We start from the raw sequence: 144,179 nt of genomic DNA, 5'->3' as shown, positions 1-144,179 counted from the left end.
TGTTGCCTTCTAATGCTGGTGCTTCCATCTTCATTTGATTTACTTTTAGGTTCAGAGTCTTTAGTCTTCTTGCTTGGCCAGGACTGGATGATGTAACTCCTGCACATGCGTTCAGGAGTTACTTTGTCCCAGTACAGAATCATACCAAGTTTGTACAATGAGCTGCACATGGTTGGCTCTGTGTACACTCAGGAAAAAAAAAACACTAATATATGCAGGGATTTAATTCTGCTTTAACAACAAGGTTGGAAGAAATTTGGGAAGTATATGTAAAGCACCTGCTGCAATGCACAGGCAAGTTTGGTTTTATATAGGGCAGCTGTGACAATTAACAGGTGATTATAGGGGAAGTTGTGGCTATACAAAGTCAGCTGGGGCACTATGGAAGCAGCTATGATAATATATAGATGGCTGCAGCACTACATCACCAGCTACGGCAATATATGGATGTTTGGGGCAATACGTGGACAGGTTTGGCAATAAATGCGCAATTGTGGGTGACAGTTCCCAGTCACGCTTCTAGTTTCCATTATGTAGGGCACAGAAGAAAAAAGTAAAACATTACTTTTTCCAGCTTCTCCTCCGGGAGTGTCAGTTGACATCAGCTGTTTGGTCCTCCACTGACTGGAGTAGTGATGCTGATGTCACTACTCTAGTCTGTCAATCAGCAGGCAGGTTGAAAAATACAGCAGGCTATGTGTCTGTTCAATTCAGGATAATTTGTGGCTGGCTCCATATGATATTTAGCTAAAAACTGAGGTGCAATTATTACCCTGCTGGTTACAGAATGTAATGCTAGTATAACCACTATAATATTCCAAAACAGTCACTGTGGTCAGTAAAAAGTAAAATAAATGATGTTTAGCACATTCCATAGGTTGGCAAAGCTGGTAAAATAGATGGGAAGCCAAGTGCTGGATAGTGCAAACAGCAGAGAAAGCGGGCAGCTGGTGATACCACAGGGAGGCAAACAGAGAGTCTTGCAGGATGGAATAGTAACCAGTTAAATAAGTAGCACCAGGTTGGCACACACAATGTAAGGTTGGAAGCAGGTAGGGTCATGGACAGAAAGGTAACCCAATTCAGTAGGTAGAGAGTGTTTACATGGGCCAAGATCAGTACACAAATGACTAAGCTGAAGACAGGAAGCTGGATAAGAAACAAAACAACACGGGAAATATAGATAATTCTATGGTGAGCATGGAAGTAGAGTGGATATACCCTTTTAACAAATTATGAGTCTATCAAAGGATAATTCAGTGAGTTAGCCTGTGAGAGGCTTTTCCCTATGAATGGGGAAGCTTGTCTGACATGGCTTTGTTGGTGTAGGTGTTTAGAGCAGGTAGAATGTGTGTTTTTCCAGACTTTAGAAATTGTACTTTTCTTGACACAGAAACCAGATTTTTAAAACATGGATATGTACATGTACAAAAAGATTATACATTCTATTCCAGCCATGGTCATTGTTAGAAAGGACACTTTTCTAAAAATACTTTCATTCACTTGTCCCTACCTATGTCATGTATTTTCCTTTAATTTGTTAAGCTTAATGGCCCGTAAACACTTGACGGAAATCGGACGAAATATCCTCCAATTTTTCTCTCTCTTGCTCAACGTTCATAACAGTTTTTAGTTGACAGTGCATACATGTTCACAAAATTTCTCGTCCGATTTTATTATTTTTTTTGGGACATTTGTTCCTAGACTTCCAAGTCCTCAGCAACTTCAGATCATGCGCGGTCTTTCGTATACAATTTTTGACGGACGTACTGCATACACATTAGATGAAAATTGGTTGTCTGGGGACGGACGATAAAAATTTTGGTGTTTGTCCCTCCGTTTTTTTTAGTTGAAAATGTCGGCATCGGCTGCTGAAAGTTGTGTACACACTAACCGTAAATCGTACGATTTTATCTTGGATGGGAATTTTCGGCAGATTTTCTACTAGTGTAGTGTGTACCCCACTTAAGATATCTGAAATCGAAATACTTACCATGGGCAACACAATTCATGTAGATTGCTTATTTACTATACAACTGGCTAAAACAGAATATGATGTCAGAAAATGCGTGACACCAAGATGATACCTTTTAATGCTCATCTGTTTTTTTTACAGTATGGTAGAATGGTATATGAGACTGTCATTATTGAGAGGGCACAGATATTTTTCAAATGTTTTCTCCATTGGTATGAACATTCGATGATCGTTGATATCCTATTACATTCCATGGATTGAAGACAGAGTAAGAATAGATACCTACAACATAGCATAGATGGAGCATCACAGTAACCTAATACTGGAATATAAACCAAGCCCAGCAATATAGTGAGTGGACAGACAGTGAAAAAGTATATGGTAACTGAGAACATGTTCTTCTACTTGGGGATAATGGGAAACTGTCATTGCTAAATTTCAGAAGTGAAATTCAATGCTGGTTGTGATTGGAAATGTAAATGCTAAAGCTTATTCCTGGAAGTGAAGTGTCAGGGATCAAGAATGCTGATAGCTAATAAACTGACACAAGGACTCTCAGCGCATGTTATTTTCTTTACTGATACATGAAGAGAATGTGCTTATTTTGCTTGTAACTATTTTAAGCATTAAAAAAAGACTTTCAGAAAAAAATAAAAGCCCTTACCTGTGCTTAGGGCCCCTGCCCGTATGGTAAGACGGTTACATGGACACTTCAACAGCTCTAGGTTTTACTAGGAGCCAGATAGCAGATATAGGTAGTGATGTCTTGCATCTTGACACAAATTTATCACCTTGCTTTATGATTATTCAGTCATGGACTCTCACTATAACATGACGGACAGCAAGCAACCTTTGGGACAAAAAGCCCATTGAGTGCCGTAGTTGACAGTCTATACCAGCCTTTCTCAACCCAGGTTCCATGGAACCCTAAGGTTCCTCCAAAGGTTGCTTGGTGTTGCTTTAGCTGTGGCTGAATGACCTTTCATTTGATGGTGCTTGCATGACACCAATGATCTTTTTAACTGCACCTTACATTGACCACCAATGTAAGGTGCATTTTTCCAACTAATGCCCAGTAAACTGATTTTAGCAAAGGGTTCTCCTAGACCTGAATTTTTTTTGAAAGTTCCTCTGGGTTAAAAGGTTGAGAAAGGGTGACCTATGCTGTACTTATAAGTTATGTGTAGGAAATTTAGGAAGCAGACTCCCAGCTTAGATGTAAAGGCACTGTCTACTGTACTTGTGCAGTAAATCTAAGGGATCCTCACTTCCCAAATCAAATTTGTAAATAATAGCTTGGACCCCATCAAGCTGGAATTTTTAGTGCATTTAATGACTCCAAGGTCCAAGCCCTAAGTGAGAACCACTTTATATCAGTATCATCCCACAACTCCAGGTTAGGAAAATTACTGGATCCTTAGACAGCTGGCAGTTGGTAAGTTTAGCAGTAATGGCATAGACATAGACCATTGACCAGCGGGGTTTAAGAAGTGGCCACAACTAAAGGTTAAACAAAACTTGACTTTTATCTTCTGCACACAGATAAAAGGGATCTCAGGAAAATACTTACAGATTTTCAAAGCGATATGACACATATTGTGAAGAGGTTGTAAAAATGGAGGATTTATGAAAGGAGAACACTCCCTGGCCTCTCCCAACTTTTGAAAAAAAGTCTTCTGGTGGCTGAATGAGCTTTTTATAGACTAATGAGTTTGTACCCCAAAGGGGGCTCTGGTCAGTGTACAGGGGATTCAATATTGAATGTAGAGTGAGGTAAGCTACACCTGCATCTTCTATCTAGGCCTAAGAGACGCTGCTCTCTGAATATTGCTGTATTGAGATGGAGCTAAGGTAAGTATTAGGAGAGGACGCTAGGGGGGGATGCTGCACGCAGCAGGTTTTTTGGCTTCATGCATAGAATGCATCAGGATAAAAAACCTTCAGCCTTTGCAACCACTTTTATTTCCTTTTTTAATTTCTAATCTGTACTTAACCACTTTAGCCCCGGAGGATTTGGCTACTCAAAGACCAGGCCCTATTTTGTGATTCGGCACTGTGTGACTTTAACAGACAATTGCGCGGTCGTGCAAAGCTGTACCCAAACGAAATTGATGTCCTTTTTTTCCCACAAACAGAGCTTTCTTTTGGTGGTATTTGATCACCTCTGTGATTTTTTTTTTTTTTTTTTGCGCTATAAACAAAAAAAGAGCGACAATTTTGAAAAAAATAGCAATATTTTTCACATTTTTTTATTTGAAATTCTCAAAAAAGATGTAAAAATCAAAATTTTCTAACATCTCAGGCCAATTTGTTTTCTGCTACATTTTTTTGGTAAAAAAAATTGCAATAAGCGTATTTTGATTGGTTTGCGTACACTACGGGAAAGATTTATGTCATTTTTATTGGTTTTTTTTTTTAACTAGTAATGGCGGCGATCTGTGATTTTTTTTGCAGGACAGCAACATTGCGGCGGACAGATCAGACCCCTGACTGCCATTTTTTACACTTTTGGGGGTACTAGTGACATTACTACAGTAATCAGTGCTAAAAATATGCACTGTTACTGTAAAAATGACACTGGCAGGGAAGGGGTTAACATTACTGGTGATCAAGGGGTTAAGTGTGTCCCTAGGGGCGTGATTCTAACTGACAGAGGGGATATGATAGAAACTTTTAAATACATAAAGGGAATCAACTCGGTAAAGGAGGAGAGCATATTTAAAAGAAGAAAAACTACCACAAGAGGACACAGTTTTAAATTAGAGGGGCAAAGGTTTAAAAGTAATATGAGGAAGTATTACTTTACTGAGAGAGTAGTGGATGCATGGAATAACCTTCCTGCAGAAGTGGTAGCTGCAAATACAGTGAAGGAGTTTAAGCATGCATGGGATAGGCATAAGGCTATCCTTCATATAAGATAGGGCCAGGGACTATTCATAGGATTCAGATATATTGGGCAGACTAGATGGGCCAAATGGTTCTTATCTGCCGACACATTCTATGTTTCTATGTTTCTATGTCAGGGGGCGTGGCTTGTGAAGTAATCACAGAGACATGCGATCCTATACAGCAGGTCACATAGCCTCTGTGAATACTTCAGTGAGAATGATAGACGGCTGTGTTTACATCAGCCGTCTGTCTTTCTCCTTCTGCTGCGGGAGATCGTGAGTGTCACACACGCTGGCTCCCCAGGGAACGAGTGGGAACGCGGCGGCGGCGGTGTGCGCTCTCGCCCCCTAGAGTCTCCTGAGCGAGCGACGTAGTACTACGTCGCTTTGCCCAGGAGCGGCTGCCTGCCGCAGTAAAAATGCGGCAGGCGGGCATTATGTGGTTAAAGGCCAACTCCCTCACCATTTTCGGGTAGGTGCTGGTGGTTTACAGTCTAACTCCAACCAAAAACCTAAATACACAGTTGAAATGCATGCAAATGAACTGCCATGTCGGCTTTCTTATTTTTTTTAAGTCACACTTGAATTTACACATCCCTGCCACATAGCATATATAGGTAAGTGACCTTGGTTTTCTTTACCATAGGTGAATAGTACTGCTTGGTCATTAAGCTTCCTTACTGGACATCCACACAGATGAGCTCATCACTCTGCTTTCTCCCACGATCAGGATGCTCCCAGTATTAGCCTGAAAGTCATGGCAGTGCAGAAGAGTATGAGAGACACATAGAGACACATAGTGGTAACCATTCACTATATGTATTACTTGACCCTACCTCTTAGATTGTAAGCTCTATTGAGCGGGGCCCTCTGATTCCTCTTTCACTGATTTGTATTGTAACTATAACATCTGCCTTCAATTTGTAGAGCTCTGCGCAAACTGTTGGCACTACAGTGGTGATCGAAAAGTATAAAGAAGCTAAGGAAAGATGGAAAAATCTCCAAAAGGCATCAAATTACAGATTAGACATTCTTATAATATGTCAACAAAAGTTAGATTTTATTTCCATCATTTACACTTTCAAAATTACAGAAAACAAAAAAACGGCGTCTGCAAAGGTTTGGGCACCCTGCAGAGTTAATATCTTGTACTGCCCCCTTTGGCAAGTATCACAGCTTGTAAACGCTTTTTGTAGCCAACCAAGAGTCTTTCAATTCTAGTTTCAGGTATCTTTGCACATTCTTCCTTATAAAAGTCTTCCAGTTCTTTGAGATTTCTGGGCTGTCTGTCACGCACTGCTCTTTTAAAGCGGAGTTCCACCCTGGTTATACATTTTTTAATAAAAATACCGCCGGGACAGTCAGGGCTAGCACATTCCACAATGGCTAGCCTCTGATCTGTCCCGGGTTGCACTTACCTTTTGGGAGAAATACTTACCTTGAAAATGTCTTGTCCAGCACTGCCATCTCAGGTGTGGGCAGCTTGAAGCCAGCGCGATCCTCTTCCACGTCCTCTTCCTTCTTCTTCGGTCCCGCGATGCACTGCACCGGCCCCGACGTCACTTCCGGTGCGCGCGCGTCATCCCTCCACAGCTTCTGGGCATGCCCAGAAGCTGTTTAGAAGGGAATGACGCGCGCGCCCCGGAACTGACGTCGGGGCCGGTGCAGGCGCAATGATTCCTGGGAGCGATGAGGTTCAGCTCCCAGGAATCATTGCAAAAGCCAGGAAGTGACGAATCGCCGTGGCCGCCGAGGGGAGGAAGAAGGAAGTAAGGTGAGTATATTTTCTCTACAAGGTAAGTAAAAAAAAAAAAAATTGCGATTATCCATTTGTTTTTCAGGTGACCCGGAGCGAGAAGATGGAGGTAAGTATAAATTTAGGGTGGAACTCCGCTTTAAGGTCTATCCATAGATTTTCAATTATGTTGAGGTCAGGAGATTGTGAAGACCATGGCAAAACCTTCAGTTTACGCCTCTTGATGTAATCTCCCGTGGATTTCGAGGTGTGTTTAGGATCATGTAGATTTGTAGAAGCCATCCTCTCTTTAACTTCAGCTTTTTCACAGATGGCATCAAGTTACCATCCAAAATTTGCTGAACTTTTATTAAATCCATTTTTCCTTCTACTCGTGAGATGTTCCCTGTGCCACTGGCTGCAATACAACCCCAAAGCATGATTGATCCACCCCCATGCTTAACAGTTGGACAGAGGTTCTTTTCATTAAATTCTGTGCCCCTTCTTCTCCAAACGTACCTTTGCTCATTCCGGCCAAAAAGTTTGATTTTAACCTCATCGGTCCACAGAACTTGTTTCCAAAATGCATCAGGCTTGTCTATATGTTCATTTGCAAAGTTCAAACGCTGATTTTTGTGGAGAGGACGTAGAAGAGGTTTTCTTCTGATGACTCTTCCATGAAGACCATATTTCTACAAGTATCTCTTTATAGTGGAATAGTGTACCACAACTCCAGTGTCTGTCACAGGCAGTTGGCCTGGTGTACCAGGGGCATGAGACTGAACTCAGAGGTCCAGGAGAAGCTGACTACAGGAGTTGGGGCACGGCAGAATCTGGAAAAACAGTGTCTGTGAGTACAGAGGAACTTGCCCAGGGGTCTGCCCAGGAAGGGGACAACTCAAGAATGTAGAGTCAGTGGAGGGGGGTCAGCTAGCCCAGAGAGAAAGGGGGTACTAGGGGAGTGCCCTGAAGAGAAATGTAATGGAAGCACTTACCTCATCTTCATTCAAGTGGCAGGATGAAGCTGCGGCCTTACCGCATTCTCAAGTTTAGAGTCCTCAGCATTGTGAATAGTTAACAGTTGGAGTATCCCACTCATCCCTTCTCCCATCCCAATTACAATAAAACCCCAAAAACAACATCCCTTGGACTGATCTTTGACTGGCCAAGAATTTAAAGTACTAAGGTCTCTGCTTGTAGTTGCTACGGGTAACTCAGGGGAATCCTTAAAGTGTAATCTTAACAGCCCTCTAGGGGGCAGTGCTACATATGTTATTCTTATGCTATTTTTAAATACATTTGTACCAAGTTGAACTTGAAAATCCTGTCTACCAGATCTTCCAGTTCTGTCCTACTTCAGTGGCCATTACAAAACCAAATGATAGTGACACACTCCCTTGATGGAATGTTCATAGTGTGGAAAGCAAATATACGACTACTACTACTACTACTACTACTACCACTATTGTTGCATTTCTGGTAGGTCAGAGACACAAAATGCCATGGAAAAATCTCTCTGCCTTAAGCCTTAAAGATTAATGGGTGATTCTACTACTGGGTTACCAACCCCAAAACTAAAAAATATATCTACAGAATAACAGAAGCAAAAAAGAAAAGAATATATCATACCTTCTTTACCTTCCTTGTGAATTCTAGATTTCATTTTTAGGATATTCATTTAAACATGTATAATTGGTGAATTTTCCCCCATCAGATAGGAGACATAATTAAATGGACTTCAAATAACTAGAGGCTGCTTCCCATAATTGTGAATGTTAATGCTCAATGTACATTTCAGCATATTGAGCATTATCTCCACCCTTTCATGCAACACAATGATGTCCTCTCCCTTTTTTCATTATCTGTTAACTGAGAACAGTGCCGCTGATTACAAAGAGAGGCAGTTTGACTTCTGCAATAGGTCTTCCTCACTAATCCTCACTGTCATGAAAATTCTAACTGCTACAATGAATAAGAGGTTCAATCCATATTTGCCAGGCCTAATATGAAATCTGTCAGAGCCCAAATTAATGAGTTCCAAATTCCTTACATCACGATAACAGGTTAAGACTGGTCAATTAATTACATAAATCCTTCCCGATTCATTGTGCATTTTCAGCTGAGATTGTGTCTTACATCACTTCATGACACAAGGCCTTTTGGCTCTTGTTGTTGCATGGAAAGGCCCCATTTAAGCACAGGCTGCCTTCCACTGCAAATGTTAAATGTCAGATGTTAAATTTGCACTTTTCTGTAATTGCTTTTGTGGGGGAAAAAAAATCAAATTAAAGTCCTTCGCTATTTCAGTGGGCGCTGTATGACTCAGATAAGGAATTTAAGAAACTAACAACCTGCAATTAGAAAATAAAGCAAGGTGCATATAAACAAATGCTGTATGTATGTATGTATGTATTTAGATGTATGAAGAAATACATTTCTTCAGTTAATTTTATTTATTTATTTCAGGTACTTGTATAGCGTTGTCAATTTACGCCGCACTTTACATATAGTACATTCACATCAGTCCCTGCCCTCAAGGAGCTTACAATTTAAGGTCCTTAACTCACATTCCAAAATTACAGGTTTTAGAGGAGAAAGAACTAATATCTGCAAAGCAGAATTTGACCTGATCTGGATATTTGTGAATGCTTAGCATTTCATGCCAATAGAGGTGGTGCCACATTAAGTTCATGGTTAACTTTTGGCAGGATTCTTCATGCTGCCTGGGATGATAAGAAGTCTGGAGCTTGGTTTTCTCCTCTTACAGACCCGATGGCGGGACCTGGGTCCTCCTTGATAGAGCTCTGGCGTGCTTAATTGAGTGCGCCTGCACCCGGACCAGCCGGCACTGCCCATGGACGTCGGGGACTCCCGGAAGACAATAGGTGGTGGGGAGAGAGAAATGAAAAGACCGATATGCAAATTGCATTTGTTCAGACCGGGCACTCTGCAACCACAATGGTTTTCTTTTACTGAACAAATCAGCAGATAACAAGAGAGAGTCCAGCTACAGGATGTCTATCTATCTATCCATCTATCTATCTATCTATCTATCTATCTATCTATCTATCTATCTATCTATCTATCTATCTATCTATCTATCTATCTATCTATCTATCTATCTATCTATCTATCTATCTATCTATCTATCTATCTATCTATCTATCTATCTATCTATCTCTATCCTCTATCTCCAACTCTCTACCTATCTCTATCTCTCTCTACCTATCTATCCCTCTACCGATCTTTCTGTCATCATTTTAGAGAGCAACTGAAAGTGTAAAAATCATCATCAATAATATGTGAGTTTGTGTGTTTATTTGTATTTTTTGATATAGAGGTGCATCTCAAAAAATTGGAATATCATCAAAAAGGTCATTTATTTCCGTACTTCAATTCTAAAAGTGAAATTCCAAAATATTATATAGATTCATTACACACAGAATGATATATTTAAAGCATTTCTTTCTTTTAATTTTGATGACTATGGCTTACAGCTAGTGAAAACCCAAAATTCAGTATCTCAGAAAAATAGAATATTACATAAGAACATTAAAAAAACTGATTTTTAGTACAGGCTTACTGAAAAGTATGTTCTTGTACAGTATAGAATGCACTCAATATTTGGTCAGGGCTCCTTTTGAATGAATTACTGCATCAATACAGCGTGGCATGGAGGGGATCAGCCTGTGGCACTGCTGAGGTGTTATGGAAGCCCAGGTTGCATTGATACCAGCCTTCAGCTCGTCTGCATTGTTGGGTCTGGTGTCTCTCATCTTCCTCTTGACAATACCCCACAGATTCTCTATGGGGTTTAGGTCAGGCGAGTATGCTGGCCAATCAAGCACAGTGATTCCATGATCATTACCAGGTATTGTTTTTTTAGTGGCAGTGTGGGCAGGTGCCAAGTCCTGCTGGAAAATTAAATCAGCATATCATAAAGATGATCAGCAGAGGGAAGCATGAAGCGCTCTAGAATTTCCTGGTAGAAGGTTGTGCTGACTTTGGACTAGATAAAATGCTGTGGACCAACACCAGCAGATTAGAAAATAATTACATTGGAATATGGACTTTAGTGGCACACCATACTCTTACAACAACTTTTAAAAGGATTAAAAATACTTTTATTACAATTTCTTAAAAACATTTCATAATAGCAAGAAAAAAACATAAGTACAAATAAATAGTACCAAACTAGACAGCCATCCTCAGTGTTGAAGGTAATTTGCCCGACAGTAATGTTACAACTAGAAACCCCTAAACAGGGTGTTCCTTAAATTTAAAAAGCAACTGGACAAACAACACCACGGGGGCATGTCTGATGTTGGGGTATACTCAGCCCGACATGTTTCGCGCCAACTTCGCGCTTCTTCAGGAGGTCAGTACCAATATACAAAAGATTTCTATACAAAGAAAACAAGGAAAAAAATCAGTAAACAAGAAGGACTCTCGCGCTATTATGGGAAGGAATGTCTAGGATGGAGGAATAGAAGAAGGGAGGTTGCAGCTAGCACTGATAGTTTTATCCTTAAACTACAAGAAGATAGAAGGTGTGGGGTAGTGCTGCGCTACCTCTTGCATAAAAAAAATGGTATAGCAAATCAAAAGAAACCACGAAACATATAACTCTATGGGTCAGATATGCTAAATGTAATAAAAATCAAATGTGATTTGTGAATAAAATTATGTCCTATAGACCTTTTCTTTAGGACTAACGAGGAGGGTTTTTTGCACCCTTTCTTGACCAATATAACTCATCTTTTATAGAATAATGCTTGGCCTGGTTGTTCTGTTGTAGGATTGACCTTTCTTGTAATGTTTTTAGGTAAGCGTTCTTGTGGATGTTGTATATATTGGGGTACTATGCATCAGAAAAGAGCTTTTTTGATGCAGATGTAAAACATTAATTATACACTTTAAAGAGCATAATAAGCCTATTTACATGGAGAACAGTAACTAGTAACTATTTTTTTGTGTCAATATGAAATAGATACATACTTTCCATATAGTTCCCCTCTAGTGGAAGTTATTTACTGTGTTAAGGAATAACACTTTTATATAATTCCTATCCGCTGGGTATGCCCCCATTCTCATAAATTTAGGTGGTTTGTTCCATATCCTCCGCTTTGTTCCCTCTGACTCCTTTACTGTTTAGAATGTAATATATTTGTTACAATATGTAATGACATGTAAAACGAGGATCCTGATTTTTTCCTTATTTTCTTTGTAAAGAAATCTGTTGTATATTGGTACTGAGCTCCTGAAGAAGCGCGAAGTTGGCGTGAAACATGTCGGGCTGAGTGTACCTCAACATCAGACATGCCCCCGTGGTGTTGTTTATCCAGTTTCTTTATCAATTTAAGGAACACCCTGTTTAGGGGTGACAACATTACTGGGTTGTAACATTACTGTTGGGCAAATTACCTTCAACACTGAAGATGGCTGTCTAGTTTGGTACTATTTATCTGTACTTTTGTTTTGTTTTTTTTGCTATTATAAAATGTTTTTAAGAAATTGTAATAAAATTATTTTTAATCCTCTTAAACTTGTTGTTCTATGGTCTGCCACTAAAGTCCATTTTCCAATGTAATTCTTTTCTTTTTTATTTCAATACATTTTTATTGGAGTTTTTTTTAAAAAATAAGCGAAAGGTAACAAATACATAACAAAAGGACATCAATAACAGGATGTACATAACAGGTAAGAACAAACGACTGTTGTCGAGAATGCAATAAACAAATAGTCTATAAACAACCAGAAAACTTGTCCCTGAGATCTTTAATGTCTGCAGGCAGGAAAAGGTTCACAGCACCAGTATCGTGTATATATATATATATATATATATATATATGAGGGAGGGTGTCACCTAATAATTATTTTCAAATCGATATAGGATGAGGCACAGATTTATCTATTAGTGTCCACAATGCCACTCTGGTGACACTCTAATTTAACAACCCCAGCAGATGACATGGCTCCCTAAATCATCACTGACTGTGGTGTGGAAACTTTACACTGGACGTCATGCAACTTGGATTCAGTGCCTCTCCACTCTTCCTCCAGACTCTGGGACCTTGATTTCCAAATGAAATGCAAAATCTACTTTCATCCGAAAAGAGGATTTTGGACCACTGAGCAACAGTCCAGTCCTTTTTTTCCTTAGCCAAGGTAAGATGCTTCTGACATTGTCTCTGGTTCAGAAGTGGCTTAAAATAAAGAATGTGACAGTTGTAGCCCATGTCGTGGATATATCTGTGTGTGGTGGCTCTTGAAACACTGACACCAGCTGTAGTCCACTCCTTGTGAATCTCCTCCAAATTCTTGACTAGTCTTTGCTTCACAAACCTCTCAAAGCTGCGGTTATCCCCATTGCTTGTGCATCTTTTTCTACCACACTTTTTCCTTCCACTCAACTCTCCATTATTATGCTTGGATACAGCACTCTGTGAACAGCCAGCTTCTTAAGCAATGATTCTTTAAAGTCACTCAATTCACGTTCAACACAACTTACTATTCTTCTTCACTATCACTATGGGACTGTACCCATTAATTCACCTGCGTTATGTATAAAACCTTAACATGGAATAAATTCTATTTTTTATTTAAAATTGTACTATTTCTGTGTACTTGTTTACTCCTGCCCTTAAAATCCCATACTTGACTTGAGGCACCACAGACCGACATACTATAACCCTGGGATGGTGGCAGAAACTACTTTTTCTATCCAGTTCAGATCCAAAAACCTATTCTTAAGCAATGACCATTTGTGACTTACTTTCCTTGTGGAGGGTGTAAATGACTGTCTGGACAACAGTCAAGTCAGCAGTCTTTCCTATGATTGTGTAACCTACTGAACCAGACTGAGAGAACATTTAAAGGCTCAGGAAACCTTTCAATGGTTTTGAGCTTATTAGCTGATTAGAGTATGACACACTGGGGTTTATTTACCAAAGCTAGAGAGGGCACAATTTGTCACAATTCTGCAGAGAAACCAATCAGCTTCCAGATTTTTTTTGCTAAAGCCTAAACGAGATGAGGTTAGAAGCTGATTGGTTTCTCTGCAGAATTGTGACTAATTTTACCCTTTCTAGCTTTAGTAAATAAACCCCCGAGTCTACAATATTGAACTTTTTCACAATATCCTAATTTTCTGAGATACTGAATATTGGGTTTTTACTAGCTGTAAGCCATAATCATCAAAATGAAAAGAAAATAAATGCTTGAAATATATCACTCTGTGTGTAATGCTTCTATATAATATATGAGTTTCACTTTTTGAATTGAATTATTAAAATAAATTAACTTTTTGATGATATTAAAATTTTTTGAGATGCACCTGTATATATAATTTAGCACCATGCTACCTATCCAACTGCTGCCACTGGTGCTGCCTTCACTCTGCAGCCTCTCCCATTGGCAGCCTCCTCCCTGCAGGTGCTGTACTGCTGCTCCTCCATAACCTGTACTGAGGGAACATATTAGAATGGCATTACACTGATCTAGGCTCTTGAAAATTCTATTTTTCAAGCTGGTAGGACGATTCAATAACCTTATTTGTTTTTGAGTTTCTGCCACAGATGTGTACAGATCAGAACTTCTGACTTCACTCTGTTTTGTTGCAATGCTCAGCAGTTCATAAATGATTCAAATCAGTGGCCAGGCAACTAGCATGGTAAGAAGGGGCTGGTAATGGCAGCCTCCATACTTGTCCCACTACAGTTTTGCTTTAAATGTGCATGTCTCTAGTACAATATCCCTCGAAATCCTCCGATCCTGGATGAGAAAATTGAGACAGGGTGTAATTAATTGTATACTATCAGGCTTACTGGACCTAATTGTATATCTGGCCCTATCTATTTCTATGTAATATGTTCCTTTTCTTATGGAATGTCTGTGTGTAAGGTTAGGTGTTTCTCATTAAGACCCAACTAAGGGGTTGAAAAATGTAGAAAGGATGAGAGCGCCAGGGAACTAGTCTTTACTGAACACAACAACAACAACAGTAAAGCCAACTTATTTGGGGGCTTACAACTCCCCTTCATCAGGTTTTAAATTGCCATCAGTGATTAAAGAAGAATTGGAGTGTAAGTTTAAGGTGATGGGGTGGTCGTCTTGTACCCAATGTTCCCCTCCTCACTGGGTGTCAAGCAAGGGTCACATGGGAGGCCTACCCTGGGGTGGGTTCTTCTGGGCTATGCTAGGCCCTTTTGGGTTCAGTTACACAGGAGGTACCTTTACTGGAACAGACGACTGGTCTCTAATAAACTAATAAACTCACTTGATGTTTTTGTACATCACTACGGTCACTTATGCATTTAGGAGGGTCACACGGAGCCAATGCCCTCTCCACCTTTCCAGCGTTATCCCCCCCCCCCCAATAACGGTGTGGGGTGCCACCATGCATGTAGAGCGGACTCCATGTGTGCACTTCAGTTAACTGTCTCTCTTCCATACCTGTGTACAGGAAGAGGGCCCCCGGCAGTGGATATCTGCTCCCATTGCTTTGGGAGAGGGATCGCTGCTGAAGGAGTGCTGATAACATCTTCCTCGCTGCAAGGGGCTATTTTACCTGCCACATGTACACCCTTTTGACAGGCTGCTAGAGAGACCTTCATTATTCTTTGTAACCACTGTATCTTCACACTGTCTGAACTCTTGTACCCCAATGTGATTAGTGACCTGAGCTGCAGACTATATGTGTCGGTTGCATCACACCCCTTGAATAACTTCAGACCAGGTAAAGACAAAGTTTCAAAAGCTTCACTTGAATACATTGACATGAAGACATAGACATACAACAGTCTGGAGTGCAAACATTTCCTAACATCCCTAGTCCCTAACACAGGCTTGTGGCTGCCCCAGCATACCTACAAAGGAAAGAGTCCATCCTTGGCTGAGTCCATAGTTGGTGTCTTAAGGAAGGACTGCAAGCCCCAGCAATCCTCCTAGACAGTGGGAACACCAACTTTGGTACATTACTGGAAGTCCAGACTCCTGTAATGGCAGGGAAGAGGTCCGACCAAACCGAACCAGACGGAATCGAACTAGCAGAACAGAAGCATACATCATATCACTCTAGGCCCCCCAGGGTCTGGGCCTCTGAGTGATATGATGTATGCTTCTGTTCTGCTGGTCGGACCCAGGAAAAACCCGCCAAGAAAAAAACAGGAAGCATAATTACCTCCTAACTTCCCGGCTGGGGCAGCGATAACCACTATCTGCCCAGAATAGCTGAACTACATATGTTTTGTTTGTCAAGAGATCTCTGCCCAGTTTTTTTTTCTTTAATCACTGCCAGTAATATAAAGCACTAATAAACAGGTCATAGGCGTGCGCACAGGGTGTGCCGGGTGTGCCTGGGCACACCCTAATCACCCTGTGTCTGTTAGTGTAGGGCCAGATCTCCATCTTTGGCACTGAGGGTAGTGAGATACTTGGTGGAGAGGCGGCTGTGCTGTTGGCTCCAGCAGACAGTGAGGCTTGTCAGAGCCGTCAGGTAATGTTACTGCTTGCAGGTGGAAAGACAAGCTGTCAAAACTCAGGGGTGATGTCGGGGGTGGGCGGGACCGAACAGCTATCAAACACCAGCCAATGGGATGAGGTCTGGGCGGCCGCTTTGTTTATGTGGCTCCGCCCCTTTCTTAAGCAGCCCAATCATTGGCTGGTGTTTGACAGCTGCTCATCCCGCCCACCCCCGACATCACCGCTGAGTTTTGACAGCTGGTCTTTCTCGTTGAAAGCAGCACATACATGAAAGTGTCACACACACAGTGGGGTACCAATGGGGGGGGGGATGCAAGCCCTGGGGGGTGTCAGCCGGCGTGCTCTGAGATCCCGCATCGCAGCGTGAAGGCAGCTGCAGTGGCAGCTCCTTCAGTCCGTGCTGCTAGCGGGGGCGGAGCTGCGATGGGAAGAAGGGGGCGGAGCCTCAGCGGGAAGAATGGGGCGGGGCCTCAGTGGGTAGAACGGGGCGGAGCCCCGTCGGGAAGAAGGGACGGAGCCTCGGGAAGAAGGTGAGTGCGTGCCCATTGCCCAAGTGTGTGTGCTGGATAGGAGGGGGATGGGGAAGCTGCATATAGAGGAATTCATATTTCCCTATTCTTTCTGCAGGCAGACTGAGTGCTTCTTCCAAGTCTCACTGTCTGCTGAATGTGAAACTCCCCCTCTCCCCTGTTAGTGTCCATAAGTGGTGCCCAGTAGTGCCACCTATCAGTGCCCAGTAGTGCCACCTCATCAGTGCCCACCAGTGCCGCCTCATCAGTGCCCATCAGTGTCACCTAATAGTGCCTATCAGTGCCCAGCAGTGTCACCTAATAGTGCCTATCAGTGCCGCCTCATCAGTGCCTATCAGTGCCACCTATCAGTGCCCAGCAGTGCCGCCTCATCAGTGCCACCTATCAGTGCCCAGCAGTGCCGCCTCATCAGTGCCTATCAGTGCCTATCAGTGCCGCCTCATCAGTGCCCATCAGTGACATCTAACAGTGCCTATCAGTGACATCTAACAGTGCCACCAATCAGTGCCCACCAAAGCCGCCTATCAGTAGCCATCAGTGATGCCTATTAGTGCCCAGAAGTGCTGCCTATCAGTACCCATTAGTGCTGCCAATAAGTGCCACCTCTCAGTGCTGCCAATCAGTGCCCATCAGTGCAGCCTCATCAGTGCCAGTCAGTGCTGAGAACAAGTGCCTATTAGTGCTGCCTATCAGTCCATATCAGTGCCTCACATGTAATTTCACCTGTAATACACATCAAAAGGAAAATAAGGCATACATCTTTTTCAAAACTTAGCAGTGATGGTGGAACCCCTCTACAGATATTTGCCATACAATTTAACTTAAGTGCAAAAACTTTTTAGTTGGAAGGTTTACACCAGTAGAGCACTTTGGAATTTTTATTTTTTAGATTGTTACACTTAATTTTATATGTTTTAGTTACTATTATAATGTAAATGATTGCACTTGAAGTTAATTTTCCACCACCCATGCTAAGTCCATGTCTTTATGGACCTTGCTTTGTGCAATGGTGCGCAGTCACGTTGGAACAGGGAGGGGCCATCCCCAAATTTGGGAGCATGAAATTGTCTAAAATGTCTTGGTAATCTGACTCCCTAAGAGTCTAAGGGGCCAAGCCCAACCCCTGAAAAACACCCCACACTATAATCCCCCCTCCACCAAATGATTTGGACCAATGCACAAAGCAAGGACCATAAAGACATGGATGAGCGAGTTTGAGGTGGAGGAACTTGACTGGCTTGTACCGAGTCCTGACCTCAACCCGATAGAAAACCTTTGGGATGAATTAGAGCAAAGACTGCGAGCCAGACCTTCTCGTCCAACATCTGTGCCTGACGTCACTAATTCGCTTCTGGAAGAGTGGTCAAAAGTTCCCATAAACACACTCCTAAACCTTGTGGACAGCCTTCCCAGAAGAATTGATGCTGGCATAATTGCAAAGGGTGGGCCAACTCAATATTGAACCCTACGGACTGGGACGCCATTAAAGTTCATGTGTGTGTAAAGGCAGGTGTCCCAATACTTTTGACAAGTGTGTGTGTATATATATATATGTATATATATATATATATATATATATATATAGTGTGTGTGTATGTGTACAAAGTGTATATATATATATATAAACGCATGCGTGTTTGAGCTTTGGGGTGCACACCCTAATGCAATAGGCTGCGCACACCTATGAAACAGGTGTGAGTCCCCAAAATGCACTAGCTTTGCTCTGTAGTTACATTAAATAAAAACCTACTCAGCTTCATATTAATTCCTTGCCACTCTCATCCTTTCTACATTTTTCAGACTGTTCTGGGAACCCTTGAGGAAATTACAGTGCCTCCTGAGTTTTGATTTCAAGACTTACTTGTTTTCAAACCTTTGGTCCAGCACTCCACTAACACTTTTTCTGTTTAACTGAAGGAGTGTGAAGATATATATATATATACACCATGTTTGCATAAAAAGTAAATATGATTTTAAGCAAAACTCCCAGAACAAATAACAAAATAAAATTGATAGCCCATTAAGTGAAAAATTAGAAAACCAACTTTTTAGCTGAAAGGCCAGGTTGCCCTTGACCTGCCTGTTACTAGACAGTAAAAGAAGTAGTAAAGTAATCAGCTAATATCCCTGTCACTCTACATTTTCTTCCTATCAGCATGCTTCTTGTGAGCACATGATCTGATTGTCTCTGTTGCTTCCTCCTATCAGACTCCTGCTCTGTGTTAACATTAGACAGACATGGGAGTAAAGCCCCGTACACACACGCAGATCGTCGTCATACAAATGTTCGTCTTTTCTCCCCGGGATGTCGGTGTCTGTTGAAAAGTGCAAAGACAGCACAAGGACAGCACAAGAATTTTGTCCGCAGACTTCAGCTGACTGCAGAAGTGATGTCATGTAATGGTTAACTTTCCCTGTGTTTTTTATTTTCTGAGCATGCCCAGTCTTGCAAATCTGCGGTCTGTCGGCTGATTTCTGTACTGACTGGTGAACAATCGTCCGTTCTGGTGTCTGCAGACAAAAATTTTCATGTTTGCAAGAAAGACTCTTGTCCGCGGATTGTGTGCAGACATCTGTCGGAGGCACCATACTAACACGCATACAATCGGCAGATCTTTCGTCCGCCGACGTTTGTATGACGAAGATTTGCGTGTGTGTACGGGGCTTTAGTCACACATGTGCAAGTCACAAGCAAGTCTCAAGTCTTAACCTTCAAGTCTCAAGCAAGTCCCAAGTTACTGTGGCGAAAAGCAAGCAAGTCAAGTCGAGCCCCTGCTAGAAGTCAAGCAAGTCAAGTCATTTATTTTGGTCAAGTCACAAATCAAGTCAAAATACTGATCTACCCCAATTTTCACCTTTAAATCAGTTAAAAGTCAGTGGTCAGGAAAGGTTTTGTTTTATTTTCAACATTAACAAAACTGCTTAGTGCTTTTTTCTTGGCATATTAAAGAAACACTTTGAATGCCCAAACAGCTCAAAATCCTTTGTCCGGTCATGTTTCAACACCACAGTCGCTAAAAACATGTTAAGTATTTCCATTGTTAACCACTTGCCGACCGCCGCACGACTATCTACGTCGGCGGTCAGCCCCTCACAGGCAAAGTGACGTAGGGCTACGTCACTAGCTTGTGAGGGTCTAGGGAGCGAGCGCGCGCCGCCGGAGGCGCGCTCCCGCGTGGTCACGGACCCCCCCGCGCGTGTGACCGGCGGACCCGATGTCCACCGGCCACTCTGCGATCGGCGGGGGAGAGGGAGAAAGTCAGGCAGCTTGTGTAAACAAGCTGCCTGTCATTCTCCCCTCTGTATGAGAGATGATCATATGGATCTACTATGTAGATCCGTTGATCACTCTGCATACAGTTGAAGCCACAGCCAATCACAGTTAGAATCACGCCCCTAGGGACACACACAGCCCCTCCCTCTCAAATAAAGTTAACCCCTTCACTACCAGTGTATTTTTACAGTAACAGTGCATATATATAGCACTGATTACTGTAGAAATGTCACTGGTAACCCCAAAAGTGTCAAAAATTTCAGTCAAGGGTCCGATCTGTCCGCCGCAATGTCGCAGTACCGCAAAAAAAATCGCAGATCGCCGCCATTACGCGTTAAAAAAAAAAAACAACAAAAATCTTTCCCTTTGTTAGTAAACGCAATAACTTTTGCGCAAACCAATCAAAATACGCTTTTTGCGATTTTTTTACCAAACATATGTAGCATAAAACAAATTGGCCAAAAATGTTAAAAAATTTTGATTTTTACATTTTTTTGGGGGGAATTTCATATAAAAAAAAAGGGAAAAATATTGCTATTTTTGCAAAATTTACGCTCTTTTTTTGTTTATAGCGCGTGATCAAAAAATCGCACAGGTGATCAAATACCGCCAAAAGAAAGCTCTGTTTGTGGGAAAAAAAGGACGCCAAATTCGTTTAGGTACAGCGTCGCACGACCGCGCAATTGTCCGTTAAAGTCACGCAGTGCCGAATCGCAAAATACCCCCTGGTCGTTTAGCAGCCAAATCCTCCGGGGCTTAAGTGGTTAAACAACCAGTGTCCTAAAAATCAGAACACACTGAGGTGTTGTAAGTGACTGTGGTGTCAGAAACATAACAGGCACATTCATTTTGCTTTAACAAATCTTGAGAAAATGCAAATATTTAATAACTTAAAAAAGTAAAGTCATTTTGAGTCATATGTCTCAAGTCAAAGTCAAGTATCAAGTCATAAATACCAAGTCAAAGTCAAGTCGAGTCTTTTTATTAATTTTAGTCAAGCAAGTCTCAAGTCCTCAAACTGGTGACTTAAGTCTGACTTAAGTCAAGTCATGTGATTCAATTCCATTAGACATTAGAGATTAGAAGGCTAGGAAGCTGACTTGCCACAACGGGGGGTGGAGAACACAATGAGCTAAACTGCTTAGTGACAAAGGCTTTTGCTGGAAAACTTTTAAGATTACTTACTTTGCCGTGCATGCAGCTACAGAGAGCAGTGAGAGTTTGTTTAAAAACTTCAGCTTGAAGGTTTTACCCCCTTAATGACTCGGCCATTTTATGCGATACTGCACTTCATTGTTTTAACTGACGATTGTGCGGTCATTCGATGCTGTATCCAAATAAAATTCCCACACATAGAGCTTTCTTTTGGTGGTATTTGATCACCTCTGCGGTTTTATTTTTTGCGCTATAAACAAAAAAAGACAGACAACTTTAAAAAAATATTTTTTACTTTCTGCCATAAAACATTCCCAATAAAAAAAATTTAAAAATCAAACTTTTTCATCAATTTATGCCAATATGTATTCTGCTGCATATTTTTGGTAAAAGAAAATCCTAATAAGTGTTTTTTGATTGGTTTGCGCAATAGTTATAGCGTCTACAAAATATGCAATCGATTTATGGCATTTTCCTTTTTGTTATTGTTTTTACTAGTAATGGCGGTGATCAGTGATTTTTAGCAGGACTGCGACATTGCGGCAGACAAATCTGACACTAAGTGACACTTTTTGGGGACACCAATAAAGTGATCAGTGCTAAAAAAAATGCACTGTTACTGTATAAATGACACTGGCAAGGAAGGGGTTAACACTAGGGGTGATCATGGGGTTAAGTGTGATCCTAGGGAGTGATTTCTAACTGTGTAGGGGATGGATGTGTGGTGGAAATGAATGGGGTTTGGAGCATAGAAATTCTCTTGGTGCGCTGAAAACTTCACTGCGCTGAAAAGCACACTTGTGGATATTAATACGCGCCAAGCGCCATTAGTGCCTTGTACTGAAAAGCACAATGTACAGCTCTTTTGTATAAAGAAATCCAAGCGCTTGGGGACCAAGAAGGAAACAGGAGCACGCTGTGTCAAATCGATGCCAACTGAAGAGTCTCTGCTTCAGAGCAGAGCCCTGGTTTATTTATAGACAAGAATAAGGGGTTTACAGTGGGAGGGGACAACTGTACCGCACAACCAATCACACACACATGTATACATTCAAAGGATCAATAGAAAGGGGAGTGTATGTTCATGCATTAGCGGAGCTGCGTGCCTGAGTTTCCCGCCGTTGGTTGCACAAGCGACCATGCACTATTACTAATAATGAAACCCACGTGTAGGAAAAACGCCTGCCAAACACTATACAATGGAACTAGCGTGTATCTCATGAACGTTGCCCAGCTAATAGGTGTGCATGTACTCCCATCATAACCTGTTAGAGTGAATCCTATATAATATAGTTCATAAAAACCATATTTGATAGTGATTATGCTACTGTTCCAGTGAATGAGACTTTATCTGCAAAGGACAATAGCAGCAGTATTTCAATCATGTGGATCAAGCATAATAGAAAGCTACCAGCCATTATTCCAGCAAAAGGGCAGATATTATCAAAACGATAAGAATTCCACATCACAAACATATCTCCGCCAGTGAATACTGGGACCCCGGCTGGCCGATATACACTTGTGCGGTGGAGTTCGCCTTGCACTGCCATAGATCCGGATCGGCACTTGCTCGTTCTCGTCGCCCGCCAATAGGGATGATCAGGCAAGTAGAGGGTAGTCTCCATTTAATGGAAGGTTTCCACAACTACAGTTCTTTCCTCAATGCCAGTTAAAGCCATATTCGCTGTGCATTGCGAATACCGGTAAACCGACACTGGGAGACATAATGGCAATTTAACTAAAAACACATCCTAAAAAATGTCCACACAAGTATGAATAAAATTTCCCCAACAGATGTGCTAGAGGAAAAGAAAGATCTGTGTTTCAGCTTAGCTTCTGACAGAACAGCCGTTTGCCTTGTTTCCTGCACGATCGTGGATGGCTGGCGGCCATGGTGGCCACAGGACCCACTGATTGGCTCCCACTGTGTCTAATCACAGCGGGAGCAGCACTCTGGTGGCGCGCGCCCCCGAGGAACCCTACACAAAATCACATACCTATACGTAATTTTGCGCAGCCGGGCCTCCCAGCCATTGTATAAATGCAGTGGGTGGTCCAGAAGTGGTTACATTTCTATTTTCTGTTCGAGGGTGGCCGGCAGCCATGGTGGCCGCTGGACCCACTGATTGGCTCCCGCTGTGATTAGACAGCACTCTGGCGGCGCGCGCCCCCGAGGAACCCTGCACAAAATCACATACCTATAAGTGATTTTGCGCAGCCGGGCCGCCCAGCCACTGTATAAATGCGGTGGGCGTTCCGGAAGTGGTTAAACTTCTATTTACTGTTAGTTACTAAAATGTAAATATTTGACCATAACTTCATCAGAATTTTTTTTTAAAGAAAACCTGTAAAACAAAAAAAAGAAAAAGGGGGCTGCCGTTGCTGACTTCCAGTCTAGTCTTATTTTGTCATTCTAAGGTATTTTGAATAAGAGAACTGTGACAGGTATGTCAGGCAACTAGCATTTTCATAAGGAGGTCAGCAATGTCAGCCGGGCCCCCATCTCACATGACAGGTCTGCTCTATATGAAATAATGAAAAAAGAATCTTAGCTTGCATTAAAGGACAAGAAAGTTTTTAATCACTGCTTGTATGACAGTTTCATTGTGAATGTGATATGTTTTCAGATGACGGCCATCCAATTAAACCCACGGCTACAGAAGTTCTGACAATCTGCAGCCCTGTCATTGATTGTCACCAGGCTGAACATGAAAAGAATCACAACATACAGACATAGAAGCAGTGACACTGGTGGGACTGATGGAAACCGCCTGGCTGCTTAATGTGCAAACAAAATCTACGTCAGTTTCCTTGTAGAGTTCTTTGGTTTGAGGCCAGGTCTAACATCAACCCATAAAGCAGACATTCAGCTTTGTGTTCTTCTCACATGTCACCGCAGACACCGCTCATTACAAGATGGAAACTGCAGCCTCGCTATGTCAAGCCCCTGGAAAGCCAGATCTCTGATCAATTAATTCTGATTGGTTGCTGTGGCGTTATTTTACATTGCTTTCTTTGATTAAGGCCAAGCACTGTGTGCCTGTAAAATGTATGGAATGTGGGATTTACTCTATTTGTATGACTTACTGTTCAAAATAAAGTTATTCTGTAGTTAGTTTAGGTGATTTTGTTTAGTTTTCCTACATCTAAATATGTGCCCCAACTAATAGATGATGTGGGAGGATTATAGGTATCTAGAAAGGCCCTTCATTCAGCAACACAGCAAATATGAATGAAATATTAAGACTTGAATCACAATTTTGCATTTCTGTAATTCATGCATGAAAGCGAAACTCCAAGCAGAGTTCAGAGAATACAAGGCATCCTGTGAATGGCCAAGAGGAGAGAAGGGGCAGACAAATAACGTTTTAAGGCTCATGCACGCTACAGCTCAAACAGCTCAAAAAAAAAAAGCCGCTTTTATTTTAGCTTGAATAAGCTTGTGCTTTTTTATGCTCTTGTCAGTGGTGGAACTACCAGGGTCGCAGCAGTCGCTATTGTTACTGGGCCCTGGAGTTCTGCCACTGTGGGAGGGGGGGTGCCCATTCTGGCTGTGCTACTGTGAGGGGCAGGCCATGCGGGGGGTGCAGCCAGCCACTGAGAGGAGGCTGAGCTGAGCACTGGAGTCTGGAGCCCCGCCTATCCTCTCCAGAGAGAGAAAGAAGCCGTGTAGGGAGGTGGAGGTTGACACTGAAAAAAAAAATGTCAGCTGACCAGCTGACACCAATAGAGTGAAGGGGGAGGAGTTCTCCCCTCTGCAAGGAGACCCCATGACATGAATGCTGAGGGGAATCGACTAACTGACAAAGTAAGTGACAAATTGCTAGTGCAACTGATCCCATCCTCCACCACCAGTGCCTCCTGATGATCCCACTACCCTACCACCACATATCTCATCCCTATTCCCCCCCATTGCCTCTGCAACAGATAGGAAAAGGAATGAGATCTGCGGTGGTGGGTGGGAGGGTGACACCTCCAATGCCACTGATCCCACCCCCCTCACCACCACAGCTGTAACTAATCCCACCCCCTTTAAGACCACCACTGATCGCCACCCCTCTCACCACCACCTCTGCCACTGATCCCACCACGTTCACCACCACCGCTGCCACTGATCCCACTCCCCTCACCACCACCACCGCTATAGCTAATCGCACCCTTTTCACCACCATCACTGATCCCCACCCCTCTCACCACCACCACTGCCACTGATCCCAACCTCCTTCACCACCACTGCTGCCACTGACCCCACCCCCTCACCACCACCACTGTAACTAATCCCACCCCCTTCACCACCACCACTGATCCCCACCCCTCTCACCACCACCGCTGCCACTGATTCCACCCCCTTCACCACCACCACCACTGATCCCCACCCCCCTCACCACCACCGCTGCTGGGATCTGTGGGGGTGGGTGAGAGGATGACATCACCACTGCCACTAATCCCACCCTCACCACCACCAACACTGATCCCATCCCCCTTACCACCACCACTTTCACTAATCCCACCCCCTCACACCACCACTGATCCCCACCCCCCCTCACCACCACCGCTGCTACTAATCCCCCCTCTAACCACCACCGCTGCCACTAATCCCACCCCCCCACCACCACCACTGCTGCCATTCATACCACCCCCTTCACCACCACCGCTGCCACTGATCCCACCCCCCTCACCACCACCGCTGTAACTAATCCCACCCCTTTCACCACCACCACTGATCACCACCACGGCCGCCATTGATCCCACCCCCCTCACCACCACCGCTGTAACTAATCCCACCCCTTTCACCACCACTACTGATCACCACCACGGCCGCCACTGATCCCACCCCCCTCACCACCACCGCTGTAACTAATCCCACCCCTTTCACCACCACCACTGATCCCCACCCCTCTCACCACCACGGCTGCCACTGATCCCACCCCCTTCACCACCACCACTGATCCCCACCCCCCCCCTCACCACCACCGCCGCTGAGATCTGTGGGGGTGGGTGGGTGGGAGGATGACACCACCACCACCGTTCCCACCCCCCCTTAACACCACCACCGTCACTAATCCCACCCCCTCACACCACCACTGATCCACACCCCCTTCACCACCACCACTGCCACTGATCCCACCCCCCTCACCACCATCACTGTCACTAATTCCACCCCCCACCCCCCTTCAACCACCACCGCTGCTACTAATCCCACCCCCCCTAACCGCCACATCTGATCCCACCCCTCTAACCACCACCACTGCCACTGATCCCACCCCCCTCACCACCACCGTTGCCACCAATACCACCCCCCACCAACACCACCACCGCCACTGATCCCACCCCCCTTACCACCACCACTGTCACTAATCCAAACCCCCCTCACCACCACTACTGATCCCCACCCCCTCTCCACCGCTGTTGTCACCAACCCCCCCTCAACACCACAACCGCTGCCACTGATCCTACCCCCCACCACCACCGTTGCCACTGATCCAATCCTACCAACGCTGCCACTGATCTCATCCCACCACCACCGCTGCCCCTCATCCCATCCCATTACCACCACCGCTGCCACTGATCCCATCCCATCCCACCACCAACACTCCCACTCTTCCCCCCACCACCGCTGCCACTCATCCCATCCCCCCACGATTACCACCACCACTGATCCCCTCTCTCCACCGCTGCCACTCATCCCATCCCCCCACGATTACCACCACCACTGATCCCCTCTCTCCACCACTGCCACTCATCCCCTATCCCCCCACCACTACCACTGCTGCTCATCCCATCCCCCCACCACTACCACTGCCACTCATCCCATTCCATCTACCCCACCACCACTGCTGCCACTGATCCCATTCCCTCCTACCGCTGCCACTCATCCCATCACCGCTGCCATTGATTCCACCCCCCCCCACCACCGCTTCCACTCATCCCATTCCATACCCCCATCACTATCGCAACTCACTCTAACTCCATGCTCCAGGGGGGGCCCATGCCTCACCCCTGGATAGGAGGGACAACGGGGTGGCATATAGAGGAACCAATCCCCTCCCCGCTGCAGGGAAGAAAATGGAGGGGATCAGTTCCTCTATATGCCGCCTCTTTTATCCAGGTGTATAGGGGTGACGTATGGGGCTTGGTCGCCCCAGGGGTCAGGGGGTCTCTTCATGGTTTCTTGCACCGGAGCCCTGAAGGTTCTAATTACGCCTCTGGCTCTTGTGGATGTTTTTATTGAGCTTCTTGGAGCTTCTTTTTAGTGTCTTTGAGCTTTTTTGAGCATAAGCGTTTTTTTTTTTTCACAAACCCTCCTAGATAGTATTTTCTTAACCACTGTATAAACAAAACAAAAAGCTGGAACAAAAGTTTGTGCATGTTTTCGTGCTTCTTTGAGCTCTTTTAAACTTTTTATATATTCTTTGGGGCACTAGCTCCTTTTAAAAACGTGAGTATGGTGGGGATATTTTCTGCCTTTCGGAGCATATGCCTGAAAACTGCTGAAAAAGCCATAGTGTGCATGGAAACATTGGCTAACATGGAGGGGAGTTTTCAGGCAGAATAAATAAGAGCTTAAAATAGATCAAAAGTCTGAAGGAGCAGCTTCTTTGAGCTGCAGTGTACATAAGCCCTACTTTCTCACCCTGGCCATGATAGACTTGGAATAAAACCATTCCCTCATAACTCCCCTCTCTACCAGCCACCCACCTGCCCCCCTTCTTCCGCCCCAACTTTCTCCTTATCTTTTTTAAACCCTATCTACCCCCCCCCCCCCTTTCGGTTTAGCTTCCCATATTTTCTCCATTTCTGATGAATATATTATGGTTGATACTAAATGACTCCTTAAAGTTGAACTAAACTCTCTCAATCAACATTAACTATTTTTAATCTTCATACTGTAACTTTATACTTTACTTGTTTTAAACTTTTTTTTTTTACACTTCTTCCTGGTTTCTGGTCTAGGCCAAAATGATGTCATACGTCCCAGGAGTCTTCATAGGCTTTTTTTTTTCTTTTATCTGGAGGAAGAAAAGAGGGGCTTCCTGAGCCAGGCACACCCTGCTGCCTGCATACCTGAGCTTAAGGCAGATGGATTCCAGTAAGTAAATGCTACATGACTCATCTGCCCTTACTCAAGATGGCCAACAGAGAGAAACTATAGGGAAGGGGTGAGGGTTTCAAAGTGATTTCTCAAAAAATTAAGCATGGAGCCATGGATAGATGGATGATTTTGCTTTGAACATTAATTTGAAATTTCTACTAAGGAGAACTACACGCCCACTACTATTGGGGGTGCTTGTGGAAGATATGTTGAACCCCTGCCATGCTTTTGTAAAACAGCTGAAGCTACTCTCCCTAGATATGACTTGTGTTCATATATCTACCAATACTTGAACTACTTACAGTTGTATGTACGTACCTATATCTACAGTATGTGTTACAGTGTTCGCCACTATGTGACAAATGCTTTGACTGTTTTCCTTGTGCTGCCTTCAAAAGATAAACCTGATAAACTAAAATTAAACAAACTATATACACAGTATTTATATATATATACTGTATATACACTGCTCCAAAAAAAAAAAAAAAAAAAGGAACACTTGGAAAACACATGAGATTTCAATGGGGAAAAATATCATGCTGGATATGTATACTGATATGGACTGGGTAATGTGTTAGGAAGGAAAGGATACCACATTGTTTGATGGAAAAGAAAATTAGCAACCTACATAGGGCTGAATTCAAAGGCACCCCAAAAATCAAAGTGAAAAAATGATGCAACAGGCTAGTTCATTTTGCTGAAATTTCATTGCAGCAACTCGAAATGGTACTCAGTAGTTTGTATGGCCCCCACATGCTTGTATAAATGCCTGACAACGTCGGGGCATTCTCCTAATGAGACAACGGATGATGTCCTGGAGTATTTCCTCCCAGATATGGACCAGGGTAACACTTAGCTCATGAACAGACTGAGGTGCAACCTGGCAGTGTCGGATGGACTGAAACATAATGTCCCAGAGGTGTTCTATTGGATTTAGGTCAGGCAAGCGTGAGGGCCATTCAATGGTATCAATTCCTTCATTCTCCAGGATCTGGTTGAATACTCTCGCCATATGAGACCAGGTATTGTCATGCACCAGGAGGAACCCAGAACCCACTGCACCAGCGTAGGGTCTGACAATGGGTCCAAGGATTTCATTATGATACCTAATGGCAGTCAGGGTGCGATTGTCTAGCCTGTAGAGGTCTGCACGTTCCTCCATGGATATACCTCCCCAGACCATCACTGACTCACCACCAAACCAGTCATGCTGAACGATGTTACAGGCAGCATAAAGTTCTCCACGGCTTCTCCAAACCATTTTACGTCTGTCACATGCTAAGAGTGAACCTGCTCTCATCTGTGAAAAGCACACTGGTGGACCTGCCTATTCTGGTATTAATTGGCAAATGACAATCAAACTCCATGGTGCCGGGCAGGAAGCGCAGGGCCCACTAGAGGACATCAAGCCCTCAGGTCACCCTCATGAAGTCTATTTCTGATTGTTTGGTCAGAGACAATTACACCAGTGACCTGCTGGAGGTCATTTTGTAGGGCTCTGGCAGTGCTCATCCTGTTCCTCCTTGCCCTAAGGAGCAGATAGCAGTCCAGCTGATGGGTTAAGGCCCTTCTACGGCCCTGTCCAGCTCTCCTAGAGTAACTGCCTGTCTCCTGGAATCTCTTCCATGCTCTTGAGCCTGTGCTGGGAGACACAGCAGACATTCTGGTAATGGCACGTGTGCCATCCTGGAGGAGTTGGACTGCCTGTGCAACCTATATAGGGTCCAGGTATCCCCCCCATGCTACCAGTAGTGACATTGATCCTAGCCAAATGCATAACTAGTGAAAAACAGTCAGAAAGTAGTAGGGAAAAAAAGTAATTGGTCTCCACCTGTAAAACCATTCCTGTTTTGGAGGTCGCCTCATTGTTGCCCATCTAGTGCACCTGTTGTTGTTTAATTAACACCACATTCAGCTGAAACTGATTAAACCCCCCCCCCCCCCCTTCTGCTACCTAACTGACCATTATCCCAGGAGTTTAATTGACTTGATGCTATACTCAAATTAAAAAGTGTTCCGTTCATTTTTTGGAGCAGTATATATACAGTACACCCCTTACATTTTTGTAAATATTTTTTTTATATCTTTTCATGTGACATCACTGAAGAAATTACACTTTGCTACAATGTGAAGTAGTGAGTGTACAGCTTGCATAACAGTGTAAATTTGCTGTCCCCTCAAAATAACTCAACACACAGCCATTCATGTCTAAACTGCTGGCAACAAAAGTGAGTACACCCCTAAGTTAAAATGTCCAAATTGGGCCCAATTAGCCATTTTCCCTCCCCGGGTCATGTGACCTGTTAGTGTTACAAGGTCTCAGGGGTGAATGGGGAGCAGGTGTGTTAAATTTGGTGTGAAAATGTCCAAATTGGGCCCAAAGTGTCACTATTTTGTGTGGCCACCATTATTTTCCAGAACTGCCTTAACCCTATTGGGCATGGAGTTCACCAGCGCTTCACAGGTTGCCACTGGAGTCCTCTTCCACTTCTTCATGACGACATCAGGGAGCTGGTGGATGTTAGAGACCTTGCGCTCTTCCACCTTCTGTTTGAGGATGCCCCACAGATGCTCAATAGGGTTTAGGCCTGGAGACATGCTTTGCCAGTTCACCACCTTTACCCTCAGCTTCTTTAGCAAGGCAGTGGTCATCTTGGAGGTGGGTTTGGGGTTCTTAAAATGTTGGAATACTGCCCTGCGGCCCAGTCTCTAAAGGGTGATCATGCTTTGCTTCAGTATGTCACAGTACATGTTGGCATTCATGGTTCCCTCAATGAACTGTTGCTCCCCAGTGCCGGCAGCACTCATGCAGCCCCAGACCATGACACTCCCATGACCATGCTTGACTTTAGGCAAGACACACTTGTCTTTGTACTCCTCACCTGGTTGCCGCCACACAGGCTTGACACCAGCGATAACACCAAATTTAACACACCTGCTCCCCATTCACCCCTGAGACCTTGTAACACTAACAGGTCACATGACCCGGGGAGGGAAAATGGCTAATTGGGCCCAATTTGGACATTTTAACTTAGGGGTGTACTCACTTTTGTTGCCAGCAGTTTAGACCGTAATGGCTGTGTGTGGAGTTATTTTGAGAGGACAGCAAATTGAAACTGTTATTCAAGCTGTACACTCACTACTTTACATTATAGCAAAGTGTCATTTCTTCAGTGTTGTCACATGAAAATATATAATATAATATTTACAAAAATGTGAGGGGTGTACTCACTTTTGTGAGATACTGTTATATATATATATATATATATATATATATATATATATATATATTCTGTATATACTATATAAATATATATATATATATATATATATATATATATATATACATACACACGCACCACAACTTTTCCAAAATAATTGAAACTGGGTCTAATTAGCATAAATGTGCAGGAAAAGTCACTGCGCTTCATGGTACGCATAAATGTGCAGGAAAAGTCACTGCGCTTCCAGTTTTTAGAAAGTCAATGCAGCCTCAGAATAATTTAAAAGGTTTTAAAGCTAACAGTTTTTTTTTTAAACAAATGCATTACCTGCATTAGGGTTAAAAAAAAAACTTCTACAAGTTGTTCTACCATCCTCCTCCCTAAATACTTATGGTTCTCTCTCCTCTCACAGGCTCTGAGACAGCAGCGGGAGCCATCGCTGTCAATCAAATCCTGTGAGTCGAGCTGTGCTGTGTATGCCTAAGGACGCACGCAGCCTGGCTCGGGAACAAACCTGCAAGTGAGCCCCCATAGCAAGTGGCTTCCTATGGTGGTGCACAGAGACGAATAGGAGCCAAGATTGCCAGTGGGGGACTTGAGAATATATTTTCCCTATTACATGTGCGTTGATTTCTGACAAATACATCTTATGGAGATCCCTCTAGCAGTTTGATATGCATTACCTTTGGACTAGAGGTGAGCGGCCATTGCACGTGGTGGTGGAGTTGACCTTTTTCTCTGGTTCTCTGATGGAATTTTGATCGGGATTTTACTGTAAAGCACTAATCATCTCACCAAAAAAAACATTATTTATTGTGTTCACCTACACTTTTGCACTGGACTTTCACAACATTTATTATTGCTATTGTATTTTTTCATCAGATGTTTTCTAATTTTTATGTCAAATTATTTTCACTTTACTTCATTGATTATTATGGGTGTTGTCAGATTTAGCGCCGCTCCATTTATATTAATGAAATGCCTTTAAAAGTGTAGTGGCACTATAGGAGTTGGCAGCTATATGCAGTTTTTTTTATTTAATATACCTTTCTTTCACCATATACTCTAGTAATTCACACACTTAGTAGCACATAAGTTCTTTTTGTCTCCATTCTGCTACATATTTTTGGTAACGAAAATCCCAATAAGTGTATATTGATTGGTTTGTGCAAAAGTTATAGTGTCTACAAACTGGGATATTTTTTTTTTTCTAGTAATGACGGTTGTCAGCGACTTATAGCGGGACTGCGATATTTTGGCAGACAAATTGGACACTTAACTGACACTTTTTGGAGACCAGTAACACTAATACAGCGATCAGTGCTAAAAAATATCCACTGTCACTGTACTGACACTGGCAGGAAAGGGGTTAACATCAGGGGCGATTAAAAGTTTAACTGTGTTCCCTTACTAACTGTGTGGGGGGTGCTTGTACTGTAGAAAGGCAGGGATCTGTGTTCCTATTTAGCAGAAACACAAGATCACTGCCTTCCCTTGTCACAGAAGACCGCCGTTCTGCCTGTCCCCTAAACAGTTAGCGGGTCCCAGTGGACATTGTGTCCACTGGACCCTCTGCTTGGCTCCCGCTGTGTCCAATCACAGCAGAAGGAGGTTGCTGATGGCGCATGTGCACGCCCCAGACCCAGAAGTGCCAGATCACGTACCTAGTATGTGATCTGGCGCAGAGCGCCCGCCCTGCCGCAGTATATCTGCATGGGGCAGTCATGAAGAGGTTAAGTTACTCTATAGGATTTTACCAAAACTATGTAATTTGACCTACCAAAACATTCAATCAATTTATATCCAATTAAGCAGGCTCTTGTGCTAGACACATGTTGGTAGATTGTACAATCAGATTGTAACGTGTATGGTGAAGCCTAAAACTGGATACTTACACACTATACAACTTTTGTTGGTAGATTTCCTTCAGATTTACCATCAACTATGTAGTGCAAGGGCCTGCCTGATTGCATACAAATGAAAAGTGTTTAGGTCTGACCTCATATTATATTGTTTTGGTAAGTCTTAAGCTGGATACACACTATACAACTTTTCTTGGTAGATTTCCGTTAGATTTACCTTCAACTATGTAGTGCAAGGGCCTGCCTGATTGCATACAAATTGAAAGTATTTAGGTCTAACCTCATATTATATGGTTTTGGTAAGTCTGAAGTAATAAATCGATAGAAAATTTTATAGTGCGTATCCAGCTTAAGGCCCCTTTCACACAGGCGATCCATTCAGATCCGCCTGTCCATTTTTTTGGCGGATCTGAACGGTCACCCCATGCATGTCTATGGGGCATCGGATGTCAGCGCAGACATGTCTGCTAACATCCGATCTGTCAAATCTGGACGGATGGAAACCCTATTTTCCATCCATCCAGCGGATCGGATCAGATGGGATCCGATGAGAACGGACAGACGGTTCGTTCCCATCCAATTTCCCCTTAGATATGCATGGGGACCTGTGTCCGCACACAGCGTGGAGAACAGCTGTCATCCTCCTACTCAGCGGGGGATCGGCGGATCGATCCCCCGCTGAGATAAACGGAGTCCGTTTGACAGACTCCTAGTGTAAAAGAACCCTAAAGGAAAAAATCGAAAGAAAATTGTATAGTGTGTATCCAGCTTTAGTGGGCTCCTTTTCGATTTCATCTTGGCTTAAATAATCAGCAGCAGAATTTTGTCGAGAGCTTTGGAATAAATATCTGTGCATGTGTTGGAGAACTGATCGCATATCAGATTGAATAAATGATCATTTAAAATGTATAATTAATAGATCATACTTTGAGATTTTGAGTCGATCAAAAAAGCTGGAACAATACTGTATGTTGCACCTTTTGATATGTCAACTGATGACAGATCGCTTGCTTGCAGTCGCTTATATTTAAATCGAACACAAACGTATATGTGTAATGTCAGCCTATAGCTTACAATTAGAACGTAAGATAAATGTACAAACATTTACCTTACATTCTAATCAGTGATCAGTCACCATGCTAATACATTCCTCCTTTTTGGGCATGTTGATCAATTGTTAGGCTATTTTTTTTTTTCTAATGTCCAACCCCACAGGCAGGGCTAGAAACAGAGCACCCTGAGGCAAGGCTGGAGATGGAGGAGCCCAGGCTGCAGTGGTAATTGGAAGTGTTGCAGCTCGTCACTCAGATCTCTGATTTATACAGGGAAGGAAAGAAGCTTCATCAGCTCTCCTCCCTGTCTAGGGGCTACGCTGGTTGCTATGAGCTACTGAAGACGCCACTTAGTACCTGCAGTGCGCCTGCGCTGGGAGGACACGACTGCATTCGTTGCTCCATCACCGGCTGCTGCTGCACAAGGTAAGATCAGAGAAGCGTCATCTGTCCTGTATCATTACACTCTATACAATGCTATGTGTCATGTCAGCGTTTGGCAAGGATAGGCAGGCAGTTGCACCATACATCTCAATCAGCCCTGTGTTATGGAGACTGTCCTGATCGCCAGGCACCCCTGTGAAGGATGATACACAGCAGTTGTGTGGATCAAAAACTTCTGCACTGGGTACCTAGCACACTGACGGATGCTTGTGTCTAAACATGTAACTTTAACTAAACACCAGCATGCTAAATGATGGCCACCTGAGCAGTGGGTTCTATTTATCAGGGATCTGGACAGCACAAAAAACTTGGTTGATTTTCTTATAATCACAAAGGAGCCTTAAACAAATGGAACTTTCTGTATGCATATTGCTGGCAGTGAAGTGGCCTGCAGGCACACAGAAAGACATGGGAATGCGTAGGAGGAAACAAAGTGTAAACTTTCTGGAAGTGCAATCAGGAGCAGAGCAGAAGATTGCTGTGTGGATTGGAGTTATTGATCTGGGCTGGTTAGAAATGCATTGCTGGAGGGAGGACTGCCAGGACGGTGATGGAGGAAAATAGAATGGCACTAAGTACTGGTGAACGGGGCTTCTTGTATTTATTACATTAAAGGGAAGGTTTTCAAATACACCTGCAGGGGGATTTATCAACAACCCTACATGATCCAAGGTAACAATCCTGCTGGTTTGATAGAACGATCGTTTGATGTAAGGTTATATTTTCATTAGAACTTTTCTCCAACTTGGCAAAAGTACCTCAAGGTCAACTAGGGTGCCTTGGCAAAATGTCTAAAAATGTCCCCAAAACTGCAAACAAGCTAGCAGATGGATGAAGCCTGTCTTTGAGTTGAACAAAGCCACAGGTTTTCATTGTGCACCAATACGACCTTCTGTGTATGTCTGTCGGTACCTCAAGCCGATTGGGATGGGACTTTTAAGGCTGCCTTAAAAGTCCCATCCCAATTGGCTTGAGGTACTGACAGACATACACACTTTGACCCAGGGACGACGGCAAAACCCAACTACAGACAGGTTAATAGAGATCAAACCTCCCCCATAGCATTACGACCTTCTAGCTGTCGGCGTCCTAACAACCAATGACCCCCCTGCCCCACTCTATCAGACCTGGAATCACATAAGAAGAGTTTAGAAAACTGAAAACATTGGAATACTAGTCAGTACCAGTGTGCAAAAGTGTATTGGATTTGAAATAATAAATCACCTCTAACGTTGGGCATCCTACATGTGGATGTTGATGTATTATGTAAAATGATTAGAATAGTTTTTACATTTTAGAATGGGGTGCCTTGAAATTGTCCATAATTTTAGATGGTGCCTTGACTGAAAAAAGTTTAAGGAACACTTCTCTAGGTAGATCACTAACCCAGACACTTTGCTACAGAGATTTTCGTAGATCTCAATGTCTGAACTACTAAATAGTCATCTGAATATTTTTATAGCATAAAAATGAAGATGATTTACTAAAAGGAGCAGACAATCTTTACATAATAAATTGAGGCCAATTTACTAAGAACTTGTTCACACCAAAAATGTTCTGTGAGCCCTGTTCACACCAGACATGTGCAATGGTGTGCAGAAACACAGCTTAATGGTGTGAAGCCACCCTAAATGAGTTGAAATTCTTCACACAAATGAACCAAGTTTATTTAAGCAAGTGAAAATCTCACAATAAATTAAGGCTGATTTATTAAAGGGAATTAAGGATCTTATCACAATACATTAAAGCTGATTTACTAAAGGAGTTGACCATCTTCACACAAACTGAGCCTGATTTACCAAAGGGATTGAAAATCTCACAATAAATAGAGTAATACGTTGGGGCGGATTTGCTTAACCTCCCTGGCGGTATTATTCTTTTGGATTTTAGGTGCTGAAAGCGGTACCATTATTTTGCATGTAATTCTTGTGAATGAGCAGCCCAAACCAACTGTGTATATATATATATATATATATATATATATATACACACATACACACACATATATATATATATATATATATATATATATATATATATATATATATATATATATATATATATATATATATAGTAAATGTATACAGTTGGTTTGGGCTGCTCATTCACAAGAATTATATATATATATATATATATATATATATATATATACACATACACACTGTATGTATGTATATATATATATATATATATATATATATACACACACTGTATATATATATATATATATATACATATATTTACATAAAAAGTACAGTAAAACTGCAGGAAAGGGCACTGGGGGGCAATGTAATGTGAATTTTTTTTATTTTGAATGGTATCAGTGTGTTTGGTGTGTTTTACATTCGAATTTGCCGCCGGTTCCACCCCCCGGCGGACGTCACGTCGCCAGAGACGGAAGCCGGGGCTCGCAGACGAGCGGGAGGAAGCTCCGCCGCCGCATACCGCCCGCATTCTTTGCTGGATCCCGGAGAAAAGGTAAGTAAAACCTCTACCAGGATCCAGCGATCTTCCTAGCGCTACCCCAAGTGTGGCTCAGGGTTACCGCTTTTGGCTCTAAAATCTAACCCCGAGTCACGCTCGGGAATACCGTTACGAAGGTTAAAGGGTAGATAATCTTCACAGAATTGGAAGCAGATTTACTAAAGGAGTCAAAGATCTTCACAAAAAAAAAATTGAGGACTTGTTCACCAACAATTGTTTTGTGTGCCCTGTCCACACCAGACGTGTGTGATGGTGTGCAGAAACATGCATCTTGGTGTGAAGAAGCCCTAAAGGAGTTGAAAATCTTCACCCAATAAATGGAACCAGGTTTACCAAGGCAATTAAAAATTACACAATAAATTAAGGCTGATTTATTAATGGAATTGAAGATCTTATCACAATATATTGGGGTTGATTTACTAAAGGAGTTTATAATCTTTACAAGAATTAAGGATGATTTACTAAAAGGAATCAAAGATTTTTACACCATAAATTGAGTCTGATTTATTAAATCTCATAATAAATGGAGTAATACGTTGGGGCAGATTTGCTAAAAGGGTAGATAATCTTCAAAGAAATGGAAGCAGATTTACTAAAGGAGTCAAAGATCTTCACAAAATAAATTGAGGCTGATTTACTAAGGACTTGTTCACACCAACAACTGTTTTCTATGTGCCCTGTTCACACCATACCACGTGCACTGGTGTGCAGAAAAACACAGCTCAATGGGCATGGTGTAAACAAGCCCTAAAAAGAAGTTGAAAATCTTCACACAAACTTGAGGCTGATTTACTAAAGGACTCAACATTTTTCTCAATACATTGAGGCTGTAGGATCTTCCCACAATCCATTGATACGGATTTACTTAAAGTGATTGTAAAGTCTTGTTTTTTTAATAACAAACATGTTATACTTACCTCCTCCATGCAGATGGTATTGCACAGTGCAGTCCAGCAACTTTTCTTCTCGGATGCCTCCCTCCTGTTGAGTGCCCCCACAGCAAGCAGCTTGCTATGGGGGCACCCGAGCTGAGTCACAGCTCCCTGTGTCCATTCAGACATGGAGCCATGACCCAGCCCCATCCCCTCTTCTCCTGATTGGCTGACTGACTTTGATTAACAGTACCCGGACCCAATCTTGCTGCTGTCTCAGCCAATGAAGAGGGGATTCCCAGGCAGCTGAGAAACTCCTGCAACATCGCTGGATAAAGATGGGCTCAGGTAAGTATTAGGGGGGCTGCTGCGCACAGGTTTTTTTCTATCTTAATGCATAGAATGCATTAAGATAAAAAAAAAACCTTCTGCCTTTACAATCCCTTTAAGGCCCGTACACACGATCAGAAAACCGTACAAAAAACACCGCTTTCAAAGCGATCGTACGATAAGCTGATCCTTAGTACACAGCTTTCAAGACCCAATCACGATCGTTCATCTGATATTATCCAATGGGACAAGCACCAAAAAAATGTTCTCGTTCCATACCAGATTGTACAATTTTAATTTAATCAGTACAATTGTCCTTTGAAAATACAATACATCACTTCCGAATTTTTATTCAGCAGTACAAGAATTTTTGTGACTTTAGTAAACTCTTCATTATTGATAGAAGACTAGCATGCAAAAAAAAAAAAAAAAGATCATTCTTCCAGTAATCTCATTGTGTGTGTATCAGGCATATAGGAGCTGAAGATCTTCCCACAATTAAAGCGGAGTTCCAGCCTTTTCACTCACCTGTCCCACGGTTCAGCGATGCGGCCGCCCGAAGCCTCGATCCTCTTCCCTCTGGTCTCGGCGGCACCGGCATCCCTGGTGTGGGCACCCGGCTGTGACAGTTTGCGGCTTCACAGCCGGGTACGCACTGCGCATGCGCGAGTTGCGCTGCGTGTCTTGATTGGCTGGCAAAAATTATATTGGGGGGCACACCCTAAAAACGCACAATTCTCTGGTTGGTGCTGCTAAAAGACCAATATACAAATTGAACAATATAATAGCGCACACACACAGAAAGAAATGTTTTTCAAAGTTTGCAAGGCTATTTAAAAACACCTGCTCTTATGTATTAAATATGGGGATTTAGTCACACCATATGGCCATACTGTGCTTAAGCCCACCACTACGTCAAAGTACCCCATTTTCAGTGGGTCCTACACTATCCATAGAGAAGGTAATCCCACTTCTCAAAACCATAGGGCAATACTCACTCCTGTCATGGGAAAAGTTTGCAGGCTGCAGACTCCTCTGCTCAAACTGCAATGAAGGGACACCTCCTGGAACTACTTACAGGTGGACGATGCTGATGAGGTTTTGGTGTGGGGGAGTGGGGGAGTGGGGTGCTCCGCCCATGAGTCTGGTCAGGACTATACATGAAACAAAAATGATATTGGGGGGCACACCCTAAAAACGTACAATTCTCTGGTTGGTGCTGCTAAAAGACCAATATACAAATTGAACAATATAATAGCGCACACATACACAGAAACAAATGGTTTTCAAAGTTTGAAAACTTGGAAAACCATTTCTTTCTGTGTATGTGTGCGCTATTATATTGTTCAATTTGATTGGCTGGCAATCTTCTGGGACCTCTGACATGTCCCAGAAGATTGCAGGGAGGGAGGGGGAGAGGAGAACTTCCGTTCAGGGCGCTGCGGTGCTCCGAGTGGAAGTGGGAGCGGGTACCTGTCAAAACTAGGTACCCGCTCTCCTCCCCCCCCCCCCAAAAAAAAAATGACATGCCAAATGTGGCATGTCAGGGGGTTATTACTACCTAAAACGGAAGTTCCACTTTTGGGTGGAACTCCGCTTTAAGCATAAATATCGCTTCAGTTATCCAATCATGTAATATGCATCTGCACATGATTGGATTATCAGAGTGAACAGGGGTTTGCTTTTAACATGATTGGATAATGAGGCAAATAACTATACTATTTTATTCAAGTTTAATTTCTTTAGCCTAAGTGCCAGTTCACACTATAGTGATGTCACATATTGCATGTGATTTGCAACGCACTGCTCTGCAAATCACATGTGATGTCTGTGCGATGCAAATTCAGCCATACAGATTGTATGGCTGAATTCACATCGCATTCGGACCAAAGTCGTGCTGGACCCTTTTTCTGGTCCGCACCAGAATCGGATCGCATGAGTGGGACACCCATGCTATCCGATTCCTGTCCGAATTGACAGTTCCCACTGCAATATGCAAACTAATTTGGGGGTGTCATTAACTTTGTATTGACACTCCCAGCAGTTCGCATATGGCAGTGTGAACTGCCTGCGAGTCCGCTGCGATGCGGGAACCTGCAGTGGATTTGCAGGGTTCCCGCATCGCACCAGTGTGAACCGAGCCTAACTGTATTAACTTGTTGCATTTCACTTTTCACACGATTGTCAATATTAGACACATACACCTTGGGGCGGGGGAGGGGCTATGATTTACTAAATCAGGAGCAGCTGTGCATAGTAACCAATCAGCTTCTGAGTTTTAGCCCTCATTCACACTTACCATGGCTTTGAAATTGTGCGACTTTATCTAAACGTGTACGATTTCAAAGCCGCATTTTAGTCTGACTTCAGGGTCGATTTGAAAGATATCTGTGCAGGTTCATGAACCTATGATTTAATAAGTCTATTGAAGTCACCAAAAGTAGTGCAGGAACTACTTTTAGAAATCGGTGCAGTGCTGTAAAGTGCCATTGCCGGCAATAGGCTGAGATCTGACATGCAAATTGACCTGACAAATCACACTGAAGTGAACAGGGGCTTATTGCCAAATCTTATTTGAACAAACTGAAGTTAGAAGCCGATTGGTTTTGATGCACAGCTGCACCAGATTCTGTGTGCTTCAGTTTTAGTAAATCAACCAATTAATTTTTCGTGAAGCAAAAATCAGTGGGTTGGATTTGGTAAGTTTTCATCCTGTGCAGTCCATTTCTTTGTACCTTATCTAGAAAAAAGCGGTCTGGGAACAGGCGCAAGTTGGAAGGAAAAAAACCTTGCTGGGGGACAATAGCGAAACTCGATCTTGTAGCCAGACCAAATGACTTAGTGGACCCGATATAGTTTTGCACCTGGAAAGTTTAGAGGTCCGGAAACCAGCGAAGTTGTCCCCTCACCCCCGATACAGGTGAGGATGCACCTTCATGCAGAAGGTGCTTGGCTACGGGTCTGGAGAAGCCCGATCTTGGCTTGCCTGACCAGGTAAGTCTGGATCCTCCAGAAGAGGCCCTGAAAAGCTTAGAGCCTGAGGGACAAAAAAACTTCTTATGAGCTGAGGAGGGCCCAGATCAATCACGAGGTTCCTTGCCCTTAGAAGCCTGCAGAAGAAAAGTGCTCTTCCCCCCGTGAGACCTTAAATGATGACATCCAGGGTAGCTCCAAACAGGCGATCTCCTTGAAAAGGAAGAGGAGTCAAGGCCTTTTTTGAAGTCTGATCCGCAGACCAGCACTTGAGTCAAAAGACACGCCCGAAGGACCACTGCCAAAACAGAGAGGCAAGCCATCAGGGGAGCCACATCCAAAGAGGCATCACACAGACTGTAACCCCTGGACCAGCTGGTCCACCAGCTTGGCAAAGGCAGGGGGGAGCTGTTCCCCCTCCAGGTCACGGTGTAGGAGCCTAGCCCACTTGGTCAGAGTTTGCGACACTAGGCCAATGGTGAATACCGGCATCATTGCCGAACCAGTACATGGTGCAGGCCACAGCCTCCGCCTTCCGGTCAGCCGGATCCTTTAAGACCAGGGACTCTTCAACCAGGATCATGGTTGCCTTGTTTAACCTGGAAACCAAAGGGTCCACCACTGGTGGCACAGTCCACTTCTTAAGAAGGGACTCCTCATAGGGGTAACGCCTAGTAAAGCGCTTTGGGACCACACGGGGAGGGAAAGGAAACACCTTTGCCGCTCTGAATGGCTTGCGAGTGCCAAAGGGCACCTGTGCCTCCGTCGCAGCTTCAGCTGCGTCCTCCATTTTCAGGGTCTCACGCACAGATACAATCAGTGCATCCACCAGCGCCTTTTTGTGTGGGGTCGCAGACGTGGAGGAATCATCCCCACTATCAGAGGATTCCAGGCGTGTGGTTGCTGGCCCAGCAGGGTGACCCACATCCACGGTGGATGAATCAGATTCAGGATCTGATGAGACAGGGGGAAAGCAGGGGGCACTTTTTGCTAGCCCGTCACCCACAAGCCACCCCCACTTGGGACACAAGGGACTCCAGAACAGCCGTCAGTACATGGATAGATGGATGGGACCCAGAGGGCCCCGCAGCCTCAGAGAGGGAATCAGGTGGGGAAAAAATGCTCCAAAGACTCCATGAGTCACCAGGGGAACCCCACAAGAAGGGTAAAAACACTGCTAAGGCACAACCCCCACCATGTTGGCAGCACCACCCAGTCGCCAGGCACAAGCACTAAGTGCTCCTCAGCAGAGGGAGAGGACCCCACTAGACTCACCACCCATAGAAACAGGCACCTGCAGCCAGGAGAATCTGCACTACATGTGCGATGATTAGGAAGTAAAATGATCCAGGAATCAGCACCAGGGGATGAGGAGGGGCTCCCACCGTGGAAATCACCGCCCACAGGGCTCCACTGTTATATAGCACAGGCTACAACAAAATGGTGGCACCACAAGGCCTAAAGGGACCCAGGAGGGAGACCAGGCCTCAAAGACAAATCCAGGTAGGAAGGGGGACCCTGGCAGGAGCCCCCATCAGGCATAATCCCCCCCTGCACAGTCTATCGTCCAGTTGCCGGTGGTGCACCCCCCTGGTCCCATCCCAGGAAAGTGGCCAGACCACCCAAACAGTCCCAGTGTGGAAGGGGTGGGCAGGATGAGGGACTTGGCAAGGGGGGGATGCCTAAGGTAGGGAGTGGAACCTGGGGGTCTGACTGTGCCAAGGAGGGGCCCACGTCCACCCAAAAACCCTCCAGGGGGAGAGGGGGGGGGGGACAGCTACTAACCATACCATGAACCGGGTGGGCACCGCTAAAGACAGAACCCTTCTTCATCAAAAAGAAAGGAGGGAGGGGCTGTTGGCAAAGAGGAACGCTGCGACTCGGGTTGAGACCCAGTCATATGCAACCTCGTGAGGCAATTAACTCGCAGGCCAACCCCGGTCCAGTAGTAGGTCGCCACCAACCTAGTGTGGAGCTGAGGCCTGCACGCGCACTGGACAGACTGGGGTGACCATTGGATCTAGATGATCAAACCCGCCGCCCAGTCCGGCAGTTGATTGTATATCTCACAGGAAAAATCCAGGCAAAACATTTTCTATCTAAAAAGAAAAAAAAAAATTGCCAGGACCATAGATCCCAGCAAAAAACTAGGTCCTTACTCCTGACTAGGCAGAAAAAAGTGGCTATAGCAGAGAGAGGGAGTATACCCCCTGGGACTGCCCATGGGTGTAGCTAGAATTATTTTCTTCCTAGTGTCCTACTCCTGTAGGAGGCAGCATAACCAAATGGTTATGAATATCAGGAGCTGTGTCAGTCAATGAACAAAAGAGAAAATGTGATTTTTGACCTACCGTAAAATCCATTTCTCTGATGTTCAAAAAAAGTCTGGCTATGTCTATGGGCAGTCCCAGGGGGTATACTCCTCCCTCTGCTATAAATACTCAGTTTTTTTAAAAGCAATGTCAGAAGAAATACAACTCCACAGAGGGGTGGGTGCTGTGTCAATAGATTTTACGGTAAGTCAAAAATCCCATTTTCTCTTTCGTTCATTGACGGACACAGCTCCTGATCTTAAACATTGGGACATCCCAAAGCAAGCAGTGTTAAACATGAGGGGTGGGAACAGCGAAAAAGAAAAACATGAGGGGTGGGAACAGCGACAAAAATTCTCAAGGCTAAATATAGCCAACCAGGTAAACAGGAGCTTACCTGAAAAAAAAAATACACCCTCAAAGAGGACCAGGCCCTCTAAAACAGCAGCCTGCAAAAACTTGTGATCTCCCGCTGCAGAGGGAGAAAGACAGACGGCTGATGTAAACACAGCCGTTTGTCATTCTCCCTGATGCAAGCACAGAGGCTATGCAATCCTGCTATGTAGGATCGTATGTCTCTGTGATTACATCACAAGCCACACCCCCCCCCCCCCCCCACAGTTAGAATCATGCCCCTAGGGACACACTTAACCCCTTGATCACCAATAAAGTTAAACCCTTCCCTGCCAGTGTCATTTTGACAGTAACAGTGCATATTTATAGCACTGATTACTGTAGTAATGTCACTGGTACTCCCAAAAAAGTGTCAAAAATGTCAGTCAGGGGTCCGATCTGTCCGCCGCAATCCTGCAAAAAAAATAAAAATAAAAAAATAAATAAAAAATGACATTAATCTTTCCCGTGGTTAGTAAACCCAATAACTTTTGCGCAAACCGATCAAAATACGCTTATTTCGATTTTTTTTTACCAAACATGTAGCAGAAAACAAATTGGCCTAAAATGTTAAAACAATTTTGATTTTTACATTTTTTTTTTTGGAGAATTTCATATAAAACAAATGTGAAAAAGTAATTTTTTTCAAAATTGTCGCTCTTTTTTTGTTTATAGCGCAAAAAATAAAAATCGCACAGGTGATCAAATACCACCAAAAGAAAGCTCTATTTGTGGGGGGAAAAAGAACGTCCATTTTGTTTGGGTACAGCGTCGCACGACCGCGCAATTGTCCATTAAATTCACACAGTGCCGAATCGCAAAATAGGGCCTGGTCTTTGAGCAGCCAAATCTTCGGGTGCTTAAGTGGTTAAAAAGGAAAGCTAATTTAATAACATTCAATTACAATATGATTTGTGCCGCAATTGTATAGGCTATATTATTTTCCCCATGAAAGTAGAGTTACCCTTTAAAGCTGGCAATATGCCTTTGAATCCCAATCACAACACTACCTGCCTGGAGTTTGCATGTTCTCCCCGTGTCTGCGTGGGTTTCCTCTGGGTACTCAGATTTCCTCCGACACTCCAAAGGCATGCTGGTTAGGTTAATTGGACCCTGTCAAATTTGGACCTAGTATATGTATGAATGCGAGTTAGGGACCTTGGATTGTAAGCTCCTTGATGGCAGTGACTGATGTTAATGTACTATATATGTAAAAGTGCTGTGTAAATTGATGGCGATATAGAAGTACCTGTAATAAAAAATAGGATTGTTCCTGTTCCTGCTGAATTAATTGAAATTTGTTCTGTAGATGGATGAATTTTCAGTGGAGGTTATTAAATTCAGACAGCAGGCACCTGCGGCTGTCAGAATACCCGAACAGCGCCTACATCTGAATGGATGTTGGCGCTGTTCAGCCAAGTGGTTTCCTCCCGGGCTCCTTCAATAAAGTGTGGAAGTAAAAAAGCTAATTTTTGTTGAGCTGAGTGATACAGACAAGGCCACCCTTGGAATGAATTTCATCCCATTCAGAAGGATAGGCTGAAGTTCAATCTGTGTATAGCCAGCTTAGGATAGTAACATATGGTGAACTTACAATAGCCTGGACTTTCAGACAGATTTTACCTACAGATAAGCTGCATCGATAGACTGCAAGGATGGATCAAGGGTAATTTATCAAAAATAGAGCAGCCAGAATTTAGAGCAGCAACCAATCAGCTTCTAGCTTTCATTTTCAAAGCTTAACTAAACAAGGTGAAGCTGGAAGCTGATTTGTTGCCATGTGCAGACTCCATTCACACTGCGACTTGACAGCCTGACAAGTCACGGTCCGTCGCGGTCCATTGACTGCTACAGGACCCGTTCTAATAGGAGTGACCCAAGTCCTGTACTACTTCGGGGCGACCTCGGAGCGACTTGCATAGACATTCATTATATGAAGTCGGTGCAAGTCGCGGTGCAAGGGACTTCACAAGTCGCCCCTGAACTAGTACAGAGTCGTGCCGCTGCAGTGTGAATGCGGGCTTAGTCTGAGAAAACCATACAAACACAAAACTTAATTCAACAATCTTTATTCAAGTACACAGATTCAACACAAATGAACAACGTAAAAATGCAATCTAAAACATACATAGTAAATTCAAAGCAAACAAAAAGACCAGCAGCACCTGTCCAGGCAGAACAGTACATATACATATAAAGTACTATATGGCATCTCGCACAGCGTTTCACATTGTAGTCAGCTGTCCTGACCAGGCATAAAGTGCATACAGTCTTGCTGAAAAGTGTGGGTGTGTGTGTAGGATTATGGATAGATAATATGGATTTGAGATGTACAGATAAATTGCTCCCAGCATACATGTTGAAAATAGAAGAAAAATGTATTTTTGGGGGATTTTACAGACAGACATTGCTTTCACAACTAAGACTCCTTGTTTAATAAGGCAAGTAGGCAATAATCTGAAGTAACCAATCAACTTTCATCATTCTCTCTGCTCCCAAAGGATGAAAGGGCTACTATAAAGCGGTGTGTAGTAAAATGTACCAGTGTGTCCTTGATTCATTTACAAGCTATACCTATCAAATAAATACATATACGATAATCATCTTAGTGAAGTCTACATTTAAGAAAGAAAAAAAAAAAAAAACTTGAAATAAATGACTATCATCTACACGCTGTCTATGTCTATTTTATTGAAAAGATCTACATTTGCAACATAATTCTAGGTTTAAATAAAATATACATGGGTATTGTCAGTAAAATGAAAATGTAACACATCCTCTACTTCCTGTACAATGTTAAATATCACTTCAATACCAATATCTGGAAAACTAGTTTCTATCTTTTTTCCACTTTTCCAGAGAAATGGACTGGTTTGCATATTTCAAACTTTGGTTCCCTTTAAGGCATTTTGGAATAATAGTGTATGTGCTTGAACATAAAGACCTTTACTTCATAAGGCAAAGATTAAAGTACAACAGAAATGATCATTCTGTACTCTATACTAATGGCAGATGAAGTCTGGTTGCTATGAGTTCTTGTAAATCTATGCACTACTTTAGAGTATATGCCTGCTAATGTTACCTTCTTAATAAACCTTTGGCAACAGTTCAGTAATAAACTACAGAATTGCACTTCCGGATCTGTACAGGGAAGGAACTACTTTGAAGGTGATGGAGCCAAGACAGTTGTCCATGCATCTCCGGGCTCTTTGCAGCCTCGTAGAAAACTGACGTCACTTGGGTGTCCGAGCACAGATGAACTGCAAAAATAAAAATAATAAATATATACACATATTAAAATATAAAATGTTATTTCTGAGAGTTTTCAGTTATTACTGTAATGTTGAACAGTAAGACTTAAGGTGAATTTAGAGAATTGCTGCACCTTTAGCAACCTAGACAGCATATTCCATTCAATGAGCCTAGTCATAATTTTATCCACATACTTTTAGGCTGCATTCACATGTCAGCGTTTGGATCGCGGGCAGAATCGCCACGATTCCGCCCGCAATCCGGAGATTATTGCAAATCGCGGGACGCCTGTGCGTTGCCCGTGATTTGCAATAGCCCCCCAAACGCTGAGCGATGCTGCCGCGATTTCCGCCTGCTGAATCGCGGTAACATCGCGCAAAAAAATCGCGGGACGCAATACGCTCCAAAGAAGCTCTTGTACTTTTTTGGGCGTAATGCGTCCCGCGATTTTTTTTTGCGCGATGTTACCGCGATTCGGCAGGCGGAAATCGCGGCAACATCGCTCAGCGTTTGGGGGGCAATTGCAAATCACGGGGCAACGCACAGGCGTCCCGCGATTTGCAATAATCTCCGGATCGCGGGCGGAATCGCCCCGCGATCCATACGCTGACATGTGAACGGAGCCTTAAATGTAGGTTCACATGTGTGTGGTGTGTTTGTGAAGAAACATCAGTACAGCCACCCATTCATGTGAATGGGTTGCTGAACCTGCTAAAATGCAGGGGAAAAAAAAAAAAAAAAAAAAAACACAACGCACTTTTTTTTTTAAATCACGTTGCACAAAGTCACATTGATGCACGGGGGTGCCATTAGGAATTTTTGGTACCCCTGTGCGTCTATTAAAGAGCAGTGTGTTTTGCTTGCACAAGTGTTAACCTAGGCTAGGATTAGAGGTGCATTAACAAAAATAGCCACTGTGCTGCATTACTAAACCGGAAGCACAGAAGGTGGATGCAATGAGAAAAACAGCTGGTGAAGTGTACAATATAATTATATATTATATATATATATTTTATATATATATAATCACATTTTTGGAGGTATAATTTATATACACATACCATACGCTCCTTTATTTATTTTTTTACTAATGGGCACTATAAATAAGCCCATGTAGAGAGAATGCATTCACATCCACAAAATCCCAAAATATAGATTCCCTTTGCTTGGGGGGTGATATAATCAGGATCAGAGATGTGAGGAGGGTGCGCAGCAAGGGAGGGGATGAGTAGGGGGATGGGGAGAAGGAAATTGGTTTTCACAACACACTCAAAGCCTGAGTAGCAGAGGAGAACTTTAATTATCTCCAGTCAGAAAGAGAGACAGGAAATTTGGACTTTTAATTAGCCATTTGGAGTGTGGTTAGATTTTTTTTTTTTTTTAAACCAGATAATTTAAACGCGAATAATTCAAGTCTGACTAAATGAAATTCACATAATCAGAATGCAGATAATTGAATTTCTACTGCATCCATTAATTCAGTGTGGAGGTGTGCGAGGCCTCTTATGAGAAGCCTGTCACAGCTCAATAAAATCTCAGTCAATTAATTTTTTCATTATCGAAGTATTATACCAACAACAGAAAATAAGCGGGGCTACCGCACATGAAAAGTACCTCTCAGGAGCCACGTTACAACTTGTTTGTTCTTCCGCCTCTTCAGGAAACCGCCGGTTTGATTTGGCAAACTTGTGTATAGCATCAGCCACGGAGTATTTGGTCTGCCCAGATACACAGGATTCGATCTCCTCCGGACTCAGCTGGGTTTGTAAGAAAAGGTGAAGTCGGCTGTCTGAGAGTAATAGTGGGCACTGTACCACCCTGCAAAGAGAAACAGAGTAAGAGATTACTTCTAAAGCTGGTTTCTGCCACATGGTTTGGGTTCGAGTCATTTGAAAGTCCATTCATGCCACTTAAAGGTTTACAGGAAAATGTGGTCATCAATAACATTTGCACTTAATGCTAATGGTAAGATATCAACAAGAGAGTAGCAGAGCCCTGGGAAACCCAACAAGGGTTCTAAACCTTCCCCACTGCACCAAAAAAACCAACTCCTCTGGCCAAATAGTCTTTGGTTTTTTGAAACTGTGGCGAAGGGTTTGTACAACTTTTTTTATTGCTTTCTTTGTTCCCTGTGAGATCTAACCTCTCAATCTTTCGTAAACTTTCCACTTCCTGTTGAGGAGAGGAAGTGCAGGAAAAGCTACCTGACAGGGACATAGAGAGCAATTAAAACCTGACAGAGGTTCAATTTTCACCCTTCTCACTCTGTTCATAAAACAATTTCATATATTTCTCTGTGACTCTGCTGGTGAGATATCAGCACATGAGTTTCTTGGCCTGAACAACTGCTGAGGTCCTCCTGAGGGCTCTACCTGAGGGATTTTTATTACAGCTGGATTCACAGTTAAATGCTTGCACTGTAGTGCATGTTTTACACTCTGGGCCTCATGCACACTGGACAATTTAGCAGCTGCTTCTAGGGACATCAGAGGTTCTTCTCGCGCTTCTAAACTCCCCTGCATCTTAGCCTATATGTCCATGCACACATCAGCTTTTAGCAGCGTTTAGTAGCAGGGGCTTTTAGGAGGCAAAAAAAAAAAAAAAAAGGACCTCACTGCCAGTGCATCCAGGAACAGCAGCGTTTTGGCAGAAAAAGAGTTTGATGCGTATTAACGCGTTTAAATACTAAGGTGTCCAAACACTTGTTAACGTTAGGCACGTTTAGTGCTAGAGTTAATTCATTTCAATGGCCAGTATACATTATTCTGGCCAATGACATGAATGCCTAAGTGATTAACGCCTGTGAACGCACCTAAACGCATCAAGCGATTTTTTCTGCAAAAATGTTGCTGCCAGGAGGAAAGGCTTTTAGGAGGGTTTCTAAAACGCCTGGTGTGCATGAGGTCCTATGATGTGTTGACTTGTGTTGCCATTCCTATCGAAAGCCCTGAAAACATACACAGCAGTGGAGGATGAAAATAAACACAACCTTTTCATGGCCAATGCATGGCAATCCATTGCATTTATGTGCATGCATAGGATGTAAACTGGCAATTGGATTATCAACGCAAAGCTGATGCTTGCAAAAATAGTCACATCCTGAAAATGAAATAAGCAAAAGGCCTAAGGCTACATTCACACCTGAGCGTAGCGTTTTTCGCGCGTTTTTTACCGCGATTTTACCGCGATTTTTGCGGCGTTTTTTACCGCGATTTTACCGCGATTTTTGTGCAGGCGTTTTTAGATTGAATAGAGATCAATGGAAAACGCCTGTAATCTGCCCAAAAAGAAGCTCATGTACTTTTTTGAGCGTTGGGCGTTTTGTATACAGCATCAAAACGCTCAGATGTGAACAGGGGCCATTGAAATGAATAGGATTTGTCTTGTTGGGCGTTTTGAGAGCTGATCCTAGAGCAGAAAAACGCCCCAAAAACGCCCAGATGTGAACGGAGCCTTAGAGAAGAAGGTAATGGTTGATAAAATCAACAGTCATTTGTGGATGAAAGTTTGTTGGGGCAAACTGGTAAAAAAATGGAGCACACAGAATCTGGAAAAGCTGTACATGACAACCAACTATATATAATCATACACACACACTGTATCTCACAAAACTGAGTACACCCCTCACATTTATGTTAATGTTTTATTATATATTTCCATGTGACAACACTGAAGAAATTACACTGCTACAATGTAAAGTGAGTGAGTGTACAGCTTATATAACAGTGTAAATATCCTGTGCCCTCAAAATAACAACACACAGCCATTAAGTCTAAACCGCTGGCAACAAAAGTGAGTACACCCCTAGGTGAAAATGTCCAAATTGGGCCCAAAGTGTCAATATTTTGTGTGGCTACCATTATTTTCCAGCACTGCCTTAACCCTCTTGGGCATAGAGTTCACCAGAGCTTCACAGGTTGCCACTGGAGTCCTCCTTCACTCCCCCATGATGACATCATGGAGCTGGTGGATGTTAGAGACCTTGCACTCCTCCACCTTCTATTTGATGATGCCCCACAAATGCCCAATAGGGTTTAGGTCTGGAGACATGCTTGGCCATTCCATCACCCTTACCCTCAGCTTCTTTACATTATTCACAAAAATGTGAGGGGTGTACTCACTTTTGTGAGATTATATATCTCTATCTATCTATCTATCTATCTATCTATCTATCTATCTATCTATCTATCTATCTATCTATCTATCATTATATTACACACATATACACCTTTTTCCCCACTTTTATTTTACAAGTGATTACATTCCCTCTGTTCTCAGCTGCATGAGAGCTGGTAGAGAAGATGCATTACAGAGTTTGCCAGTAAATGGCTGTGCAGTGGGGGCGTGTCAGGACAAGTCTGATTATTGGAGGAGAGCAGGCCGAGTTCCCAGCATAGCTAGAGAACTGACCACATGTGTGTTCCAGCTTAGGGAGGTCAGTTTTTAACAGGAAAAGCAGAGGGACTGGCAAGAATACCAGGGATTTCACACAAAGGAAGTAATACAAAGTACAGGATACTTTATCATACAAGTACATGGTACAGCAGCCAAACATCAGAAATATGAAAGGTTGGGGTAACAAATGCTTTAGGCTTTTCAAATGAAAGCTAGGAGCCAATTGGATATCGCAGCTGTTCCAGATTCTGTCTGCTTAAGTTTTGATAAATTCTGCTCGTTGTATGCTGGCTACTTTGATTTAGGGGAACAAGCATTGTCTAAGGTAGGCTATATAACCTCCAAAAATACATGGGTAATTTTAATAATTGTTGTACATCCAAGAACACACACCACAATTGAAGTAAACAATCATGAACCCAGGTTCTTTAGCTTATGATGAAAACAAAATCCATAAGCAGAGGACACCTTCATTAAAAATCCATATGAAAGGTGATCAGCAACCCCAGAGATAAAAGCAGCTGAACTTCTATGCAAATCTTGACTTCTGTCTAGCCTGCCCGCCTCGCTCTTCCTAGCCTCCTCATTGGTTTTCTAATGAGATGGGTGATCTCCTGAGACTTGGGCAGGTCATGGCCAAGCTCCGCTTTCACAAGAAAAGTAAATTCATAGAGCCTTGGTCTTCCAATAGTTTTTGAAGACAACATCTGCTTATGCCGCTTTCTTTCAAGTGTTAAAATGTTGTGACAAGTTTATTTTAGACTATTACGTGTCATCTAGAGTTCTGCTTTAAAAGTCATTTATAAAACATGCAATAAAAGCCTCTCTCAAAGCAGTTTTATCTTTATTTCGGTGGTATGCATTGGGTCTTAAAGGACACTTCCATGACAGAAGATAAAGCCTTCTCCACCCTAAGGTGTCACAAGTCCAACCTGTTCTAGTCTTGTGCAGCTCAGCATCATACTGCGTATGGTCTCGGTGTAGATCTGGTCCATACACTACAGTTACAAATGACGGTAAATGAGGTTTGCGCTGTAATGGTTCTCTTAAGACACCAAGGGCCATATTTATCATGTAAATTTATACGAAAGCAAATTATCGTAGCAGTAGAGGTTTCTGGTGAATAATACTTCTGTCATCCTAACTACAATGTAATCTATATATCTTTCAAATAAATATCTAGTGTGCCACATAACAAACAGTCTCTTTAAAAACAAGTATGGGCAAAGCCTGGACTAAATCATTATAACAGCCATGTGTGCCCATGAATCAGAAGCAGGACAGGAAGAATTTGGAGTCTGGAGAGTTGGCAGCAACAACGCTGGAAAAGGAAAAGAAAGAGAGATCATTTACTGGCCACCAAAGAGTCTCTACAGCAATGCCCAAGATGCAAATAATAAAGCAGGATACACAGTCAGAACTCAGCGTGGAAAGCTGAACTTAGAAAAGACAATTCATAACCCATAGGAAGCAAATAAAAAGAAGATGGATGTGTTAATCGACAGCCAAATAATCAAAAGCCAGAAAAAGTAATGAGCTAAACATCAAACATTATTTTAACTGCTGCTAAACTCAACAATGGTACAGTGGTGAATGGGGGTATTAAAGTAAGCATACACGTCCTGTCCTACCAGTACCAAGATAATCTTGCAGTACTGCCATTCTAAGACCTGTTACCTAATGCCGCAGTGGCAGATTGGAGAGCGCTATCAATGGTGCATGAGGGGCTCACATCTATTCTCACTGATACCAAGTTCCTGAAGGTATGGGACCCCTGGATTACCTTTAAAGGCAGTGTAGGTCAGCCCTTTTCAACTAGGGTGCCCAAGCAACCTGGGATGCCTTCAAGTTTTTTTAGGGGTGCCTTAGTAAAATGCCTAAAAATTTACCAAAAACTGTATACAAGCCAGCTGGTGAATCAAGCCTGCCTTTTAGCTGCACAAAGCCCTAAGTTTTCACTGTGCACCATTACAACCTTCTAGCTGCCGGTGTCCTAACAACCAATGACCTCACCTGGTGATGAGAACATCTGGCCCCTGCACAGAATACTTTCTGCCCCTCCCCTGCCCCTCTCCCTCACCACTTGGGTCACATTAGCGAGGGAGATAAACTGAGGGAGAAGAGAAAAACACAGGCATACTAGTCAGTACCAGTGTGCAACAGTGCATTTGCTTTGGAAGAATACACCACCTCTAACGTTGGGTGTCCTACGTGTGTGGATGTTGCTGCATATATGTATGCAAGCTTTTTTCGTTTTTTACATTTTAGAATGGCATGCCTCAAGATTGTACATTTTAAAGGGTGCCTCGAGTGAAAAGGTTGAAAAACAGTTTAGGTTTGGACCGCTTGGTTAAAGATATGACTGCTTGAACAGACTCTCTCCCTCCCCCCTAACCCCCAGGCAAGCGCCCCCTTCTCTCTATAGCCCACTTGGGAGGATAGGCAGCCCTCATTTACTCCCTTCTCTTGGCACTCAGTCCCCCTGCTCACGGGAAGCCTTATTGGCAATACATTTCCTTATGGTTTTGTCTTTTGAGTCATAGGGCTGCTGGATTTGTATATTTTCTAGTTCCGTTCTCGGCTTCTGAAAAAATGTTGTCCAAAAAGGGCTTGTCGTCATGTACCAGCCTCTACTGCTGTACTTTCACCAATGCACTTGTCAGTTTATAACTTTTTGTACCTTTTGTTACAAAAACTTTAACAAAATCTAAAACAATCTTTCTGAAACAAAGTGAATGAAGACTATCGATGTCAGCCTCCAAAGCACGCAGTATCACATAATACCAAGTTTAGTTAAGAAAACAAAGTTAAGGCCTGTGTTCATGAGCTTTTGTTCACTTCATAACAGTTTCTCTCCCCTAACAAGTCTATAGGGACGCAAAAACAACTTGATGCAGGTCAACTGGACCAGTCAATGAATTCTAAAGTGTCTCAAACTGATGTCAAATGTGCGCTGCATTTTCCAAAGGGACAAGCCCAAAATCAACTGAGACAGACCCTTACACGCATCGAAAGCCGCTCTGCCATATTTTGAGGTCTTCATAGTGATTAAAGTTGACCCAACTCTTAAGATTAGGTTCACTTTAAAAAGAACACAGCATAATATTTCAATGAAATCAATATAGGGAGAGACACCTCAGTTGCAAATTCACACTTTTTTACCTCCATCAATGACACACACACACACACACACACACACACACACACACACACACTTTCCAACTCAGGCACTTGACATGTTCTTAATTAAAAGCTGCAATTTAGAAAACGCTATTTTACATCATTAGTGCATCAATTCAGCAATGCTGGGGGGGAAAGATTAATGCACATTAATTAATGCATGCACACTCAGGCCAGTGATCTACTACTTTGCCAATATGCAAGTTCTCATCAGGAGAAGTTGCATGTTTGTGCTTGAACAGTTGTCAAATAGCGATCAGCCAGGAAAATCCATCCCAGCTTATCGATTCTTCCCCAAAGTAGGTACTAGCATCAGAAAGATCTACGGTTGGGAGTGTTTTTCAATCAGACATTTAAAAGGCCAAAACCGGCAATTCTCCGATGTCTGTAGGCACCTAAAAATAAACCTGCACCCAGATCATGCATATGTAAAAAGAATTTACATCTTCTTACCACGGTAAAAAGCACTTTAAAATAAACCCCTCATTCACATCTGTATTTATAAGCATTGTGGAATAATTAATTTAAAGTTCACAACACAAACAATTAAATTTTTATTTTTCTTATGGAGAACAGAATCTTGGCAGCCTGAACACTCTCTCAGGTCAAAGTGGAACTCCAGGAATGATCTTTTTTGCAATACTCACATTGATCCAAGCTAGACCAACGCAAGTATCTGCTACCTGGAGGGCTGTGGAGGATGTCTGTCTAATTTACTGCAGTCTACGCCTTATACTGTACAGTGATCATTTTATTCTTCATGGGGTGGGGGAATACCTACACCAGGGGCTTCTCCTTTGCACACTGAACACAGGAGCTAACTCACTCAATACTTCCATCATTCAGAGAACACCTTACATTCTCCACCCCCCCCCCCCCCCAATGCATTCAGAGCGTTCTCTGATTGAACTAATTAAAGAGGAGGATTAATAACAACATCTTGATCTCCACCTCATCCAAAGAAAATCTTCTGGTCACTAAAACAAAAATACAAGGAGCTCTCTGAATGGTGGCGGTGTCAATCAAGTGATCTCCTGTGTTCGGTGTGCAGAGAGAAAGACACTCCAGCAGCAGAAGATCACAGCAATTAGGGTTTGTAGCAAGGACTACTACAGTAGCTTACAGTGCCCCCCTCTGGATATAGGATATGGTTGCTTACACTGAGCCAAGTTGTACCAATCTAAGTTTGCGCAAATATTCATTACTCGACTACCGCTTTAACAACCAGCAAGTCTTTCTGACCTAGTAGACAAACTAAAACCCGAGCCTGTGTTGAGATCTTGGAGAGTGAAAAAAATGCACATTTAGGGCTTGTTCACACTATTTGCAGTGACCTGCATTTTTCCATGCTGCATAAAACACAAGTCACCGCTAGGGCACATAGAAAACAATTCATCCTATTTGCCCTGGTGACCATTGTTTACAGGACTAAAGTGAGAAAAATTCAAAAATTGATTTGGCACCAAAAAAAAGACCTGAAGGAATTCTCCCAATAGGTAAATGTGGAAGATTTTTCAGACTCTGGAGAGATGTCTTTCTAATCCCTGTTGGGTCTCTGAAAAACAGGAAGTAAAGAAAAATCTCCCCAATGGGACACCGACCCCGTTATTGTCAGAGCACCCTCCATCATCGCATTGGCATGTTCCAAGTCTGTCCTATGAATGGATTATTACACAGGTAGGTGGGCTGTGGGTGGCAAAATACGATCCTTGCAACCTGTATTTTTAAATATACCCTATTGTACCAAACTACTGCTTCTAAACGTTTATTTTAGAAGTTGGAATTTAGCCTCGTGCTTAGGCCAAAAAACATTAATTATATATATATATATATATATATATATACACACATATACACACACACACACACACACATACATACATACATATACACACACATATACACAAACTTTAATGACATCCCAGTTTTAGTCCATGGGGTTCAATATTGAGTTGGCACACCCTTTGCTGCAATAACCGCTTCAACTTATCCGTGAAGGCTGTCCACAAGGTTTAGGAGTGCATCTATGGGCAGGTTTGACCATTCTTCCAGAAGCCAGGAAGAAGAGGTAAGGCACTGATGTTGGAGAGACGGCCTGGCTCACAGTGTGTGCTCCAATTCATCCCAAAAGTGTTCCATCAGGTTGAGGTCAGGACTCTGTGCAGGCCTGTCAAGTTCCTCCATCCCAAACTCGCTCATCAATGTCTTTATGGACCTTGCTTTGTACACTGGTGCGCAGTCATGTTGGAACAGGAAGGGCCCATCCCCAAACTGTTCCCACAAAGTTGGGAGCATAAAATTCTTCAAAATGTCTTGGTATGCTGACGGCTTAACACTAAGCACTGGAACTAAGGGGCCAATCCCAACCACTGAAAAGCAACCAGACACCATAATTCCCCCCTCACCAAATGATGTGGGCCAGTGCACAAAGCAAGGTCCATAAAGACATGCGTGCACAGAGGCCTGACCTCAACCTGATAGAACACCTTATACAGACTAGGATGGCATTAAAGTTCATGTGCGTGTAAAGGCAGGCGTCCCAATAATTTTGACAATATAGTGTGTGTAATATATATATATTATTATTATTATACAGGATTTATATAGCGCCAACAGTTTGCGCAGCGCTTAACAAAATGAGGGCAGACATTACAGTTACAATACAATTTGGAACAAAAGGAAACAGAGGGCCCTGCTCGTTAGAGCTTACAACCTAATATATATATATATATATATATATATATATATATATATATATATATATATATTCTCAAATAGCGGGCTCCTATAGTTCCGTCAATATACAAAAAAAGGAAGGGATGAGGTATCCTTATGATGCAAAAATCTTTTAACTTTAAAAACCAATGCATACATATAAAGAGCATCAAGCCAAGCAGCAATCTATACATTCTTTCTACTAGTACACTCTCTATAGCCAAGTCCACATTTTGATTTCTTCATGGACTACCAGCAAGGTTAACAGCAGAAGTGCCTGCAGGAATATGACCAAGATGATCTCATTTAACTAGGTAACAGGTACTCCAGATAATTAACAGAAATGCAAGTTCTTCAAATTAAAACCACTAATTGTGCAAGCGTACAGAGCTCTAATAAGCTGCCAAATTAACATTAGAAAATGTGCTTCCGTGACATAAAGATTCAGCTTTATCATGTAGATTTTTATGCAGCATAAATGACTACATTACACACAATGTGGGTAGGTGGCATTCTGCGCTGGAGACCCCAAGCTGCCTCCAGTGCACATACCAAGAACAGGAAATTACAAAGGGAACTCGCTATAGACATAGTACACGAAGACACGGATAAACACAAATTTATTGCCCAGAGCAATGATATTTATCCAACAAAAAGAGATCTATTCTTCATGGCTATAGCAAACAGATCATCCATTTTATCCAACCACACACACACAGACAGTGTCTGATTGGTGGCTCTGGGTAGAACACTTTTTCTTTTAGACACTTTGATAAAGTGTACATGGCTTTTGCATAAATATATTTACAGCATGGTTCACTACTTTAAGGCATCTGAAACATGGTGCATACCTTTCATCAACCAGAGCAAAACTTCATTTTACTGTGTGCACCCACAAAAAGGGACCATTAGCACCCTAACATTTAAAGTAACTTTTTCCCTATTTTGGATGAGTAGGCGATAACCGGCAGGCTTTTTTTTTTGCCATCAGTCCCTCTTTATTTTCGAGTACTCTTTAAATACCCTTATAAACGACTGCTACAGAAATAACTGTCAGCATTAGAGGATTTCCCCAACTTTCTCTAACCACTTAAAGCGGAGCTCCAGTCAAAAGTCGAAGTTCCGCTTTAAGGCCTCCTCCCTAACTCCTGTTTGTGAAATGGAGCTTTTGGGGAGGAGGGGAGAACAGGTACCCAATTTTGACAGATACCCATTCCCACTTCTGCTCCGATAGCCTTAAAGTGGTTGCAAACCCCAGGAGGAAAAACAAAACAAGACCAAGGCATAATGCGCTGGTATGAATCACATACTAGCTCATTATGAAATGCTTACCTTAGAAGGAAGCCCTCCAGTGGCGCCCACACACCGCTGAGACGGCTGACATTTTCCCCAGTGTCTCTTCCAGGCTCACGGGCTCCGGGGCGCTGAGCGGCCAGAGCCACAATGAGGTCACTCCCGCGCATGCGCACAGGAGTGGCCGTTTACGGTACAGGCTCTGAAGGTCCGGCACGGTAAGCCGAACCTTCAGAGCGCATGCACCGATGACATCTTCAGCTGCATGCACTCTGAATATCTCCTAAACTGTGCAAGTTTAGGAGATATTCACAGTACTTACAGGTAAGCCCCATTATAGGCTTACCTGTAGATACAAGTAAAAACAAAGACTTTACTTCCACTTTAAGCGACTGGAAGCGGAACCCCCCACTCACGTATGCAGTGGGCACCCGGTGAAGCCACAAGCACAGGTGGTCAAAACCGGTGCCCAAAGTGAAGATGCCGATGCCACATGGAGGACATCGAGAACACTGCTTGGGTGAGCACACAGCTGGATCCTCAGACAGGTTAGTGGATGTTTATTCTAAGGCCCCTTTCACACTTGCAGACCGTTCAGATCAGTTTTTCAGGCGGATCTGAACGGACGCCCCATGCATCTCTATGGGGCAGCGGATGTCAGCAGACATATCCGCTGACATCCGATCCTGTCCATCAAATCCGGATGGATGGAAACCCTATTTTCCATCCGTCTGGCTGATCGGATCGAAAGAGAAAGGAAGACAGCGGGGATCCGACACCTCCATCTCCGCACACAGAGTGGAGACGGAGCTGGCATCTGCCTGCTCAACAGGGATTGGCGAATTGATCCCCCGCTGAGCAGCACGGTTCCGTTGACGGAACAGAGTCGTGTGAAAGGAACCTAAGTCAGCAGCTACAGTTTTTAAACCATGTACAGTATTGTACACGAGTTTAGGCACCTCAAGTGCTTAAACTTTAATGAATTCCACTGGCCATAACATAAAATTTATTCTGGCCACTGAACTGCGTTTCTGCTCTTCAGCTCCTCTCCTGAACGTGCCTTTAGTGTTTGTTTTTTTCGTCATTCATCTGTATTGAGATATATAGGCCTACCACTGCTGACCTTCAGAACATGTTCGTAACCAAGCTGGCCTGCTGATCCAGAAGCTTTACCACTATCTCCATTGCAAACATCAAACAAAAAAAACAAAAAAGGAAGTTTGTAGACCAGGAGTTAAAAGTTCTGCTTTTACTGGCTGCATGCTGGTTTCCAAAACTTGGAATCCCTGATCTAAAACAAACTGCCAGGTAATACTTTCACATTCAGGTCAGAAATCACTGCACCCTTTCCGAATGTCACCCCATGGCCAACTACTGAGAAAATGTTAAAAAAAAAAAACATACCTAATAATGCAATAGTTCACTACAACAAAAAAAGCAATCAAAGATCAGCTTTCAAGGTTTATTGTAGTCAAGACTACTGATCTTTATTCTGTGATTGGCTGCTTTAAATGTTCATTTACACCACTGCTTCTTGATCCCCTCAGCAGTTCGAAACTTACAGGCAGTAACTTTTATACAATAAGATTTAAGAAAAAGGGAATTAAAAAATAAAAAAAAAAATCGAGAACACGATCCAAGAGATTATTAGACTAATTGTCCTGCCAGAAAGCCCGGCCTAGAAATTATTACTCCAGGAGTGAAGGGCAGCAAAAGCTGCCAGGAAGATCTATTCACCGCCTGCTTTGTAAATGCCCCCTACGTCATATTAGGCTCAAAAAAAGCTGCTTTTTCAGGAGTTTTAGCTATTTTTTTTTCTCCTCCTCCTTTAAACTCCCCTTCACGTTCGCCTATTGACTGGTTCACACTACAAGTTTTATTTGTCCCCTGCTGACCTGTTGTGTTCTGACAGGGGGACACGCCCCCCCCCAACCCCCACCGGAACACTCCAATCAGCACTCTCTAAAATTGGCTGAGAGCGCTGATTTGGAGTCGGTTGGCTGCTGGTTTTCCATACACACGGGCAAAATGTCGGCCTTTTTTTTATTTATTTATCAACTGGCCCATGTCTTCTGACATTCGGCCCGTATGTGTCCGTGCACACAATTGGCGTTTTTAGGAGTTTAGTTGCAGAGGAGTGAACAGAAGAGGAAAAAAAAAAAAAAAATAAGGGTTTAACATTAATGGATTCTAATGTGCGGAATTCTGGCCAATAGAATGCATTACTACCAGACGCGAGAACGCGCATAAAAAATGAAGCTTTTCACTGCGTTTTTGTTGCTGCAAACTCCTGTAGGAGAAAAAAAACGTCTAAGCTTACAGTATGCATGAGGCCTTAAAGTTTACGTTTTGTAAAAAAATGTATTCATTTTAGACATCGTGGTGTACAATCTGTGGCGTATAGTCATTATTTCCACCCCTTTCCAACATCCCTCTAAAAGCAGATTAAAGCAGCTTAAAATGCTTTCTACAAAGTTTTTCACCTTCAATATTAATTGCTATAAATCAGGTAAAAAAATAAAGGAAATAAATTAAACAAAATAAAAATTCTTAGTTTACATGATCATCAATGCAGGCTAAATGATTTCTAGAGCTAATTCAAATCATTTTAGGAACTAGTCCTACTGGAAGTAGAGCCATCGCTCTGCAATTAGGGAACTGGTAATTCATGAGAGCCAGAAAACATGGTATTGCAAAAACTCTATGGAAATTATACCTATGATAGAATACCTATGATAAAATTCAGTATATGTTACCCCACCCCTATTCTTAGATTATGCCCCACATTTATATGGCTATCAAACTGTCCAGCAAAATGGACATTGGTGGGCTGAGAAAAATTAATCACTGCAAAAAGGTGCTTACAAACTTATGACAGGATGCATTTTATTCCCATTAAACTGTAAAAATAATAAAAAGAAAAAAATCCTTAAAGCACTCATTGTATAGATAGTATATTTCTTGTTCCCGCTCAAAGTATTTATGCCTTTTGGAACAGCAGCCCAATGACCCCACTGAACCATGGTGGCCCGGCCACCTCTCACAAACACAGGAAAGCAACTCAATCCGCCTCTGTAAGAACAGATTTACTGCACATGGCAGCTGTTTGCACTCTCTTGATAAAAAGAAGCCTACATGTGATTTAATATATAGGTACTATGCAGCCAAAAAACAAAAAACCAACAGGAAGAACCCATCTGCTGCCTTTTTATGAAATGGGTTAATCTGCACATGAAATCCTTCTAACAATGAAGCTGGGTGAACTGTCAGTGTCTTGGCGCCCTCTACTGAGCACACAGAGTATAGGTCAGAGACAGCGTACACACCCAGATTTATATCTCGCACATAAAACATGAGCATACCCAGCGGTTACTAGCAGAAAGCACTTCACTGCTTTGTGGCTGTAAATATTGGATTTCATGTGTTATGTCCGGCTTGCAGAAGCAAGTCATACAAAATAAAATAATGTGGCTGTGTGGGAAGGCCAGTTCAAAGGGAATAAATAAATAACAGAGTAATAAAAAACAGAAACATCCACAAAACAGAGATGTGATTTTAGATTGACACAAATAAACCTAAATATGTTGATTAGAACCGAGTATAAAAGCAAGGCAATTATACGCTTGTGGTATTACGGTGCTCCTAACAGAGCCATACCAATATATTACAGACCTTACACTAAAAACTACACACTAAAGCCTCGTACACACGCAACGATTATCGGCCGACCGATCGTCAGACTTTTGTCCAAGTTGTGTTTTGTTGGTTGGAATGTGCCTAGAATGCACACGAATTTTCTCGGCCAACAAAATTCTACTTCAGAAGTGATGTCATGTGTTGGTTTGCTTTCTTTGTGTTTTTTCTTCACTGAGCATGCCCAGACTTGCTCATTAGATTTTCCCTGTCAAAATCTGTACTGACTGCACGAAAATCGGCCGTTATGTTGACGGCCAACAAAAATTTTATAGTCTGCACACCAGATTTTTTTCGTCCGAAAAGTCGGAGTTGGTTGTCGGAAGCATCATACTAACAAGCCGAAAATCGGCAGATCGGTCGCTGGACGAAAATTCCCTGCCAATGTGTACGGGGCTTTAGACTTGACATCTCCAGCCAAGAAATTGTTACATCTGTACAGGGGTGCACGTGAACCTTATTGATATAGTGTGTACGAGCCTTAACTAAGAAAATCTGGTGATTTTCGTATAGTGTGTACAGAACTTTCTACAGCCGATTCTGGATTTTCATATGAAAATTCTCAAAAGGGACAAACTCCAAAATTTCTCGTACTGGAAAAAACAAACAATTTTTGTGTACCGTTTTCATGCGCTTTTTGTACTAGCAAAATCTGAAAAGAAAGACACATGATCAGAAACCATAAACAAAAAAAGCCTTTGTCGTACGAGACTTTTCGTACGAATTCTCGTTCATTGGTTCCGATTTGCTGTGAAACAACAAGGAAAGTCGGAGTACTCCACTTTAAGAAAATCGGGTGAACCATTTTCCTCGTTTTACAGCAAAATTGGAACGGATGAACAAAAAAGGTGACTGGACACTGGCAACCAAAGTACCCCTCTACCGTGCTTCCCTGAAAATAAGAACGGGTCTTATATTTATTTTGGCACCAAAAGACACAGTAGGGATTTTCGGACTAGGTCTTTACATGTAATGTGCTGTCTTCTCTCCCCCTCTCTCTCCCTGCCTGTCAGGAATCCCCAGTATGAACCGAGTAATAAAGGGTTTGTAAAAGCCTAGAATCCACTCTATTAGTATTATATCATGTCCAATGTGTGTTCCTGTATTAGTGTGCCAGCGCCGCTCTGTTCCGTGACCCACCGTAGCACTCTTCCACGCTCTGAGCACTGCAGAAGGGAGGGGCTGAGATCCCCCGATGACAGCTGTGAGAAGAGAACAGGAGGAGAGCAGCTGAGCGCCGAAAGATGCTGTACCGAAGGTTTTTGGCACAATTATAATACAGAAACACACAGATTGGACATTTTATTAAACAGTAAGAGTGGATTCTAGGATTTTACAAACATTTCAAACTAGGGCTTATTTTCGGGGTAGGGATTATATTGCAGCCCTCTCCGAAAATCACAGTAGGTCTTTTCGGAGAAACAGGGTATATTACCCCTCCCATTTAGGAAGCACCTGAGTTTTGTAGCAAGCAATAAACATCCCAGACAAGAGGGGAGGGACCTCTGTGTCCCGTGATGTACTCCAAGAAATAGATTTTACAGGTAAGCCATAGGAAAAAATCCAATTTTCTTTATCGTACATCACGGGACACAGAGCAGCCATAATAATTACTATCTGGGACATCCCAAAGCAATACACTCGAGGGAGGGAGACACTAAATATGAAAAAAACGCCATCAGACCGATAAGAGCGACATAGCTGCCTGCAGCACGCTGCAGCCAAATGCAGAATCGTCCTGGGTCCTAACATCCACCTGATAGAATCTAGTGAATGTATGTACTAAAGACCAAGTAGCGGCCCTGCAAATCTGAGCCAGAGAAGCTTGAGGGCGAACTGCCCAAGAAAGCACCTACTCTTCTGGTAGTGCGTGCCTTCACCGGAAAAGGTGTAACCTTCCCCTTTTTTTTACCATACGCATGGATAAGGACCTGGCGAATCCACTGAGAAATTGTAGACCTAGATGCTGCCTGCCCTTTCCTGGGCCCTTCTTGCAGCACGAACAAAAGGTCGGTCTTCCAAATCTGAGCTGACTTCTTCAAAAAGACCTTAAATGCACGTATTAAAGCAAGAGAATGTCAGTTTTCCACTGCTGTTTGAGGATTTGGAAAGAAGGAAGGCAGTATAATGTCCCGATTCAAATGAAAAGCGGACACCACCTTGGGAAAAACCCTGGGTGTGGAAGGAGAATTACCTTATCTTGATGCAAGATCAAAAATGGCTCCTTACAAGAAAGGGACGCTTACTCTGATACTCTTCTAACTGAAGTTACTGAAACCAAAAAGACTAACTTCCTGGTAAAAAGAACCAGAGGAATATGCCGAACAGGATCAAAAGGCTGTATCTGCAGACCTGCCAGGACCAAATTTAAATCCCAAGGACACCATGGTGGCCTAACTGGCGGAAGCATACGTAGCACCCCTTGTATAAAGCAATGCGAAGCAATCGGTTTTTGAAAAAAAGACAAGGCTAAAAGTTGACCTTTAATAGTGCCTAAGGCTAGCTTCATATCTACCCCTACTTGCAAGGCTAGAATTCTCCCAATTTATATTTACCAGGATGCCACTGCCTGGCCTCACACCAAGAAATAGAAGACTTCCAAACTCTATAATAAATGCCCCTAGAGACTGATTTTCTAGCGATTATCACGGTAGAGACTGCAGGACCAGATGTATCCATTTCCCTCAAAATCCAGGCTTCAATAGCCAAGCTGTCAAATTTAGAGATTGTAAAGCAGGGTGGAATATCGGACTCCGAGAGAAGATCCGGACGCAGTGGAACCCAAGGCCTTCCCACCACCAACCTTCGAATTTGCCCATACCAAATCCTCCTGGGCCAAGCTGGAGCCACCAGAATTACTAATTTTCCTTTTTCCCCAAATCCTGCACAGAAGTCGTGGCAGCAGCTGAACTGGGGGGAAATGTATAGATCAGGGAGAACTGCTCCAAGGGAGTCACCAAGGCATCCACTCCGACTGCGAGTGGATCCCTGGTCCTGGACACAAATTTGTCCAACTTGTTGTTGAACCTGGATGCCAACAGATCTATGTCCAGGACACCCTCGCTTTGCCAAATACATGCAAAGATCTCGGGATACAAGGACCATTCCCCTGGAAACATCTGCTGGCGACTCAAAGTCTGCCTGCCAGTTCTCTATGCTTGAATGAAAACCGCAGACAGGAATGGAACAAAGTTCTCCGCCAAGAATAGGATGTGATCCACCTTCTGAGCTGACCGACTCTTGGTGCCCCCCTGATGGTTGATATAGGTCACAGCCATGGCATTGTCAGATTGTACCCTGACGGGGCAATTCCGAAGTCTGGGAGTCCAGTACCTTAATGCCCAACAAACAGCTCGGATTTCCAGGATATTGATGGGGAAGCTCCTTTTTAACCAGGACCATTTTCCTTGGACAGTGGCTTCCTCCAGAACTGCTCCTCACCCGGAGAGACTGGCATTTGTAGTCACCACCTTACACCTTTCAGACTACCAGAAAAATGGATTTCCCGCTATCTAAATTTCTGGCTACCAACCACCAACCTAAACTCTGATGTACCCTCGGAACAAGAGACATGCAACAATCTAGGGCCTGGATCTTTTTGCTCCAGGCTGACAGAATGTTGTTCTGTAAAGGTCTGGCATGGAATTGAGCATAAGGAACTGCTTCGAATAAGGACATCATCTTCCCTAGCATCCTCATACAAAGACGTACAAAAGATACTTTTTCCCCTCCTACGATCCGAACCAGATGCTTCAGGGCTACGAACTTTCTTGGCAGCAAAAACACCTTTGCCTGTACTGTATCCACAAGGAAACCCAGATACTCTACACTCTGAACCTGCTGCAACGATGACTTTGCCAAATTCAGATATCAACCCAGACGTTCCAAAAACTGAACTGCCTGGAACACATTCTGGCTCAGAGTAGAAGCCGACCACTCTTTAAGTAATAGATCGTCCAGGTATCCTACCACGGCTATCCCTTGAGACCTTAGAATAGCCAATACTGGAGCTAGGGTTTTTGTGAAACTCGTGGAGCTATGTCTAGCCAGCAGGGCAAGGCCACAAACTGAAAATGGCAGTCTTCCACCGCAAAGCGCAAAAGCCTTTGATGGGCCTGAAAATCTGGCATGCATCCTTGATGTCTATGGATGCTAGAAATTATCCTTGCAGAAAGGCCATGACTGAGCGAATTGACTCCATTCTAGATATGTGAATGTTAAGAACTGGCTCAGAGCTTTGAGATCTAGAATAGGTCTTGCATCTCTGTTTTGCTTGGGGACTACGAAAACGTTCTGCAATCACTGCGTTAGACCTCAGATGGTGCAGAGCCGGAAAAGGAGGATCTTCTTTTTAGAGGATCTGCAGGTATGTTTGACCTTACACACAGAGAATGAGGAAACACCCGAAATTCTAGTTTGTACCCCTACAAGACTGTGGAAAAAACCCAGTTGTCCTGAATCATTTCCACCCAGGCTACCAAGAACTGTAGAAGCCTTCCCCCCACCCGACTGTGTGGGGGCGTTCCTTCACAAGGTAGATTTAGAGCTAGGCTTGGCCGACCTCTGCGCCCAGGATTTCTTCTGCCCTTGACCTGAAGGCTTGGCTCAGGATCCAGACAGCTCAGGCCATCAAAACTGCCTGGGATTATAAGTACTGGGAATCTAAGGGTTAGACACCTTAAAAGAAGGAGGTTTACTTCTCCTCTTAACTGGTAGAAGCGCACTCTTCCCCAAAAAATCTTTTGGATAGATTTGTCCAGATCACCACCAAATAGGTGCTCCCCATGAAAGGGAAAGCGAGCAAGCAATTTTTATTTTTTTTTTCTTTACACTATTTCCGCAGACCAACTTTTTAGCCACAGGATTCTGTGCATATGAACTGACAGAAGAGCAAACCTTGACATTTGCTGTATGGAGTACTTAGGAGCATCTACTGCAAAACACAAAGCCCGAGACAAATCTGCTAGATTTTCAGCAGACTCTCCCTGAGAAGCAACACTACTTGACGCCTGTTTAATATGGTCTTTCAAAGACTGACAAACTCCTATAGCCGCCACTGCCGGCTGTTTTGCAGACCCTGCAATAGCAAAGGAAATTTTTAGTAAAGATTCCAATCTCTTATCAGCTGAATCTTTAAAAACCTGGGCATGATCTACAGGACAGGTTACATTTCTGTTTACAGAAGATATAGCAGCATCCACTATAGGCATAATCCATTTTCTTGTGAATTTTTCCTCCATAGGATACAACAAAGAAAACCTTTTGGGAGGAAAAAAAATCCTATCAGGATGATCCCAATCAGCATACACTGATTTGGAGGAATTTGGAGGAGGGGGTAACGAGCCTAATGAGGAAAAAAAGACTTCAGATATCTCTAAGGGAGGTAATTTAAATTCAGACAGGACCATTTCAGTGAGATACTGAATTAATCTCTGGGATTGAGAGGCCGAGAATGGCTCCTCAGACCCTGACTCCCCAGAAGTGGAATCCTCTGCTTGGCCTTCTTCTAAGCCACAGGTGTCAAACTGGTGGCCCACCAACTGTTACGAAACTACAAGTCCCATGAGGCTTTGCAGTTACAAGTATGACTCCCATAGGCAGAGGCATGATGGGACTTGTACTTCTGCAACAGCTGGAGGGCCACCACTTTGACACACCTGCTCTAAGCCATTTACAGCTACTTCTTCCACATCCTCTGCCCAATCCTTGTGACACTGAAGCAATCTTGCCAGCATCTTTTCCCTCAAGGCTGGCTCAATCGTCCTTAGTGACGTAAGCTGAGACAGAAGTACTAGATGTGGCTACTATGCCTGACCACCGTAATGGCTCAGATTGGCCAGTCGCCTCTGGCCTCTCAGCGGAGGCCAACACAGAGGATGCACGGCCAAGATCTTCCAATTCTGACAATGTCACGCTTGTGCCCCTTCCTGCTGTGTGTAACAGTGCTGTGTGTAACACTGCATCATAATTAAAGTGAACTTACCATCCACGCCGCAGGATTCTACCTATAACTAGAATCCAATCTTCACCCATCACGGTGGGTTCTGTCGATTGTTGACCTTCCAAGGACCGGATCCCCCTATTTTTTGGGGCCACTCCCTTGGACCTGTAGGGCACACTGCCCGAATTGCCTTTGGAGTTAGTCTTACCAAGGGTCCAGCACCCAAGAGGGTTGCATTACAGGCAATACCTCGTTTCCCTTTACCGAATCCCCTTGGATCCAGAGATCTTAACCGGGATTGTAGCATAATCTTTTTCTTCTTTAAAAATATGGAGCTTCTCCAACCATATTCATCTCTAAGACACTGGCGAAAAAAACGGAGGCACTTCCTGTACAGAGGCGTTATATAGAGGGGGGACTTCCTGTCTTTTTGGTTGCCAGTGTCAATTCACCTATAGGTGCTGTATAACCCAGATAGTAATTATTATGCCTGCTCTGTGTTCCGTGATGTAGGATAAAGAAAAAATATTAAAATAAGGTATAAGAATAAAATTCCTCTAGGTCTTCTTACTTGTCTCCCTGCTAAGTCCATTTGCTGCCTGCAGCACTGTAGAAGACCACTGTCTCCATCTCCCAAAAGCTCAGTAGCATAATCCACTGAAGGTGGCCATACATGGCCCAAAAATGTCACCCAGTTCCATTCCTGAATCAGCCTAAATTTGAGCAGTGGGTAGCCCTGTCGACACCAGTGCTGCAGTCTCTGTTCGGCATTCTGATAGCTGCTGCTGCCTGCTGTCAGTAGGCAATCTCGGGAGGTATGTCTAGCCACGTTGTTTAGAGTGCATAGGGTAATCTATGGCGATCGCTTTACTTGCATGGCCAGCTTAGGACACTCTGTGCCATGGTGAGCACTTGACCTCTGGAAGGAATTACCCCCCTTCTTGACCAGGCCATTTTTTGTAATAAGGCACTACTTTGCTTTAACTGAAAATTGCACATTCATGCAATGCTGTACCCAATAAAATTTATATCATTTTTTCCGACAAATGGAGCTCTCTTTTATTGGCATTTGATGACCACTGTTTTAATTTTTTTGCACTTTAAAAAACAGAAAAAGCCTGACACTTTCGGGGAAAAAAAAAAAAGCCCAATATTTTTTACTTTCTGCTATAAAACATATCCAATACAATTTTTTTTAATCTATTTTTTTTCGTAAGTTTAGGCCAATATGTATTCTGCTACACGTCTTTGGAAAAAAAAAAAAATCCCAGTAAGCACATGAATTGGTTTACGTAAACGTTCTAGCATCTACAAACTACAGCATATATTTCTGGATGTATTTTTTTATCTATTTATTTATTTTATTTTATTTTTTTTTTTTTACACAAAATCGGACACTGCCACTTATTACACTTTGCGGGAACCAGTGGCACTAATACTAACAATATGCACAGTCAGTAGCTACTAATGACACTGGCTGGGAAGGGGTTAAACATCTAGGGTGATCAAAGGGTTAACTGTGTGCCTAGCAAGCATTTTTTTGTGTACTGTTTGAGGTGCTTTTACCCCCCGTAAGAACGGAGATCTGCCTTGTTTACATAGGCAGATCTCAGTTCTGTGTTTTGTCGACGATCGGCAGGTGCTGGCGGACACCCAGTGCCTGGCACCAGCAGATCGGCTTCTGCTGTGTGGCAGTCTATAAATGGGTAAATTAAGTTAAAAAACAAAGGGGTCTTGACCCTAAGTGGATGACAAACACATAGCACTAAATATGTCCATGTTCAATATACAGATACCTGTGCAAGGCAAATAGTCAGAATTATGGGAGCCCCTATTGCAATCAACACTCATTTATTCATGCGTTAACATGTATTGCATTAAAGCTGGCCATACATGCATTCAAATTAAGCTAGTTCAGCAGGGAGCAGCCAAATTTCAATCCATGTATGGCCACTGTGACTGAACAGAAGTCCATAGACTTCTGGTCAAATACCCTGATGGTATATTTTCACTCGGTCAGCACTGATGGCAAAAGGCTGCAGCACTGATCTTAGTATTCTGACAGCGAGGAAGTCTCTTTACTGTCAATATACAATAGCGCAGCGGGAAATATTTCCCCCCCCCCCATTCACCTTAACTGTATGGATGATAGAATTTTTTTTTTTTAACCAGCGGCTTGAATGGGGGGGGGGGGGGATAAATAAATAAAATTAAAAAAAAAAAAAAACTGGGCTGGTAATGCACTGAAATATCCACAATAAAATGGCGACGTACTATTTTCGCCAACACAGCATACCTCCACGCACAATAGCGCATTACCATGCGTTGCAGTGTGCTGCAAGTTACGTGGTGTTGGGAGGCTCATTGCCTTAGCGTATTAGGGTTGCCATTCACAATAATCCCACAATGTACTAATGCAACACAAGGTCCATTGCAGCAATGAACTCTTTCAGCCCTTAAAGTAGGACTATAGGAAAAAAATTTTTTTTTTGCATTTTGGATAGTCAATTTTTTTTTTTTTTTGCCATCTGTGTCCCACTTCAGAGATTTCACTTTTCTTCACTTCCTGTCCCAAAGCCAAACAGGAAGGGGAAATCCCTGTAAATGGAGAATTCCTTGGCGAACCCAGGTCACCAGAACTAATGCCTCCATTGGAATATTTCCCTTTTTCTTGGAACAACCCAAAATGTGGGTAATTTATTTTACTTTCAGAATGGTAAACAGGACAAATAGAGAGAGAGAGAAAAATAACGGTGGCAAAGACAGCAATAAAAACCGACAGTAGATCTAATCCCTTTCCACTCTATCCAAAAAAAAAAAAAAAAAAGTTTTGCCTTTAGTTAGTTAAATTTTAATGTCACACAACACAACTTGTTCTGTGCGTGTGTCTCACAATCAGACAGACTTGGAAAAACGACATATACAGGCTGGCTGTAATGCAAACATATCAAGGGTCCTCAAATTACACCCGGTGTCTATAAAGTAGAACAGAATAATCTTAAAAAAAAAAAAAAAAAAAAATGAAGGGGGATTTCATTTTTGGCTGTTCTGTGAGAAGTAATAAAAAAAAAACGCATAAAACTGCATTCTCCTGAACCAAAAGAAAGTGGCGCCTCCAGCATCCACTTCAAAGTGGCAAAACATGCATGTCCGATTCAGTATTTACAGCACGTGACTTCTCGCATGTGTAATATATAGGATTCAGTGAGGCCAATGTATAGAATGAAAAGAGTGTGGACAATCAACGTATAACTGCAAATAAGCAGAATTTATCCACTTGGACCCACTGGAGTGTGGAAACAATAAGCAATCTGTTGGAGAAGCTATTTCAGTACACTTGGGAAATGGCGTTTATTTTATTAATTTTTTCCCAGCTCATACTGCCTTGCATGGTCACAATACTGAGCCAATAGGGTCGCAAATGCTTTAGGAGATCTTTTAATACAACTGTCCTGAAGTCAAATGCTGTGCATTTCTTACTAAAGTAGAACTAAAAGGCTCTTTTTTTCCACTTTTGGATAGAGTAAGGAAGGGGTTAGAACCCCAGTCAGTTTTTATTTTTTGGCCATCTGTGTCCTTTGTGGAAGATTTCCCCCTCACTTCCTCCCATAGCCAAACTGGGAAATCCCATCAAAGCAAGGGAATCTCTGGATGTCACCAAAACTAGTGTCCCCACTGGAAGATTTCCCCTCTCTTACTGTTTTGGGGACAACTTCAAAATTTTTTATATTTCCACTTTTGGTGATAATGGTAAAACATGACAAATAGAGGGTGAATCTTCCCAACGGGGCACAGAAAGCAATAAAAACGCTGACAAATGTTCTCATTCCTCTCAAACTATACAAAACCGGCCCATCAGTATAGGATCAGTGTTCTTAACACACAACACACCCCAGCCATCACCTTTCAATTTTGTGAGTAGACTTTGACCCACTTGCCCTCCGCAGATATACTGCGGCAGGCTGGCTCAGCTGCGTGAACCACATACATCGGGTTCGCGGGAGCGCTCCTGGGGGATACCGGGCACCTGCGATCGCTCCCTGCTGAGAGAGAAGGACTGTTGTCAACACAGCAGACCGTTGTTCTCTCTGAAATGATCGCAGAGCGCCTGTGATCCTCCTATTTAAGATCACAGGTCTCTGTTATAAGAGTAATGAACCAATGCGCTAACCCAGTGGTCCTCAACTCCGGGCCTCGGGCCCACTAACAGGCCAGATTTTAAGTATTACCTTGGGGAGATGCAGACTAGAATACTGCAATCACTGAGCAGCAAATGAGATCCCCTGTGATGTAATTTAGTTATGTTGCAAACCTGGCCTGTTAGTGGGCCCCGAGGACTGGAGTTGAGGACCACTGCGCTAACCAATAGGAGAGTAGATAAGTGTATGAAAGCTGTGTATATAAAACTTAATAGCAGACAATTTTTTGCAGTGTCACCACTTGCAATGATAAAATAAAAAAAATAAATTGTTTATTATATATATATATATATATATATATATATATATATATATAGTGCATAAAATCGTGCATAAACATAAAGTCACTATACAAAGGTGAATAACTCCCTCCCCATATAGTTAGAAAACACTCCCCTAGGCTCACACTTGACACCCCTGGGTTAATCCCTTCCCTGCCAGTGTCATTATTACAGTAACAGTGCATATTTTTAGCACTGATTACTGTAGTTATGTCACTGGTCCCCCCCAGTCACTGGTCCCCCTAGTGTCAAAAATGTCATTTAGGGGTCCAATCTGTCCGCCGCAATGTTGCAGTTCTTCCATAAAAAAAAAAAATTGCAGACCGCCGCCATCACTAGTTAAAAAAAGATAAAAAAAAAAAAAAAGACAAATCTCAAATCTTTCCCCTAGGTTTGTAGGCGCGATAACTTTTGCACAAACCAATCAAAATACTCTTATTGGGATTTCTTTTTACCAAAAATATGAAGCAGAATACAAAATGGCCTAAAAAGGATGAAAAAATTAGATTTTTAAACTTTTTGGGGGAAGGTTATATAGCAGAAAGTAAAAAAAATGTATTTTCAGAATTGTCGCTCTTTTTTTGTTTATAGCGCAAAAAAAAAAAAAAAACGCACAGGTGATCAAATACCACCAAAATAAAGCTCTATTTGTGGGGGGGGGGGGGACATAAATTTTATGTACAGCGTCGCACAACCGCGCAATTGTCCGTTAAAGGAACGCAGTGCTGAATCGCAAAAAATAGCCTGGTCATTAAGGGGGCAAATCCTTCTGGTCCAGAAGTGGTTAAGAAAAACAATGCATACATTTTAAGCAATGAAAAAGAAAATTGGTTTGCGGCACTTTTCCACCTCGGTTTGTTTCTATAGACATGATTCCTGTTCAGTTGCATACTTGAGCGATGGGGGATGGGCGCTTCAACAAAGGATAGAGCGAGGAATACAAATGGAGGTGCCGAACATCCCCAGACCACCACTAGATGGCTCTGTTACACAGCACATGAATGATCTGAGGTGTACTCTTATTTTATAGAGATACTCACTTATTCAAGAACTCTTGTAAGCCACGGATGCGCTGCTCCACAGTCTGTGCGTTACTGATGTTGAAGAATGGGGTTTTAGGTGGCAATTCTGGCAGCTCACTAAAATAGAAGGATAAAAAAAAAAAAAAATTAAAAAAAAAAAATTATATTACACACTATATATATATATATATATATATATATATATATATATATATATATATATATATATATATATATATATATATATATATATATATATATATATATATATATATATATATATATATATATATATATATATATGAAACAAAATCAAAACAGCGCTTAAACACATGAATAAGGGTGGTCAAGGTGATCCTCTTAAAAGTGCAATAGTGCAAATATATGTGCAAAATGTTGGATGTTGTGCATCCAATAAAGTTTTTGGAAAATGTGTAAAGAAAAATTTAAAACAGCGCTAGCAAAAAACAATTGAGGTGAAATATATATATATATATATATATATATATATGTATAAAGAAAAATTTAAAACAGTGCTAGCTGTGAATATATATATATATATATATATTATAAAGTGCAAGATGGTCTGTGCAAAATAGCTGGAAACAATGAATCTATATAATCATCAATCAATTTAACAGCATAAATAAGGACTTTTTTTACAAGAATTATTTATTTAATATTTATGCTGTTAAATTGATTGATTATATAGATTCATTGTTTCCAGCTATTTTGCACAGACCATCTTGCACTTTATAATATATATATATATATATATATATATATATATATATATATATATATATATATATTCACAGCTAGCACTGTTTTAAATTTTTCTTTATACATATATATATATATATCTTAGCTTGAACACTAACATGTACACTGAGAATATAAGGTATGGGTTGAAGACCTGCTTTATGGTACTATTTAGGGGAAGTGGAAATGTCTGTAGGGAAAACCCAAGCTACCGCTGTCGTGTTTCGTAAGCGCAGGCTTCCCTATTATATTCCGTTCAGCCCCTATTCACATCAGGCCCATTTGACGTGTCAAAATGCATACCAAATCTGAGCCTATTGCCCACAACAGCACCGTCCAAAATCGGTGCGACGCCGACTTTGCGACGCTGCACCAATTCCCAAAAGTAGTTTCTGCACTACTTTTGGCAACTTCAGGAAATGATTTTAACAGATATCTGTGCCGCACAGGTGTGTGTCAAATCCCCCTCTGAACTCGGACTTACATGATGGTTTGAAATCCTACGTGTTCAGCTAAACTCGCACGATTTCAAACCCACCCTCAGTGTGAACGAGGGCTAAATGTTCAAGGCAATAAGCACACGCTTGTCCATTCCAAATTCTTTATTTTTTGTGGTTGAGGCAGAGCCGGGTTCAAACACCAGTTGGGTTTTGGGAGTTCTCCAACATTGGCAGGAAGATCTTCCACACTGCTTGTGCATCTAGAACCAGCTGAGCTTGGCTTTTCAGCTAAGCTGCAGATGTCACTAGCATAAATGTTATTCTACTAATCACAGAAACATTTCTGGGTCCTGCACCTACACACGCTCTTCGGAGAAATATATAGAATATATAGAGAATTCACTCAATCTATGAAAATAGTAGTTTGTACAAAAACCCAGCCTTTGCCCACCAGAGCAGAGTTAAAAATCAGATCTCTGCCCCTGCAAAGAAGCTTCCCCACGATTTATTTCAGGCTTTTAGTATGTATATTGAGCCTGTTTGCCAATTACATTAGCAGGATCTGCTTCCTGCTGTGCTTCACAATGGATGTCCTATTCTGCTCCCACAGTGCAAGTCTTTGGGTTGGTTTGGTGTAAATAGGGACAAGGTTTTTAAAACATGAGCACACAGTGTTAATATTCTGCCTATCTTACAGCTTTTTGCCTGCCATTTAAATATGCGTGTGACTGATAACATTTAAAAGGCTGTCCTTTCTGTTTACTAAGATTATGCACATTTTCTTCCTGTTGGGCTACACAATGGAGGTTTCTTCTCACAGTGAGGTCTCATGCACACAAGTATTAAAACTCTGCGCCTGGCTTTTATTTTTTCCTAGCTAGCTAAAATGCTAGGTTCGTCAAGCGCTTGAGCGTTATTTCAATGGCCAGAATTATTATTCTGGCCAATTAAAGGAATTCACGCCCAAGCACTTGATGCGCCTAGACACATTTACATGCATCAAGCATGTTTGTTTTCCTGCCAAAACGATGATGCCAAGAGGAAAGGTGCCTAGAAGGGCTGGGTAATCACCTTGTGTGCATGGGGCCTGAAAGTCTAGGTTCTGTGCAAATAGAAACAAAGATGATTATATTATGTACATCCTACTGTTTCACGGCCCCCCACCCCTATTTAGATAAGCATGTTAAAAAGAAAAGCTATAGGACTACTTTCTATGCAATTATAGGACCATGCATAGAGGGAGGGGGGCACACAATAGGAGGAACCAAACTCATTCCCACAGAAGAACTCAAGTAACAGTCACATTTATTCCAGTGTGCCATGGAAAAAAAAAAAAAAGCCAATACAGGAAAATCTGTACATGGCCAATGATGCAGACCATCACATTTTCCTAGTTTTTTCCTAATAGGCTACAGCATCCTCCTCTCCCATCTGCCTCTGCCACCTTAGGGCAGAGAATGCTTGTGAACAATTTACATTTCCTATGTAATACAGGTGGCTAAACGTCTACGGACCCAGGACCACCACACCAATATCAGCTGGTTGGACATCCCCTTTTCCAAAATCATGGTACCACTATTAAGTTGCCCCTTATCCCCCTGTGGTTTTACCAACCTCTTTTCTTCTGTGTGTCTGTAGGATTGTGAACCCCCCAAAAAAGCACTCACAAGTTCAGTTACTGATATCCGAGAAGACCTAGCAGCAAAACTGCATTTTATTTAATCCCAAAGGAGCGCCCCAGGTTTAGGGTCTGGGCTCTGTGCCGGCCACTCTAGTTCCTTTGCACCAAACATGTCTTTTTGGACCTAAAGGCTAGGCATATATGCTTTGATTTCCCCTCCCTGGGCCCCCATGAGCGGAACAAGAGAAAAAATAAAATCGATTCCCCCATCTACACTAAATAGAGTGGATGGAGGAACCCCTTCTGTTGACTATTGTTCTCAGTGGATTGAGGAACCCCTTCTGTTGACTATTGTTCTCAAGCAGCTGTGACACCAACAGCTGCCTGAATACCAAATATTGACTGCATCTGACAGGACATGATCACTGTTCAGCCAACAACTTTCCACCTGAATAAAGCCCCGTACACACGATAAGAAATTTGGCCGGGAAATTTCGTCCGACGACCGATCTGTAGATTTTCGGCTTCTTAGTATGGTGCTTTCGACAGCCGACTCCGACTTTTCGGCTGACAAAATCCTGATGTGCAGGCATTAAAATTTTTGTCCTCCGTCAACACACGTCCGATTTTCGTATCATTAGTACAGATTTAGACGGGGAAAAATCTTATGAGCAAGACTAGGCATGCTCAGAGATGAAAAAACACATAGAAAGCAATCCAACACATGACATCACTTCTAAAATAGAATTCTGTCGTACGGGAAAATTCGTGTGCAGTCTAGAGCACATTCCAACCAACAGACACGCACTCTGGACAAAAGACGGACGATCGGTCGGCGTAAATTCGTTGCGTGTGTACTAGGCTTTAGTCGATTTTTACATAGACTTTTGTTGAAAGCCATGGCTTGAATTTCAACTGCGTTAGCAGAAGTCAGACGAACTTTGAGCCGTGTATGGCTAGTTTAAAAGCAGAACTTCCAAAAAGGGGAAGTTGCACTGCTTTGTATTCTCCCCTAACATTTAGCACTTTTTGGGGTTGGGAGAGAAGCAGGTGCCCACTTTGGACATATACTCGCTCCCACTTCTGTCCAGATTGCCAAGGCAATTCGAACAGAAGTTGCAAGGCTTCACAGCCAGTTTCCCTTCGTTAAAATGCTGGGAACCCAAAGCCCAGTGAAGAACCGGCTCGGGTTAGGACACTACTGGATTCCTGGACAGGTAAGTATCCTTATATTAAAAATCTGCAGCTACAGTATATGTAGCTCCTGACAATTTTTTTGTGGGGAGACTGAAGCTTCTCTAGGTTATAGCATCTGAACACAGTTTGGAGGGGTTGCATTTTTTGGCCATACAGGTCTATACTAGAAAAACACGAATAAAGTACACCCTCTTAAGAACAAAATTTCTCAGCACTATAAAGTCACAGAATACATACAACAGTTCCTTCATAATGGAAAAGTACTTTAGAAGACAGGTATAAGGTGGCTTACATTAATACTGCATTGCTCTGAAGCTTCTGACGTAGCCATACAAATTCCCGAAACCTCCTTCTGACCCGCGAGGTTTTCATGGTGAAGCACATGCTGTTGGTCTTCAAAAATAGATAAGCAGGATAAGTACCGTGTACACCTCACCTGGTATCTGCTGACATATAATTACATAACAGGTATCTGAGCACAACAGAGGCGGCAGGAACTATGATCCACTCCGACATTACCTGTTCTCCGAGACTACAGACTGCCTAAAGGGTAAATGTCATGTCTACTGCATAGAACACTTCTCAGGATACCTGTACCAAACGGCTTTAAGGACTATTGCATGTGGGCATTTAATATGTATTTGCCTTGTAAAAAGGAGAAATAAAAGCAAAAGCACAAATTATCTTAAACCGTCTTAACATTAGCTATAAAACGAATCTATGGGATGCTCCCTCTCCTTTACCAGCACTGAATAAGGGAAAAAAAATATGGAAGTAAACATTTTAAGCTAGCCATTCCCATTACAATCTCATTGTACAATCTTTTCGGCCATGGGTGCTAAACCATCAAGTTGCTGCAGAACTACAAGTCCCATGAGGCATTGTAAGCTACTGACAGTTACAATCATAACTCCCAAAAGGAAGAGGCATGATGGCACTTGTGGTTTTGCAACACGTCTTAGGCTCACTACACGTTACAATGCAACCATACAATCTCGGTACAATTAACTTTCGATCCACCAAAACTCTAAAATAAAAAAAATGAGGACCTATCAAAGCAATTTGTATCCAGTTAAGTAGACCCTTGAACTACAAACTTGTTGATAGATCCAAAGCTTACCACACAGGTTATAATTTGTACAATTTCCCTTAAATATATGAACTACTATGTAGTGCAAGCTCTGGCCTAATTGGATAGAGATTGATTGGAAGGTTGATCTAAATTCCCATTTTATATTGTTTTATTAAAACTAAAGCAGATTATAAAAATATTATATGGGCCGACTAATGTGTATGGTGAACCTAATGCCTCGTACACACGCAACGATTATCGGCCGACCGATCGGCCGTCTTTTTTCCAGTGTTGTTGTGTTGTTTGAAATGTGCTCTAGACTGCACACGAATTTTATCGGCCAACAAAATCCAACTTCAGAAGTGATGTCATGTGCTGGTTTACTTTCCGTGTGTTTTTTCTTCTCTGAGCATGCCCAGTCTTGCTCATCACATTTTTGTCTGCCGAAATCTGTACTGACTGAGGAACAATCGGCCGTTGTGTTGACGGCCAACAAAAATTTTATAGCCTGCACAGCAGATTTTGTTCGGCCGAAAAGTTGGTTGTTGGGAAGCATCATACTAACAAGCCGAAAATCGCCCGATCGGACGTTGGCCGAAAATTCACGGCCAAGTATCGTTGCGTGTGTACGAGGCATTAGAGTTACCAAAACTTAGACGAAAGCCTACTAAAACAATGTTTTTATCAATATTAGACAAACTTTGTGCTACACCGTTAAACTACATAGAAAATTGCATGTGATATGCACACTAAATATTAAATTGCATGTGATATGCACACTAAATATCAACACTTGTGGGCTTAAGAAATATTGTAAATTAGATATCAGCATGGCCTTCTAATAATCGGTTAGGCCCTGTTCACACCTCTGCATGCGGTGTGTGGTGCACACAAAAAAAAAAAAAAAATCTTGCTTGCTGCGTTATATAGCGTTAAATGGTAACGCACTTAAAAACGCATGTAAAGAGCGCCTAAAAGACGCCAACAGCATCGCATGTGAACCAGGCCTTACACTGTCAATTCATAAAAATGTATGTTTTAAATATTAGTACTGGCTGCCTGGGCAGGCTAAAAGTAGGGTAATCAGAATGAAAGGATATAAAAATAAATCAGAAGGATAATTACCGTACCTTATCCAACTTTTTTGATAACCCCAGAGCTTTTATTACAGTGTGAGAAGTACAATGTACAGGAAGAACAAGCAAACAGAAGCTTGTATGCGTTTATGTAGTTCACAAATAAAAACTGAAAGCTGTACAGTATAAATAGTCCAGTACAGCCAAGTTGAAGCCAATTTATCAGCACAAAGACACAATGGCCATGGGCAAATTGCACCACACCTACAAGGAAAACTGAAGTCTTAATATATTTTGCACTACTAGATTACTCTACACCTTCTGCTATGGCACACTACAAAAAAAATAAAATTGCAAAATCACTAAAGCTATTGAAATCTCCAAGTTTACAAAATATTAACATACTGTATATGTACCTATTTCAACACGAAGTCAAAGCCAAAAAACAGAATTGGTTTAGAAATAATAAAGTGTGTGTCACTTCTACTTACATGAATGCAGATTTCATAATCCAGATAGGAGTGCCAGTCTTCTTTCTGTAGTTTGGGGTCCCGGACCCAGATGCAGATGGTCTCCTGTAAATGCATAGTGCAGAGTTAGAAGGCTGTGCAGTGTGAAGTTGACAGAGCGTCTTCCAAATGAGGTCTGAAAGGAGGAAGTACACTCTTATAGGCTTCCAGGAAAAAAAAAAAAAAAAAAAAAAAGTCACCAGACACTTGGAAATTCTCTGTGTGCTCATAGCCAATAGGAGTATTAAAAAGGAGAAGGGATAAATTGGGGGTTTTCCCAAAATTACAAGAGTACAGCAAGCAATGTCTTGATTATATATTTAAAAAAATAAAACAAGTACACATACATTATATTAAAAGTAAAGGTAAACATACTAGTAAAAAAAAAAAAAAAAAATAATAATAATACAAAAGCTCTATTTTTTTTCTCTTTTACGTAAATAAAAGACTGTTTTATGAATGTACGTTTTCTTTTTGTTGGTCTCCAAGTAGGGTCTCGTGCACAAGGGCATACTAAAATACCCCTATGTACGCTGGATCTTTCTGCTAAGAGCTGGGGAAAAAAAAGAAGACGCACTTGTTTTGGCACGCACAGTGCCTTGCGAAAGTATTCAGCCCCTTTGAACTTTGCGACCTTTTGCCACATTTCAGGCTTCAAACATAAAGATATAAAACTAGTGAAAGAAGACTAACCCCCTTTTTTTGGGTGGGTGGGACTTTAAGGGCAACTAGTAATTATCTCTCATAGGAAAGATTAATTTAGAATAAAATAATTTATTGAGAAAAGTAATTATAAGAAAAATCATCAAGGTAATTTATATTACATATGTCCTCTTTGCTAGGGACATTTTCTTTAAAAGTAAATATTTTAAAGATACAGATAAAATACAAAAACCTGACTCTAAACTTAGAGCAGCAGAATATCGAGCTCTTAGGGACTTAAATTTACTTCTGCAGGAAAGTGGATATGATAATGAAGAGATTTGGGAAAATCTAAGCGACTCATCAGATGAGGAAAATACACAAATACACGGTAAGGATCAAACTCCCATTAAACAATTTAGGAGAAAATCTCCAAAATTTCCTCAACTCAATCAAAACCCAACAATAGCTCTCTTCGTCAGGCAAGTCTCTAAAGACATTGATAAACTTAACACTCACTCCAATAGAGATAACCTCCCCCCGGACCAACGTAAAGCTTTAAAAACCCTCCAAAAAAATAATGATATCACTATTAAACCCAGTGATAAGGGGGGGAACATTGTTCTTATGAACAACATAGATTATGAAAAAATGTGTCATCAACTTCTAGACAATAAAACTTGCTATCAGAAAATATCAGCCAATACAATCTCAAGATTCAATGAAGAATTTTATGCCATCCTTGATGGAGCCAGGGAAACAGGTATAATTACGACAGAATTGTGGGAGTACATGAGGACACCACATCCTCGTACCCCCACTTTTTACTGTCTACCAAAGGTCCACAAAGACCTAAAAAATCCACCAGGCCGCCCTATAATATCTGGGAATGGCAGTATCACGGAAACTGCAAGCCGTGTGGTGGATGCCCACTTAAGACCATATGTCACAGGTTTAACATCCTATACCAAAGATACTATCCATATGCTTCAGATTCTAGAGAATGTTACCATACCTCATAATGCTATCCTAGCGACTATAGATGCAGAATGTTTATATAATTCTATACCACATGACAAAGGCCTCTCTGCTATAACCAAAATTTTGCAACAGAGTGGGCATCAGGAACAAAACTATAATGACTTTATTTTAGACATTTTGAAATTCATTTTGGAACATAATGTGTTCTCCTTTCAGGGCTCCCACTACCTCCAGGTACAGGGAGTAGCGATGGGGACCTGTTGTGCCCCATCCTACGCAAACCTGTACCTGGGGGAGTGGGAGCATAAAATCATTACCAGTGAAGACTTGTCGATGTACTTCTGCCACGTTGTTCTATGGCAGAGGTACATCGACGACATCTTCCTGGTATGGGATGGCCCGGTGGAGCTACTGGAAGAATGGCTTACTAGATTAAATAAGAACAATATGAATTTGTTCTTTACTATGCACTATGACTCAAAATCTGTGGACTTCCTGGATATTACCATCAACAAAAGTGATGAGGGTTATATAACAACAACCTTATTCAGGAAATCCACAGCGGGAAATACCCTGCTGCATTCAGCTAGTTTTCACCCCGAACCTCTTAAGAGGTCAATTCCATACTCACAATATCTAAGAATTAAGAGAAACTGTTCCTCTGAAGGTGACTTCAGGAAAAAGGCAGGTGAATTAACGGAGAGACTCCTCGAAAGGGGATACTCGAAGACCTGTCTTAGGAAAAATTTCAACAGGGTACAAAACATGAAAAGACAGGACCTACTTTTCAAAACTCCCAAGAAAAACGAAATCCCTCAAAAGAATCCACCAAGAATAATTCTGAATTATTCCAATGAACATGATAAAATCTATGGGATTCTTAAAAAGCATTGGGCAATATTGAGGGAAGACCCTACTCTCCAACATATAGTTACACCATCTCCAGCTATCACCTACAGAAGAGCCACCTCCATGAAGGACAGTCTTGTCCAAAGTGAATATAGGGGCTCAAATAGAGAAGACCCCTGCAGGGATAAAGGGACATTTCCCTGTGGCAATTGTGACCAGTGCAGGGTGATAGTTAGATGCAAAACCACTAGGCTTCCCAATGGTGAATTATTTCACCCCAAACATTTTGTTAACTGCAAAACCAAGGGGGTCGTGTATCTGATGCGATGTGAGTGTAAGGCTTTCTATGTTGGGAAGACCAAACAAGAATTTGGAAAACGTATTAGCCAACATATGCAAAGCCTAAATATTGGTAACTTATATCTGCCACTTGGCCGACATATGGCCATCACCCACAGATACAGGACCCCCAAGGTAACTTTTTGTGCCCTGGAGAGGGTGCATGTTCCGGCCAGGGGGGGTGACTGGAACAAGCAGCTACTCCAGCGGGAAATGCGCTGGATTGTGAAGCTTAGGGCCACCACCCCCCCTGGCTCAAACGAAATGGAGAGTTATAGACCCTTTCTGGAGGGATTTTTCTCTGGAAAGACGGACTAATGGGTCCCCCCACATTAGCTCTATTTCGAATACTCAAACGTTGATTTGTATATAGTTTTCTGTCAGTTCTATAGACTTTCTTGATGTCTCCCCTGTTTGTTTGTCAGGGTTCTTATCACTAACTTCTCCTCCTTCCCCTTATCAACTTCTCCCCTTTTTTCTTTCTCCCTTTACTCCTACTGAGTATTCTGAGGATATATATTTATAAGTATGAAATCTTTTAGGAAAATACAATGTCTTTAAGTGGGTTTATTTAAGAATGATTTACTTGTTATACAATGTATGTATTATATTCATTTTCATGAACAAACTATGTGATTGCAGGATGCGACCACTATTTTCTTCCTCGATATAGTGAGATTAAGGGATATTCCCCTATTTATAAAAAACATATTTCCAGGGATTTTTCCCATTTTTCTTATCCCCATTTCTTTATTTCTTTTTTCTCCCTTTTTCTATTTTTTCCCTCCTTCCGCCTGGTGGGTTCACCAGCGGCTTTGGAGCCATAACCTTGCATAGCACGGTTTGGTTCTGTTCTTTTTTTGGGGAGATTACCCACAGCATAGGAGCCCGGCACGGGTGAGACATTCTCCAATGGAGATCCCCATTCAATAGGGATGTCCTCATTTAACAACTGGAGAAATCAGCGTCTTTTCAGCTGGATCAATTCCCGACAATTCTTTCGGGAATTCCATGTCTGAACCCCGGGTGAGCTCAGGGGGTTAAACGCTATCTCCCGTGCCGGGGCGATATCTGATAGGATTTTCCTTCTCTGTCAACCAGTACCATGCCGTTCTTTACAACAAGTAATCTATATAGATACATATATAACTGAGGTTTTGTTTCATTATGCATCAATGGTCTGATCATATTTATGATCGGATTCTTCAGTGTTATATGTTCATTTCTCTTTCTATTCTTCACCGTTATTTCACTCTGTCTTTTGGTGGTGTCCACGGACCGCGAGAAACATGGGCGGACATATAGCTATGCCCATCCGTAAGTCAGGGCGGAAGTATGTCTCTGACGGCGGCTACGTGGTACGCTTCAACAATAAAGACTATAAGGGCGGATGTGTCATCACCGTAGACTTGCGAGATTTCCCGCGAATTAGGGAAACGGAGGTGACGACATTGCAGTGCGCCGATTAGACGCAATCTCGCGAGACTCAACGAGAATTCACGGCAATGGCTTGATATTTAAGGAAACGCCGAGAGTCAGTCCGGAGAGTTATCTCTCCGTGACATGACAGGTCTATTGCCGATTTTTCCTACAATCAGTGAGTATGCCTTAGGGGACTTAAACAGCCTGTGCTAGGCTTTGACTCCACATAAGGGGATTTTTGTTTTGTTACCTTCAGGATACTGGATGGAATCTATAAGGCTGCGCTATTAAGCCTTGGGACCTGTTTGACGGCCAACGCTTATGGATAGCAACTAGATGTTTTACGTTCCACCTACATTAAACGGTATTTATACGTTATCTTAACGGGCAAGATTCATGTATGGCACATTTTCATATATGGGGAACTAGATGAATATATTCTTCTTTTTTATATATTGTTGCAGGCATTTAGTTGGTATTGATACCGATAAATACTGCAGCCCTTCAAGTGGTGGGGATACTATGGACAACCCACCTCAATATTGAGGTAAGACAGTCCAAATCTCAATAATCCATTATATATTTCTTTCCCTTTTTTTGGGGGGGGATTTATTTCTCCTCCATATAAAGTTATATATTATCCATGTATCTGTCCTAGATTAATATCCAACATCGACCTGAAAATCTGGGAATACATTTTGGAATAGAGATTTTATACATACCCGTGTGAATATTATATCCATAGAAGTCAATAAAGACACCATGGATGTTTCACATTAATACGGAGGTAAGGCATCCGAAATACCAAGGATATAATATATAGTCTACCGTGGTTAATGGATATATTTATTCTGTTGGTTCCCTGTTTTTCCTCTTTTTTTTTTCCTTTTTTTTTTTTTTTTTTTTTTTTTTTTTTTTTTTTATCAGAATTTACCATCTGTCAAGTCCTGAAGGCACCCCCATTGGAGGATAACCATCACAAGTTGTTAGGAACTCTTTCCTTCTTCTTATACTTGGAGAGAATTTTTTCTCTTCCCCTTTTTACATATTAAACATTTTGATCATCATAACAGGTGAATTGATTCATAGTCTTCTACATATATGGTGGTTTAAATTTATGGAACCCCCCCTTTTCACTGATAATGAATTATTATCTTTAGGTAATGAATATTATGAGTTAATATCTGACTCTTGCTCCTACACTGTGGGATTACTATATATCCCCCCCTTTCAGGACAGATATTTCTGGCTCCAAAGGTCTGCAGGTATGTGAACTCTCACCATGTGATATGCTTGCTTTTTTCTTTTTCCTTCTCTTTTCTTGCTTAATTTTCTATAGGGTATAAGATAAGGTTTCTGATTTATTGATGGCTAATTCAGCCAGGAATGTCTCTCACAATAAGATGGAGTAATATGTTGTCGCAACTACAAAAAGTATCCATGTTAATGATTTGATATATAATATTTAGCCATTATTTTGCTTTGTTCTTTTCTTTTTACATTTTTTTTGATTTATTTCTGGCATATGCTTTTCAGGAATATACACAGATTCCCTGAGGAAGATTCTGGTATTATACAATTCTTCGAAACGCGTTGGACTCTGTTGTGTACCTGTAACATTGTATTGTATCACATGTTTATTTATACCGTTACATATGTAATATAAATTACCTTGATGATTTTTCTTATAATTACTTTTCTCAATAAATTATTTTATTCTAAATTAATCTTTCCTATGAGAGATAATTACTAGTTGCCCTTAAAGTCCCACCCACCCAAAAAAGGGGGTTAGTCTTCTTTCACAATTTTCATGGGATTATGGTAACATCTTACCTGGAAACTACCTACATATCTTTACAAGATATAAAACTAAATTTTTTCGTGAAGAATCAACAAGTGGGACACAATCATGAAGTGGAACAAAATTTATTGGATATTTCAAACTTTGTTAATAAAAAACTGAAAAATTGGGCGTGCAAAATTATTCAGCCCTTTACTTTCAGTGCAGCAAACTCTCTCCAGAAGTTCAGTGAGGATCTCTAAGTCCCCGTTCACACTGGGGCGACCTGTGAGGCGACCTGGTCGCCTCACAGGTCGCAGTAGGTCGCCTTCCATAGGGAAGCTGCGGACCCGTTCTAATAGGAGCAACACAAGTCGCTCCGACTTAGAAAAAGGGTCTGGAGCTTCTTTGGGGCGACCCGGAGCGACCGTCATAGACTTCAATGTTATGAAGTCCATGCCGGCCGCTCCGAGGTCGCGGCGCGCTGCTCACACCGCGACCTCGGAGGTCGCCCCAGGAAGTCGGATCGCCCCAGTGTGAACGGGGCCTGAATGATCCAATGTTGACTTAAATGACTAATGATGATAAATAGAATCCCCCTGTGTGTAATCAAGTCTCCGTATAAATGCACCTGCACCGTGATAGTCTCAGAGGTCCGTTTAAAGAACAGAGAGCATCATGAAGAACAAGGAACACACCAGGCAGGTCCGAGATACTGTTGTGGAGAAGTTTAAAGCCGGATTTGGATACAAAAAGATCTCCCAAGCTTTAAACATCCCAAGGAGCACTGTGCAAACGATAATATTGAAATGGAAGGAGTATCAGACCACTGCAAATCTACGAAGACCTGGCCGTCCCTCTAAACTTTCAGCTCATACAAGGAGAAGACTGATCAGAGATGCAGCCAAGAGGCCCATGATCACTCTGGATGAACTGCAGAGATCTACAGCTGAGGTGGGAGACTCTGTCCATAGGACAACAATCAGTCGTATACTGCACAAAGCTGGCCTTTATGGAAGAGTGGCAAGAAGAAAGCCATTTCTTAAAGATATCCATAAAACGTGTCATTTAAAGTTTGCCACAAGCCACCTGGGAGACACACCAAACATGTGGAAGAAGGTGCTCTGGTCAGATGAAACCAAAATCGAACTTTTTGGCAACAATGCAAAACGTTATGTTTGGAGTAAAAACAACACAGCTCATCACCCTGAACACACCATCCCCACTGTCAAACATGGTGGTGGCAGCATCATGGTTTGGGCCTGATTTTCTTCAGCAGGGACAGGGAAGATGGTTAAAATTGATGGGAAGATGGATGGAGCCAAATACAGGACCATTCTGGAAGAAAACCTGATGGAGTCTGCAAAAGACCTGAGACTGGGACGGAGATTTGTCTTCCAACAAGACAATGATCCAAAACATAAAGCAAAATCTACAATGGAATGGTTCACAAATAAACATATCCAGGTGTTAGAATGGCCAAGTCAAAGTCCAGACCTGAATCCAATCGAGAATCTGTGGAAAGAACTGAAAACTGCTGTTCACAAACGCTCTCCATCCAACCTCACTGAGCTCGAGCTGTTTTGCAAGGAGGAATGGGCAAACATTTCAGTCTCTCGATGTGCAAAACTGATAGAGACATACCCCAAGCGACAAGCGACTTACAGCTGTAATCGCAGCAAAAGGTGGCGCTACAAAGTATTAACTTAAGGGGGCTGAATAATTTTGCACGCCCAATTTTTCAGTTTTTTTAATTTGTTAAAGATTGAAATATCAAATAAATTTCGTTCCACTTCATGATTGTGTCCCACTTGTTGATTCTTTATAAAAAAATTACAGTTTTATATCTTTATGTTTGAAGCCTGAAATGTGGCAAAAGGTCGCAAAGTTCAAGGGGGCCAGATACTTTCGCAAGGCACTGTAAATTACACATGTTTATATGTGCATGGTGTTTAGAAGTTTATGTGCTAAGAGTAGTTCTTCTGGCTACAATATTCATTTATTCTAGACATTAGAATGCATTTCCATGTATTTCAGTGTGTTTTTTTGTGTGTTTGTGCATAAATTATGCCAGTAAGCGTCTCCATGAACATAGACTTGGGGCATTTTTATTTATGCATCTAAATGCTGCTTTAAAATACAAAATCTGATTGTGATATACATGCACACATTGGCTAAAATATAGAGCTGCATTCAAAAGGCATATAAAAAAAAAAATAGAAAAGCTGCATTTTTTCTGCCCATGTGCACGAGGCCCAATGCTTTTTATTTAAATCATTTAAAAGATGGCACTTTGTGCATTGCCATCACTGAGTGCCCACAACTTTAACGTCTGAGGAGGTGTGCCGCTTCCACATACACCAGGCTGGACTGTGGTGCAATGGTTATCAGAACAATAGCACCCAACAGCTATTTGAACAGCCAATACTACTAATAGTCACACCAATAAGACTCCATAGTGAAAATGAGAGTTTATTGAAGTGTAACGCTAGAATCTGTTCGGCTACATGCACACAGGTGGCTGGGGGAAGATAGTTTGCGGCTCAGAGGCAGGTAAAACGTACTGTAAACAGACAGACTGAGATGCCACTGGAACACCATTGCTGGACACAAAGGGGTTGGTTTACTAAAACTGGAGAGCGCAAAATCTGGTGCAGCTCTGCATGGAAAGTCGGAAACCAAACTGTCTGCATCAGAGGCTCCATTTGTCTGACCATACAACTACTACTTAGAGGATTGCAGCAACAGCCATTGATTTACGCAAACTACAACACCTAACAGCAGCCCCAGCTGGCCAACTATGTTTGCGCACAATATGTGCATGCAGCGTTTAGCCTGGTCCGCAAGAATTCCCACATTCTCACTGCAGAACACCAACATAACACACTAGATATGTATCCTCTTGTGTGATCCTGTAGCTACATACAAAATTTATTGCAGTTTATGCAGCACACAGTAACAATAAAAAAATAATCACCGACTGCCATGGCAGCATTAATTTAAAGAGAAAGACTACTATGGTATTTTAATCTCCTTTATAACACTGGTGAAGATGGTAGCGAAGCAAATCTAGTGCACATTTAGGGGCTCTTCTCTACCCCAGCCAGAACCACTACCGTGGGTGTCTTGTGGTAACACATTTATGGACGCATTTAGGGTCCCATAGTATTCTGATAGGGTGGCCCACTAGAGTGTTCGGTGTGGGGGATCACTAGAATGTCAAAAGGGCCACAGCATTGACCAAAGCTAATCTACAGCTGTGGACACTGGCAGACATTTTTTGGGCGAACTCTGGTTCTATTTCAACATAGATCTTTGGCAAGAATTTTACTGTACTGACAAGTTTCTAGACTGTAAGCAGAGTGAGTCACTGTTGGGAAGCAGGTATGATTGGGGTAAGTATTTTTGTACAGGGCTCTGTATCTGCTAGAAAATGCACAGTCCTACTCTTTCCCTGACACTTTCCCTGTACCCAGGTTCCTTGAAGTAGTTGTAAACCGTTACATATACCCAGTGAAGTGGTTGGTCTCGGGTGATACAAAGATATAACAAATCCTCCTAAATACATTGTACCCTTTTATCTGCAGCCTTTTTTCTCTACATCCATTTCAATTTCAATTTCAATATTTATCAAGCTTGTCTGAAAGGTCAGAAAAAAAAAAAAAAAAAAAAGGGGGGACGGAGAGTTGAAACTATGCTCTGCAAAGCTCAGTGAGGAGGGCCTCAGAGCTCACTGAGGTGCAGGGAAGGGAAAGGGGCGAAGTGGGAAGGGGACAGCTCCCCCCCCCCCCTTTTACACAGCATACAGGAACAGAGAGCTGAGGCTGTCAGTCAGCTGGAGATCTCTCCCCTGTCCTCTCGCTTATCTCCCCTGGTGTCAGGAAAACTTGTCAGAAGAGATTCATGCTGATGGAACAAAGCAGCAGACAGAAATTACACTTAAGCCCCGTACACACGTGCAGATTGTCGGCCGTAAATATTTGGCCGACGACCGATCGGCCGATTGTAGGATTGTTAGTATGATGCTTCCGACAGCGCATTTTCGGCCGAACAGAATCTGTCGTGCAGGCATTAAAATTTTTGTTGGCCAACACCAGAACGGCCGATTGTTCGCCAGTCAGTACAGATTTCGGCCGACAGACAGCAGATTTGCAAGACTGGGCATGCTCAGAAAAGAAAAAAAGACAAGGAAAGTTAACCATCACATGACATCACTTCTGCAGTCGGCTGTTGTTGGCCGACAAAATTCGTGTGCAGTCTTTTTCAGTTTTCAACAGACACGACAGCCCTGGACAAAAGACGGCCGATCGTTTGGCCGACGATCAGTACGTGTGTACGGGGCTTTAGTGCTCTGGATTGAGACAAGTACACACTATAGGAGGGATATGCTTGATTCATATTTTATGTCTGAAATGTACAAGCACTTTAAAGCGGCAAACTGTACCTGAAGGTGCATTTCATATTATTGCCTTTTGTTCTAATGTCTTTTATAGACGACTGATCCAAAAAAAAAAAAAAAAAAAAGGTATAAAGAGAAAGGAAAGTTCAACAGCTTTCCAAAAGGAAGCATGGCAGAAAGTTTTTGAGAGCTCTGAGTGTAGTACAATAGCCTAAGTAAACAATCATTTTCATTTACATTGAATCAGGTAAGCCCTCAATACTATCAAGTTGTTGGTAAATCTAAAGACAATAGCACAATCAGGTTTTAATCCAGGAGACCAGTTTTAAGCAGGTCATTCGAGGCTTATTAAAAAACAGTTGATTCCTCCTTTCATGCTGAACAATGTGGGAATCTCCACTCCCAACAATTGTATACGATAGATGAATTAACTGTTCAGCCAATAGTTTTTCCACCCTGCAACATTGATTTTTAAATCAACTTGTCAAGCCAGTTGGCCCAACCATAGCTTGAATTTTAGCTGATTCTGCAGAAATTGATCAAATTTCAAACAAGCAGTCTATGGCCAGCTCTAGGCTTGATGTAAACTAGACACACTTTGGGGCCGATTTACTAAAAGGCAATAGTGCATAGTCTATTTTGCAAGAGCAGTTACTCCAGGGCTTAGCAAATAAGGGAGTGCTCTGCTGACTTCCATCAACAATCATGTGCAAGCAAAAATTTGGTTTTGTTTTTTTTCCTTGCATGTGATTAAGTATTCTTGGTAAAGTGAAGCTACCTCATTTACTAAGCTCTAGAGCGGGGGCCTCCAAATTTTATAATAAAAAAGGGACAGTTTACTGTCCTTCAGGCTTTAGGGGGCCAGACTGCAGCCAGTGGGAGTAGAAAATGCCCTGGCATCAGTGCCCCATTATTGGTTTTAATGGGAGGAATAGAGCCCTATTGTTGGCATCAATGGGAAGAATAGTGCCCGATTGATGGTGTCAGTAGGGTTTTTGCTGTCCCATCATTGGTGTCAGTTGGTGGAATAGGGCCAGATAATAGCAAGCAAAGCACCACATTGGGCCCCAGGGTCGCAGTTTGGACACCACTGCTCTAGAGCAACTGTACATGGAAAAGTGCACAGTATTTGTCTTTAGAATATCTACACCTTAAAACTATTTTCCAGTACTACAAAAGAATTGACAGATCCAACACACACCCTTTCTTGAAAATCTGTATGTTTGGGACCAGGTTTCCCAGCATTTTTATCTTTTTTTCCTTCAAAGGCCTGCAACATCAAAAAAATAAATAATAAAAAAAAAGTGATCCATGGAGAGCACTTGTCAACTCCGAACATTCCATCCTTGGGAAATTTTGCTTAGCTGTGCACTGCCACTGGTACAATAACACATTCTTTGGTTTGGCTGGCTTATTAGGAAGCTTCTCTTTCCCAATTTCCTAGCTTCCACGCGAATCCTGAGGCTTAAGCGGCAAGTCATGGACCTAAAAAAAAGGTTGCATATTTTTGCTGGGTCTGTGCCGACTCAAAGCCCAAGACAACAAGGCAATTAGCACCAAGATAAGTTAGGAATAGCAGCCCCCATATTTCTGCCAGCACAGGTTCCCAATATAGAGTATTCCTTTTTTTGCTGTAGTTAAACAAAAAAAGGAATACTCTATATTGGAGGAATGGTTAGAACCTCTGCCAGGTACATATTTCAAGAATCAAAAGACATGTATGGAGCACTGGATTGTTTGTTCCAGTAACTATTCAGTTCAGGCTGAGATCTACTATCTGTACAATTTCCTTGTTAGGTAGATGTCCAAGGAATAGGACCGTAGGCCGGTCAGTGTCTCAGATAGATTGGCGTACAAGGGCAACAGCACCAGACATGTGTGAATGTCCTGTTTTTCTTAGAAATCATAGTAAAATGGTTGTTAAGCCACTCTGACCTCTTTATACTATTCACTCTGTCTCCTAATGCTGTGTATCGGTGTGTGATTTTTTTTAAATGCAGTCTAAACCTGCTTTCAAAGCGGCACTACGTGACCGGCCACCTCTCTCCTTATATGACAGCTTCAGCAGGAGGGGCCGAGATTCCTTGCTGACGTCAGCTGGGAGGAGGAGGAGAGCGGCAGCAAGTCACGTGAGCACCGCTCTAAAAAGTAGGTATAGACGGAATGTGTTTTTTTAAAATTCACACACACACAGGGGCACACAGCATTAGTGGACAGAGAGGACAGTATAAAAATGTATTGTAAAAGGTAACTGATGCTAAAAAACGTCAACCACCCGCCCGGCGCTAAAATATATATATAAATCAGTGTAAGGTATAAAGAAATAAATATATCTACTCAAATCATGAATAAATAGTAAATAAAATCATGTAGATAAAATCATGTAAAACATGTCACTCTGTGCATCCTTTTAATGCACTAGCTGCCACTGTAAACGTAAAACTTGCAAAATCAAATGTATAATAATAGCCCAATCTGTGCGTCTCAGTTCGTTATATCATACATTCAGCGGCGCTTCAGCACACACAATGTATGTGTGCAAGTATATTAGTCAGTTCCTGCAGTGCTTCAGAGCCTGCAATTGCAAACTAGTCCCAACTCCACAGGATGTGCAGTCACAGCCAGCAAAAAGATTTCTCCTCTGATGTTCAGCACCAGTGATTGTACACACAGTATCACTAATCCTTCACCACACCGACTGTGCACCCCTATGAAGTGGCCACTCACCGAATTGCCCTTGAAATATCGCCTTTATGCATAAGCTGCATGAGCCCTTGCTTCTAGTCGGTCTGTCGTCTCTTAGGCACGTCCAGATCCTATCCGTCCACCAGGGGTCACTATCAGGCTGTATTTCTCCTCAGTGCAATTTGTAAGCAAACGACATGAAGCAAGAGAGTAGTGTAATACTGTTTCGACTTTATTAATTAAATAAAACTTCCCTCCCCTTCAGCGTATATGCTTACATTTCAATCACCCTTTGCACGCATATCATAAACACAGAGGCTTTGAAAGGCACCGCCGCTCGCCGACCGCGAGCTAGTCCCTGCTGTGGATTACAGCGCTCCTGCGGCTAACAGGCGAGATCCAGAACAACAGCGGTATCCTCCCTTCGTCTCCTCAGCAGCAGCGTACGTGCATCCTGACCGGTTTCGTCTGGTAGACTTCAACAGGCATGGAGGGGCGGGCACTGTCACTAGCTGACAGGCAGGGAGGGGACAGGGGAGAGCAGAGGAGAGCTGCAGATGATGGAGGCATGTAAACTGACCACGGTGTCAGGGCTCAGCAGCCATGATATACCATGGTCAGTTTACAGAGGGGAGGTTAGAAACTGGCAGGATCAGCCAGGTTTTTTTAGGTTAAACAAGGGGCCAAATTACACAGCACAGTAACATGCTTTAACACAGGGGTGTTAGGCAGGGGTTAAATAACTGTAACCACAGTATGGGATGGTTCTCCTGGAGGTCCAAGTGATCCTCAATCCCTGTATTCTTATGAATGGTAACCGGGGGAAGAGGTGGATATATATCCTCGCCTTAGTGTTCTATGATAGGTGTAACTCCAGCCACGGTATACAGGGAATAAACAAGAGGGGGACACATAGCGTAATCCTGTTTATGTAAGCTTTATTTTGTAGATAACATAGGGTACTCCCAAATAGATACGGTAGGCGGTATACAGCATGTAAAAGGGAACGTCTAGTAAGCCAGCAGCTCTCGTAGGTCCTTTTGGTCACTTTATAATTATCTAGGTTTTCAACTTCCAACTACACAGTGCACCAGCCACCATTATATTAAATATTATACATTAAACTGATTTTTTGGAGTTATCCTTTATCAGCACAATTTATATTTATTTATATTTATCACTCAGTCACCTTACTAGGCCAGTCACTGGGCCTAGATCACATCACCCAGTAACTTTATCTATACATGTATGGAATGCTTAGAGTACATATTTATTGATTTATATTGGTCAATTTTATATGTATGAATCACTCAGAGTTTATGGTTTATAATTTTTGTTTGATTTGTATTACATGTCTATTGATTTATACTATTGATAGTGCAACTCTATCAGTCAACACATATTTATTATATTTTCCACCTATTTCCAGGCAGCGCCACTTCCCTTCCCCTTTAGTTTTTATTCTTTTGATATAACCGGAGGTTATATTCAAGGGAGGCTGCATCCTATTTTCCCAACCCTTTACCCATAGCGCAGGACTTCTTTACATTTTTAGATATGAAAAATGTTTCCAATGGGGACACCTGTTCTGGTGCCAACTGTCTAAGAGCAAACACCAAGTACTAGTAATTTTCGTAGGTTTGATCGGGATAGAGAGATTACGCATTTTAAGTATACCCATGCAAGGTGCTTTTACTACATGGGTACTAAGGTATTATTTTGGGCTGATGACACTAAGAGGAGATACTTCACTATACAGATCTCAAACAGAGCCAAACCAGCTGAGTGTTATAGCCATTTGCTCCCCATTTAGACCTGTAATCGCAGCACCTAGTAGCGGAACGCATTCCAGCATTGACTTCCTTTGCGGCTCGGAGAGGTTTTGTAAATGAATGCAGAGAGCTGCAAAGTCAGTCAACACTAGAACAATGCAAAAATGGGAATTGTGTTGTGCTTATTTGTTAAAGGAACGAGGATCATCATCTGGGCTCTGCAGGGGGCGGGAGTGGCTGGCTCAGGCTCTCAGCGGCACGCTGAGGCCAAGCTAGATGCCACTCAGGTATCTGGGTGGATGCCAACATTAAAGGAGTTGTAAGGGCAGAAGTGTTTTATCTTAATGCATTAAGATAAAAAGCCATATGTGTGCAGCAGCACCCCCCTAACACTTACCTGAGGTCCCTCTGTCCTGCGATGTCCACGAGTGTCTCAGCCGTCCGAGATTCTCCCTCCTGATTTGCTGAGACACAGCAGCGGCGCCATTGGCTGCTGCTGCTGTCAAAGTCAGCTTGCCAATCAGGAGAGAGAGGAGGCGGGGCCGGGCCTGGGCTCTGTGTCCTAATAGACACAGGGAGGTGTGACTCAGCTCGGGTGCCCCATAGCAAGCTGCTTGCTATGGGGGCACTGAACCGAAGAGAAGGGTCAGGATCACAGGAACCTGAGAAGAGGATACAGGCTCCTCTGTGCAAATCCACCACAACAGAGCAGGTAAGCCCCCGTTCACACTAAGGCGACCTGTGAGATGACCTGGTCGCCTCACAGGTCGCCTTCCATAGGGAAGCTGCGGACCCGTTCTAATAGGAGCGACACAAGTCGCTCCGACTTAGAAAAAGGGTCCGGAGCTTCTTTGGGGCGACCTGGAGGCGACCGCCATAGACTTCAATGTTATGAAGTCCGTGGCGGCCGCTCCGGGGTCACGGCGCGATGCTCGCACCGCAACCTCGGAGGTCGCCCCTCTAAGTCGGATCGCCCCTATGTGAACGGGGCCTAAGTATAACATGTTTGTTATTATTATTATTGGGGAAAAAAATGAGACTTTACAATCGCTTTAAAGTCAGGATCCCTCCAGAGTCTGGACCAGTGAAGTGACGACATCAAGACAGCAGTCGGCGAAATACGGGTCACAGGCACGCAGAACTAAGTGCACACCTGTTACCCACAGGAGAAGTAGAGCCAAAGAACTCTGACCTTACTTCTCCTTTAAGACAACACCCACTTTACACCTTGGCCACCAATCACAACAGCAATTTCAGTCCTAAGGAACTATGCCTACCATTATAAGGACTAGTTGGTTGGGTTTGTCTCCCAACCTATACTCTCATCTCCCTTAGTCTGAGTGAAAGGAACAAACGAGTGATATATCTACAGATATATTTATGTATCTTGAATTACTGGATCTTGTATACAGCATATGGTCCAATGTAAAGAAGAGACCTCTGAATAAAGCTATGGGGCATTCACAATATCATAGAAGAATTTCAGCACAAATGTTCTTGCACAAATATTGTCGTAAAAGGAAAACCATACCTGTAAACAAAGCCTAACGTCTAAGCACTGCCAATGTACCATGGCACAAATGTACACAGTAAAATTAAAACCAATTGATACTAAAATTGCATACCCATTGATGTATTGCTTCACTGAGCTAGCCCAAACCCCTACAAATAACAGGTGCATTTTACCAGCCTACAGATTTAACAACGTCACCCAGAAAATATTCCTACCTTAGATGTACAGAGCGTGGGGAAGAAAAAGAAAAAAAAAAAAAAAAATCTATAAGCATGTGACAAGTGAGCCCAACAAGAGGTGAATCACTGATTACCTTGCCGACTCTTGAAACATGCCAAAAGGAATTGCAAAAAACCTTTAACATACTTTTTCTTTCTTGGAAAAGCAAATAAGTGTTCATTCAAAGAATGGGCTATAAAGTGGAATTCCTAGCAAAACAGAAGCATGTATCAGCTTTATGGCCTTCCACATCATCAAGAAGCATTCCTCAAGTCAGCAAGTGCAAGGATTTCCTCCAGTATGTGTAATTTTATGACTGCAGGATAAAACAGCAAGATAAAAAAAAAAAAAACTCACATATACAGTATATAATTATAAAAATATCTCCTTGTAACATACTATCTGAATGAATCTTACTCAACGGTGGTAACCCACAGACCTGAATCCTAAAAGTCAATGATTTTTCAATGTGGGCGCAGATAAAAGGTTGACTTGCCAATGTCTCTCGCCAGACCTCAATTTGGTGGGATTCCAAGCTGGTCACGTGACTTGACACGTCCTGCCCTCTTGATAAAATTATTTCCAAGCAGTTTGCCAAGAGATTTTCAAACAAACTAGAAAAGTTTTGGGAATATTGTTGTGGTTCTTATGTGGTTTTTATATAAAGGCCATGTTATTTCCCCATAGAAAACCCCTAAAAGGCCAACTTTTAACATCACATTGGGCTGTCTGTTGAATGGGTGTGGGATTGGGCTGCTTGTGGCCCACCTAATGCAATGGAGCAAGCACACTCATTGGAAAGAGTACCTCCTAAGAAAGATGCCTTAAAAGATTGTCCACTGATAGAAAGTTAGGACTCGTCGAATGATCTGTGCATGCCCATTTTTTCTGGGTGTGGTCCAACTCTGAGGGTCACGGCTGTATGCATTAGAGATCGACCAATTATTGGTGGGGCCGATCACCATGGGCCGATATTCACTTTTTTTGAAGTATCAGTCACAAACTTGCCGATATTGCTTCAAGTGGTTGTACTGGAGTGATGCCTGCAGCTACAGGCATCCCACGGGTACCATTTTTTTTTTTTTAAGAGCCGACTGTCGGCTTTCTTGTAAAGATAACCGATTAATCTAATCAGCCACTTGGCTGTTATTACAAGCAGTGGGAGGGGACGTCCCCCCCCTTCCGGCCTCTCCGCGCAGGTCTCCCGTCGCACTGGGAGGCCTGAGCAACCAGGCAGCACATCCACTGGCTGGCCGATGACCTGAACAAAGCCAGAATCAGATGTCTCCGATGTAGTAACCCGGAAGTGATATCATGATATCACTTCCAGTTACTGGAGCCTTAAAGGCGCCAAATAAAAAAAAATAAAAATAAATAAGACAGTATTCAAAAAGCCAAACTTGGTGTTTTGAATGCTTTTACGTGCCGAAGAGGGGTTTGAGGTCTTAAAGACCCCAGATCCCTCCAAAAAAAAAAAAAAAAAAAAGTACCCTTCACTAGGGATGTTTACATTCCCTGTGACAGCAATAAAAACAAAAAGGAAGGACAGTGTAAATATTAAAAACATTTTAATGTACAGAATATCGGCCATCGGCCTGAAGGGTGCCTGGAAAATCTGTATCGGTCCTGATAAACGATAATCGGTTGATCCCTAGTTTACATGAATGAGAATGCATTTCCTGCTTTCTGTGTTGCCACCATTCACCTTATTTATTGCTCAGCACAACCTAGAAAAGTTGCCGAGTGTTTAATAGTGTATGTGTGTTTCTTGTGACCCGCTACCTGATCTGTGCTTCTGCTATACTGTGTTTGACCTGGCTCACCTCCAATGGACCCAACAATCCTACTGCTGACCTCTGTTGTATCCCAACTCTGTGCCTGCCGATTATTCGGGTACCTCTGCTGCTAGTTCGATTCTGGCCTGGATGACTTTGTTTCGATCTCTGAAGGGTAGATCTCCCGCCTGCTTTGACTACAATTCTGCTTCCTGCACCTGCATGTTCCTATGTCTGATCTGCAAACCAGCATTCTGAACCTTGTTAATACCTCAGCAGTGTCCAGATGGCATCCAAACTCACCACAGGTACCTGCCCCACTCCTCATTCTGTTCCACCCTCCTGGAATTTGAGACAGGCGGTATTGGACAGTAGGTGTAAGGAAACCACTTGTAATTTCAGCCCCTACTAGGTATGCAACATCAGCCCTCAAGTTTAATGGAAAAAAGGAGCTACCATAGTTTCCGGGTTCTTAAAGTTGCACTTTCTATGCTGTCATCCTTATCCTTGCTTTGCTATACGGTCACTGTCCTGGATCAAATATCTGCATATTAGCGTTGAGTCACCAGTATGCACATGCTTGCTTCAGGATAGTGCCTTCTCAAGTAGAGGATCTATATGTGACGAAAGGTTCCTAATATCCAGCGTGTTTTAAGTTTATTGCTCATTTACAATGTAAAGATCCCCAGTACATAAACATATATTATATATATATATATATATATATATATATATATATATATATATATATATATATATATATATATATATATACACACACACACATACATACACACACACACACACACACACACACACATATATATACATACACAGGTTCCTAATCTGATCAGATGCCAATCAGCCTACCAGTAGGTTTTTAGTTTATACTTGTGCAAACAGGAGGAGAATATACAAATTCCATGCATCGCTTTGGCCCACTATAGGAGAAGGCAGCATATGACTGCAGTGATGAGAGTGGCATATGGAACACATAACCCAGTGTCAGGTTTTGCAAAAGGAGGCAGCCAAACTCATAATTTTAATAGGCAGAGGAGGAATAGCAAATAACGAAATAATCAATGATACAACATGGAATATCAAAGTATTCCACTGCGATAGTGAGGAACAGGGAATTTCTGAATCACGAAGACCCTTGGCAGGGTGGTTTTCATTTAAGTATTTTACTAGCAGAAAAAGTGCTGGTGTGCCAAGTGCCATCTTTCACAATTCTTAAGCTAGCCATACATGGTTCAGCCTGCTGGCTGAATGGAAAAAAAACTGAACAGATTCCCCCATTGAAGGCAGATGGGGGAAATCCTGCCCATTGCGCTATGGTATTCTGACAGTGGGGAGACACAGATCAGCGTTGCAGCCTATTTACCAGCAGAGCTGATCGAACAGCTTTTCTTAGACAGGACGGTTAAAACAGATTCTACTGATCTACTACTGTTCTACTGCTGTTGCCACACATGGATCAAAATTTGGCCAGTTCCTGCTGAACCAGCCAAATTTCAATCCATCATTTCAATCAATGACCAGCTTTACAGAGGTCAGAAGCTGACTGCCTACCTGCTTGGCTCCCATCTGTTCAGAATTGGTAGAAACAGTGTACACAGTACCACAATGTCAAGCCAATACATTGTACTACCTATATTGTTACTTACCCCTTTCTTGTCCCTTGGCAGCATAATTCAGGAAAGCAGAACCACAGGAATGACCTGCAAAACAAGAGTGTTCAGAGTTAAGGAGTAACACAACAAAGCTTGTACAACAAATACTCAGCTTAACAGGTTAAAAACTGAAATAATTTACACACACATATACATACATACATATATATATATATATATATATATATATACATACACATACATACATACACACACTTAGGCTTTTGTTTTCCCATACAGTAGAAAAAAACAAAAGGCAAAAAGCCACTCTGCTGCTGGAATGGTAGAAAAATTGGATTTTTGATTTACCGGAAAATGTATTTCTCTGATGTTCATTGACAGACACAGCTACTGATCTTAACCATTGGGTTATACTGCCCCCTACAGGAGTAGGACACTAGGCAGAAAAAAAAAGTCTAGCTACGCCTATGGGCAGTCCCAGGGAGTATACGCCCTCTCTTTTCTTTAGGTACTCAGTTTTGTTACAAGTCAGAAGAATTTTTTTTTTTTTTTCCATTTTATTAGCCATATTTTTTTTTTTTTTCTTTTTTGGAAGCTGCCTTGGGAGGGAGATCTCCTGTTGCAGGGTCGGGTCCTACGCCTGGCAGGGTGATTACTAAAGAGCAGCTTCTAGGAAATTAGGGGTTTTTAGACTGGACAGGATTTTTTTTTTTTTATAACTCATGGCTAGTCAAAATTTTAGAAATTTAACATCTCCAGTCTTAAAGTGTCAGTAAACCCAAAAGATAAAAAGGTAATATAAGCTGTTAAAATATCATGTCTAATTTTGTTTGTTGCTCTATTCTTTCCTGAATCCATACCTACCTGGTGCCCTTGCCAGCTTCCCTATGCAAAGTGACAGCATTATTGCAGGCCATTTCCTGTGCTCTCTGTTCCCATTCTGTTTGCATAAGCTTAAAATCAATATCAGGAAGCTATGATCTCTCCAAATCCCACACAGCTTTCTTCCCAATGTGACCCTCTGGCACGCCATATGGGGCAAGTCAAGGGGTTTATGCCAGATCATTGTGTTCAAAGGTGTCTGTACACATCATTGCGTCGTGATTTTGGAAAAGGGTTCTGTACCACTTTATTGAAATTCCAGTGCAATTTTGGCCCCAGAGAATATGCAAACCACATCCAAAATTCACTACATAATCGCACTGAAAATCAGATCAACGTGCAGCTGCAGTAGTGTGAAACTAGCCCTAAATGCATTAGTAAAGAAAAAAAAAAAAAAAGTTAAAAATAGAAACCCTCAACAGCGCACTGTCACCGCCGCTGCAGAGGCTTCCATCTACACCTGGTCTTCCTTCCAGGTTCGCCGACTCCGGCCTTCTGACTGGCAGAGCTATAAGGGCATCAATACCCCGTATGAGCGCAGAAACCTTGGTGGCAGGACATAGGTCTGAAGGAACAGCATGGGTATGCCGTTCCTTCAGAGTGCATACACCGGTGACATTCACCGACTGGTACTCACTAGAATATCTCCTAAACAGTGCACGTTTAGGAGATATTCATTTTACCTACAGGAAAGCTTCATTTTAAGCTTACCAGTAGGTAAAAATAGTAAAACCAAGTTAACTACTACTTTAATCTACAACAATGAAAAATAAAAGTTAGTTATTCAGAAGTTTTATTTTTAAAAGAACAAACATTAGGTGGCCTGACCAGGACAAAAGGGGTTAACACACTGATAGAGGACACATGATGCAGCACATGCTAGAACTGTGCTTCGACCACAGATTTCGCTCATAGCACAGAAACACACAAGCTAAGGATCACGAGCGACTAAATCAAGAAAATCAAAATTTACGTTTACTGGTAAAGTCTTTTCCAGGAGACTTTCAGGACAGCATCTCAGGGAGAAGACTTGTTCCCTTTTCCTAGGAAACACTGCAATTCCAAAGTTAAAGGAGTTGTCAACTCAGGTTTTTTATCTTAATGCATTAGGATAAAAAAACCTGTGTGTAGCAGCTGCCCCAGCAACCCCTAATACTTACCTGAACCCGATCTCTGTCCAGCGATGTCCATGAGTCCCTCGGCCATCTGGGACTCTGCCTCCTGATTGGCTGAGACACAGCGGCGGCGCCATTGACTCCCACGTCTAGCAAAGTCAGCCAGCCAATCGGGTGAGAGAGGGGGCGGGACCGTGTCTGAATGGACAAACGGAACTGCAGCTCAGCTCGGGTACCCCCATAGCAAGCTGCTTGCTGTAGGGGTACTCGACTGAAGGACCAGGCACTGCAAAGAGGGACTTGAGAAGAGGACATGGACTGCTCTGTGCAAATCAACTGCAACAGAGCAGGCAAGTATACATTTTTTTTTATATATATATATATATATATATATATATATATATATATATATATATATATATATATATATATATATATATATATATATATATATATATAAACAAGGGGGGGGGGGAGTTTCTCCTGCCAGCCCTTCAGTTTGTTACACTAACAAACAACAATCGCATAACCATAAGCGCCCATTCACACTGGCGCGACACGGCTTGCTGGGGCGACCTGTGACCTTGGCGCGACTTGCACGGACTTCATATCATTGAAGTCAATGCAAGTCGCCCCAAAGTAGTACAGGACCCTTTTTCTAAGTCGGAGCGACTTGTGTCGCTCCTATTAGAACGGGTCCTGTGCTTATCAATGGCAGGCGACCGACCGCGACTTGTCAGGCGACCAAGTCGCGCTAGTGTGAATGGGGTCTAAATCACCATCACTTAACCACTTAGAGCCGGTTCACACTAGCGCGACTTGTCAGCCTGACAAGTCGCGCTCCCTCGCGGTCCATTGACCGCTACAGGACCCGTTCTAATATGAGCGACACAAGTCGCTCCGACTTAGAAAAAGGGTCCTGTACTATTTCGGGGCGACCTCGGAGCGACTTGCATAGACTTCCATTATGTGAAGTCCCTGCAAGTCGCTCCGAAGTCGTGGTGCATGGTAATGCACAAGTCGCCCCCGAAGTAGTAGTCGTCGTGTCGCCTCAGTGTGAACCGGCTCTTAAGCCCCAGCCCTATTTCGGACACTTTTGGTTTACAAGTTAAAAATCAGTATTTTAGCAAAGACTCTGGAGAATAAAAGGTCGGTCATTGCAATATTTTTTGTCATGGGGTATTTGCACAGCGGTCTTTAAAACGCCATTTTTTTTGGAAAATTTTTGAAAAAAAAAAATCACATTTCACTGCATTGAAAAAATACTAAACAGTAACGTTAACCCATTTTTTTGTATATTGTGAAAGATGATGTCACGCCAAGTAAATAGATACCCAACATATTACGGTTTAAAATTGCGCACACCGGTGGGATGGCGACAAACTACGGTCAATAGAGATCTCAATAGGCGACGCTTTAAATTTTTTTTAACAGTTACCAGTTTAGAGTTGGAGTGTAGCTCTTTTTTATTTTTTTAATTATTGCTCACGCTCTGGCGATCACGGTGATACCTCACGTGTGGTTTGAACAGCGATTTCATTCGCGGCTCGACTTCCGTATACGTTTTTTTCGCGCGCGAGCTAACGGTGGTGACAGCTAAAATTTTTTTTTTTTTCCCCTATTTTTTTTTTTACTTTATTACAGGTTTTTTTAAAAAAAAAAAAAAATCTGATCACTTATTGCTGTCACAAGCAATGTAAACATCCCTTGTGACACCAATATGCAGTGACAGGTACTCTTTATGGAGGGATCGAGGGTCTAAAAGACCCTAGACCCCTCCACTACACTTCCATGTATGCATAAGGCAGAAAACTGCGTTTTTGCATACAGCCATTTTTTTAAATCTGCCGCCTTTTGCAGCAGAGTAACCCGGAAGTGACGTCATGGACGCCGCCTCCGGGCTACATCATTGGAGACCCGATCGTGGTCGCGGAAGGCGACGGCGGGGGCGGGGGGTGGGGGGTGACATCCCCTCCCGCTCACCCGGGTAACGATCATCCCGGTAAACCCCCGCAAAGTCTGCCGACGTCAGTTTGCGGTCAGTGGTTAAAGTGTTACTTAACTCACAACCGTAAAATCAGTCTGTATATGCAGTAAATCATGCTCATTATACTCACTGTGGAACCTAAGGGGTTAATCCTCCACATTGTGAAAAGGCTGTTAAAACCTGTCTTCTGTGAGCCTCCTCCTTTTACTGTCCCCAAACCATGTGCTGATAGTAAAGAGCCTTGGGGGCACTCTAGCAATACTGAGCACGTGCAGAGAGTTTTTTTGTTTTTTTTGATGGGGGGGGGGGGGCTGGTGCATATGATCAGCACAGGGCCAATCAGCACTGTCCAGATAGAGGGTCAGGGATCATGCAGACTCATAGGACAGTCGGCAGAATGAAAACTCCTCCTACAAGCTTTAACCAGACACTGATAGAAGTCACAAGACTGCTAAATACTGCTGATTACAAAAAGGTATTTAGCAGTTTATATTCACTACAATAATAGCATTTCCATGTCCTGTGAATTATGGGAGACCACATAGTGAATGCAAAGTCCTGGGTTTAGTAACCTTTTAAAACAGCTGGCTGAGTAGTTGCTGCCATCCCGAAAGGCTTCTTGAAAAGATGTTAACCTCCCTGGCAGTATGATTGCTTAGGTGCTGAAAGCGGTACCATTATTTTGCATGTAATTCTTAAGGACGAGCAGCCAAAACCAACTATTTACATATGATTTTTTTTTACTGTGCGCTCTTTAACATCTCAGGTATGACAAAGTTTGAAACACAAAATCAAAATTAGAATATAATAAATAACTATAAATAAGTTAAAGTTATATATATATATATATAACAGTAAAACTGCAGGAAAGGGCACTGGGGGGCAAATTAATGTCATTTTATTTTGTAATGTAATCCAATAGGATTACAATATATCAGTATGTTTCATTTTTCAAATTTGCCGCCGGTTCCACCCCCCTGCGAGCGTCATGTCGCAGGAGACGGAAGCCGGGGCTCACAGCATCTGGCGGAAGATCCGGCCGCCGTATGCTGCAGGGACACATCGCGGGACCCCGGGAACAAGGCAAGTACCCTCTACCAGGATCCAGCAATGCTCCCTGGCGGTACCCCGAGTGTGGCTTGGGGTTACCGCTAATGGCGCTGAAATTCCACCCCGAGCCACACTCTGGAATACCGCTAAGGAGGTTCAGTGTAACTTTGGTTTTCCCAAAGGCATCTTGCAGGACAGCATATGACAAATAACTTACCACCTAGAGAGGGACCGCAGCCTGCTGGACCTTCCACATTAAGTCCTGTTCTTTGGTAAGTCCAACCTGCAGTGTCTGACAAGGTGAAGAATCTAGTCCAGGTCGCAGCTCTACAAATTTAACCCAGACAGGCACCAGCTCACTCTACAAAGGTTGCCACTTTTGTCCTAGTGGAATTTGCCAAGATCCCCTTAGGAACTTCCAACTTCTTACAGAAATGTGCCGAATTGCTAGCTTTAACCATCATGACAATGTCAGGAGCATTGACTGTGTATTATTCTACATCGGAAGTGCACATTGCATTTTGTTTTGAAACTCCAACTGAACACTATCGATACTTTTTACTTGATACTTGCTCACTTGTCACTTAGGCTCCGTTCACATGTCAGCGTATGGATCGCAGGCAGAACCGCCGCGGTTCCGCCCGCGATCCGGAGATTAATGCAAATCTCGGGACGCCTGTGCGTTGCCCGTTGATTTGCAATAGCCCCCCAAACGCTGAGCGATGTTGCCGCGATTTCCGCCTGCCGAATCGCGGTAACATCGCGCAAAAAAAAAAAAATCGCGGGACGCATTACGCCCAAAAAAGTACAAGAGCTTCTTTGGAGCGTATTGCGTCCCGCCGATTTTTTCTGCGCGATGTTACCGCGATTCGGCAGGCAGAAATCGCGGCAACATCGCTCAGCGTTTGGGGGGCTATTGCAAATCAACGGGCAGCGCACAGGCGTCCCGCGATTTGCAATAATCTCCGGATAGCGGGCGGAACCGCAGCGGTTCTGCCCGCGATCCATACGCTGACATGTGAACGGAGCCTTAGTGCCGGTTCACACTAGTGCGGCTTCGGCGATCGCATGTAATATCGGAGCGCATTGACACCCCCAGCGTATCGCATATGGCAGTGTGAACTGCCAGGGGTGCGTTTGTGATGCGGGAACAGGCTGCAAATTCCTGCATCGCATAAGTGTGAACCGGCACTTCGAGTCGGTTCACATTAGCTCGACTTGTCAGCCTGACAAGTCGCGCTCACTCGCGGTTCATTGACCGCTACAGGACCCGTTCTAATAGGAGCGACACAAGTCGCTCCGACTTAGAAAAAGGGTCCTGTACTATTTCGGGGCGACCTCGGAGCGACAAGTTGCCTCCCGAAGTAGTAAGGAGTCGTGTCGCCCCAGTGTGAACCGACTCTTAATTGGATTGATCACATTGTGTTGGGTTTTGTTTAGGTTGATACATTTGTAACCCCTTTTTTCACTTTATTGTTGATTTTAGTTAGCAGACAGCGCAATCTTTATCTTTTTTCATCATGACAATGTCGGCCTGGAAGCCCTATGCTGTTTACAGGCTCAAAAATAAAAGAAAGAATCAGTATTCCTAAACTCCTTGGTCAACTGTGAATGTAAGACACTCCTACTCACACCTAGGGTATGAAACCTATCCTGATCACAAGCAGGATTTGAACAAAAAGTAGGCAAAATATTTTACTGCAACAGATTATAGCTCATGGCTACCTTGGGCAGGAACCCCGAGCTGGGAAAATTTGCAAAAACATGGCTTTAAATAGATAAGAGTCCCCAATTCACTCAAATGTCATAATAGCTACTACAAATACTGCCTAGCCCTAGAGGGTCACATTTTTCAAGGACACAGGTTTGACTGGTTCAAGAGCCTGCAGCACCACCACTAAATTCAAATTTACAGAAAAGGCAGACAGGGCCGTTCTCAATCTTGACAGGAGTGTAAAAAGAAAATAAAAAAAAAAAAAAAGGAGTTACTAAAGATTCTCTGGCCAAGGACCTTGGTAGGAACGCAACCTGGACTTTAGGGTACCAAACCCTAACCTCTTATCAGCTCCACTCTAGGAACTCTAATACTGCTATAGCTCTCTGGGGTTCAAAGGCTTTCTCACTGCACCATCTATTGAAAAGTTTTCAGACCTTCATGTAACAACCCCCAGTCACCTTTTTCCTACTTGACATAAGGGTAGCTAAAAGCCAGTCTAGTCTAAAAACCCCTCATTTCCTAGAAGCTGCTCTTCAGTAATCACCCTGCTAGATTTTAATATTTCTACCCAATGGCGTAGCACCAGACCCTGCAACAGCAGATCCTCCCTGCAAGGCAGCTTCCAAAAAAAAAAAAAAAAGAAAAAAAACGGCATAAAACAACCACAAGCCCTCCAGGGCCAACAAGTCGCAACCACAATTCACAAGGACCTTTCTCTCTGAAACTTCCTCAGTACCACTGGTACCAAAGTGTGAGGGGGAATTCTCCCTTCCAGGCCACAGCTGATCAGGAAGCTAGGTTCTTATCTGCCAATCTGAGCAGTTGCTCTGCCACCTGCCCTGCTTCTGGTTCCCCCCCCTTAAGCCCCGTAAGCTGTGGGTCTGGAACTATGGTGGACCAGCATGTGCAGATCCTCTCGGACAACGCTTCTGCGGTAGCAGATTTCAAAAAGAGGGGGGCAGGGAACCAGAAGCAAGCCCCGTACACACGCACAGATTGTTGGCCGAAAATTGTTGGCAAACGTCCGATCGGCCGATTGTCGGCTTGTTAGTATGATGCTTCCGACAACCAACTGCGAATTTTCGGCCGAAAAAGATATGGTGTGCAGGCTATAAAATTTTTGTTGGCCAACAAAGAACGGCCGATTGTTCCTCAGTCAGTACAGATTTCGGCAGACAAAAATCAGATGAGCAAGACTGGGCATGCTCAGAGAAGAAAAAACACACTGAAAGTCAACCAGAACATGACATCACTTCTGAAGTTGGTTTTTGTTGGCCAACAAAAGTCCAGTGCAAGTCTAGAGCACATTTCAACCAACAACACTGGACAGCTTTCTCCAGTTTGAAGACCTTCTCTCCCCCCGTGCTCCCATCTGCCATGAGCAAATTTCGACCCATATGGGATCCCTACCCCCATAAGTGTGCGTCTGTTTTAACCTGCTTGGAGATGGGAAGAACCCAAAAGAGCTCCAGCAATAGGCTTTCTGACTTCCTCCACCACCAGAGAGCCTTTTGACCTGGACTTGAATCCTCACAAGCAAGTCCAGGACTCCTGCTCTTGATGCCATACTCCAAGGATAAAGTGCTACAAGGGCCGAAAATTTAGATCTGCTCACTGGCCCGCAGGGATAGAGGACATCAGCAGCCGCAGGGCAAACCTGGCTGCTCTTATGGACACTGAAAGATTCCCCTGAAGGATCGGAACTGCAACGTCCACCTGCAGGATCTTTTCCTTTGGTAAAATTAGCTTCTGCTGGATAGAATCGCACCCCAGAAAAGTCACTATTTGCTTAGGCACTAGATTGGAGTTCTGCAGGTTCCAAAGCCAAGACAGGCTTTCCAAGTATTCAAGCGTCAATTTCAAACCCAGAGCCAACTGCCTCTCAGAGCTGGCAAAAAGTTGCCGGTCATCCAAGTAGGTCAAAATTACTGCAAAAAGGCTAATACCTCTGCCATCACTTTGGGTGACAAGGAGAAATCAACCTTAACATCAGCCTGAGGTGCCTAGATTGATCGACTACATATAGCAACCTGGAGGAAGCATATCTTTTATTGGAAATCCATTTTGACTGAAAAGTCCATTTTGAACTTCTTGTATCAAATAGCACTGTTCAATGGCTTTAGGTTTAGAAATAACCTGAATTTTCCTGAAGGCTTTTTCACCACAAGAATATGGGAGAAACAAAAACCCTTACTCAACTCCCCTGGGGGAACTGGTGTCAGAAAATTTTTCTCTTAGTTCCTCTAACAGGGAGATCATGGCCTTGGATTTCTCAGCACACCTTGGGAGCTCCGTGACAAAGTCTTCTTGGTGGCGTATTTGCAAACTCAAAACAGTACCCCCTTAGGACAATCTCCAAAATGAATGATTTGGAAGTCACCGCTTCCCACTGTGGGAGAAGGGCCTCAACCTTCCGGGGAAAGCCTTTTTTCGTGGTACGATCCAGAACCGCCTCCGAATCTGGGCCAAAAATAAGATCCCCACAAATGGAATACCACACACAAAAAAAAAAAAAAAAAAAAAAAAAAAAAAAAACTTAAATTTTACCCCCTGCCGGGTTTTAAGCCACATTGCCCCTCGTGCAGAGTTAGCTACTGAAGACCTTTCTGACATGCAAACAGATTCTGCAGAGGTGTCTGCCCCCCGCCCCCGCATAGGCAGAAGGAAACAAGGCAACAATCTGCTTATTAGGGGTACTAGCTTCAATATGTGCTTTAAACTGTGTCAACCATTATTCCATATTCCTGGCCCCAACAGTATAGTGGACACAGCTGGTTTTATGTTTGTTTAAGAGTGGAAGTCCAGTTCGGTTTAGCAAAAATTCATCCTCTTATCCATTGCGTCGTTCATATGCCCCCATTTTCTCAAAGGCCAAACCAGTATTCTTCAACACCTGAGAAAGGACTGCAGCGAGCTTTAAATTTTTATTCCACATCAAAGCCGTTGTTAAAATGGAAATCTCCACTGAGGTACCTGGAAAAAGAACGGTTTTGCTTCATAGTCCCACCACCCTTTTTTTTTTTTTATTGCCTCTATCAGGATCTTGTGCACTGGGAAAACCCTATTTTGTTCAACTGGTACATCTGATCATGGAGGGCAAGTTGTTTCTTCTCCTCTAGGGTGGTTTAAAATTACCCCCCAAAAGATCATTCAGGGACAACTTGTACTAAAGGTTCCCTGGTGCTCCCCCTTTAGCCCCTCCTCCACAGACTCTGCCTGGGAGTTGGAAGCTAGACCTTCCTTTCTCCTATCTAGAATCATGATTCCGGCTGGTAGACGGGGGTAACCAGCAGAGAATCTGCTGAACTAGATGTTGGCTGTGGCAAAGGGATATTGGAAACCAGAGCCCTGAATGTTTGAAAAGTAGCAGAGAACTCTAGTTTTACTGACCCAACCAGGTGATTACAGTGGGCCACCGATTCCTCTCTGACGAGACCAGCAATACATGTTCTGCATAAAGCCTTAGTCCAGGACTCCTTAGGAATGACCTTGCAAGAAGGGCACTTCCTCTTAAAACCTTGAGGAGGAGAATTAACCTTTCCTGGGGCTTTACTTAAAAAAATAAAAATGGAACAGGAGAGGCTCAACAACTACTACCAGTCACAACCACTCAACCAGTGCAGTGCTCGAGCCACTGGTCACAGTGTGCAGGAGTCTACCACTAATACAACCCCCACTTTCCGATACAGGCCTGATCTTTAAAAGGGCAGAAAGGAAAAACCAAAGTGGAAGTATCACAATCGTGCAAGAGAAGAGTAAGGATTAAACCCAAAGACCCCCCTTTCCCAAAAGTGCCTGCTGTCGCAGAGACTTGGGTCCTTGCCTCAGTCATCCTCACAGATCAACAGTCGGGGAGAGAAACAAGTGGTCCCGCTTTGTTAAGGCTCTGGTCCCCATGCCACTGCATCTCCAGAAAACAAAGCACTAGCCTCTCTCTTGATCCACTTATCTGCGCCCTCACGGCCATAAACCTTGGTGCCTGGAGAAATTAAACCCACTCCTGGAAGGGACATCATCCACCACTAGAGACTGAAACCAGAACTGCTCACACAGTATGGAATGCAGATGAGGTCAGAGAACTGTTCCCTGCGGGGGAAGTGTTCCTTCCTCCAGTAAAGACCCCTCCTTGGCACCAACGAATGAGCGGATCCCCAGAATTTCCCCTACACGTCAGAGCAAGCCAGAGAGGAGACCTGCAGGTAAACCTTAAGACTTCCTTAAAAAAAAGAAAAAAAAAAGAAAAAAAAAAAAAAAGTATACCCATTATAGTAAGGCTAGGTCTCCATTGACACCCTGCTCATCTGCAACCACAGTAGCTCAGACTGCTCATAAAAGAGCAGCTCCTCCATGGATTTCCTTGCAGTACCCCCCCCCCCCCACAGGAGGAAACACTAAAACTGAAGGGATGGCAGGAGACAATCTTTTTAAAAGTTTGGAACCGGGAAAAACGGGCTCTTCTGAAAAGATGCCTTAGGGAAAATCTGTTTAATGATAGCATACACTACTTATATATAAAAAGCATGTCCACATAGGTTTACAGTCACCCTTAAAGAACAACTTTATTTATTAAAAAACAACCGGATACTACATAGCAATGAGCAACTGTTTGGATTTTTAAAAAAAATTCAAGTTAGACTTACCGGTAACTTGTTTTCCAATAGTCTTTCAGGACAGCACCTTAGAGAGATGGCTCCTCCCTCTCCTCATCAGGAAACACCCCATCCACCAGATTTTAAAAGGAGGCTTCTCCCACCATTCGTCAGTTTGTAGAAGAGTACCTCCGGCCCATGCTGGAACACAAACCGATATGGTTAATCACAGCAATACATTTTATACAATAGGGCGGGATCCTCCTGCTGTCCTGAAAGACTATTGGAAAACAAGTTACCGGTAAGTCTAACTTGAATTTTCCCTAAAACGTCTTTCAGGACAGCACCTTAGAGAGGATTATCGAGACTTACTAAATTTAAGGAGGGACCACAGCTTGAAGGACCTTTCTGCCAAAAGCCTAATCTTCAGCTGCCAAAAGGTCCAACCTATAGTGTCTTGCAAATGTAAAGTAGCTTGACCACGTAGCCGCTTTGCAGATTTGATCTGGAGTGGCACCAGCTTTCTCTGCCCATGTAGTGGCTAACGCTCTCATAGAGTGAGCTCTGATCCCCTGTGGGGGAGACAATTTCATTTGTGAGTAAGCCTCTGAAATAGCGGATCTGAGCCATCTGGCTATTGATCCCTTTGATGCCTGGCGACCTTTTTTGTTGCCAGAGAAAAGAACAAAAAGAGAGTTTGATGATCTAAACTCTTTAGTAACCTCCAAGTAGTGTATAAGAATCCTTCTTACATCTAGGTAGTGAAAGCTTTCTTCCTTATCTCCTGATGGATTAGGACAGAAGGTAGGCAACACAATTTCTTGTGATCGGTTTCTAGTTGAAGCTACTTTTGGGAGAAACCCTGGATCCGTCTTGAGAATTATCCTATCTGGATATATGGATAAGAAAGGTTCAATAGCTGATAAAGCATGTAGTTCACGGATTCTTCTTGCTGATGTTATTGCCGCCAAGAAGACCGTCTTGAGGGTAAGGCTTTTTAGTGTAACCGTTTCTAGTGGTTCAAAAGGTTCCTTTGTGAAGGCCTGAAGGACCACCGACAAGTCCCATTTGGGGAAGCTTCTGATAGGCACTGGTCTGGAGTGGGTAAGGGCCCTGAAGAATCTGATGATTAGAGATTCTGAAGAAATGGGCCTTTCCAAGAATACCCCCAGGGCTGTTACTTGTACCTTGAGGGTACTTACTGCCAAACCCTTTCCTGCACCCTCCTGTAGGAACTCCAAAATTGAGACAATACTGTCCAATTTTTGATCTTTCGATTCACACCAGGTATTATAGGTTTTCCAAACCTTTGCATATATATTCCTTGTGACTTTTTTCCTACTGGAAAGTAGAGTAGCAATTAATGCATCTGAAAATCCTTTCCTTTTCAGCAGTTGCTCCTCAGATACCAGGCGGTGAGCTTTAGCTTTTCCACTTCTGGATGATATACTGGACCTTGAAGCAGTAGGTCCTGACGCAGAGGGAGCTGAAAGGCAGGTTTGACTGATAATTGAAGGACAGTCGAAAACCAAACCCTTTTGGGCCAATAAGGAGTGATCAGGATCACTGAGGCTCTTTCCATTTGGATTTTTCTCAACACCAACGGAATGAGCTGGAAGGGGGGGGGGGGGAAGGCATACCCCAACCTGAACTTCCAGGGATGTGCCAGGGAATCTACTCCCAGAGAGTTGTCGTTTCTGTGGAGTGAGAAGTAAAGTGGAAGTTTTGCGTTTTCTTTTGTTGCAAACAGATCCACCTCTGGCTTTCCCCAAGTCTTGGTTATCAACATAAAGACTTCTGAGTTCAAGCTCCATTCTGCTTCTCGGATCTTCTGCCTTCTGCCTGCTTAAATAATCCGCCACACTGTTTAGTGTACCTTTTAGGTGGATTGCTGACAAGGAAAGTAACTGACTTTCCGCCCACTGCAGAATTTCCGTTGCCAAAAGCTGTAGGGTTTTGCTTCTTGTGCCCCCTTGCTTGTTTAGATATGCCACTGTAGTGGCGTTGTCTGAAAGGACTTGAACATGAGTCCCCTGAAGATTTTGAGAGAAGGCAGCTAGGGCTAGGCCGACTGCTTTCAACTCCTTCCAATTGGAGGATTTCCTTGTCTCGGTGTGAGACCAAACCCCCTGGTGCCAGGTTTTGGTTCCAGTGGGCTCCCCACCCCCATCTGCTGGCATCCGTTGTTAACCTCTGGTCTGCTGGGAAGGACCAGGCCAATCCCTGAGACAAGGTTATCTGATTTCTCCACCACCAGAGGGACCTCTTGACCTTGGTGGGGATTTTCACCTTTAAGTCCAAAGTCTCTGGATTGTGATCCCAGATTCTGAGGAGGAAATATTGGAGTGGTCGAAAATGAAGCCTTGCCCATTGGACGGCTGGAATTGATGCAGTCAGGTTTCCAAGGACTGACATGATCTCTCTGATCGACCACCACTGATTTGTTTGTAGCCTTGCTACCAAATTCTGTATTTTGACCCGTTTGTCTTCTGGTAGGAAGATTCTTTGTTCCACAGAGCATAACTGAAACCCTAGGAACTGAACCCGTTGAGCCGGTGTGAGATTCGACTTCTTGATATTCACTATCCATCCCAGAGACTCTAGATGACCTCTTGCCTTGTGCAGGTCCTCTTGAAGTTTTTCCTTTGACGGGGCAAAGAAAAGCAGGTCGTCCAGGTAAGGCACCACAGAGATTCCCTGAAGGCGGAGGGGAGCTAAACACTCTGCCATTACCTTTGTAAAAATACGAGGGGAGGATGATAGCCCGAAAGGGAGTGCTTTGAATTGGATGTGAAGCATTTCCTTTCCTAGATTCACTGCCAACCTTAGTAATTTCTTTGAGGGAGGGGCTATAGGGATATGTAGGTAAGCATCCCTTAAGTCGATTGATGCCATGAAGCATCGTTTTGTTAACAGGGTTCTGACTGTAAGAATTGAGTCCAATCGAAACTTTGTACAGAACTGACCCGTTTAGTGGTTTCAGATTCAATATAAGACGAAAATCCCACGATGGTTTCTTTATCAAAAATATGTGGGAATAAAATCCCTGATGTTGTTCCTCCACTGGTACTGGACAGACAACTCCCTGTCGCCTCAGGTCCTTTAGCAGGTCCATCATAGCCAGGGCTTTTTCTGCATCTCTTGGGAGGCTTGTGACAAAGAACCTTTCGGGTGGCGTCTCTGAAAACTATGTTGTAGCCTTGGGACAACATATCCAGAATGTATTGATTTTCTGTTATGGCTGCCCAATAGGGGAGGAATTCCCTCAATCTTCCTCCCACCGGCAATGTTTTGTCATTGTGTTTTGTTGGTTGACACAGGAGGATGGAAGAGAACACCTCCTTTCCCTTTGGGTTTTTGTGTCGACCAGTTTCTTCTTTTCTCCTGGGGTCTGCTATTTTGCTGAGCTTTTTGAGGTCGAAAAAGCTTTTTTGCTGCCTGTTTTCTCTTCACAGGAAAAGACTTCTTTTTGTCCGCTGTTCTATCTAGAACAGAGTCTAGCCCAGGCCCGAATAGTAGATCCCCTTGAAAAGGAAGTCCACATAGCTTATTTTTAGAAGCCGTATCCCCCGGCCATGTCTTTAAAGCGGAGTTCCGGGCACAAAAACGATTTTTTTTTTTGTGCCCCTCCGCTAGGTAGAGCTCACCTGAAAAGGAATTGGATAGTTATTTTTATTTTTTTTGTTTACTCACCTTTTTATTGAAGATCGTAAATACTCACCTCTGACTGCTTCCTCCCTCGGAGCCGCGGCTCACCCCGTCACTTCCTGCCTCGCAATGATTCCTGGGAGCTAAACGTCATAGCTCCCAGGAATCAATGCGACGGCACCGGCCCCGCTCGTCATTTCCGGGTGACGCCGCACCGGAAGTGACGAGAGGGGCCGGTGCAGTGCATTCTGGGACACGAAGACGCGGAAGAAGACAGAGAAGAGGACCGCGCCGGCTTCAGCTGCCCACAACAGAGATGGAAACGCTGTGGAAGAAATTTTCTAAGTATTTCTTCTAAAAGGTAAGTGCGAACCGGGACAGATCAGAGGCTAGCCATTGTGGAATGTGCTAGCCCTGACTGTCCCGGGGGTATGTTCAGCAAAAAATAATTTCTGTGCCCGGAACTCCGCTTTAACCAAAGAGCCCTTCTGGCTGAGTTGGTTAATGCTGCAGATCTTGCTGTCATCTTCACTGACTCTGCTGAAGTGTCAGCAATGAAGGCTATGGCCGTGGAGAGCGTGGAGAAGGAATCCAAAATTTCCTGTTTAGGTGAATCTGCTGTGATGTGTGCTTTTAGCTGGCTAAGCCAGTATTCCAGATTCCTGGACACACAGGTTACTGCCATGGCAGGCTTTAGATTCCCCATGATGGATTGCCAGGATCTCTTAAGTTGCTGGTCCATCTTCTTATCCATGGGATCCCTCAGGACTCCCATGTCTTCAAATGCTAGGTCCGTTGACCTAGAAACCTGGGAGAAGGCTGCATCAATCTTTGGCATCTTATTCCAGGGAGCTCCTGGGTCCTCATCAAAAGGAAAATCGCCTTTTAAAGGCTTTAGGGAAGGTTTTCTTTTCCGGATCAGCCCACTCATGTTTTATTGCATCCGAGATGGTCTGATGCACTGGAAAGATACGGCCCTTAGGCTCTTCCAAGTCTGCATACATTTTATCATGTAGGGACAGTTCCTTCTTATCCTCCTCTAGACCCAGGGTGATGTAAACTGCCCTCAGGAGACCATCCACTTGCTCTAAGGATAGTTTGTATTTAATGGGCTTACTTTGTGCCCCTCCCTCCTCTTCTTCCTCTGAATCCTCTTTGGAATGTGAGGGGGAATGATCTCCTTGGGTGGAAGGAACCCCTTCTGTCCCCACCGAAGGAACCATTTGTGAACCCTGAGAAGAAAGTGAGGCTGATGGCTGACTCAAGGCAGGATCCTGTAGGGATGACCGAAAGGATTGGATGGTAGCATCCAATTCCTTCCTCACAGATGCGACTAAGTCGCCACATACTGCAGATGCTTCTTCCTTTACTAGTGCATCAATACACCCCTGGCAAAGTGTCTTTTTCCAGCTTTCGGACAACTTTGCTTTGCATGAAGGACACTTTCTCTTGAAAACAGTTTCAGAGCTTTTAGCCTGGAAGACATGAATGGGAAAACATACACATGCTTCTTTAGGAGTCAGCCTGATTCTCAGGGTCACCAAGGTGCACAGGAAGACATTTTAAGGGAAGTCCCATGTGCCCTGACAGGCCCCCAGCCACCGGGGGGATAGATAAAAGGGATGGAGAGAGACCCCACAGTAAGATAGGCCATAATGAAGACACCCCTTACCTGGGCCTTACTGGTGCCTGTGCCTGTCCCACTCGCTGATGAAGCTTCCATCGCTTGGCAGCGGTATCACCCGTGGCTTCGGTACCGGTTCCGGAGACCAAAGCGCGCCTGCACTGGACCGGAACAAGGCACCAGCTTGCACTGAAGAGGAAGAAGGAGCCCATGCACTGCAGTCGGTCGCGTGAATGGGAGGAAGCAATCGTCTCCAAAAAAGGGTAGGTGGACGTAGGAAGCCCGGTCTCTCAAGATAGCACCTTAAGAGCCTAGCTCCCCACAGAGGTGTTCCTCGGCCGGAGGAAACACAAAAACTGACGAATGGTGGGAGAAGCCTCCTTTTAAAATCTGGTGGATGGGGGTGTTTCCTGATGAGGAGAGGGAGGAGCCATCTCTCTAAGGTGTTGTCCTGAAAGACGTTTTAGGGAAATAAGCACTTTGGCTAAGACTAGAATACACAAAAAAGCAAATAAGAGTGCAGGGGTCAGGTGTATGTAACAGCAGTCTGAACCCTGCAATGTACAACAGTGTACAAAGTGTGGCAGCAAGGAGTATGCATTATAGGGCCTCTTACTTTGATGGGGCAGGAATTTGAACAGAGGGGCAAGATATAGAGAAGGGTTCCATCTACGCATTATATTTGCTCAGACGCTCTGGAATGTGGACAACATTTCCCGGAAGATAATCTTTATAAATAAAGGATGACACATGACAACTTATTGTGCACATTACTCAGCACTTGGTTTTGCGGAGTACTTTGTACTATTGTAAAGTAGTATTTATCTTTAAAGTACATCAGTAGTATGTTTGTTTCATAGAACAGCACAAATGGTCAAGGGTAGAGAAGGGGGGGGGGGGGGGACAAGAGGCTAACTTATGTATGGAAGCCACAGTGGCTGGAAGTGCAGCGCTGGCATACACAAATTAATAAATTGTACAGTAAACAGGAACAAGAGTTCCACTTTAGGAAATACTGTAGAATTATAATAGGAAGCGATTCAATGAATTACAAAAAAGTACGTATAATAATAATAATAATGATAAAAATACAGTGTTTGTACTCAGGGTAAGCTTTTAACACATACCGAAAATATTCTTAAAGTGGAGTTCCACCCTATTTTTATACTTACCTCCATCTTCTCGCTCCGGGTCACCTGAAAAAGAAATGGATAATCGCATATTTTTTTTTTTTACTTACCTCGTAGCGAAGAAAAAATACTTACCTTACTTCCTTCTTCCTCCTTCCTCGGCCGCGGCCCGTCGTCACTTCCTGGCTTTGCAATGATTCCTGGGAGCTGAACGTCATCGCTCCCAGGAATCATTGCGCCTGCACCGGCCCCGACGTCAGTTCCGGGTCGCGCGCGTCATCCCCTTCTAAACAGCTTCTGGGCATGCCCAGAAGCTGTAGAGGGATGACGCGCGCGACCCGGAAGTGACGTCGGGGCCGGCGCAGAGCATCGTGGGACCAAAGAAGGCGGAAGAAGACGCCGAAGGGGATCTCGCTGGCTTCAAGCTGCCCACATCTGAGATGGCAGCGCTGGACAAGACGTTTGCAAGGTAAGTATTTGTCCTAACAGGTAAGTGCAACCCGGGACAGATCAGAGGCTAGCCATTGTGGAATGTACTAGCCCTGACTGTCCCGGGGGTATTAAAAAAAAAAAAAATCCAGGGTGGAACTCCGCTTTAACAGTTTAAGTCTTTCAAGGCCCCTATGCTTTTTTTTCTGCCAGCAGATTCCTCTGCTAGAGTGACCTACCAGCAGAGCTGGGCATTGCCATGTCAGGCAGAAGATAGCAAGACTTTTTTTTTAAACTATCACAACTTACAATATCAAGAGACTCTGCAGTAATAACTATGTGCTAATAAACCACCCCCCCCCCCCAAAAAAAAAAAAAAAAAGATGCCTAATGTAGCAGCGGAGGGGGCCAACAAGCGGAGCCCCCCCCCCCCCTTTTCCGCTTCAAGGTCTTGTTCCAGGTCAAGTAAATACAATTTTTGTTGAATAAAGAGCAGTATTATATTTAATGTAAAAAAAGCTTTTATTAAGCCACAGTAAAAAAAACTTTAACAAAAAGGATGAAGTTGCTGGATTTGCGCAACACCAACCATGAAATCGATCAATTCCACTCAAAAGCTAGAATAGCCATTTCCTAGAATACAATAATAGCCTCGATTTCTAACTGCTAACTAGTTAAATGTTAAGTGTTAAACTTGTGGTATGCATCCTGTTGCTACAATATTAAAAGCAGAACTGGAAAATCCACATATCACACAGCAGTATTTAGAGAAGTAGAGCTGGAAAAATCATGAACAAGTATACAAACAGCCCCAAAGCATTTCTGTATTGAAACTTAAATGGCGAGAACATTCTGGGGTGAATTGTATTTTTTACAGTATAAAGTGCAGCAATAGCCAAATGTCCACCTTTAAGGACCACACTGGCAGCTCTAGGGTCATTGATATGAATCCCAACCATGGCACTACTTGCCTGGAGTTTTCATGTTCTACCTGTGCCTGTCTGGGTATCCTCCGGGTACTCCAGTTTCCTCGCACACTCCAAAAGACATGGCGGTAGCTTAAATAGATCCTGTCTAAATTGGACAAAATATGTGTATGTATGAGTTAGGGACCTTAGAGTGTAAGCTCCTTGAGGGCAGGGTCTGATGTGAATGTACAATATATATGTACAGAGCTGCGTAAATTGTCAGCTATATACAAGAACAGTACCTATAACAACTAACTAGAAAAAGATCCACAGCTAATGAAATGTACATACCCGCGAACAAGTTGCTTGTGCTCAGCTGGAAAGGCCACTATTCCACAACAGCTAATACATGTAATCTCACTTCCTTATAGAGGAGGAAATAAAAATTACAAAGTTGTTCAACAAACTGAAATCCCCACGGGCGTACCGCAGGGTAGCTTGCAGGTGATGAAAAAGAAAAAAAAACAATTCACTAGCAGAAGCTGCTTAAAGCATGTAAGACGAAGAATGGAAAATTACTTCTTAAAGTGGTATTAAAAAGTAAAGCCAAAACTGTTATTTATTGCATCTTACTAATAGAATCAGATGTGATGGCTGTATTGGTTTTCTTTTCTTAGGTTTTTACCTGGTGATCTGGCCAGTAACATACCACCCATATTAAAGTGCCTCCACTGTGGATGAAGGAGCGCAGGGGGTCCCTTTAGACAGCAAAATTGTAGTACATCCAACACCACCCCCCTCTGCCCCCTCCCATACTATCAGATTTAGATACATTACCACAGGGGTCCCCAACCACTGGGCCGCGGCCCCTCTGCAGCCAGGCCACGAGAGCGGTGGGCCAGCAGGCCCGTAAACGGGCTGGCAGACGAGCGGGCAGGCCGGCAGGCAAGCAGAGAGATGACATGCTGCATCACCACAGTTCTGCCCTCACTATGCAGCTGTGGGCAGCAGAGAGATTACATCTCTCACTGCCCGCCCCCCACTCTGGGACACAGCCAGGGCAAGTGGCAAGCCGCGTCTGGTGGCAGGCAACGTGGCAAGTGACAAGCCGCATCTGGTGGCAGGCAACGTGGCAAGTGACAAGCCGCATCTGGTGGCAGGCAACGTGGCAAGTGACAAGCCGCATCTGGTGGCAGGCAACGTGGCAAGTGACAAGCCGCATCTGGTGGCAGGCAACGTGGCAAGTGACAAGCCGCATCTGGTGGCAGGCAACGTGGCAAGCCGCATCTGGTGGCAGGCAACACACTCGGGGGTTCCACTGATTCTGCATCATGGGGAGTTAAACTATTTAATTTTATATTACAATGCAATAATAGAAATAATGTGCTTCAATCATCCTAACACCACATCAACCAAGGTGCCGTGATGATTGAAGCGCCAATACCAGCCATTGCCCCGACAAATTGTCCACGAAAAAAACGCATAACCCCCCCCCCCCCCCCACTTTCTTCCACAGCCTGTCTCTGGTACCAAAAAGGTTGGGGACCGCCGCATTAACAAACTGAAGCCAAACTCCGGCTAATACTTTATAAGCAGTTACAACAGTTTTTTGCTTTTGGGATAAAAAAAGGTTTGTCTCATACCTGCAACTGATACATTCTGCTGGAGAGCTTATTCTTTTGAAAAGGAAGAGATTTGCTGGATCACCAGAGGAAATTAGAAGAAAGAAAGCCTTAAGAGGGAGTAAACTCCCTGTATGATTTATACCTATAGGTAAGGCTATAATAAGGCTTACCTAAAGGTAATGTAAAGATCACATAAACGTGCACCATTTCAGAGATATTTACTTTAGATGCAGCTGGTGACACCCCTGGCACATGTACTTTGAAGGAACAGCATACCTGTGCTGTAAACAGCGACCCCCCCAATCAGATAGCCAATGCCAGCTAACCCGCAAGGAAGATCAGGAAAGGATAGAAGCGCCTTCAGCGGTGACAGCGTGCTGCTGGAGGACTTCATTTTCAGGCAAGTTTGTCATATTGTGCTAGTATGCAATGCAGCCTTAGGACTTAAACTGCCCAAGGCCGATTTTTTATTTATTTATTTAGGATGCAATTTACTACCACTTGAAAAAGAAAATGAATGCAGCCATCACATCTACGAAAAAGTATTCTGCAATATAATAAAATAGGTTTTCTTATGGATTCAACCATTTGCCAACTGCACTATAGCAAAAAGACTGCTACAGTGCGACCGTCCAGTTCTGGGAGGGAGTCTATAGCGTCCGTACGGACATACGGAACGCCTGTGTGAAAGGGGCCTAAGAGTACATTTAGGAAACCACTCTGTGCTGTGATGAGACTCCCATGCAGGCACTGGAAGAGATTTCGTCACAACCTGGTCAACCAAGCAGCCAAATATTCAGAACATGAGATAAGACCTGGAGAAGATTGCAGTACCTGTGACTAACAGGGGTTTGGGCTGACAGCGCAGAGCTGGAAGAAACCACTTGCCAGGTAGGTCTGCCATAATGTGCCAAAATGCTGTGTGAACTAGTACATTATAGCTAAAAGATCCTGGGATCCAGAATTAAAAAGGAAAAAAAAAAAAAAAAAAACAACCACCATACATTTTGGCAGAGGTTTAATACCACCTTAGGCATGTTGCATAAGTGTAAACAGGACCCAAAAGACAAAATGAAGGCTCCTTTTGCTGCACATTCTCGCACAACAGCTGATGCACAGAAAATCACATAGGAGGGAACACTGCACAGATCTACAGGTGAGATAAAGTACACTGTGCCCCTACCTAGTAGTGTGGAAATCTCACTGAGCCTTTAGATTTGATCAATTTATGCCAGTGGTTTCCAAACTATGGCCTTTGCTTGCCTTTATCCAGCTCTTGGGGCGCTTCTCCTCCCACTGATACACTATTCTGCCAACTAATACCAACGATGGGAACCTATTCCCTCCCAATGATACAAACGATGGGGCCCTATCCCTTCCAATGATACCAAACGTGGTGAGGTTTACTCCCACTAATGCCAGGAAAATTTCCACTCCCGCTGGCCACAGTGCAGCCCCACTGAAGTCTGAAGGACAATAAACTGGCCCTTTGTTTATAAAGTTTGGAGACCCCTGGTTTATGCAGTACTTACCAACCAATTATTGTTTTTGCGGTAAATAAAGTTGCAGTGTATTGACATTTTCATTATCACATGCAATGTTTGGATACTGAACCCAAATATCACATGCAATATCCTTTAGTGAATTGAGCCCACTGTCTTTAGATAATATCTGTAGAAGGAGCAGTGCTGTGCCAAGCAGTCAGTTTTCATAAAGCGGTCCATACACTAAGATTTTGTAGATAGATACCAACATCTAAAATGTTGAGCAAACGCAGTATGTAGCAACATCCTCATGCAAAACCAACATCCTCAGTACTGGTTGTAAGATTAGTGGAAGGGGTGGATTTGTTGGGTAAGCATCTCATCTCTTCTTCAAAAGTATTTACTAGAAGTTTTCACTCGATACAAAAAAAGGCGAGAGGTACATCTGGAAAGAGCTGTACACACAAATTCACAACACGAGTGACTGCGAATACAAAGTTTGCTAAAATTACAGACCGGACACATGCAACTTTCTATTAGAAAGCAAAAAAACAGGGTATCAAATTAGTGAGGAACAAAGACGAACCTTATATAGTAGTGTATAGATTATATAGTGAGTATTAGATTGATATCACGCTTCATGCAAAAAACGTTCCAGTTCTTGCAGAGATGCCGGAAGCAGAAAACAAGCCAGAACCTTGTTCCCCAAACCAAAGGGGATCTACGATATTGGAGGTCCAGTGAGTGTGGTGCCCAGGACTTCCATCTGCATGATCATTAAACCACAATTTGACAACACCAGCTGTGTGAATCGGAGCATTATTGTCTTGGTAAATAGTGCCGTCTTCGGGAAACAATGTCTGCACCATGTGGTGCATATGATCGGCCAAAATTTGTACATAGACCCTGGCAGGGACTCTGCCTTTCAAGGTGATGATGGGGCCTGCAGAATACCAAGATATGACTGCCTAAACCATGATTGCGCCACCACCATGCTTTACCGTTGGCACAAGACCGTCTTGGTCTTAAGCTTGGGATGGTGTTTGCCACAGGTAAACACATCCAGTTGTTGGAAACTGTGTGAAGCTCGACTCATCGGATCATATTAGGGTCTTCCATTGATCGATAGTTCATGATTTATAAGTGTTGCACCACTCTCTCCTCTGAGCGTTCATATCGGTCACTAGTGGTTTGGCAATTGCAGCTCGCCTGTGGATGTTTTTGCTTATGGAGTTCAAAAGAAACGTGAGGAAAGGGATGATAGCCCGTTTAAAAGAGAAGTATAGAATTCCTCCCCCCGATGCTGCATCTGTCCCTCGGCTCCTCTACACAGAGAACCGAGCGATCGAACAACACCGATCGCTTGGTTCTGATAGTCAGCAGCTCTCTGTTCTTCCCCCTCCTCATTCCTTGGAGCGCTGGGCTGTGGAGGGACAGGGAACGGTCGGCTCAGGCTCTCAGCGGCTTGCTGAGAGGCTGAGCTGGGTGTCGGTCCAGGTACCTGGCGGATCCTGACTCTATGATTGTGATGACGCGGTGCCTGAACTGACTTCTGTGATGTCAGCAGAGAGCAGACTTCAGCCAGCTCTCTGCTGAAAACGGGTCACGGAAGTGCAGAACGAACTGCACTTCAGTGATCCATATGAGATGTACAGCCAAACAAGCTTTGGCTGTACATCTCTTTTTAAGGCCACCTTTTCCCCTCATGGGATGGTAGCGGTAGGAGTTTTGATTTCAATGGGCGGGGGGGGGGGGGGGGTTGTGATAGGTCAAAAAAGAAGGTCAGCTAATTGGGAATGTTCTGGAAGTTCTGGAGGGGTACTCTAGGACAGGTCATTTAAGGTCACGACCCCCATAAGCAGAAGGCTGCGGGGGGGGGGGGGGGGTCTTTGCCAGTTGCTAGAGGCATATTTGAAGAGCGCCCCACTGATTTTGTTTACAGTTTTAAAGTATTAAGAGTTATAGTGAATTGTTATAGAAACCAATAAACAAGGTCGCGGCCAAAATAATCAAGTTTGCGGGGTCCAGTGCTTTTTGTATATTTGGCGTTTATGCCGCCTTCCGTCCCATGTTACATCACTTCCGCTTTCAACGTGAAACATGTCATCACTTTCACAGTAAATCACGTAGGGTTTCCATATTTTTGTCCTACCCCTGTATAAATCCTTATAGTGTACAGAACAGGTATGTTTAGAGTAGAGGACGAGATCTAAGGCAAGTAAGAGGATACCGTTTGAGTGCTCAGAAAAATTAGGAGTGCAGAAAAAAAGCACAGGCAAAAGTAGGGGAAAAAAAAACAACAACACACAAGACTAGAAGAAAGAAATGCAAGAAAAAGTAGCCAAGTAAGAGAAGAGGGAGTAAGGACTGCCCGTTTGGTATATTCCTCTTGCACGCCATCCTGGACAGCTCATAGATGAATGAAAAGCAACATTTTGGGACCATATAGGGAGCTCCCATCAGGCCTGTCAATGCCTGAGAAAGGGTTTTTTTGTGATCACAAAACTGCAACATATTCCATTTCTCATAGATTCATCGCCCTATGATCTGTTTGAAAAAATGATATCCACAGGGACCAAACTAAAGAATATCTTGTGGGTAGCAGAAGAATGGACCAATAATGGTCATTAATTATGGTCCTATTCAAAACAAAGAACAAGCTGAAAACAGAGCATTTAATACCAGAAATTTTGGCCAGAAGCTGAGCCAGCTGCTGTTCATTCATCTGGGTGGATCACCACATTATTGTTGGAATCCTTCCTGGAGCAGCCCGGTTACCGCTGCCGGCTGATTCCAGGTCACAGGAGTACAAAAATGCACTTCTATGACCCAGAAGAGAAGTATGACCCAAAAAAAAAGCTTTTGCCATACTAATCTTTTTAATATTAAAAGGTAATCCCTTTTTTTATTGATCATGGGATATTTTGGAAGGTTTATTTGATAAGCTTCTACTTCATCCTGGCATACCATATAGCCCAGAACGATGGCATCTCATCTCTTCTAACAAGCCGATATCTACAAATAATCTGGAATTCATTCTACTTCATTAGTCCAATCTCAAGAGACAAGGCAGGTCTACATGTAGAGTTAGGCAGGCCATACATTATACAATTTTTTTTTTCGTTCAATTGGTAGGTTGAAATAAAAAAAAAAAAAATGTGCAGATTCAGGGCCAGCGAATTCTGAAAACCAGAGTTACAGCTGTAAAAACATCTGACGTCGCTAAACGCGGCCTTACACTGGATACAGCGTTATGCCAGGTCAAGTGTTTTTTTGTTTTTTTTTTGGACATGTCAAAAATCAATGGTTCCCTATGAGAGCAATCTTAACTGACCTGACTTTCAGCCCATTGATTTATATAGAAGTCGCATCCAAGTCAGATCATGATCCGACTTGTGCCATGCAAATTGTGCACCAAGGATCTTGAAGGGGTTGTGCTAGCTCCGTTCTCTGCCAGTTCTTACATAATAGCCATGAGGAGCAGCCATCATGATGAGATGAGACTTAACCCCTTGTGACATCACAAGGACCGTTTGCTTGTCCCTGCTTGCTTCTTCCCCCTTTCCTGACCTGCTGGTCTGCATGCTAGGATAAGGATCAGGTATGGATTTTGGGGGGGGGGGGGGGGGCACCACACTGTTTTTTCCTTATTTTGGCATGGGGCTCCCTTTCAAAATCCATGCCAAACTCAAAGGGCCCGGTATGGATCTGGGAGAGGGGGCGGAAAACGCTGGGTTTTTTTTTTTTTGTCTTTTTTAATCCTCAGAGAACAAGTCGGATCATGGATGAGACGTCCATGCAAATAAATGGGCTGAAAGTAAGATCAGTTAAAACGGATCTCATAGGGAAGCGTTGAATTTTTGCATGTCATGAGACTTGTGATCTGTAGTAATTGTATTTGGGAGTGAAAAAAAAAAAAAGAAGAGACAGAGAAACGCTGCTAAACATGCATTAACACCAATGCAAAAAGCTACTAAAAGCATGTTTTTACAGCCGCTTTTTCCTAAAGTCGGTACAGGCTTTGAAGCTCATTTTTCCTAACGCCCTGTGTGCACAAAGACTTCTTGTGAAAGCCTATGGCCCCTTTCAACCTTGCGGACTGTCAGATTTTCAGGTGGATCTGAACGGTCCCCCCATGCATCTCCATGGGGTATCAGATGTCAGCGGAGACATGTCCGCTGACATCTGATCCGTCAAATCCGGACGGATTGGAAACCCTATTTTCCATCCGTCTAGCGGATCGGATGGGAACGGACAGGCGGTCCATTCTCATCCGATTCCCCCATAGAGGAGAGCGGGGATCTGACACCTCCATCTCCGCACACAGAGCGGAGACGGAGCTGTCATCTGCCTGCTCAGCGGGGGGTTGGCAGATCAATCCCCCGCTAAGCAGCACGGCTCCGTCGGCGGAGCCGTGTGAAAGGTGCCTAATTGAAGCTGAAGTCAAATTCTGAGTGCTCCCATTTTAGTAAATCCCCCTTTGAGTTATCAACAGAACAGGAATGGAGGAGAAAGCTTGCAATGTCAATGACAACTGCTCCAATAACACCAAAGAGGGGATTTTCCTCACTTTGGAGAGATTTCCTCCCAATCCTTGAAGTCTGTACCAGACAGAAAATGAAGGGAACTCTGCCCCATGAGACATGGATACCAAAAAAACTGAAAGGGACTTTGACTCCTCCCTATTCTTCTATCCCAAATGAAATAAGGCAATTTGGGCTTTAGATATAGTTTAAAATGAATCCTTGGTCCCTCTGCTAGAAAATAGGTGTGTGCTAAATGATAAACAAAGTGGTGGTAAGGGCACAAGGTCTTTTATTTTCATGCATTCTATGCATGAAAAAAAAAAAAAAACCTGTGTGCAGCAGCCCCCTAATACTTACCAGAGCTCCATTTCAATCCAGCGATGTTGCATGAGAGCCTCAGCTGTCCGGGACTCTCCCTCCTGACTGGCTAAGATAACTGTCAAAGTCAGTGAGCCAATTAGGAGAAAGAGGGGCTGGGCCGAACGACTGCTCCGTGCCTGAATGAACACACAGAGCAGCGGCTCGGATGCCCCATAGCAAGCTGCTTACTGTGGGGGCACTCAGCAGGAGGGAGGGGCCAGGAGGGCCAGCGGGGGTACTGAGAAGAGCAGGATCTGGTCTACTCTGTGCAAAACCACTGCACAGAACAGGAAAGTATAACATGTTTGTTATTTCTAAAGAAAAAAAGAAACAAGACTTTAATATCAAATTTAAACAAATGTGTTTGACCTCTTTCACACGGGCGTTCTGTATGTCCGTATATCACCCCATCCGTTTGCGGGTGATATACGGACATAATGCATGTCAATGGGATTGCGGATGACCATCCGCTGACATCCGATTTGCGCCCTTTCTGTTCTGTTTTTTGGAACGGAACAGAACCCTATTTTCCTTCCATTTAAAAAGCGGAAAGGATGAAAAATCCGATGTCAGCAGTGTCATCCGCTGACATCCGCAATCCCCATAGACATGCATTATGTCCGTATATCATCCACAAACGGATGGGATGATATGCGGACATACGGACCGGATGACACAAGTGTCATCCGTGTCCGTAAAAAAAAAAAAAAGTGCCGGAGCGGATTGAAATACGGTCCGCTCCGTGTGAAAGAGGCCTTTGGGTCATTTTAAAAATATTACATCTCTAAACTGTTGTTCCAATACATTTTTTCCCCCTGAGCACTTGAGGCTACCTAAAAGAAAGAAAAACATATTTCAGAGTACCAATCATTAGATGTGGTGGCTGCCTTCATTTTCTTTAGTCTTTCTTCTATTTTCATCTAGTGATCTGGCCAATAAGTCTGTTTTTCAAATTGAAAAAGCTCTTTTGCAGATTTATCAGTTAAAAGAGAGAAAACACCATTTACCACTAGCAGAGGTGTTTACAATGATCAGCTTTTATTTATGCAAAACCTTTATCCCAAAGGGCCCTTTCACACGGGCGTTCCGTATGTCCGCAAATCATCCTATTTTTTTGCGGATGATTTACGGACATAATGTAAGTCAATGGCATTGCGGATGTCAGCGGAATACAAATCCGCTGACATCCGATTTTCTTCCTTTCAGTTCTGTTCCGTTTTTTGGAACGGAACAGAACCCTATTTTTCCTCCGTTCAAAAAACGGAAAGGAAGCAAAATCGGATGTCAGCGGTGTCATCCGCTGACATCCGCAGTGCCATAGACTTACATTATGTCCGTATATCATCCGCAAACGGATGGGATGATATGCGGACAAGTGTCATCCGTGTCCGTAAAAAAAAAAAAAAAAAAAAAAAAAGGACCGGAGCGGAGAATAAAAACTGATCGCCCGTGTGAAAGAGCCCAAAAGGAAAAAAAAAAAAAAAACTGTTTGCTTTAACTGCTAATAAAATGTTTTCCGGAGTCTAGCTTTAATTTTTAGTGTTAAACCTGCTAGTACATCTAACACTTCCCTACCCCCAGGCTGACCAATGCTGCTCTCCAAAAAGGTGTCCCCTGTGCACCTTCATTCAGAGTGGCCTCTATATAAATACAGGAGATGCGTTACTGGCAAGATCCCCAGGTAAAAAACAGAGGGGGGGGGGGGGGGGGGGAGAAAAGCCCAAAAAAAAAAAAACACCATACGACTACTACAGCTAATGTGCATCATATCGCATTTTTGGTTTGGAGGTCGTATACCACTTTAACCCATTCTAGTGTGTGTAAATTTTAGATTAAGATCTTGAGCTCTGTACATATCAGGCTTTTTATAATATGAAGTTAGGATAGAGAAGAAACCTGTGAAAAGAAGCTGACCGCACCAGTTGCTTCCTCAGAAAGACTATGGGGGTCGATTCACTAAACTTGAATACATACGATAATGATATCGTATTACTAATTTGCATAAATTATTGCATGCGGTAAATTAAGTCAAATTGTAAAAAAAAAAAAAAAACACAATTATGCATTATTTACCGCAAAATGAAAAATGTGCTGGTAAAAACGCTCTTAACCACTTGCCTACAGTGCACTTTCACCCCCTTCCTGCCCAGACCGATTTTCAGCTTTCAGCGCTCTCACACTTTGACTGAGAATTACTCATGCAACACTGTACCCATACAAAAATTGTGTCCTTTTTTTCACACAAATAGAGCTTTCTTTTGATGGTATTTGATCAATACTGGGTTTTTTATTTTTTGTGCTATAAATAAAAAAAGACTGAAAATATCGTTAAAAAAAGCATTTTTCTTTGTTTCTGTCATAAAATTTTGCAAATTAGTAATTTTTCTTCACAAATTTTGGCCAAAATTTATACTGCTACTTATCTTTGGTAAAAAAAAAAAAACAAATAAGTGTATATTATTTGGTCTTTGTGAAAGTTATAGAGTCCACAAGTTATGGTGCTATTCATTGAAAATTGATCACACTTGATCACACCTGATGTACTGAAGGCCTATCTCATTTCTTGAGACACTAAAAAGTCAGGAAAGTACAAATACCCCCCAAATGACCCCTTTTTGGAAAGTAGACATTCCAAGGTATTTAATAAGGGGCATGGTGAGTTTTTTGAAGTTGTAATTTTTTCCCACAATGCTTTGCAATATGAAGATTTATTTTTTTTTATTTATTTATTTTTACAAATTGCCGTATTAACAGGTTATTTCTCTCACACAGCACATGTATACTTGCAACTACACCCCAAAACACATTCTACTACTCCTCCTGAGTATTGCGATACCACATGTGTGAGACTTTTTCACAGCCTGGCCACATACAGAGGCCTAACATCCAAGTAGCAGCGTCCGGCATTCTAGGAGCACAAATTACACATATAATTTCCTGACAACCTATCGTACTTTTGAAGGCCCTGGAGCACCAGGACAATGGAAACCCCCATAAAATGACCCCATTTTGGAAAGCAAACAGCCCAACGTATAATTTTTGAGGCATAAGGAGTCTTTTGAAAATGTCATTTTTTTCCACAAGTTTTTGGAAAATGTGGAAAGAAAATGAAAACACGTTTTTTTTACACAAAGCTGTCCATTTATGCAATATTTCTAACACATCGCATGTACATAGCAAAACTTGCACCCCAAAATACATTCTGCTATTCCTTTCTGAGTATGGCGATACCACATGTGTAACACTTTTTCACAGCCTGGCCACATACATAGGCCTCACATCCAAGTAGCGCTTTACACAAAGTTGTCCATTTATCCACTTTAAGACTGGGCCTATTTTTGACACTTGGTGTTTACAAGCTAAAATCATTTTTTTTGCTAGAAAACTACTTTGAACCCCCAAACATTATATATTTTTTTTTAGCAGAGACCCTAGAGAATAAAATGGAGATCGTTGCAATATTTTTTATCACACCATATTTGCGCAGCAGTCTTCCAAATGCGATTTTTTTGAAAAAAATTCACTTTTTTGAACTAAAAAATAAGAAAACAGTAAATTTAGCCCAATTTTTTCCATAATGTGAAAGATAATGTTAGGCCGAGTAATTAGATACCCAACATGTCATGCTTCAAAATTGCGCATGCTCACAGAATGGCGCCAAACATTGGTACTTAAAAATCCCCATAGGCAACATTTTAAAAATTTCTGCAGGTTACTAGCTTAGAGTTACAGAGGAGGTCTAGGGCTCAAATTATTGCACTCGCTCTAACGATCGCGGCGATACCTCACATGTATGGTTTGAACACCGTTTACATATGTGGGCGGGACTTGCGTATGCGTTTGCTTCTGCGCGCGAGCTAACGGGGACAGGACGCTTTAATTTTTTTTTTTTTTTTTTTTTTTCCTATTTATTTTATTTATTATTTTTTTATTTTTACACAGTTTAAAAAAAAAAAAATGTTTTGATCATTTTTATTCCTATTACAAGGAATGTAAACATCCCTTGTAATAGAAATAGGCATGACAGGTCCTCTTTATTGTGAGATCTGGGGTCAAAAAGACCTCACACCTCACAACTACACTAAAAAAGAAAAAAAAAAAAAAAAAATTGTTGAAAGAGGAAAAAAAAAAAAAAGCAAAAAAAAAAAAAAAGCGGCCCTTTAAACCGGTTGCTAGGCAACGTCTTTTGACGTAGCTCCGGTCCTCCAAGACCATAGAGTTGAGTGAGGGCCATCTTGCCCTCACTCGACTTCCTGTCTCTGAGGATCCGGGACCGGATAGTTTTCCCCGCTGCCGGCGGGTCCGGTAAGCTGGGAAAACGTCTGGGACGCGGCAGGAGGGGGGGGGGGGCACCTCTTCCCCTGCACCGCAAGGGTAATTCCGCGGCGAATCCGCCACTGGGACCACCCTTATCTGAAAGCCGACCGCCCGCCGTTTCAAAAAATACCGGGGTTATGGGGGCTATCTGCTGCCATAACCCCAGTATTTAGCTTTTATTGGCCGACGCATATAGTCGTTAGGCGGTCAATAAGTGATTGCATGTATATGGCAAACAGGTGACGATGACTGACGGGGTGACAGGTGACGATGACTGACGGGGTGACAGGTGACGATGACTGATGGGGTGACAGGTGACGATGACTGATGGGGTGACAGGTGACGATGATTGATGGGGTGACAGGTGACGATGATTGACGGGGTGACAGGTGACGATGATTGATGGGGTGACAAGTGACGATGACTGATGGGGTGACAAGTGACGATGACTGATGGGGTGACAGGTGACGATGACTGATGGGGTGACAGGTGACGATGACTGATGGGGTGACAGGTGACGGTGATTGATGGGGTGACAGGTGACGGGCGATGGTCACTGATGGGTGACAGGTGACGGGCGATGGTGCACGGCGGTACTGATGGCAGTCTCTGGTGACCGGTGAACTTTAGGCTACGTTCACATGTGAGCGTAGCGATCACGGGCAGAATTACTGCGATTCTGCCCGTGATCCAGAAATCATTGCAAATTGCGGGACGCCTGTGCGTTGCCCGTGATTTGCAATAGCACCCCAAATGCTGTGCGATGTTGCTGCGATTTCCGTCTGCCGAATCGCGGTAACATCACGCAAACAACGCATGACGCTCCAAAGAAACTCTTGTACCTTTTTTGGGCGTCATGCGATGTTTGCGCGATGTTACCGCGATTCGGCAGGCGGAAATGGCGGCAACATCGCACAGTGTTTGGGGTGCTATTGCAAAAAACGGGCAACGCACAGGCGTCCCGCGATTTGCAATGATTTACGGATCGCGGGCAGAATCGCTGTGATTCTGCCCACGATCGCTGCGCTCACATGTGAACGTTATGGGTGACAATTTCTGGGCACTGATGAGGTGACTGTTGGGTGACAGGTGACATTGGGGGGGGCTGAGGACTGTGTGGGGACCTTTATTAGTGTGATTTTTACTTTATGACATGTGTACAGAGCAGTAACTCACTATTTCTAGCTCTTCTCCCCTCATACTGGAAACTGTACGAGGAGAGAAGAGCTAGTAACACTGAGTTACTGCTCTTTGTTTACATTTTGTGATCGGCTGTGAATGGATTCACAGCCGATCACATAGTAAACAGTCACTGTCAGTGACTGTTTACTACTGCCGGTGACAGCTGTGTTCCTACGGAACACAGTGCCACCGACATGACCGCGCTGCGCGCTCCCGATCGCGCATGCGCGGTCATCTGGTGGGCGCCTTCATTGTGATCGGCTGTGTCATTGGAACACAGCCGATCACGTGGGAAACAGCCACGCCCATTGGCTGTTTCCCCCCTGCCGGTGACGGGGGGGTGTCCCGGGGACACCCCGACACCGGCAGTGCAGGGCGGCGCGCACGCGATCGCGCGCCTGCCCTGCTTAAAGTGCCGCCGTCATATGACGGCGGCCCAGGATAATGGTCGCTCCGCTCCGCCGTCATATGACGGCGGGCGGGCGGCAAGCGGTTAAAGTGGTTGTAAAAGGCAGAAGGTTGCATTCTATGCATTAAGATAAAAAGCTGGCTCCCACTGCTGTCAATCAAGTCAGTCAGCCAATGAGAAGAGAAAGGGGGCTGGGCAGCGGCTCCATGTCCGAATGAACACATGGAGCTGTGACTCCGCTCAGGCGACCCCACAGCAGGCTGCTTGCTGTGAGGGGACTCAACAGGAGGGAGGGGCCAGGAGCATCAAAGAGGGACCCGAAAAGGAGGTTGTTTTTTTTTAAAATAAAAAGGTATTGTCAAAAACTGTCTCGGTGCTTTTTGTGACACTTCTGGTGCATGGGTACCTTATACTTATTCACATGGGGCGGGGATGAGATCTGGGGGTGGCCAGGGCTGTGGGGATGAGGCCCTTCTCAACATGGGGGCAAGGCCCTGCAAAGTTGAGGGCATAGCCCCACCCTTCCTGATCTGCAAGCTCAGATAAGGGTCTGGTATGGATTTTAAGGGGACCCCATGCCATTTTTTTTTTGTCATCTTTAATTGTTGGCATTATTTTTTTGTTTTTACCAATTAGCTCTCAGCAGATGAGTAATCCATTAAGAATGTGGTGGCTGGCTGCTGGTCTGTCAACAGGCTCTTTTTGCGAAGGATATGCATTTCCTTCCATCCATCCAGTCCCGATATATACACACACACCCTGTCACAAAAAGAGGACAAGTGGGTGACCTGACCTCTATTCAAGCTGTACAGCCATGTCAACTCAGCCTGTAAATTGACAAAGGAGCAGCAGAATAGGTGATCTTTTTGCTCCTTTCCCCCTTCGTTCCTTATCAGCACATTTGCAATGCAGCACTCGGATAGGCTCTTTGTGCTCCCCTCCCTGTCTCGGTTTACTGTACAGAACATTATTAGCAGAGGATACCAAGACCAATTCCAGAACACTAGTTGCATTTAATATTTATTAATGCATAACTGGATTAACTATGTGTCCTTATATTTGCCTTACATTTGGGGTTAAACACTCATATACGTCTGGCTTTCTGAGAAATTGGACTTCTGCAATAGAGGTCAGGAGTGCATTCTATATTTATTGTAGAAGAAGAATACAAGAAGTAAAACTGGCTATTCTCAGTAAACAGTAACAATACAATCCGCCCTTCTATCTCCTCTTAGGCCCCTTTCACACAGGCGGACCATTCAGATCCGCCAGTCAGTTTTTTTGGCAGATCTGAACGGTCCCCCCATGCATCCCTATGGGGCATCAGATGTCAGCGGAGACATGTCCGCTGACATCCGATCCGTCAAATCTGGACGGATGGAAACCCTATTTTCCATCCGTCCAGCGGATCGGATGGGATCGGTTGAGAACAGACCGACGGTCCGTTCCCATCTGATTCCCCCATAGAGATGAATGGGGAACTGACAGCTGTGTCTCCGCATACAGTGCAGAGAACAGCTGTCATCCTCCTGCTCAGCGGGGGAATCGGCGGATCGATCCCCACACATATGGCACTTTTCCACTGCAAGTACCGGCTCGGCTCTACTCGGCCCTGCTTGGCCCGGTTTGCTTTTCCACTGCTGGTACCGCATGGTACGGTGTTGGAACGGTTCGGTACCGTACGGTATGGTTTGCTTTTCCACTAAAGTAGTACTAAAGTTAAGTGGGTGGGATAACAACGGGGTGGGTGGGATTCTCTGACCAATCAGTGGCTAGTAGTGACTGCATGCAAAGGATTGTGGGATATGGTACCGGGTATGGTACCTGTTGGAACCACAATCGATTAGTTACTGTTTTTGAGAGCCGTACCGTTCGGTTCCATGCAGTGGGAAAGCGCCGCCGTACCGTACTGTACCGAACCGTTCCTACACCGTACCATGCCATGCGGTACCAGCAGTGGAAGAGCACAAAAGCGAGCCGAACTGTTCGGTTCCATGCGGTGGAAAAGCGCCAATAGTGTGAAAGAGCCCTTAAAGGCCCCTTTCACACATATGGTCCGTTCAGTTCTTCAGTACAGTCACGTCAAAATGTATCAGTTTTTCATCCTTTTCTCATCCCGTTCTTTTGACGGATGAAAAATAGGGCATTCATCCGTTCAAAAAAAATGGACATTGACGGAAGCTGATGAAAACGGATGTTAACTTATGATCATCCGTTGTCATACGTTTTTACATAGAGATACATTGATGTCCGTTTTTCATCCATCAATAGATGGATGAAAAACAGACAAACGGACAGCATGTGTGAAAGGGGCCTAAAGGGAGAAAAGTTTGTTGTGTCTTTCTCCATGCTGGAGGAGAAGAAGTATTTAAAAAAAGATAAACCAAACAATGAAAATTGCTAGATCATAGTTTGAGCTAGGTGCAGGTTTTAGAAAAAAAAAAAAGTGTACACTATTTTAAGTGAACAAAAAAAAAGTTTATGGGAAAACACGCACAAAAGTGCACTTAGGGCATGTCTTTGGTACTCTCCCGAAGAGGAAGGACCTTCCCTGACTCCCCAGGGTGCAGAACTCCCAACAGGGGTAGGGCATGCTCAGAACCACTGAGTAAAAAGGCCTGGCAGATCCCTATCCCTTATAATCAGCCAAGGCCGACCAACGAGTACTAGGGAAGGCATCACCCAAGGCAGGAGAGGAAATAACCTGATGGCCACACATCCTCCTCCTAGACTTCAGGGTAGGCCCAAAGACCCACACCTTCAATCCATTCAATCATTGAGTCAAAAAGGCACAGAAATGAGTGAAACATGTGAAGAGAAATAAAATAAGAAAAAAAAAATTAAAATAAAAAAAAAGGAGTGGCAGTGCCGGTGTATGTGCAGAAAAAACAAGTGCTGTTGAGGGACCCTGTCTCCCAGAAGGGACCCCCAACTCATAGTGATACTAGGAGCACCCCTAGGGTGCCTAACACAGAAGGCTCTCAACTTCCCCAACCCCTGGCCAGACAAAGTGATAAAGCTTGAATCTGGAGGCACTGGGCCCCTCGAAACCCTCTTCAACAGGGAAATACTCCCAATCCCAACCTTAGAGGGCACCAATTCTCTCTCATGAGAAGGGCTTTCAGGGCTCCCATCATACCAGCAGCAATACTATAAAGCCAGCCCAGCCAAGGGCTAAAATGACAGCACAGCACCCCTACTGGACAATGATAGGAACAGACACTACATCTAATTTTAGATAAAAGGCTAAGCCTTAGCTCCTGATAAAGAAGCTGAACTTTGTCTATGTTCTATAGCCTGCTTGTTCTATACATACCCTTTAAGGAGCTGATCACAGCTTATTTATAGTGGCCTCCTTCCTCTCTCTTTCATTAAAGTGATTGTAAAGCTAGAAGGGTTTTTTTTCCCCTTAATGCATTCTACGCAGTAAGGTAAAAAAAAAAAACATTGTGTTCTGCTTTCCCCCCAGACTCCCCCCATACTTACCTGAGCCCAATCTCAAACCAGCGCTGTGAATAACAGCAGAGGCTCTCTCCCTCCTCATAGGCTAAGAAAACGCTGTGGGAGCCATTGGCTCCTTCTGCTGTCAATCACAACCAGTAAGAAGAGAGAAGCAGTGAGGCCAGGGGCGTATCTACCAAGAGGCAAACAAAACATTTGCCTTGGGTAGCGCGCGTGCCCCCCCCCCCACCCCCCCCATGCTATAGTCCAGTTCTGGGAGGGCATCTACAGAAGTCCTCCTAGAACGGTACCCACTGAGACACGCTCTGTGGTTGGGATAAAGAGACAATAACAGTGTCTCTTTACCATGGGATCAGCTGTGTCCAATCACAGCTGATAACGATGTAAACACTTGCCGGCTATCATCATTCCTTTCTTTACGCTGTCACAGTGTGAAATGAGAGCTGGTAACCGGCAAGTGTGAAAAGGGGACATCTACACTGATCATCAGTGTCCTGATTATTAGTGCAGCCCCAACAGTGCTGCCAAATCAGTGCTTCCTCAGCCCCTGTCCTGCTGACCCCGTCCTCTGCCCAAATGACCACATACGTGGACGAATCAGGTCTCGGGGTTGGACGAAGAAGCCGCAGCTGTTCACTATGAACGGCTGCAGCTTCCTCATCAGACCCGGAGACAAGAACGTTATACCATGGCTGGGGTGGGAAGCCCAGTTTTAGTCTTGCCTAGGGCAGCACAAAACCAAAATACACCACTCGGCTCGGGAGCAAGCCCACACGAGTGCCCCTATAGCAAGGTGGGGGACCTGGGGAAGAGGAGGATTGGGGCTGCTCTTCACAAAACCATTACACAGAGCAGGTAAGTATACCATGCTTATTCTTTAAAATAAAAAAAAATGTAGGTTTACAAGGACTTTAAGGCTGATTTCCCAGGATGACATATTTTGCATACATAAATACAGTGGGCCAACTTGGCATATGTAAGGACACATATATGTTACCTGATCAGCCTCTGTGGAAGCTGTAGAGGACTGTATTAGGCTACATTGATAACGGGGATTTAGGCCGGTGCAGGAATCAGAAAGTTCTGCTGCAGCTGAGAGCGGCTAGGTGCTGTCCGCTTACCCCCCATTCACCACTTGTTATCACAGATATAGACACATTTAATTAGAAATCCAGGTATCTCAATGAATGTGAAGTGTTCTGTAATTGGATGGAGCAGTGGGAATGTTGCCTTAGCCCCAGCTTGTACAGTGATGGCTGCCATCTTTTGGTGCAACTGCCCTTCTACATAGTAACCACATGGGGGTGCTCATCCTGCGTGGCCACCATTCACAGAACGCCTTGTATTTTTAAGCACTTGACCTCCGAAAGGTTTTACCCCCTTCGTGACCAGGCCATTTTTTTGCGATATGGCACTGCGTTACTTTAACTGACAAATACCTGCTATAAACCAAAAAAAAAAAGACTGACAATTTTGAAAATAAGTAAATCTTTTTTACTTTCTGCTATAAAACATATCCAAGTAAAAAATGTAATTTCTTCTTCATCAATTTAGGTCAAAATGTATTCTGCTACATATTTTGGTAAAAACAAAAAAAAGCATATATTGATTGGTTTGTACAAAAGTTAGTATCCAAAAACTATGGGGTGTATTCATGGAATTTTTTTTTTTACTAGTAATGGCAGCAATCAGCAACTTATAGCAGGACTGCAATATCGCAGCGCACAAGTTGGACACCTGACATTTTTTTTTTTTTTTTTTTTTTTTAGGAACCAGTGACATCAATACAGTGATCAGTGCTAAAAATATGCATTGTCACTGTACTAATGACAGTGGCTGGGAAGTGGTTAACATCGGGGGTGATCAAAGGGTTAAATGTGCGGCCAACATGTGTCACATGTGTTCGGTTATTACTAAGCAATGTGTTTTGCAGAAAGAAAAAAACAGCACAAAATCCTGCTGTCAGAAGAGAGCCCTGTGTTTGTTTACCGACACTGGGCTCTTTTCGGTAAACTCCAGAGCAGATAGTCAGGTGCCAGTGACCAATCAGCAGCCGGCACCCACTGATTGGTTCGTGCTGCAGCCGATTGCACCAAAGGCGGGGTGGCAGAGGTGTGCAGATCATGTACTAGGTATGTGATCCTGCACAGGAGAGCTGCCTTATATACGGTTGGAAAGCGATTACCCACTTGCCAACCACTCGCCAGCAGGGAAGCTGAACTATGGGGCCGCGATTGCCACCGGGCACCCACGATCGCTCCCCGTGAAGAGAGAACGGCGGGCTGCTGTTGTAAACACAGTAGACCATTGTTCTCTCTGGAATCAATACAGAGCGCCTGTGTTCCTCCTATTTAGGGACACAGGTCTCTGTATAGATTTTACAAGCCCATGCCCCACACAGTTAGAAAACACTCCCCTACGCTCACACTTAACCCTTGATCACCCCAGGGTTAACCCCTTCCCTGCCAGTATTATTACAGTAACAGTGCATATTTTTAGCACTGATTACTGTAGTAATGTCACTGGTACCCCCCAAAAGTGTCAAAAATGTCAGTTAGGGGTCCGATCTGTCTGCTGCAATCCCGCAAAAAAAAAAGATCGCACATCGCCGCCATTACTAGTAGAAATAAATAAAAATGATAAATCTTTCCCCTAGTTTGTAGACGCGATAACTTCTGCGCAAACCAATCAAAATACGCTTATTAGGATTTTATTTACCAAAAATATGTAGCAGAATACAAGTTAGCATAAAATGATGAAAATTATTTAGATTTTTACGTCTTTTTTGGGAATGTTATATAGCAGAAAGTGATTTTTTTTTTTTTTTTTTTTAGAAGTGGCGCTCTTTTTCACAGGTGATCAAATACCACCAAAGGAAATCTCTATTTGGGGGGAAAGGACATCGATCTTATTTGGGTACAGAGTCGCACAACCGCGCAATTGTCAATTAACCACTTCCCACCCGCCCTATAAGCAAATGACGGTGGGAATGTGGTTGCATTATCCTGACCGGACGTCATATGACGGTGGCAGGATAATGCGCTCTGCGCGCCCGCCAGGGGGTGCGCAGAGCGGCGATCACTGACACACTGCATCTCCAATATCGGTAGGCTCTTTACCATATGACCAGCTGTGTCCAATCACAGTTGGTCACATAGTACACAGGAAGAGCCGTTGATCGGCTTTCCTTAGTTTGTGCCTGACAGGCACGAGTAGAGGAGAGCTGATCTGCAGCTCTCCTGACAGGGGGGGGGGGGGTTGTACTGGTAATCAGAGCATTGATTACCAGTGTAGACCCTTGGGGGGGTGCCACTAGAACCACCAGGGATGCCCACCCATGTCCACCAGGGATGACAATCAGGGCTCAGGGAGCCCGCCAGTGCCCTCCCCATCAGTGCACCAGTGCCCTCCCCATCAGTGCTGCCCGCCAGTGCCCATCATTGCCACCTATCAGTGCCAACCACCAGTGCCCATTATTGCCAACCAGTGCTGCCTATCAGTGTCCATCAATGCCACCTGTCAGTGCCCATCGGTGCTGCCTATCAGTGCAGGAGAAAAAAACGTATTTACAACATTTTATAACAAACAAAAAAACATTTTTTTTTCAAACTTTTCGGTCTTTTTTTTTTTTTTTATTTGTTTAGCAAAAAAGAAAAAAACCTTGCGGTGATCAAATACCACCAAAAGAAAGCTCTATTTGTTGGAACAAAGTGACATAAATTTGGTTTAGGTACAGTGTTGCATGACCGCGCAATTGTCATTCAAAATGCAACAGTGCTAAAAGCTGAAAATTGGCCTGGGCAGGAAGGGGGTGAGAGTGCCCTGTATTGAAGTGGTTAAATAACGCAGTGCCGAATCCCAAACAAATGGCCTGGTCATTCAGGGGGGAAATCTTTTCCAGAACACTGATTGGATGAGGCGGAGAGGCAGACAATTATGTTATCCAATCACAGAACACTTGACATTCATTGCGATGCGTGGAGTTGCAGTTTAATGTTGGTGTATATGAGGGTCTCCTCCATCCTATAGAGAAGGGGTGTATCGGGTATGATCAGAGAAGCAGCTCTGACGTCACAGGAATGTCTCCATAGACGATGTGGGAACACTCACTGTACAAGGACAGCTTTATCTACAACAAAACAACAATTGTATCCAGTAGCTGTGAGCGATCTGGCCCGGTGATGAGAACCCGAGTTCAGCTACAAGGAGCCCATTGATTCGGTGCACGGGATACTCACTGTGATTACACGATCCGCCCTGAGCGCCCCCAGCTGACTCCACCGGTGTAACAACGTCACGTGAGGAGAACGGTGAGATAGGACACAGGCCACGCCCACCGGGCAGGCGGCACGCTCTCTGTATCTGCACGTTCCGGAAGAGCCACGCTGGGTGAAACCATTCATAAACAGCGGGGGGAGGGGGGAGATAGTGGGAGGGGTCTTGCTCTGCTGCAGGCTTACGTGAGGAATGTGAAAGGAATGAGTCACTGTAAGAGGAAGCAGAGAACCGCAAACAAGAGCGCAGAGGTGAATAATCTCAATCGACCCCTGCTATGTACCACCATCCCCCACTCTGGGCGCTGCTGCATTCACAGCTGTCCCTTATCTGGGGGTGGCTGTCTCTGCTCTGGCACCATCGCCCTCCTCCAGTCTTCCTCTATGTTGGGTGAAATGCACAAATTACCAAACCTCTGCACAGGGGGCTCATTGTAGGGTTGTCACCTCCTCATCACTTTACAAGATAAAATCAGTATTTTTCCCTAGAAAACTACTTAGAACCCCCAAACATTATATATATTTTTTTAGCAAAAACTCTGGAGAATAAAATGTCGGTCATTGCAATATTTTTTGTTACGTGGTATTTGCGCAGCGGTCTTTAAAACGCCATTTTTTTGGACAAATGTAGAAAAATCACATTTCACTGCATTTAAAAAATACTAAACAGTAAAGTTAGCCCATTTTTTTTTTTTTTGTATATTGTGAAAGATGATGTCACGCCAAGTAAATAGATACACAACATGTTACGGGTTAAAATTGCGCCCCCCGTAGGATGTCGACAAAGTTCGGTCAATAGAGATCTCAATAGGCAACGCTTTAAATTTTTTTAACGGTTACCAGTTTAAAGTTAGAGTGTAGCTCTTTTTTTTAAATTATTGCCCACGCTCTGGCGATCGCAACGATACCTCACATGTGTGGTTTGAACAGCGATTTCATTCGCGGCTCGACTTCCGTATACGTTTTTTTTTTGTGAGCGAGCTAACGGTGACGGGGGCGGCTACAATTTTTTTTTTCCTATTTATTTTATTATTTTTTTAACTTTATTACAGTTTTTTTTTTAAAAAAAAAAAAAGAAAAATCTGATCACTTTGATTGCTGTCACAAGCAATGTAAACATCCCTTGTGACACTATTATGCAGTGACAGGTACTCTTTATGGAGGGATCGAGGGTCTAAAAGACCCTAGACCCATCCACTACACTTCCATGTATGCAAAACGCCGAAAACTGCGTTTTTGCATACAGCCGTTTTTTAAATTTGCTGCCTTTTGCATAACAGTAACCCGGAAGTGACGTCATGGACGCCGCCTCCGGGTTACGTCATCGGAGACCCGATCGAAGCCGTTTTCCGGCATTGATTGGGACTCAATCCAGCCGGCGGACGTGTCACGGAAGGCGGCGGGAGGGGGGGGACGTCCCCTCCCGCTCACCCGGGTAACGATCGAGCGGCTCCCAAGCCGCATTGGTCGTTACCAACGGATAGCCGACCGTTGGCTGTAAACCAAGGTACCGGGATGGTGTCTCTAGCTAGAGGCATCATCCCGGTATACTACCGCAAAGTTTGCCGACTTACCCCTACGTCACTTTGCGGAAAGTGGTTAAGGTGGTAATTAAACTCACTTAGTGCCTTATGTGCCTTATATTAGCCTCAGAACCTGTGTAATTAATTTGTGTCCTGGATTAAAGGGATGAGGTGGCAACGCTAAGGCTGGCCATACACTATACAATTTTCTTATTCCATTTCCTTTCAATTTACCTTAAACTATGTAGTGCAAGGGCCTGCCTGACTGCATACAAATTGAAAGTGTTTAGGTTTGACCCTATATTACATGGTTTTGGTAAATCTAAAGGAAAGTTGAACAAGAAAATTGTATAGTGTATGGCCAGCCTAAGGCTGGCCATACATGTTCAACTTTTGTTGTACAATTTTCTGTTACATTTACCACAAACCACATAATATGAGGTCAAAGCTAAACAACACTTTCACTTTATCTAATTAGGCAGGTCTTTGTACTACATAGTTGAAGGTAAAGCCCCGTACACACGTAGCGATTGTCGGCCGTAAATATTCGGCCGCCGAACGATCGGCCGATTGTCGGCTTGTTAGTATGATGCTTCCGACAACCGACTCTGACTTTTCGGCCGAATCTGTCGTGCAGGCATTAAAATTTATGTTGGCCAACACCAGAACGGCCGATTGTTCGCCAGTCAGTACAGAATTCGGCCGACAAACAGCCGATTAGCAAGACTGGGCATGCTCAGAAAAGAAAAAAGACAAGGAAAGTTAACCATCACATGACATCACTTCTGCAGTCGGCTGTTGTTGGCTGACAAAATTCATGTGCAGTCTTTTGCAGTTTTCAGCCGACAGGACAGCACCGGACAAAAGACGGCCGATCGTTCAGCCGACATTCGGTACGTGTGTACGGGGCTTAAATTTCAAGAAAATTGTTAGGAAAATTGTATCGTGTATGGCCAGCCTAAGCTCATTCACACCTCAGTTTTCCAACACACAATTTTGTATGTGTTTTTTTGGTGACACACCTAGGGCGGGCTATTTATTTCAATGGGCTGCCTTATGAGGGGCAAAGAAGCTCATGTAGCTTTACACTGCACTCATCTTTACCTGCAGAAAAAGGCACATTTGGTCACCGCTTTTGGGGTGCCGATAACAGTGAATTGCATCGCAAACACAACATGCATTTTTCATTCATTTCATAAAC

The 144,179-nt window shown here is 43.3% G+C and overlaps 1 protein-coding gene across 1 annotated transcript; it reads right to left on the bottom strand.

The window, feature by feature from the left end:
• Window positions 1-46,768: 46,768 nt before the first annotated feature.
• SNX10 (sorting nexin 10) lies at window positions 46,769-141,460 on the bottom strand. The gene is made up of 7 exons (XM_082258404.1): window positions 141,420-141,460; window positions 100,771-100,824; window positions 80,710-80,793; window positions 78,363-78,463; window positions 74,069-74,167; window positions 48,946-49,149; window positions 46,769-47,339 (listed from the first exon to the last, which is right to left on the bottom strand). Exons 2-7 carry the CDS (start codon window positions 100,792-100,794, stop codon window positions 47,237-47,239), a joined length of 615 nt encoding a protein of 204 aa, XP_082114530.1. The 5' UTR covers window positions 100,795-100,824; window positions 141,420-141,460; the 3' UTR covers window positions 46,769-47,236.
• Window positions 141,461-144,179: the final 2,719 nt, after the last annotated feature.

Source organism: Pelophylax lessonae, assembly GCF_965119305.1.
Source record: "Pelophylax lessonae genome assembly, chromosome: 5".
NCBI classification, from domain to species: Eukaryota; Metazoa; Chordata; class Amphibia; order Anura; family Ranidae; genus Pelophylax; species Pelophylax lessonae.
This window is presented reverse-complemented; position numbering and strand designations above follow the sequence as displayed.

What these genes read in the sequence shown, in the direction of transcription:
- SNX10 (XM_082258404.1), bottom strand. Translation starts at nt 100,794, where the DNA reads ATGCTGCCAAGGGACAAGAAAGGG. An exon ending in CAGAGCAATGCAGTATTAAT is followed by an intron (nt 74,168 to 78,362) that starts GTAAGCCACCTT and finishes CTTCTATTTTAG; the next exon opens with TGAGCTGCCAGAATTGCCAC. An exon ending in TTACAAGAGTTCTTGAATAA is followed by an intron (nt 49,150 to 74,068) that starts GTGAGTATCTCT and finishes TTCTCTTTGCAG; the next exon opens with GGTGGTACAGTGCCCACTAT.